The sequence below is a fragment of the Oncorhynchus gorbuscha genome, linkage group LG15, assembly GCF_021184085.1.
Source record: "Oncorhynchus gorbuscha isolate QuinsamMale2020 ecotype Even-year linkage group LG15, OgorEven_v1.0, whole genome shotgun sequence".
NCBI classification, from domain to species: domain Eukaryota; kingdom Metazoa; phylum Chordata; class Actinopteri; order Salmoniformes; family Salmonidae; genus Oncorhynchus; species Oncorhynchus gorbuscha.
The window spans coordinates 42584063-42690146 of NC_060187.1; the positions used below are offsets into that span (position 1 = coordinate 42584063).

Below are 106084 nucleotides of genomic sequence, written 5' to 3' on the forward strand. Positions count from 1 at the left end.
TAATTACTTTTTCATTGGCAACATAAACAAACTTAGGGATGACATGCCAGCCACAAACACTGTCACTACACATCCAAGTATATCTGACCAAATTATGAAAGACAAGAATTGTGCTTTTGAATTACGTAAAGTCAAATGTGGAAGAAGGGTCTGACAATCTGGATGGAAAATTACTGAGGATAATAGCGGACGATATTGCCACTCCTATTTGCTACATCTTCAATTTAAGCCAACTAGAAAGTGTGTGCCCTCAGGCCTGTAGGGAAGCTAAAGTCATTCCACCACCCAAGAATAGTAAAGCCCCTCCTTACTGGCTCAAATAGCCTGACCAATCAGCCTGTTACCAACCCTTACTAAACTTCTAGAAAAAAATTGTGTTTGACCAGATTACAGTCCTATTTCACAGTAAACAAATCGACAGACTTTCAGCACGCATATAGGGAAGGACACTCAACAAGCCCGGTACTTACAGAAATGACTAATGATTGGCTGAGAGGAACTGATGATAAAATTATTGTGGGGGCTGTCTTGTTAGACTTCAGTGCAGCTTTTGACATTATCGATCATAGTCTGCTGCTGGAAAAATGTATGTGTTGTGGCTTTACACCCCCTGCTATAATGTGGATAAAGAGTTACTTGTCTAACAGAACACAGAGGGTGTTCTTTAATGGAAGCCTCTCAAACATCATCCAGGTAGAAGCAGGAATTCCCAAGGGTAGTTGTTTAGGCCCCTTGCTTTTTTCAATCTTTACTTAACAACATGCTACTGGCTTTGAGTAAGGCCAGGGTGTGTATGTATGTATGCAGATGACTCAACACTATTACACGTCAGTTACTACAGCGACTGAAATGACTGCAACACTTAACAAAGAGCTGCAGTTAGTTTCAGAATGGGTAGCAAGGAATAAGTTAGTCTTTAATATTTCCAAAACTAAAAGCATTGTATTTGAGACAAATCATCTACTAAACCCTAAACCTCAACAACATCTCATAATGAATCATGTGGAAATTGAGCAAGTTGAGGTGACTAAACTGCTTGGAGTAACCTTGGAATGTAAACTGTCATGGTCAAAACATATTGACACAACAGTAGCTATGATGGGGAGAAGTCTGTCCATAATAAAGCACTGCTCTACCTTCTTAACAGTACTATCAACAAGGCAGGTCCTACAGGCCCTGGTTGTCGCACATAGACTACTGTTCAGTCGTGTGGTCAGGTGCCACAAAGAGGGACTTGGGAAAATTGCAGTTGGCTCAGAACAGGGCAGCACGGCTAGCCCTTAAAAGTAATCAGAGAGCTAACATTAATGACATGCATGTACATCTCTCATGGGTCAAAGTGGAAGAGAGATTGACTTCCTCATTACATGTTTTTGTAAGAGGAGTTGACAAGCGGAAGGTACCAAGCTGACTGTTAACTAGCACACAGCTCAGACACCCATGCATACCCCACAAGACATGCCACCAGAGGTCTCTTCACAGTCCCCAAGTCCAGAACAGACTATGGAAGGCACACAGTACTACATAGAGCCATGACTACATGGAACTCTATTCCACACCGGGTAACTGATGCAAGCAGTAGAATCAGATTTAAAAAGCAGGTAGAAATACACCTTATGGAACAACGGGGACTGTGAAGTGACAAACATAGGCACAGACACATGCATACACACATGATAACATACGCACTATACACACACGTACACATGGATTTTGCGTTGTAGATATGTGGCAATGGAGTATGGGCCTGCTGCCAAGGCAGCAGCTAATGGGGATCCATAATAAATACAAATACTAAAATGTATACCTGGTGCTAACATGCATCCTTTGTCCTGATCTTGTCCATGTTCTGACTGTGCCCAAATTTTGGGACAAGTGTAGATGATTAAAATAGTATTGGGATCTGATCTTCCCGACCCAGGGGCGGACTGCCCTGGCATTTCTAACACAACGGATCATTTTTTTCCTGGAAGCTCCCACACCAGCCCAAAAGTGCGTGTGGTCATGGAAAATCAGCTAATTGTATCACAAGTAGCGTTGAAAAATTGCTTCAACTATGATTTGAATACCGGTTTCTAATGTTAATTTCTATATGTCCCTAATCCATTAAAATAAACCAATTAGAAAATGAAAAAAGGCTAAATATTAAAGTTAGATACATGTTCAGTTGTAACTCACTGGCATTGAATAGTTATCGTCCTTTCAAAACAGAATCAATGATGAGATGGAATGATTGTGCTACTATGCCTTCCTTCTTTTAATCACTGATCTGATTCTGACATGGTCAGATTGCGATAGTAATGAAGTGGAAACCTGGAACCTCCCCCCAAAATCCCCTTTATAATAAAGCATTGCATGCATCTATTATATGCGGTTCTGGGAAAGAATAGACCTTTATATAAAATTATTCCATGCAATTGTACATAGTTTTACATGACTGGAGACATTAGACAAATATTTTGTAATACCACACAAATGACCGAAATGACAATTAAAAGTGTGTGTTTGTGTGTGTGATTAAAGACTAAATCACACACGCAATTTGCAACAACACTGTGTGAGAGTTCAGCAACCAGCCAGATGAAGACTAAATGACAGCACCCTCCTCAGGGGACAGGTACTCAGTGTAAAGCCAATTAGTACACAGCTGGGCTCACTAATTGCTTTGTGTCTTCCTCCTATAGCGGTGTGCCAGGAGAGGAGCTGGGGGAGGATTGAGAGTAGAGACGTGGACCTGTGAGGGCGTCGGTTTTTCCTACCTCAGAGAAAGCATATGTGACTGGGCACCTTGTCTCTCTGTTAACCTAGACAGGTTTTAGATAGAGAGAAGCGTTCCTCCTGTAACTGTCACGTATAGACGATAGTCTAAGACAGGAGTAGCTGTTTATGGTTTTGCTTTCCCTTTTTGGCCACAGCCTTTAGGTCAACAGCTTAGTTCATGTTTTGTTACGCTGGTGTTTCAGCGTTGGATGTCCCCTGTACTGGAGTTATTTTGTCGGGCGAAAGAAGACCCGTTTAGTAAATGATACAAAAGAGAAGGAACCCACATCCACTGCTTCTGGTCTGTTCATTTTATGTCTCCAACCTGTGTTAGGGTGCGACGGACAAACGGATCTGTTCACAATTGTTATACAAATGCATAGAAAAGTATATTCTATAAACATGCAGTCAGCATTAGATTCACAGAAAGACACACAGGTGTTCATCCTCTGATTATGAATTTAAAAAGAGAACATTTTCAAGAAAACATTTACAAAGAACAAACAGAATGCCTAAAGACAAAGAATGCCCCGTCTAACAGTTATTGTGCAGTGAACCACAACAGTTTCCTTTCTGAGCTGAGCGGGTGTTGGGGTGTTCCTGAGGCACAGTGGTTTACACTAGAGTGTTCAGATAAAAAGGTCAAACACAGCAGACAGGCCGCGTAAAGAAAGAGAGAATCAACGGCTAAACAAAATGGACATTCATTTCCCCTTTTAAAGTATAATAAATATAAGTGATGCATAGTGGCAGGTATACACGTCTATTCATTTTTTTGGGGGGGGAATTATAAATCAATGTGTTAATCATTTACATGAATAACAGTGCCAGCTGTCAAATTTCACAGTACCCTGCCATATGCCAATAGATCCGGCATTGTTCAAACATCTGCAGTAATAACACCTGCTTTGAGAGAGCACACCTCAGTAATTGCTTGGCAAAAAAAGATTGGAAAAAGAAACCTGAGCAGGCGACTGATTTCAAGGTTTAAAGTGAACCTTGCAAATTCCCACATTTCAAGTTAGGTTCATGTATTCCATGCCACATGATATATATCTGATGGGGTAGAAATCTGTGTACTAGAATTATTTCCCTGTAATAACAAGGGTCGTAAGCGTCCACTTTTTGGGAGGGGACTTGCAGTCCAGCAGTCTTGACACCAAAATGGGACTCTGGACTAAGACCAGCCTTTTCCAGACACATTCCCATGTAGACGTCGTCAATTGGCAAAATGAGAATGGTATGGGACATTTTGTAAATGACCATAGCTGTGTATCCAGAGAGCAGGAAGCCCCCTCCACCACAATAAGGGGGATACGAGTCTGACTCTTGAACCTGGACTGGGACATAGTATTTGCTCCCTGACTCTCTAATGGGTCCGACATAGCGGATTAGATAGCCCGCAAAAAGGTGCTTGTCACCATCTTTGTTTTTCTGGCTCTGAAGGAAGTCCACCATGTTATCTGTGTTGGCGAAGATATCATCGTCACCGTTGAAGAGAAATCTGGCCTGGCGGCAGTTCTTGTCCATCCACTCTAGGAACACGATTTGCTTCAGGGTGAGGTTGAAGAAGGAGTCGTTGAAGTCCCACTGCAAGATATCATTATGCTCACGATTCTCCAGTCGTAAAAGCTTGTTTAGCGTGCGCTTCTCAAAGCCTGTGCCTGTGGTTCCAGAGAGAAAAATCCTGCGGATCCACACCTCGTTTTGCAGTCGCTCCTTGGCCCAGGTTTTCCGTAGTACCTCACGGCGGTCGTAATTCACAGGTGAGCTTTTTATGACCAGCAGAAGGAAGACGTCAGCAGACTTGTGAGGGCCTCCACATTTATCAGGTACGTCCAGCAGCATTGGGAAGTGGCGGCAATGACGATAGAAGAGGAAGTTTTGGATGTGACCAGGCAGAGTGGAAAATCCTGACACATTGGCGGCAGACTCATTCCGTTGACAATGGCCCCAGGTGAAAACACCTGCGCTCTCACTGGTTGGTTTCAGAGGTCTGTTTTTGTAGGTTAATTCCATTCTGTTTATCTGGACATGGTTAGGGGGTTCATCAGGGGGAATGTCCTCTTTAAAAAAAATGATGACCAGGCACAGAATGCCTATTACAAGTAAAGCTGTCACCTCAAGCAAACGAGAAGACCTTCTCATCCTTGTTGCTCTGTAATGAGAAAAAACAAGACTTGCTTTTAAAATGGGCCACAAATACATCTGTGTTTCTTGTCCCTGTACAAAGAACAACTATTTTAGATGACACAGTCTTAAGCTCTGATTGGTTGACATACTATAAATTGAGAAATTTGGTGACTGAATTTAACAAAAATAAGAAATTATATTATGAAACCAAGTTAAATGACATTGGGAAAATGCTTTGAAGTACCACAAACGATATCATGGGCAGAAAACCCAATTTATCTCCATCGTTCATTGACGTTTAATAATTTCAATTACTATTTCACTAGTAAAGTGAAAAAACATTGTTGCAGTTCTATGCCCAAAATATGTCTGCAGAATATTTTTAAACAACATGCTTCCTACAGTATGACAAACATAAGACGACTGAGACAGTCATTACTGAGGAAAATAGTATTCAATTTGAAATAAAGAAATTGTCACACGAATGCATAAAAAATGATATTCTATAAACATGCAGTCAGCATTAGATTCACAGAAAGACACAGGTGTTCATCCTCTGATTATGAATTTAAAAAGAGAACATTTTCAAGAATAATATATAATAATAATAATAATAATAATAATAATAATATATTATATTATTATTATTATATTATTAGGTGTTCATCCTCTGATTATGAATTTAAAAAGAGAACATTTTCAAGAAAACATTTACAAAGAACAAACAGAGAATTCCTAAAGACAAAGAATGCCCCGTCTAACAGTTATTGTGCAGTGAACCACAACAGTTTCCTTTCTGAGCTGAGCGGGTGGTGGGGTGTTCCTGAGGCACAGTGGTTTACACTAGAGTGTTCAGATAAAAAGGTCAAACACAGCAGACAGGCCGTGTAAAGAAAGAGAGAATCAACAGCTAAACAAAATGGACATTCATTTCTCCTTTTAAAGTATAATAAATAAAAGTGACGCATAGTGACAGGTATACATGTCTAATCATTTTTTTTTTGGGGGGGGATTATAAATCAATAATCAACTATGTATTTCTATGATGTAGAAGAGTACTATTCATTCAAGTCCTTTCAACCTTTGGACAATGACGTCCTTCAGGGGTTAGGTAGGGGTGTGACAATAATGAAATATCAACTCAAATGAGATCAAGTGTAAAATCAGTATTAGGTAGTTCTTGGCATATGCATTCAATTTTCTCAATTACATCATAGGACTGCAGTAATGGAAATGCAAGGCAATAGGGTGGCAACTGATCCAATGTTGTCATGTCTGGTGAAAATAAGTGGAACAAGCCGACAGTTCTGGACGTTTATCAAGACATGTTTTGCAAAGTGGATGAGCAATTTCTCAAACAACTGGGGGGAAAAAAACAGCAAGAAAAATAGATAGCATTGTTAAGTAAAGGTTAATGCCATACAACAATTTCAGAAATTTGCTTATAGTTGAGTGTTTACTGGCGTATCAAGGCTTTCTTCCCATTTGAGGCTAGAAAGCAGCTTTTTCAAGACACTTTTCTTTCTGTAATTGATTGTGGCGACTTATTGAATCTGCATGCAGCCTCTTCTGTGTTAAAGAGACTGTTTATTATGCATCTCTGCGTTTTTTAAATCAATTCTCACCCAACTTTGCGCCTTGTATCAAATGGTGGTTCATCCAATATAGATCAATAGAGGACTCATCTTTATGTCTGTGCTATTATAGTGTCTGTTACAGCATGGGTAGTGCCATTGAGGCTACAACCTATAAGAATCCCCAGCCAGTTGACTAAATTGACTACTTTAAAATGGCGGAAGCATGGTTTGAAGCCCTCAATGGCGCTGCTCATGCTAAAATGGCCTTTTTGCCATTAGAGGCCCCTTTCATTCTCTATGGTTCATCTACAAAGCCCTTCTGGGTAACCTAAACTCCCCCTCTACCTTGGTAGCCTGCTCTCCTTCACCACTAGCAGTTACTAGATGCGGTCTACTAGGTGGTTGCTACATAAAGTCCCCAGTGCCGTTACCAAGTGAGGAAAGATTGACTTTTCCTATTGTTAACCGGCAATAGCCGACACTCGCACAGCTGATGTTTTGGTGGTGTCGGAGGTGTGTGTGTAACCTAACTGCATTGGAGCTGTCAAATCGATGAGCAGCTGCTCTTTATCATGGCCACAAAAAGCCACACCCATACCACTCACGTTAAAAGTTTAGAAAGAGACAGTGGAGGCTATAAATAATGACGGTCAAATTGAACATTCAACTAAAGCATTTGGATTTCTATCAGCCTAATCAAGGTGTAGATTATATTATATCTCACATTCAAGTGTTCAAACTTGTAAACAAGGTTGAATGGGATTTCTCTTCATTTGGCAGCATGCAGCCAATGGCAATGTCCGCTTTAGGTATAGACCTAATGCCAGGAGCCGCTTGTGAATTTGACAGCTCTAATGCAGTTCAACCTTAGGCACTATCAAAACAACCGAGATTCCCTAAAAACATGCCACTTCAATACAGCTACGACTTTTCTCTGGTTAATAATGGGGGTCTCAATGAAAGATATGGGCCGGTGTGTTAGAAATGCCAGAGCTGATTTCTGGTCCCAGTCCACCCCTGTTGACAGCCCCATGCCCAGACACACACTGTTCAAGTGCTTGTATAATTAAAATTAGAAATACATATTAAGCTACTAACCAATGTGATTGTGACAGTGTTGTAGTGTAGGTGAATTTCTTTAATTCATTGACAATAAGAGGAAAGTGGTGTCCCCCAGTCAATCGCAGTCTGAAACAGTCTGCCCGTTTTAAAACGTTGTTTTAATCCAACTGTGAATTTATAGGCTAACAATTTCTTATAATAACCACATGTGCCTCTGTCACAGTAATTAAGAAAATATCCTCTATACTAGTAGGTATTTCACTGTAAGGCTTAGCCTACAATTGATAGTGGCTCATGCCTATAGTTCCTAAATTTCTCTCTGGGTAGCTTAGCCTACGGATCTGCACGACTTTATTCTAATTGTATTGGAACGTCCAAACGCAATTTATTTGTTTGTTCGTATCAATAAAATTGATCTGTCATTACTTTTTAGTGATTATATTCGTATAAACTATGCCAACAAACAAACCAATATAGTAGCCTATATGTATTTGTAGTATGGTGAACTTATACAACTAATTCATTGCCATAGAAAAGCATATCTGCATATTTACAATGCACTTATTTCTTACCTTTTCCCCCCTCCGACAGAACGTCTGGTGTTGACTTGGCTCACTCTGAAAATTATAAATACACTTACCTCTTAGCGCTGGGCGTTATTCACCAGGGGCACCGTTCAGTACGAACACATTCTAGAACGTTGCAGATAGAAATACCACAAACAGAGCCGATGTGATTACTTATTCTGCATGTCAGTGATGCATGCTTGTTTTATATAGCGTTCCAAAACGTTGTACCCTTCTGAACACATACCTATTACATTTAATGTTCCTGAATATGCGCCTTGCGTCACCTCAACCCTTACACGAATCACAGGCTAAGATAAATGTAATGTATTCATTAAAGGGGCAATATGCATTGGTACATCTTTTTATTTTTTTAACTTTTAAATTAATTATACTGTATCACAAGAGGTTGGTGGCACCTTAATTGGGGAGGTTGGGCTCGTGGTAATGGCTGGAATGGAATAGTGGAATGGTAGCAAATACATCAAACAAACACATGGTTTCCAAGTGTTTGATGCCATTCCATTTCGCTCTGTTCCACCCATTATTAAGAGCCGTCTTCCACTCGTCAGCCGCCACTGTACTGTATAGACTCATTGATTGGTTGCAACCTGGTCTCAGAGCATTTAGTATTATTATTTTCGGAAATCCGAGACACACCATTTAGTATGATATGTCACGTTATGTTAGGCTACAGTACATTAGGCTTCCAATTTAATAGTGGTCGTACAATATAGTACGAATTGTGGGACATGTAGCATCCTACGTCTTGATTGCACATTTGCACCAGTATGCTTTGACCTGTTCGGCATGATAAATTACCTTACCTTAGGTTACATTACATAGGCTACCAATGGAATAGCGGTCCTAAACTCAGCAAAAAAAGAAACATCGCTTTTTCAGGACCCTGTCTTTCAAAGATAATATGTAAAAATACAAATAACTGTAATAATCCAATAACACAGATCTTCACTGTAAAGGGTTTAAACACTGTTTATGGTTCATTGAACAAGCATGGGAAACAATGTGGAACGGTCGTTAAGACACTAACAGCTTACAGGCGGTAGGCAATTAAGGTCCCAGTTATAGAAACTTAGGACACTAAAAAGGCCTTTCTACTGACTCTGAAAAACACCAAAAGAAAGATGCCCAGGGTTCCTGCTCATCTGTGTGAATGTGCCTTAGGAATGCTGCAAGGAGGCAGGAGAACTGCAGATGTGGCCAGGGCAATAAATTGCAATGTCCGTACTGTGAGAAGCCTAAGACCGCGCTACAGGGAGACAGGACGGGCAGCTGATCGTCCTCGCAGTGGCAGACCACGTGTAACAACACCTGCACAGGATCTGTACATCCGATCCTCACATCTGCGGGACAGGTACAGGATGGCAACAACAACTTCCCGAGTTACACCAGGAATGCACAATCCCTCCATCAGTGCTCAGACTGTCCGCAATAGGCTGAAAGAGGCTGGACTGAGGCCTTGTAGGCCTGTTGTAATGCAGCTTGTTGTCTTTGCAGGCAATCTCAACGCTATGCGTTACAGGAAAGACATCCTCCTCCCTCATGTGGTACCCTTCCTGCAGGCTCATCTTGACATGACCCTCCAGCATGACAATGCCACCAGACATACTGCTTGTTCTGTACATGATATACTGCAGGACAGGAATGTCAGTGTTCTGCCATGGTCAGCGAAGAGCCCGGATCTCAATCCCATTGAGCACATCTGCGACCTGTTGGATCGGAGGGTGAGGGCTAGGGACATTCCCCCCAGAAATGTCCGGGGACTTGCAGGTGCCTTAGTGGAAGAGTGGGGTAACATCTCACAGCAGGAACTGGCAAATCTGGTGCAGTCCATGAGGAGGAGATGCACTGCAGTACTTAATGCAGCTGGTGGCCACACCAGATACTGACTGTTACTTTTGATTTTGACCCCCACTTTGTTCAGCGACACATTATTCAATTTTTGTTAGTCACATGTCTGTGGAACTTGTTCAGTTTATGTCTCAGTTGTTGAATCTTGTTATGTTCATACAAATATTTACACATGTTAAGTTTACTGAAAATAAACACAGATGACAGTGAGAGGACGTTTCTTGTTTTGCTGAGTTTACATATACAGTATCAGTCAAAAGTTTGGACACACCTACTACTTCAACGGTTTTTCTTTATTTTTACTATTTTCTACATTGTAGAATAATAGTGAAGACATCAAAACTATGAAATAACATAAATGTAGTAGTAACCAAAAAAGTGTTAAACAAATCCAAATATATTTTAGATGTGAGATTCTTCAAAGTAGCCACCCTTTGCCTTGATGACATCTTTGCACACTCTTGGCATTCTCTCAACCAGTTTCACCTGGAATGCTTTTCCAACAGTCTTGAAGGAGTTCCAACATATGCTGAGCACTTGTTGGCTGCTTTTCCTTCACTCTGCGGTCAAACTCATCCCAAACCATCTCAATTGGGTTGAGGTCGAGTGATTGTGGAGGCCAGGTCATCTGATGCAGCACTCTCCTTTGTCAAATATCCCTACACAGCTTGGAGGTGTGTTTTGGGTCATTGTCCTGTTGAAAAACAAATGATAGTCCCACTAAGTGCAAACCAGATAGAATCACTGCAGAATGCTGTGGTAGCCATGCTGGTTATGCGTGCCTTGAATTCTAACTAAATCACAGACAGTGTCATCATCAAAGCACCTCCAAAACTCCTCCATGCTTCACGGTGGGAACCACATATGTGAAGATCATCCGTTCCACTACTCTGCATCTCACAAAGACACAGCGATTGGAACCAAAAATCGCAAATTTGGACTCATCAGACCAAAGGACAGATTTACACCGATCTATTGTCCATTGCTCATGTTTCTTGGCGCAAGCAAGTCTCTTCTTATTATTGGTGTCCTTTAGTAGTGGTTTCTTTGCATCAATTTGACCACAGATGCCTGATTCATGCAGTCTCCTCTGAACAGTTGATGTTGAGATGTGTCTGTTACCTGAACTCTGTAAAGCATTTATTTTGGCTTCCATCTAAGGCTGGTAACTCTAATGAACTTATCCTCTGTAGCAGAGGTAATTCTGGGTCTTCCTTTCCTGTGGCGGTCCTCATGAGAGCTAATTTCATCATAGCACTTGATGGTTTTTGCGACTGCACTTGAAGAAACTTTAAAAGTTCTTAAAATTGTATGCATTAACTGGCCTTCATGTCTTAAAGTAATGATGGACTCTTTTCTCTTTGCATATTTGAGATGTTCTTGCCATAATATGGACTTGGTCTTTTACCAAATAGGGCTATATTCTGAATACCATCCCTACCTTGTCACAACACAACTGATTGGCTCAAATGCATTAAGAAGGAACAAATTCCACAAATGAACTTTTAACAAGGCACACCTGTTAATTTAAATGCATTCCAGGTGACGACCTCATGAAGCTGGTTGAGAGAATGCCAAGAGTGTGCAAAGCTGTCATCAAGGCAAAGGGATGCTAATTTGAAGAATCAAAAATTATTGAAAACAAAAATGTGCTTTTTGGTCTTAATTTAAGATCAATAGGCAGTGCGGTTAAGTTCAGGGTTAATGTTTAAAATCAGATTTTGAGAAGAGAAATTGAATAAATGGCCAGGGTTTAGTCATGATTACATTTCCCACTGTAATTCTGGGTCAATATGTAAAATATGTCATTTTTTATTCTGTTTTATTTGCATGTAACATTTTAATTGATTAATAAATACTACACCTTCTCTGAAATATCCTGTTGTTGAAGCATTAGTCTATTTTTTAATCTAAGTTATTTTCCTAATTCTATGTTAATAACAATTGCATTTCAACAACACAAATGACAACAACAACAGTGACAACAACAACAATGCAATGACAGAAATAAACATCATAATGTTAGGTGGACAGCTTATAAAAGTGTCTTAAAAATGTTGTGCCTAATTATTGATATAGACTGCAAGTTATAAATTGCTACAGTAGACAACATTACTTGTCCATAAATTAACTGTGTTTTTCATTGTTTCTTTGCAGACTACTGTATCTGTGGATTGCTACCTTCTTTCATTCTTCATTTACTCATTCACTTTCCTTGTTCTCTACAATCAAAACAAAAAAAGGCTCTTTTAAGAACTATTCCTTCTTTCTCTCGCTCTCTCTCCTCTTACTCACACTCTCTCTCTCTCGCTTCTCTTACTCTCTCTCTCTAGCTTCTCTTACTCTCTCTCTCTCGCTTCTCTTACTCTCTCTCTCTCTAGCTTCTCTTACTCTCTCTCTCTAGCTTCTCTTACTCTCTCTCTCTTACCCACTCTCCCTCTCTCTCCTCTTACCCACGCTCTCTCTCTCTCCTCTTACCCACGCTCTCTCTCTCTCTCTCTCTCTCTCTCTCTCTCTCTCTCTCTCTCTCTCTCCTCTTACCCACTCTCTATCTTCTCTTACTCTCTCTCCGTATCTCACTGGTTTTCTACACCCAACTCAAAAGCTCTTTTACAAGATGTTCTCTCTCTCTGTCTCTCTCCGTCTGTCTGCCTGCCTACCTGTCTTTGTATGTACCTGTCTGTCTGCCTTAGTTGCAAGTTTGTGTGCCTGCCTGTTTTGTCTGTGTTTGCCATACTTATCTGTCAATATGTCTGTCTACTTGCCTGTCTACCTCTATCACAACAGCCACATAGTATGGCTTCATCTTTAGAGGAAGACTACGAGGATCAACTGGAAGAGCTTCTGAGACAAGGGCAAGCCCAGAACCGGTAATGTGATTGAAAGAAAAAATGCAGTTTGATGTGTAGACTTTGTCCCCTTTTGAGAAACCTTTATTTTCCTTTATTGTGAAATACTTTAATTAATCAGTTAACAAAAAAAGTATGTAAGGGCCCTTTTTTGTGTGTCACCCTTTGAAGAGTAGCTGCCGCATAAGCAACAGCAAATGATAATCCAAATGAATGAATGAAACTTTTTTTAGGCCAAGAAACAGAAAACAAAAAAAGCAACTGTTTCCAGGGTCCCTTGGAGAGAGATGGACAGCAGAGGCACAGTAGTCACACAAACGTTCCATGCATCATCTTCTACCGGTAAGAGATTAATAGGTGTAATGTTGGCAATAGATTTTTCAAGAATGACATTATTCAATACAAAGGACTGGCCTCAGTGGGCCCCATGTGCCAGATGTGGCCCACAACATGACTTGCTTTCACTTGCTCCCGAATGTATGTATTTGGCCCACCAAGGCCAAAATAATTAACACCCCTGCTCTAGCATGTCATACCTTTAATATCTCCGTGTAGTGTTTTCTCAGCTCCAACAGCCAGCTTAGCAAGGGATAAAACACTGATGGCTTATAACAGTGTTGAAGACATGGATCATGCAGAGTAATGTCTAGGGGTGTGTGTGTGTGTGTGTGTGTGTGTGTGTGTGTGTGTGTGTGTGTGTGTGTGTGTGTGTGTGTGTGTGTGTGTGTGTGTGTGTGTGTGTGTGTGTGTGTGTGTGTGTGTGTGTGTGTGTCCAACGTCCCTGGAAATGGTGTCTGTGGTGTAGCCGAATTTGCGGAAGCAAACGAGGCCTCCAGGTAATCGAGCTCAGAACTTCAAATCAAATCAAATCTTATTTGTCACATACACATGGTTAGCAGATGTTAGTGCGAGTGTAGCGAAATGCTCGTGCTTCTAGTTCCGACAATGCAGTAATAACCAACAAGTAATCTAGCTAACAATTCCAAAACTACTACCTTATAGACACAAGTGTAAGGGCATAAATAATATGTACATAAAGATATATGAATGAGTGATGGTACAGAGCGGCATAGGCAAGATACAGTAGATGGTATTGAGTGCAGTATATGCATATGAGATGAGTATGTAAACAACTTGCGGACTTCTCCCCCAACACGTTCAAGAGGGAAATACATGTGTACATCCTGCAGCTGTAGAGGGAAGTGGGCAACACGGCCACCTTCTTTTACAACAATTTGGTGTGTAACTATATTTACAAAAGGACTGCAGAGCCTGCCGTGAGCTGGAGAACTTGCTAGAGACAAAGCCCTTCCTCTCTGTGGTTCATGCCAAAGCTCGTGGAGTGTGAGGTATTATACAAGTCTTTTCAATCCCACTAGTTAGTAGTGAATTATTGTGTCATAAGTACATTGTAATCAGTGTCATAGGTACATTGTTTTTTCGTAAGAAGATCACGTTCATTCTCACCCAATACATATATCAAATGGGGAGGGGGCATCCAGGACAGTGCAGCCTGTATACTTGGGGAGGAAGTTGAACAGGCAAACGCCCTCATCTTGAAGATATACTGTATTTGGTGCAAATAGCTGTCGCAATACATGGAACTGGTTTGCCTGGGTGTAGCTTTGTGTATGTGGCTGTCAGTGAGGTTAAAGGATACATTTTAAAGTTGGAAAAAACCTGTCCTAGCACTTGTGTCAGCTACGTAGTCTAGATTTCATGACCAATTAATGACTGGTTTGCATTCTGCTTTAAATGAAAACTGCACTCGTCTCTGTAAATGTGACTCCTTCAACAGAGCACTGGACCAGCGCAGTTGGCGTTTCACCCATATGAGTGCTACCCTGAGCAAATGATTCCGTGAGGTAACCTTGAAAGATAGTTTAAGCAAACAGTCGTGAATTTGCATCAAAATGTTTAACCTTTATTTAACCAGGAAAAGCCCATTGAGACCCAGAGTCTCTTTTTCAAGTGAGACCTGGCCAAGAAGGAAACAACAATCAATACATTACAGAATTAAAACATACAACAATACAATACAACATGATCCAGCTTAAAGCCTTAACACTCCCCTGTAACAGATTCTCCCATCAATATTTTAAATTAATTCAGGGGCACTAACATATCTAGATGAAGCATGGATTGTAGACTATTCCATGTCACTGGTGCACAAGACGAGAAGGAAGTCTTGGCTAATACTGTAAATGTCCTGGGGACTACTGCTTTCTAATTAGTGACATTAATGTTTTGCTAGCTTTGCAATGAGTTTAATGGTCATGTTTAAGATACTGTCTGCTAACAAGATGACACATCATGCCACATTTTCTCAGATTCTTTTTCTTAATTTGTTTGTCCTCATAGACCAAGCAAAAACTTCTGAAGGAAAAGGAGAGTGTTGAAGTTCTGAAGAACCTAATGTCTGTGAATGGTGGCCCGGTACAGCAGTGAGTCACTGATGTCCAGGAGTGGGTAAGTAGTTGTGTTTTTTTACAACTCCATACAAATGTTAAATGGTGTTGCTCTCCAGATGTATGGCAATTTACTTTCATCGCTCGGCATTACTGACAGACCTTATATGGGATCAAATGGAACGTGCATAATGATTAAGCCTAGTTCTGTAGAACCTCTGTAGATTTACCAAATGTGAGGACTTCACCTCTATTTCTGTCACGTAATTCTTCGTCCTCCTCAGCTAGGAGTATGAAATGTCAGACCAATGCACAGCGTGGTGTGTGTTCATGATGAATTATTATACTGAACACTGAAAATACAAAATAACAATGTGAAAATAAACGAAAACCGAAACAGTCCTGTAAGGTGTGTGAAACACTAAAACAGAAAATAATCACCCACAAAACGCAGGTGTGAAAAGGCTACCTAAGTATGATTCTACATCAGAGACAACGAACGACACCTGCCTCTGATTGAGAACCATACCAGGCCAAACACATAAACACAACATAGAAAAAAGAACAAATTACCCACCCCAACCCACGCCCTGACCATACTAAAACAAAGACATAACAAAGGAACTAAGGTCAGAACGTGACAAATGCTGTCAATTTGGTCCTTTCCTTATCAGAACCAATGGAAGACAATGAGATAAAATTATTGAAACACCAAATGGAGGAACTGTCTGAGAGCGTAAAACAGTAAACACATCGCCTGTACAGACCAACTGGTATGTTGCATTTAAAAATGATGAAATCAGACCCCGAAAAAAAGAGAAAAAAAACAGAACCATTTCTTTCAACACATCCGCATATATGCGTTTTTCTTCCTGTTCAGGTGTGGTTCAAATGACCTTCCGTGACATCTTGTTAATCATCACATTGTGACCACAGCAGCTGTTTAACTCAAGATCTTCCAATCTTATACAGGGGTATACTTATGCCAGTTTTGCATTGTGCTTCAGTGTAACTGGGCGGTCTTGGAGATTAACCGCCTTCATGGAGATCCATTTGTCACCCCCACAAGCAGGCATACGGTACAACCCACTTACACACTCCTCTGTGCTGCTCAAGACGTTGTGGGCTCTACAGTTACAGTACTGCCAATGGAAAGGGCACTTTTCTCTTCAGCCTACCCCATGTTCAACCTACACCAGACACAGGTTGAGAACGACAGTGGCAACTTTCACTACTTTTTCTTGCTAACAGCCAACATTTGCCAGTATGCTTAGAAGTGTATCTGATTCATCAGAAAGCCCATTGTCTGGTTGTGATATTGTTCCCAGTATCCTTCTGTACTTTTCAGTTGATGGAGGACACGTTTCATTACATCTGTTGCAATGATCACATCGTCAGTTTGTCCTGGCACAACTAAGACTGGCACCAGCTTTCATACAGTTCATTAATTCGATATGGAGCTCATATTCACATTTGAGATCAACCTGTTGTCCTCCACATCCAATGAGGTACCACAGGAGTGGACATTTTCAGTTCAGACGTCTTTGAAGCAAATGTATGATCGGCAGATTCACTTAGCGCACAGGCATTTGAACCACTATCGAGTCCGTTTAGTTCTACTGAGCCCTGCATGGTCACTGGTGCAAACAAACAATCCTTACTAGTCTCTGAGTACGTTGATATATCACATTTGTGTCGCCTTGGAGTTTCTCTTTGTATGAAGACGGTTCTGTTTCAGGACTCCGTTTTTATCTGCACCTTCCCCCTCGAGGTGCAGAACTATTCGTTTAAAGCTGGACCTTGATTTTGTGGCCGCTGATCGGCTGGCGCCTCTCTTCAAACTTCCTGCTTTTGTGGGCAGTCCACAGTTTGACGGCCAAGAATGTGACATTTGAAGTACAGGCGGTCATTAATACAGTGGAGTGAGCCACATCTTTACATATGGCATGTGGGAAGGGAGACAGGAGTGCAGTTCTGCGAGACCCTGTCGTGGCAGGGGGAGCAGAGTTGGGGTTTTTGAGAAACTGTTCTAGCAGTGTTGCGAGTTTTGTCATTGTCACCTGATCATTGCCACTCTGAACTCCTTGAACCACTGAGATAGGAACAGGGCACTGAGCGCTCTTCTGGTTTCCTGTAATGTCAATATGTTTTGTTTCCACCTGCCACTTTGATGGCAGTCTATCAATTCCTGGACTTCATCCACTGTCCATTTCTTCCTAGGCTTGCATCCGAATGCTGTGTACAGTTCATGTTTGGGGCGACCGCAAAACCCACGTCATCCATCTGTCTGCCCTGGCTTTGTAGACATTCATTAGCTAGATCTGCTACTCGGTTAATGCACACCCAGTAGTCTAAGCTACTCGCCCCCCCGACAAGGTTTTGTCTCATAAAAATCTTGAAGAGGCGTAGTGAAGGAGATGGCCTCACCAAAGTGCTGTTTCAAAATAACCTCAGGTTCTCTGCTGATGTTTACAAGGGTTGCTGCGGATTCCTATCTTGACTATGTCCTTGGCCCTCCCCATGAATCTTTCTATGATTTCACTACCTTGCTTTGGCATTTTGAAACCTTTCTTTACCAAGTAAGTCTTCATAATTTCCTGTCACTCCTACACAGTACATGTATCTGTGCTATCACGTCTGAAAGTGGGAGGCATGCACACTGGGACAGTGTTGGCGGCTACCTTGGATGGACTAACATTTGCTGATAGACTTGAAACAATACCGTCTCCAGTCTTTTGACACGTCTGTTTGACTAAATCAAGCATGACGCTCGGCTGAGTGTGGTATTCATCATCATTGGAGTGATTATCATCTCCATCACTCTGACCTGTTGTTTTGATCAACAGCATTCTCTTGCTCCTTTACTGCCGTTACTACAGCAGTCCTGATCAAGCTCTGCTCCACCATTCTAATTATCTGAGCAGCTCTCTGAATGTCTCTCTCGGACTGAAGAGCAGGCAGACCAACTTTCCAAATAGGGGAAGCGCACACGATACACACTAGTTGTTATTTCAAGGAAAATAATACAAAAAAGGTAAGTCTGAAGGCATGTTGGAAAACAAATTGAATTGAGAGAGGAACTGTTGACATTCACAATGGATGTACTGCCACACCTTTTAGAATGGCAGTAAATACTTGTATGAATTCGACAACACATAATGAAAGGAAGCCTTATTAATCATTACACAGAAAGTCAGCAGTCTGTTTTTTACATCCATTGTGAATGCCAACAGTTCCTCTCTCAATTCACATTTTTTTCCAACACTCCCCCTCGATAACCACCAAGCCTCGATGTGAAATAGATCCCGGACTCTGATCCCATATCTCCACATAGTTTTGTCAGATAACACTTAAACTAATAATTATTTTTTAATTTGACCTTTATTTAACCAAGTAGGCCAGTTGAGAACAAGTTCTCATTTACAACTGCAACCTGGCCAAGATAAAGCAAAGCAGTGCAACAACAAAACAACAATACAGAGTTACACATAGGATACTCAAAAGTACAGTCAATAATGCAATAGAAAAATCTATATACAGCGTGTGCAAATGGAGTAAGGAGGTAAAGCAATAAATAGGCCAATAGTAGCAAAGTAATTACAATTTAGCAAATTAACACTGAAGTGATAGATGTGCAAGTAGAAATGCTGGTGTACAAAAGAGCAAAAAAGTCAATAAAAACAATATGGGGATGAGGTAGGTAGTTGGATGGGCTATTTACAGATGGGCTATGTACAGCTGCAGCGATCGGTAAGCTGCTCAGATAGCTGATGCTTAAGGTTAGTCTCCAACTTGAGCAATTTTTGCAATTCATTCCAGTCATTGGCAGCAGAGAACTGGAAGGAAAGGTGGCCAAAGAAAGTGTTGGCTTTGGGGATGACCAGTGAAATACACCTGTTGGAGCGCGTGCTACGGGTGGGTGTTGTTATGGTGACCAGTAAGCTGAGATAAGGCAGAGTTTTACCTAGCAAAGACTTATAGATGACCTGGAGCCAGTGGGTCTGGTGATGAATATGTAGAGGCCAAGCCGACGAGAGCATACTGGTCGCGGTGGGTGGTATATGGGTGTCACGGTCGTTGTAACAAGGAGACCAAGGCGCAGCGTGAGATGAATACATTCTTCTTTCATTAAAACGAAGAACACTTAAACAAACTAACAAAATAACAAAACGAACGTGAAGCTATAAACACGAATGCTGACATGCAACTACACATAGACAATAACCCACGAAATAGCCAAGGAATATGGCTACCTAAATATGGTCCCCAATCAGAGACAATGATGAACAGCTGCCTCTGATTGAGAACCAATCTAGGCAAACATAGACATAAAAACACCTAGACTAGACAACCACCATAAACACACAAAAACCCTAGACAGGACAAAAACACATATATCACCCTCGTCACACCCTGACCTAACCAAAATAATAAAGAAAACAAAGAATACTAAACATATATGGGAGGGTCTGGGTGGGCATCTAACCTTGCTGGCGGCTTAGGTTCTGGACGCCGCCCCCCTACTTTACATTGAGGGCTGGGGACCCTCGATGGGGACCCCGGGCTGGTGGAGACCTTCGCTGGAGACCCCGGGCTGGGGACCGTCGCTGGAGACCCCAGACTGTGGCCCGTCGTGGGAGGTTCCGGACTGTGGCCCGTCGTGGGAGGTTCCAGACTGTGGCCCGTCGTGGGAGGTTCCGGACTGTGGCCCGTCGTGGGAGGTTCCGGACTGTGGCTTGTCGTTGGAGGTTCCGGTCTGTGAACTGTCGCCGGGCGCTCCGGTCTGTGAACTGACGCCGGACGCTCCGGTCTGTGAAGTGTCGCCGGACGCTCCCGTCTGTGAACTGTCGCCGGACGCTCCGGTGTGTGAACTGATGCCGGATGCTCTGGACTGGGTACTGTTGCCGGACGCTCCGGTCTGTGAACTGTCGCCGGACGCTCCGGTCTGTGAACTGTCGCCGGACGCTCTGGTCTGTGAACTGACGCCGGACGCTCTGGATTGGGTACTTTTTCCAGACACTCTGGACAAGGTACTGTCGCCGGACGCTCTGGAGGCGCACAGGAGGCCTGGTGCGTGGTCCCGGAACTGTTGGTACCGGGCTGGGGACACGCACCTCAGGGCGAGTGTGGGGAAGAGGAACAGGGTGTACTGGACTCTGGAGGCGCACGGGAAGCCTGGTGAATGGTGTTGGCACTGGTGGTACTGGGCTGGAATATGGCTACCTAAATATGGTCCCCAATCAGAGACAACGATAAACAGCTGCCTCTGATTGAGAACCAATCTAGGCAACCATAGACATAAAAACACCTAGACAAGCAACAACCCCATGAACACACAAAAACCATAGACACGACAAAACACATACACTGGGGAGAACAAGTATTTGATACACTGCCGATTTTGCAGGTTTTCCTACTTACAAAGCATGTAGAGGTCTGTAATTTTTATCATAGGTACACTTCAACTGTGAAAGACTGAATCTAAAACAAAAATCCAGAAAATCACATTGTATGATTTTTAAGTAATTAATTTGCATTTTATTGCATGACATAAGTATTTGATACATCAGAAAAGCAGAACTTAATATTTGGAACAGGAACCTTTGTTTGCAATTACAGAGATCAAACGTTTGCTGTAGATGTTGAACAGGTTTGCACACACTGCAGCAGGGATTTTGGCCCACTCCTCCATACAGACCTTCTCCAGATCCTTCAGGTTTCGGGGCTGTCACTGGGCAATACGGACTTTCAGCTCCTTCCAAAGATTTTCTATTGGGTTCAGGGAGAGGAGAGTGTCAACGTTCTCGTCTCCTGCCTTTCAGCAAAGCCCTGGAGTGGGCAAACGCGGTCTGGGAGGGTCCAGATTCAGTGAGGGCAGTTTCATCTAAGGCAGGAGATGAGGAGCGCACAGGACTTCGCGCTGGAGTTCTGGACCCTGGCCGCCGGCAAGGAGTGGAATGACAGGGCCCTGATGGACCACTATAGGTGTAGCCTGCGAGAGGACTTCCGCAGGGAGCTAGCTTGTCGAGACACCACCCTCACTCTGGACCAACTGATCGACATGTCCATCAGGCTGGACAACTTGCTGGCTGCTCACGGTCGTCCAGATATGGTTCTGTTCGTTCCACCTCCCAGCCCCCCCCCGTTCCGACACCCATGGAGTTAGGGGGGGATGCAGCAAGGGCGACCGGAGGAGGAGCCTCCTCCTGCACCAGTTGTGGTCGGAGACCACACTTCTGACCGGTGCTGGGCGAGCTCGTCTGGGAGTCGAGAGGGCAGTCAGAGCACTGCACGGACACCTCAGGTGAGTCAGCACCAGGCTCACCCAGAGCTCCCTGTTGGTCATATGTTTGTGTCGATTCCTTTCCTGAGTTTTCTCCTCATTCCCAGCATAAGGTGCTAGTAGATACAGGGGCAGCTGGGAGTTTTATGGACCGTGGGTTTGTGCTTAAGTTAGGGATTCCCTTGGTTCAGAAGGACCAACCCTTCCCCGTGCACGCCCTGGATAGTCGACCGTTAGGGTCAGGGCTGGTCAGGGAGGCCACGGTTCCACTGGACATGGTGACGCAGGGGGGTCATGAGGAGCGGATTAGTCTCTTCCTCATTGATTCTCCTGCGTTTCCAGTGGTGCTGGGGATTCCCTGGTTGGATTATCACAATCCCCAAATTTTGAGGAAACAGGGGGCTCTTAAGTGGTGGTCAGAGGAGTGCTCAGGTAGGTGTGTGGGAGTTTCCATCGGTGCTACGATGGTGGAGAATCCAGGCCAAGTCTCCACTGTGCGCATTCCCCCCGAATATGGCGATTTGGCTGTCACTTTCTGTAAAAAGAGGGCGAACCAATGACCACCTCATCGATGAGGGAATTGTGCAATAAACCTCCAGGTGAACACCGCACTTCCCAGGAGTCACGTGTATCCCCTGTCGCAGGAGGAGACGGTGGCTATGGAGACATATGTCACCGAATCTCTGGGACAGGGGTACATTCGGCCCTCCACGTCACCCGCCTACCTCTCATCGCCACGGCGGTGGAGTCATTTCACGGAGCACGCTTCTTCACAAAACTGGATCTCAGGAGCGCGTATAACTTGGTGCGAATCCAGGAGGGAGATGAGTGGAAGACTGCGCTTAGTACCACATCTGGCTATTATGAGTACCTCGTAATTCTCCGGGACCCGCACGGACAGGGTGCGGTGGCTCCAAATTCACTCCGCCACTCCCCCACGGACCTGTCGACGTTTCAGTGCATGTTGGGCTATCAGCCGGTCCTGGTACCGTGGCATCAGAGCCAGACCGAGGCTCCTGCGGTGGAGGAATGGGTGCAGCGCTCAAGAGACCTGGAGAGCCGTCCAGGAATCCCTGAAACGGGCCGGTGGGAGGCAGAAGGAGAGCGCTGACTGCCACCGCAATGAGGCCCCCGCGTTCGCACCGGCGGACCAGGTCTGGCTCTCGACCCGAAACCTGCACCTCCGCCTGCCCTGCCGGAAGCTGGGTTCATTTAACGTCCTGAGGAGAATAAACGGGGTGTGTTGTAGGTTACAGCTCCCCCCTTATTATCTTATTAACCTATCGTTTCATGTGTCTCTCCTCAGGCCGGTGGTAGCTGGTCCACTGCAGGGCGTTGAGGTGCGGGAGGTCCCTCCGCACATATGTTCCATCCTGGACTCTAGGCGTCGGGTGAGCGGCCTGCAGTACCTCGTGGATTGGGAGGGATACGGTCCGGAGGAGAGGTGCTGGGAGCCGGTGGGGGACATCTTGGACCCATCTCTGCTGAGTGAGTTCCACCGCCTCCATCCAGATCGCCATGTGCCTCGCCCTCCGGGTCGTCCTCGAAGCCGGCGTCGGCGCACTGCGGGAGCCGCGCGACAAGGGGTGGCTCCTCTCCCTGTTCAATAATAATAATAATAATATAATAATATATGCCATTTAGCAGACGCTTTTATCCAAAGTGACTTACAGTCATGTGTGCATACATTCTACGTATGGGTGGTCCCGGGGATCGAACCCACTACCCTGGCGTTACAAGCGCCATGCTCTACCAACTGAGCTACACAGGACCTGTTCACTCGGTGCTCTACTAGCTGCCACCGATCCCTTTTCTTTTTTGTTTGGTTTAGTCTGTCTTGTTGTTCACCTGTGTATAGTTTAGGTTATTAGTGGGGTATTTTATCTCGCCCTACCCTCTTGGTTTTGTGCGGGATTGTTTGTGTAGCTGTCATTTGTTTGGGTTGTGTTTTGGTTTGTTCTGTTAAACAGGTGTTTTATCGGGACTACGTTCCTGTTGTTTTGTGGCTACTGTTGTGGTCCTATTCCTGTTCTTTGGACTTGTAAATAAAACGCCCTTTCTTGCAATTCGCTCACTCCTGCACCTGACTCCACACCCACCTCTCCTAGGGAGAGCGTGACAAGAGGCCAAATCCAAAGTGGATGTGTTCTCATTTAAAAAGTGTTACATTTTTGTAATAAACATTTTTATTTGATACCGGTACGTGTGTTACTTTCAACATTTCAAAAAATGTAATCGCACATCTGAGCTATCTTGTAGCATGGTAACAACATAAGTTGAAAGAAAAAATAAACCTCCACACTGCTCTTCGTAGTATAACTTTTTTATGGAGGTTTTGGCCTACGTGTCGGCCTCTGTCAGAACTTTTTGCTCTACTGATCTAAATTAAGGATAGGGTTAGGGTTCAAACAAGCAATAAATCATAGCTATAGTTGGCTAGGTCAACCAATAGAGGCCAAGTCTGAGGGCATTCATCCTCCAAAGATAGAGAGGGACAGTTCATGGCTTGATCAGAGGAAGGTGGCCAGGGACATGGTTGATGAAGATGGAGTCTGGTGATGATCTTGTAGAGAGCTACTCTGGGAACCAGCCTGAGTTGTGGAGCCATGGCTTGGGCTTCTCCTTCACAATGTATGGCACCCACTTGGGTGATTCCTCAGCAACATCACTACACACATTTGAGTAGTAACCAGTCGTCCTCATTACGAGCGGTCTGCCTCAGCACTGCATTCCTGTACTGCATCTCCCATTCCACTCCAGCTTCAGGTGACTCTTCAATTGATACACGCGTAGGCCTAAAGGTACACTTAAGCTTAATCCAAATATGTTATTCCAAATGCTAGCTACTTTGCTAGCATTAGCCAAAACAACAACATGAAAAGTCACTGGGTGGGGCTACAGAGGATCCTTATCGGTTCATATGAAACCGTAACTGGTGGTGCATTCAAAACAGGGAACTCTGGGGGGACTTACTCCAACTGAGAAAAATCGGTTTGGTCATCCAACTCGGAATTACAAGTCAGAAACTTTGGCAGTTGTCAATGCACCAAAAGTAGTACGTATCGGGCCTTGGCATACTGCATACGTTTTACTAAACAGTTAAGTGCTAAATAGTACATAGTACAATTAGTACACAGTATGCCATTGAAGTAAGTAGTAAGCAAGCCAGGTTTTGGACACGGCCAGTGCCTAGTATAGGGACAAGAGTTTGTGTCTGAACAGGGCCACAGTCAGATTCCAGTGCCTTGTGTAGGCGCTAGGAGTTGTGTCTGAGCAGGGCCACAGTCAGATCCCATATCTCTCACTCACTGCATTGTTGTCTCATCTCGTGACAATTTTCCACATCCTGAACCAGTTAACTTTCATCTTCCTCAGTCAATGGCAGAGATTTTTTTATTCAGACTTGAATTATGGAAATGGTACAGTCATATAATAAACCTCTTCAAATTCAATTTTAACTGGGAACACTGTAGTTGAGTTTCAGTTTGTGGCAAGTGAGGGGCAGAATGCAGCCATAGACAGTTAAGAGTCATTGGTGCCACTGACAATCATTCAGTAACCGAATCATTCAGTAATCCCTACCACCTTAAACCACTCTACTGGACCTGATTTTGCGTTATCAGCAACCTACTTAATGGGTAGGTAACAAACGTTACCACATGAAACATATGGATTCGCATTAGTATCGGTGAACACATCAAAAGTCCTGATACAAAGTTACCTCACTTTTATTACATTCCTTATTTATTAAAACCAAGGGTTACAACCCAAAATATTTTCCAACCGTTTTGTTAAGAACAGAGCCACTATTTTCGTTTGAGTCGTTCCACTGTTACGATCAGAAAAATAAAGTTTGAACCCCAAAAAACGACGGGTTAATATCATTCCTTTCTGTTCCCTTTTTAACCTGTGAAATCAAACTTGTTTTACATTTAGCCCATTAAATTACTTCACCAATCAGTGAGGATAGAGCAGGCATGCTAGTAGTTTACATGCGTGTTGGACAGACAGGTGCAGCCTATGGCGCAAGATGTGACTGCACTTTTACGGCTGGGGAGAGAGCTAGAGAGGTTTGAGGAGGAGACTTTGTGCCCTGGGCATCTTATGACAGACATCTTCTAAATAATGCTTGCCCTAGACACGTACAAGCAAATATTTTAAGCTTGCAGTCAGACTGGAATATGTTTCTGAGTGACAGAGTGAGGGCTTTGTATAGGCACTTTGTTACATTTTGTTGTGGGACTAGAAACAATGCCTGGAACGTAAAATAACATTATTAACCGGTTTTCTTCCAGGTTCCATTTATGTTCCTTGAAAAATGTCAAAAGTCATGCCTGGAAAAACATTTTTCTTTGCAGGGTTTGACATCATATGGAGCACCTGGCAAGCCAGCATATTCCCTATCATGTAAACGCCAACAGAAATCCCTTTAAATGTATATCTTCAAATGAAACCAAATCGTTTGCACTCTTAACTACTGGTTTCAATTACATTTTCTGTCAATTTACAAGCAAATACTTTAAGAATGTATTATTACACATCAGCATGCAAGGTTTCTAGACAACTAGCCCGCTTATATTAGCCCTACTAAACTGCTAAGATTAGCCCTACCAACAGATGCATATCTATATTTGCAATTGGCTCATTCATCCCCCTCCTCTCCCCTGTAACTATTCCACAGGTCGTTGCTGTAAATGAGAACGTGTTCTCAGTCAACTTACCTGGTAAAATAATGGATACATTTAAAATACAAAAATATACCCAGTCATGTGAAATCCATAGATTAGGGCCTAACGAATTTCTTTCAATTGACTGATTTCCTTATATGAACTGTAACTCAGTAAAATCCTCTAAAATGTTGCATGTTGCGTTTATATTTTTCATTGATCTACAAGTCATTTTGAATGCTGAACAACCCTAGGGAATATCAGTAGTTTGATGGACATTTTCTTGTCGGTTGACTGCACAAATTTGGCAGTACGCCCAGAACATTGCTCTGGGAACTAGGAGTGATACAATATCTCAGTTAAGGTAATAAGCCTTGTGTGGTATAAATCAGTCACATACAGGGAACCAACCATGTTTCTATGACTTGTTTGTGTAGCAGTATAAAAGGACTGAAAGGGAACCTCCCTTTTTGAGTATCATCAGGCTTGTATTGAGTTTGAACCTCTACGCGCGTTAATAAAAATTGCTTCATTTACTTTAACTCGGAGTCGTCCACGACAGTAGCAGCCCTAGGGAATATCAATATCACTAGTCAAACTGCACACTGTGCCCAGCTTCGTAGGCGGTTTGTTCCAGATCTTGCACATCTGTGTGGCACCTTAAGCATAAGACACATTGACATTGTAATGTATTGTGTTCAGTTCATTTATAAGGATTTACCACAATAAAGTGCAATTATCTCCAATAAGCAGTGAAATAAGATATACTTGCAATCATGTAGTTAGCATTTATTGAGAACATTCTTCCTTCAAATAGTATCAAGTGATGCATAATGCTTCAACTGTTTTTACTAACAGCACAGATAACATTGTGACAACTTGCCCCATATTGTGTGACAACATACCGTGCTACTGGGCCAGCTGTCATAACTGCCCAGTGTATTCTATCAGTAATAAATTAATTTAGCAAAAAGGAAAAGTGTATTTTTTTAATCTATTAATTGAATCTATTCATCAATATTTAAAATAGGTCTTAATAGAAATATTAATGCTGAAAAAATCTACATGTAAGTGAAAGTGTGACATAAGGGAAGTTCAGAATAGGGGGGAACAAAGAATGTGGCAACGAGTTTATCCATGGTGCTTTATTTACTCCTTTTTCTCCCCAATTGGTAGTTACAGTCTTGTCCCATCGCTGCAACTCCAGTACGGACTTCGGAGAGGCGAAGGTCGAGAGCCATGCGTCCTCCGAAGCACGACCCCACCAAGCCGGAACTGCATCTTGATACACTGCCTACTTCACCCGGAAGCCAGCCGCACCAATGTCCTCCGTTCAGCGTGTATGCGCCCGGCCTGGGATCGAACCCGGGTCTGTAGTGACGCCCCACTCAGGAAGCCATGGTGCTTTATTAAGAGTAGCAACGATCCTTCTAACGACTATAGGCTAGTAGCCTACTTGAGCGCCCAATGAAACAAATTATCTTGGGATCCTGGAGACCGGGGACTATGCGTGTGTACAGTATGTGTCCCATGTCCAGCTGCTCTCCAAATTCGCTGCAACACTGATATTTTGAAGGCCATTATAAACCTATAGCGGACCACTAGATAGAGTACCCTAACCTGTAGGCTAATAGTACATTACAGTGGGCAAGTGAAAGTATAGGCCTATCCAACAACGGCTGCGGGCGGAATGAAACCGCTATTTTATGCAAACGTGTCTATGTTAGGAGAGGCAAAGCAAGGACCTCTCCTGCATGTGCAAAGCAGCTCGTCTTAAAAAGCACTGTGTGAATATATTCATGGATGGATTCTCCCTTTTTTTGGTAAAATAATAATCGATCTAAATATAGGTCTATAAGATCAATTATCATAGGAAATAATAAAGAAATAACCATTGATCTGACATGGTTGGTAGCGTAGCGTAAAATCTCATTTCACTATCGGTCATGTCTTCAAGGATGGGAGGAATGAAGGAAGCATAAATTATCCCAAAACTATTTTAACCAACTACAACGCTAATTTAAGCTACCACTTGCTCACCTTAGAGGCTACTAGTAGTGGCTGGAGCTGATAAATCATAATAATGGACCGTAGAATTGCTGTATCAGATGGGGCTTAAACCAACCCACCCACTATAGCCATTAGAATGGTATTGCTTTGAGGATACCGTGTGTGTGCGCGCGAGCGAGCGTGTGCAGCTTTATCGAAATATTGCCACTTTATTCACGAAATGTAATTTAGTCTTTATTCTCAGCAATCCATTCAGACTTTACTCTCGAAGTGTTTCAAGAGAAGGTACTATGCGTACATTAAAACAATTCTAATTACCACCATCACCGTTTTATTATTTTTTTCTCTTCACTTGGACCTAATACTCTTCCGTAGTTTTAAGGTTCCACGGATTTAAAACTATATTTATAGAATTTAAAATCAGCAAAATAGATTTCAGACATACTGTGCTTTTTATTGTGGCAATGACATGTTTTGCCTGACACCTCAAATAACAAAAAGCCTAATAATAAACTATTTAAAAGGACAGCAAATAATTTACATTAATCAAACAAAAAGGCATAACATTGTCAAGGAAGACATAGCAACTGATCTAAACCAGGCAGATCAGTGTGAATGACTCGATTACAGCATTGACTGAGTGCTGTACTTCAACGTCAGAGCCACCGTAGACCCTTAGGCCACGTTACAGTAAAACACATCTCAACTACAGTTGATTCCAGAACACCAGATAAGAGGAGAGTGCATGTAACTTGGAGCAGAACGTAAAACCCATGTCTCTTGAAATATACTGATATTATGTGATGAATCAATGACAAGACATTCTACACTCCGCAAACTGTTAGCCTGGTTCATAGTTTTGCATAATACTGTAACAAATGGAGAGTGATTAATCGTGTGTGTGAATCAATGTACAGTGCATTCAGAAAGTATTCAGACCCCTTGACTTTTCCCACATTTTGTTAAGTTACAGCCTTATTCTAAAATTCATTAAAGAAAGAAAACATCCACAATCTACACACAATACCCCAGGTTTAAAAAAGTTTTTGCAAATGGATTACTAAATAAAAAAACTGAAGTACCTTATTTACACAAGTATTCAGACCCTTTGCTATGAGACTCGAGCTCAAGTGCATCCTGTTTCCATTGAATATCCTTGAGATATTACTGAGTAAACAGTCTGAATACTTATATAATTGTGATATTTCAGATTTTTTATATATACATTTGCAAAAATATCTAAAAACCTGTTTTTGCTTTGTCATTATGTGGTATTGTGTGTAGATTGATGTAAAAAAAATATATAATAATCAATTTTAGAATAAGGCTGTAACGTAACAAAATGTGGAGAAAGTCAAGGGGTCTGAATACTTCCTGAATGCACTGCATATAAACATATACACTGAGTGTGCAAAACATTGGGAGCACCTGCTCTTTCCATGCCATAGACTGATCCCTTATTGATGTCACTTGTTAAATCTACTTCAATCCGTGAAGATGAATGAGGAGACAGGTTAAAGAATCATTTTCAAGTCTTGAGACATGGATTGTGTATGTGTGCCATTCAGAGGATGAAAGGGAAAGACAAAATACTTAGGTCCCTTTGAACGGAGTATGGTAGTAGGTGCAAGGCGCGCCGATTTGAGTGTCAAGAACTGCAACGCTGCTGGGTTTTTCACACAACAGTTTCCAGTGTGTATCAAGAATTGTCCATCACCCAAATGATATCCAGCCAACTTGCAACAACTGTGGGAAGCATTGGTGTCAACATGGGCCAGCATCACTGTGAAATGCTTTTGACACCTTGTAGAGTCCATGCCCTGACGAAGTATGGGGATTAGTTTGAACGTATAGACTAGCCAACCGATTGCAAAAAAACATTCAGATCTTGTCACAATTCAAGTGTATGCATGAGAGGTACAGTATCTCATAGGCTGGACATCTGTAGCTAATCACTGATATGCTCCAGGACCCCCAAGGCTGGGGTCAATTCCAAATAAACTCCAGTCAAGTTAGAAAACGCAAATCCTCACAGAAAATCTTGTACAAGTTGCTCAAGTAATTTTCAAGTCAATTGTTTAAGTACATTTTTAGCCTTCACTGAAACCGAGGTGGACTTGATCCAGGCTTTAAATGAGCCACAACTCAAATGAAATCAACATTGAGGTTGAATGAGGCCCTGGGAGGACCACTGGTCATCAAGGGGAAGTGCTGTAAGACGCCTCCTCTCTTCTTCTCACTCCCTTTGGCCAGATAACCTGATGAGACTCCAGGGACTGCTGGCACTGGGAGGGGTGGGAGCACAGCTGGACACCGGTGACTCTTACACGTGACTTAAGACACTCAGTAATGGTCCAAGTCCAGCTTAAGCAAAGTGTCCTGAGGAGAAGACGGCAGTTTAATAAGCATAGCGATCACATTCACCAAATCAAAGTTTATTTGTCACGTGCGCCGAATACAACCTTACAGTGAAATTTGTGCCACTTAAGCATTTTGACAGAGGGCAGTCGGTCAGGTGAGGCACGGTATAAGACACCAGGGTCCTTGGAGTCAATTATTGTGAATAGTCCGATTCATATAATAGTTTGATTTAAACGTTTACATGCTTTGCAAGAAGAATGATTTCCCTCACAATCCTGTTTACATGGACAAGTCTGAAATCAGGCTACCTGATGGGACTTTGATAAATGCAGAAAATGGCCAATCAAAATAAACGTTCCACCACACAGACCATGTTATTTTTGTGAGGCATATTTGATTCTTAGTTTGGACATATAACGTTTGTATGTGAAAACTCTAAGATGCATACTTTCAGTTTTTCTGAACTCACTCGCGCAAAAGGAGGAAACTCACGCTGCTCGTGCTTGCACATGTGCAGATCAAATACACCGCTGTAACTCTGATTAAGGCTTTTACATGTCCTAATAATTAGAAAGATTGCTCAGAAAACCAGGTGTTTTAATCGCTGTATGCTTACACCGATTCCCATGAAAGTGTTTACATGACTAATGCCATAACCGGCATAATCAATTAATATCAAATTATTTGTTTCCATGTAAACACACTCAATTACATTAAAGGAATTCATCCTTTACTTATTAAAAGGAAATCCAACTTTATAAAGGAATTAATTTATCTTTCATTCTTATTGAGATCTATTATCTGTTTTACCTAGGAATCCCACAGACTCGTCTTGTTCATTGGCGGGGCTTACCTTGACAGGACAAACCTCCATGCCTCTGGCTGGTGCCTGGATGAGGGGGTCCTGGGACTCCTTCAGGGAGAAGTCTTGGAGGTCGAGTGTCCTGGAGGGCCTGCACTCCTCCCTCCACCACCACAACACCACCCCCGCCAATAGCACACTCAGGACAACTGGGTAGAAAATATAGACTGGTTAGCTTTGCATTTTATTTTAAAAGGTACACATACTTTACAGTTTCTAAGCATGTGTAAGGTAATAAGTCATATCTATGTCTTATTAGCCATATATTAGGCATAATTAAGTGTATTCTTATTCAAAGTCATGTTAAAAGGCCAATCCTTAATAACCCAATTGTTAGTCATAATAAAAGACACAGAATTTAAAGGCCCAGTGCAGTCAAAAACATGATTTTCCTGTGTTTTACATACATCTCCACATGGAGTTTGGAATAATACTGTCAAATTGTGAATTTATGATAATGCCCGTTTAGTGTAAGAGCTGTTTGAAAAGATGGCCTGAAATTTTTGCCTGTTTTGGTGGGATGGTCCAGTTGTGAGCATCCTCGTGGGTCTCTCGGTCGCGGTCGGCTGCGATCGAACCCAGGTCTGTAGTGATGCCTCAAGCACTGCCATGCTTTAGACCACTGCGCCCCTCAGGAGGCCCCTTTTTGACCATTTTAACTTAAATCAATCACAGTAAGGTACTTCATTGTACCCAGAAATAATTTGATATTGAGATAAAAATGGCTGCGCTGGACCTTTAAGAGCAAGTTAAACAAAAAACAGACTCTTAGTATGCTGTCTCAATGTGTAACTAACTAAGGCATAGTGCTTTAAGATGTGTTCCCTATACTAAAATGTTGCCTTAATCTTACTTGCAGAAATATTGTCCAGAAAGGACCACATTGGACAGAAAGGGGCACACCTTATAGGACTAAAGAGACATAATAAAGGCCTTAATGGCTACTTGTATAAACTACAAATTAGTGGTTATTATGTGTACCTTAAAATAAAGTGTTACCGTTTTTTTTTTTTGCATATAAACCCTAAGCTGCTATTTCTATAAACCATAAGTACTGACACTTGTATCCATATTTACATAAAATGTTAATCATTTGAATCTTTCTTTACATCTGAGCAATATCATCTCTCCAGTACAGTTCCATAGATGGCATGATATAAACAGACTGTAAGGGATCTAAATGTAATGGATTCATTGCTAAATATACTACAAGACCTACCTATGAGCGAAAGGATTCCGGCAGAGGTTGTATCAGACAGCGCTGGGCCTGGAAGAGTGTGAGAAACGACTGTATCTAAAAAAGGAAAATAACAATTCCGCAATCAAGTAATCACAAAGAATAACAAATGGAAAATGTTTCACCAACTGCAATTTTCAAAAGGTTATGAGACATCAGTTTTCAAGGATGAGAATAGCTTTTGTATTGTTAATGTTTTTGCTATTGTTGCTAACCTTGCGTACGAGAGCCAATCGTAATACAGGAAGTTGTACATGCAACAACTGGCCGCACCAGTTGTGCTAAAAAGCTACTTTGCATTTCCCCCCCCCTTATTTTCTACTCTTTCGGACAGCTTAGTCTCCCATTCAGAGGACCCACACGTTTGTTAGTGTCTTATTGGTCAAGGTTACACCAAATACTTACCACCACATCTCATTCAGCCTATCAGTGGCCTTGATTCCCGGGACGTTAGTTGCAGTTATTCTATGACCCCAGCATGCTGTGTGGTCAAAAACGTGCTTTCCCCATCCTGATGAGCACTTCCACAGTTTTCCCTCCTGCTGAACTTTTTCTACTGTGGACTGAATCCCTGTATGTCTGATGTTTAATTTTGCGTGCGACCACATAGTTAATGTCAGTTATCTGAACCATCAGTGGTCAGATGTGGGTGTGTGGGATGTGTGCATCTTCTTCCATTAAACTTCCCTTAACCTGGACATGCGCCTCCTCCTTGTTCTGACCGGACATTCTGTAGTGGTTGCTACCGGCCTTAAGCCAGCACCTAAGGATTCTTATTATATTCACGGTCCTTTGATTCTCTACAACCCTACCCCTATTTATGCTACTAAACAAAGTCAAGTTCCCATTAGAAAACGTCACTTTCATGGCGTATAACTGGCATTGTTGACTATCTTTTAACCTCGTCCCCTGGCTATTGCACACAGTGCATGCATACGCCTGGGATATCAAAAACTCAGTTGGCCTTAGTTGGTCTGACCATAGAATTCTATGGGAGTGACCAACTGAGTAAAGTATTTGTCATCATTACATTTTTGTGAATCACAAGACTGTGAGTCTCTGTGCTTGAGGTGTTCGAGCGCAAGGGTTCTCAAACTTTTTGGAGCCGAGGACCCTTTTTGTGATAGCAAATTCATCAGGGGATAACAACAAAAAAATAGCATATAAAGGAGTTTTACTATGACTTCGGCAGTGCATGGCCGGACAAATCAAGTCATGGGCCCTGGGAAATAAAATTTTAAAGGCCCATATATTGCCATCAAAGAAAAGACTGCAGTATGCAAGCTAATTTCCTGCAATTAATTTCGTCATGGGACAGAGAAATGTTTTTGTTGCTGCAGCTTTAAAGCCAATATCCAGCAATTATACACATTTTGCCATGAGGCAGAGAGAAATCTTTGCACTATTAAAGCTTAAATTACAGTGCATTTGGAAAGTATTCAGACCCCTTGATTTTTTCCATTTTGTTACGTTACAGCCTTATTCTAAAACGGATTGAATAAAACATTTCTCAATCTAGACACAATACCCCACAATGACAAAGCGAAAACAGGTTTTTAGGAAAACAGATACCTTATTTACATAAGTATTCAAACCATTTGCTATGAGACACGAAATTGAGTTCAGGTGCATCCTGTTTCAATTGATATTCCTTGAGATGTTTCTACAACTTGATTGGAGTCCACCTGTGGTAAATTCAATAGATTGGACATTATTTAGAAAAGGCACACACGCCTGTCTATAGAAGGTCCCAGAGTTGAGAAAAAAAAAAAAAACATGAGGTCGAAGGAATTTTCCCTAGAGCTCTGACACAGGATTGTGTTGAGGCACAGATCTGGGGAAGGATACCAAAACATTTCTGCAGCAAGAACATTCCCCAAGAACAAAGTGGCCTCCATCATTCTTAAATGGAAGAAGTTTGGAACCACCAAGATTCTTCCTAGAGCTGGCCGCCCGACAAAACTGAGCAATCAAGGGAGAAGATGAACCTTCCAGAAGGACAACCATCTCAGCAGCACTCCACCAATCAGGCCTTTATGGTAGAGTGGCCAGATGGGAGCCCTGCTTTGAGTTTGCCAAAAGGCACCTAAAGACTCTCAAGACCATGAGAAACAAGATTCTCTGGTCTGATGAAACCAAGATTGTCACGTCTGGAGGAAACCTGGCACCATCCCTATGGTGAAGCATGGTGGTGGCAGCATCATGCTGTGAGGATGTTTTTCACTGGGAGATTAGTCAGGACCGAAGGAAAAGCTGACAGAGCAAAGTGCAGAGAGATCCTTGATGAAAACCAGCTCCAGAGCACTCAAGAACTCAAGACTGGGGTGAAGGCTCACCTTCCAACAGGACAACAACCCTAAGCACACAGCCAAGAGAAGGCAGGCGTGGCTTCGGGACAAGTCTTTAAATGTCTGAGTACCCAGCTAGAGTCCGGATTTGAACCCGATCAAACATCTCTGGAGAGACCTGAAAATAGCTGAGCAGCGACGCTCCGCTCCCCATCCAACCTGACAGAGCTTGAGAGGATCTGCAGAGAAGAATGGGAGAAACTCCCAAAATACAGGTGTGCAAAGCTTGTAGCGTCGTACCCAAGAAGAATCGAGGATGTAATCGCTGCCAAGGGTGCTTCAACAAAGTACTGAGTAAAGGGTCTGAATACTTATGTAAATGCAATATTATGTTTAGAATTTTCTATACATTTGCAAACATTTTTTATACATTTGGAAACATTTCTAAAAACCTGTTTTTGCTTTGTCATTATGGGTTATTGTGTGTGTTGAGGGGGAAAAAACATTTAATCCATTTTAGAATAAGGCTGTAACGTAACAAAATGTGGAAACATTCAAGGGGTCTGAATACCTTCCGAATGCACAGTACATATCAGTGGAGTCTGCTGAGGGGAAGACGGCTCATAATAATGGCTGGAACGGAGAAAATTGAATGGTGTTTGATACCATTCCGCTCCAGCCATTACCACGAAGTGCTTCCAACCTCCTGTGATATATATATTTTTGAGGAATAAAATAAGTATTGGAGTCAAAAAATGTATAATTAGTGAAGTACTGTGGATACCAATATCCCTGTGAGCCTCTCAGGCCCATTTTTCCCAGGGTTAACAACATACATTGTAGATGGATAATATGACATTGTGTTTAAAGTTATTCCACAGATCCCTTGGCCAAAATGTTTGACTCACAGGGAATTGATCAACAACAGCACTATCCATGGTGCTGAATCTCATGGTGCTATAGCCCATATTTGCTTATCGGTTTGTTTAGCGCAGCATTGGATACAGTGTGTACCCTCTGGCAAAATCGCCACAATAACTGGGTTATCATATGGTAAAAATCAGCCACAACCTTCCCAAATTCAACTGATAGCCAGGTGCAATGGAAGAGCAAAGGGCCCTCTCGCTGGCTGACAGTCAATAGTAGGCTAAATACAAGTTCATTTCCAGGCTGTAATTCAACTGATAATATTTTCCGAACAAATTCTTATTTACAATGACGGCCTACACCGGCCAAACCCAGACGACGCTGGGCCAATTGTGCGCCGCTCTGTGGGACTCCCAATCACGGCCGGTTGTGATACAGCCTGGAATCAAACCAGGGTGTCTGTAGTGATGCCTCAACCACTAAGATGCAGTGCCTTAGACCGCTGCGCCACTCAGGAGCCCTTAAAACTAGGCTACATCAATGAAATAGCGTGGTGACTTTGCAACAAAAAAACACTTAGATTCCTGTGTATATTCTCAACTTACAGTGGTATAATTATGTCAGATTTTTTTTACTGGTATTATATGCTTTTAAATAGCATTTCCAGTTTGAAAGGGAATCTCGGGATGCCTGGGAAGGGCTTGCCATTTTCCCGGGAAGAAATATTTTGAGATTTTAGAGAAAATATGAATCCCTACTGTGTAATAACCACAATTCATTCCACTTTCACATACTCACCATCATCATCGTCATCATCACCGCTACTCCCTTTTGGAGGAATGCAGGTGAAGCTGGGAGAGGAGCTTGTTCCAGAGAAAAGGTCTGGCACACACTCATATAGACAAACTCCGCTGTTATTTCCACACACAGCAGGGCCTGGGAACATCAGTAAGATAACATTAGACTAATTGACACAAACTAAGGTTGAATCCAAACCTTTGTCTCTTGAGCATAGTTATCAACCTTTACTCGATGGGCTGACAGATGCATACCTTTTGGTTGAAGAACCGGGTGAATGAGAACCAAGCCGCCAGGGGAAGCGATATTGGGCAGGATGACTCTAAAGAGGCTGCCATTGTGCTTGTCAGCACTACATATGGAGTGGGTGTCCTGTTCACTCCAGTATACATGTCCCTGAGAGACGTGAGAGAGTAGTGAACATATGGCGACATTCAGAATACCACACTTTAGAGTGTATGAAACAATGGAATAATTAATGAGGGCTGGAATCCAAACCAGAAACCGTCTGCCCTGGATGCCATTTCATAATAATGGCGAGTATGTAAGGTGTACCATTTCCCCCCACTTCAGTCTTCTGTGAAGACTTGGTGAACTTGTTCCAGAGAATAGAATCAACAATGCAATATTAGTTCAATGACACAAACTAGGATTTGAATACCAAATATTGTATATTTAAAAAATGTGTTTTTGCATTGCGTCCAAACTCGGACAACGCTGGGCCAATTGTGCGGCGCCCTATGGGACTCTCAATCATGGTCAGATGTGATACAGCCTGGATTTGAACCAGGGAATGTAGTGATGCCTCTAACACTGGGGCGGCAGGGTAGCCTAGTGGTTAGAGCGTTGGAAGTAACCGGAAGGTTGCAAGTTCAAACCCCCGAGCTAACCCTAACCCTAAACCCCCGAGCTGACATGGTACAAATCTGTCGTTCTGCCCCTGAACAGGCAGTTAACCCACTGTTCCTAGGCCATCATTGTAAATAAGAATTTGTTCTTAACTGACATGCCTAGTTAAATAAAGGTTAAAAAATATATTTAAAAATGCAGCACCCTATACCACTGTGCCACCTGGGAGCATATACTGGGTGAAGCTTAGTGAACCTGTTCCAAACAATAGGTCTGGCACACACTCAACAATGCAATCAGTCACAATGATTAAATTACACTAGGATTTGCATCCCAAACATTGTACTTTGGGCACCGAGCCGATATTGGGCAGAATGACTAAAGAGGCTGCCACTGTGCTTCTCAGCAATATACACGTGTCCTGTTAGCTGTAGTAAACATATAGAGAGAAGAGAGAAGTGAGGGAACAGGGCGCAGCAGAGTGTATGCTTCTATCAAACCTTTGTGTTTCTAACTTTACAGGGCTGGATTCTAAACCAGAAACATGCTCTATTGTAGTATGCCCTTGTGGTGTAAGCCACATTTGTACTATTTCCCCCCACTTCAGTCTTTCCAGATCTGTGATCATGAGTTTTCAAAGACTAAAGGAAAGGAAACAGGGGAAGGTCTCCAGAATAAGACCTTAGTGTCATTTGGATGTCCATACCTCAAACACTGCCAATCCGAAGGGCCTGTCCAGGTATCCATTGGACTCCACCACGGTCTTGCGGTGCTGCCCGTCGAACCCGACCCTCGAGATGGTGCGCATCCCTGAGTCAACCCAGTACAGGAGCCGTCGAGGCATGTCTGTAGGAAAAACACACGCTATTCAACTCTGACCTTTTAGTGGTACTATCTATCTTATCAATTACATCGGTGTTTTGTAAATCAAAAACAGTTCAATTACTTTCTTTCAATGACTTGTTTCGATATCTCACAGCGGGATTCACCAAAATCTCTATGAGCTCAAAGAACCAATCAGACGTCTCTCGGAAGACAGAAAGGTCGAGCCTCTAGCCTCATTTTAAGGACACAAGGTCTCCACAGCAAGACGTGATTCCTGTTTCCTGCTTAAGGGTTCACAGGTTTGCCACTTAGGTTACGCAGCCGAGAGCAGGATTTAGAGCTCTCCTTCTCTGATCCAAATCAGTCAGGTTTCAAGACTAGTCATTCAACTGAGACTGCTCTCCTCTGTATCACGGAGGCGCTCCGCACTGCTAAAGCTAACTCTCTCTCCTCTGCTCTCATCCTTCTAGATCTATCGGCTGCCTTCGATACTGTGAACCATCAGATCCTCCTCTCCACCCTCTCCGAGTTGGGCATCTCCGGCGCGGCCCACGCTTGGATTGCGTCCTACCTGACAGGTCGCTCCTACCAGGTGGCGTGGCGAGAATCTGTCTCCTCACCACGCGCTCTCACCACTGGTGTCCCCCAGGGCTCTGTTCTAGGCCCTCTCCTATTCTCGCTATACACCAAGTCACTTGGCTCTGTCATAACCTCACATGGTCTCTCCTATCATTGCTATGCAGACGACACACAATTAATCTTCTCCTTTCCCCCTTCTGATGACCAGGTGGCGAATCGCATCTCTGCATGTCTGGCAGACATATCAGTGTGGATGACGGATCACCACCTCAAGCTGAACCTCGGCAAGACGGAGCTGCTCTTCCTCCCGGGGAAGGACTGCCCGTTCCATGATCTCGCCATCACGGTTGACAACTCCATTGTGTCCTCCTCCCAGAGCGCTAAGAACCTTGGCGTGATCCTGGACAACACCCTGTCGTTCTCAACCAACATCAAGGCGGTGGCCCGTTCCTGTAGGTTCATGCTCTACAACATCCGCAGAGTACGACCCTGCCTCACACAGGAAGCGGCGCAGGTCCTAATCCAGGCACTTGTCATCTCCCGTCTGGATTACTGCAACTCGCTGTTGGCTGGGCTCCCTGCCTGTGCCATTAAACCCCTTCAACTCATCCAGAACGCCGCAGCCCGTCTGGTGTTCAACATTCCCAAGTTCTCTCACGTCACCCCGCTCCTCCGTTCTCTCCACTGGCTTCCAGTTGAAGCTCGCATCCGCTACAAGACCATGGTGCTTGCCTACGGAGCTGTGAGGGGAACGGCACCTCAGTACCTCCAGGCTCTGATCAGGCCCTACACCCAAACAAGGGCACTGCGTTCATCCACCTCTGGCCTGCTCGCCTCCCTACCACTGAGGAAGTACAGCTCCCGCTCAGCCCAGTCAAAACTGTTCGCTGCTCTGGCCCCCCAATGGTGGAACAAACTCCCTCACGACTCCAGGACAGCGGAGTCAATCACCACCTTCCGGAGACACCTGAAACCCCACCTCTTTAAGGAATACCTAGGATAAGTAATCCCTCTCACTCCCCCCCTCCCCTTTAAGATTTAGATGCACTATTGTAAAGTGACTGTTCCACTGGATGTCATAAGGTGAATGCACCAATTTGTAAGTTGCTCTGGATAAGAGCGTCTGCTAAATGACTTAAATGTAATGTAAATGTAAATATTTCGGGTAATATACTGAAAGGAAAGTTTTTCACACTTTTTCTACCCTTTGTCTTCTGTTATGGCTAGTGTCACACGGCTAGCTACTGAGACTTGGCTAGCTTCCACTGGCTAGCATTGTGCTACCTAGCTAAGCTCCTAGCCCAAGAGCAATGCTCCCTCAAAAACAATTCAGGACTGAGAACATTTCTGGTCTTCAGAGTGCAAACTTGAATGCTGTGAAAATTCTGTGCAAAACTGAGGCTGTACCCGCTTTGAGTAACAGTTTTAAACTTTCGCTACTGTGGCTATTTGATCCTAATCTAGACCTACCAGAGTGGCTTACCATCAAAAACAATGGAGAAAATGCATTCCATAACATTTTAACATGGACATAGCTGTTCTATCATTCAGTCTAGAGTAGCAGCCAGTGTGTGGTGTTAAATGTAGGCCTACATTCCATGAGACTTTTGAAAAGAAAACATGCGGGGCTTGACATTGAAAATGTTGTTGTGTTGTTTGATGCAAGAAACCACTACCCTCTGCTTATTGGCTACTTAACTTATTCAAGCCGGTCTCTGAGTGCTGGGTTCAGTAGTATCCCTTAATCTACTGAGAATGAGTGACCTCCAACATTGGGTGTCTGCCCAAAGACTTTGTATACGACCTCACCTCAATCGAAAGATAAGGGTGACCTCAACATGTCTCTCGGCTCTGCGTCACTGGAAGAACCCCTTGATCTTCGTTGATAGCACTCCCCTAAGGGTGGTGTGAACGAGGAAGGTGGTGACTGACCCTCCTGAATTGCCCAGACGACTGTGATAGCATACATCAAGCCCAAGGGTGGCCCTTGCTCTCTACACTTACACAGCGTTATTCTGTGAAGAACACACCTACTCTCACTACACACGGCTCATCCCTACATCTTGGTAGCCCCTCGATGACCATGGAAGCCCTGGTTTGCGGAGATCACACCCCTGCTTTACGGCGAGCTTTGGCAATTGCTGTTACGCAGAGATCTTCTGACCCAAACGAACCAAGAGATTTTCCACCCTCACCCTGACACCAGGGCCCAGCTCGTGAGAGGTTAAATCTGGATCCAACAGGCCTGCCTCTCAGAGTCAGAGACTATCCAGAGTGCCAGGGCCCCTTCTACATGCTCACTGTATGGAAACAAGTGGTGTGACAAAAAACAAGGTTTTATGGTTTTTGCTTGACCTTTTTGGACAGAGGAAAGGATTTCTCCACTGTTAAGGTCTATCTAGCTCCGTCATATAGGCTTCGACAATAACACAGTGGGGAAAAAGTCCTTGTGTCGTTTCATGAAGGGAGCGTGTCGCTTACGTCAAGTTTCCAAGCCTTTAGCTCCGTCTTGGGATCTGTCTATTGTGCTTGAGGCTATTTCACAGCAGCATTTCAAGCCGCTGGAAAGCATGGAGATGAAGGATCTCTCCTTAAAGAAGCTTTACTGGTCGCCTGAGCTCCACACACTGTCAATTCACCATTCGAGCCTACAGTTTGCCCCAGGTTTTTCCAAGGTTTCCTTGGTCCCTCCACCTTCATGCCTAAGGTCAGCGACAATTACAATTGTCTCGTCTTGATGCTTGTGGCTTTCCACCCAGCGTCCTTCACGTCTACGGAGGAAGAGCATATCCACCGTCTATGTCCAGGACACGCGTTACACATCTACTTGAATAGAACGAGAGCTTTGTGCAAGTGCGACCAACTCTGTGTCATTGGCACCTCCCTACAAGGGGAGGTGTTGAAGAATTTGTATCAATAATGACTAAATAATGCATACATTTGGCATAGAATTATTACTAACAGAAGTTATATGCTGTCTGATAAAGAATGGTTCTACATAGGCAAAGAGGAAGTGTTAATAGCTTATTTTCCATCTTCGTTTTAAATAGGGAGCCAATTTCTTTTCAGCACTTACTTCCATGTCTGATCAAACTCGTTTTCTCATGGCTCTCTTGTCCCTCTGTAGCAGACATATAGTGAGAAATATGTTTGGACAATGGAATCGCAATAAAATAACAGTATAGAATCGCAATCCATATAGAATTGTGAGAATCGCAATACACATCATATCGGCACTTAAGTATCATAATAATATCGTATCGTGAGGTCCCTGGAAATTCACAGCCCTAGTGAAAAGGGGACTAAATTGAGCTTAACGAAGCTACTGATATGTAGACTCTCACCGAGTCACCTAACGCGTAACTAAGTACCTATGGAGCAGTCTTAAATTAACATGGACTGTCAATGGCAACGTTCAACTTTTCGACATACGTGTAAATGCGGGAATAAATAACAACATATTTCTGCCCCTGCCTTGTGTTTTTCACGTCCCAGTTATCAGGGGTTGATCATAGACAAATTAAAATCAAATCAAATGAAAGTTTTTTAGTCACGTACACATATTTGCAGATATTATCACAGGTGAAGTAAAATGCTGGTGTTTCTAGCTCCAACAGTGCAGTAATAATACCTAGCAATACGCACATAATCCAGAAATTTTTAAGAAATTAAGAAAATTTGGATGTCCAGATCAGAATACGGAATATATACCCTACCAGTCAAAGGTTTAGACACATCTACTCATTCAATGGTTTTTATTTATTTGTACTATTTTGGAATCATGTAGTAACCAAAAAAGTGTTAAACAAATCAAAACATATTTTAGATTCTTCAAAGTTGCCACCCTTTGCCTTGATGACAGCTTTGCACACTCTTGGCATATTCTCTCAACCAGCTTCATGAGGAATGAGGAAATCAAGCTTTGATTATTTGAATCAGCTGTGTAGTGCTAGTGCAGCAACCAAACGGTGCACCCCTTGAGGTCCCCAGGACTGAGTTTGGAAAACCCTGGGCTAGATGATCATGCATTGTTAGATAGGCCTATAGTGGATTGATGCATGTGGCATATAATAACTATTGGAGTGCATAATTGCCATGGTGTTTACATCAAACGCAACAGCGCCAAAAAAAATAAACAATGTGGAATATAGGCAGTGTTCGACTTGGACTGGAAATAGGTGGCGGTACTGTTTATATTTAGGTGCAGGAGCTCCAAAAAAACATTTCAGCTAATATTCTATAAGAGGTGCAGGAACTCAAGCAGCATAACATTTAAGGTGTCGTACTCAGCTCTGGTAAGCTCCTGCCCAAGTCAAGCACTGAATATAGGCTACAGTTGACCACATGTCAGTCAGACACCTGCGGTGTGTGTGTGTATGTATATCTGGGTGGGTGTGTGCGTGAGTGCATGTGTGTTCAGGTGTGGTGAATCAGAGCAGGTGGTCAGTCCAGTTCAAGTGTTCAACAGTCTGATGGATTTTAGATAGAAACTGTCTCTGAGCCTGTTGGTATCAGACCTCATGCTCCGATACGTCTAACCGACCGTAAGGGAGAGAACAACTCGTGGCTGGGGTGTGTGGGGCCCTTGAAGATGCTGCGGTCTTCCTCAGGCACCGCTTCGGGTAATGTCCTGGTGATATGCAAATATAATGCTGGATTTGCATTTGTAGTCTGTGATAGTTTATAGTCCTTTGCAACCTGCGTCGCGAGTCAGCTGTCGAACATCAATTCAATTTTGAGTCTGTATGGTCTTTTTCCATCCCTAATGGATTGACGGAGCTTATACTTTCGTAACCCAGGTTCTCTGATATTATGAGTGAGATATCCCCTGTTTGCAAGGGAGCAAGGAATAAGAGGCATGCTCGAGAATGACCAGAGGGCAGGGGAGTGGCTCCTTATGAGGGGAGGAGCTCACCTCATTCGCCACTGGACTTGTTTGTCTCCGACAGATGTGTGTTTGGTTCTTCAAATTTTGATAGATTCTTATGAATCCCACTGTGAGATATCTCACTCATAATTACAGATAACCTGGGTTATGAAAATAACCTAGAGTCGTTGTAAATCCAAAAATAAAACTACATTTGGCCAACTAGTAAGCCAAAGATGGCGTAGCAGTGAAAACGTGTTTTTTCCTCTCGTGTACTTTTGTATTTTTCGTATTTTTTGTAATATATATTTCAATTTTATTTTCAAATCTCTTTTCGATTTTTAATTCGATTATACCTTCCGGTAACCTGCCTCACCCAATGTGATGCGGAATCGCTATTATTTTTCATTTTAGAACACATTCAAGAACCTCCAGAAGCTAACCAGCTAATTAGCTGCAAGCTATTTAGTCATTGTTAGCCACTGCTAGCGGCTTTTACCTTCTGCACAGATACCAGCCCTGTTTTTAGCCTGGATAATACTCGCTAGTCTACCAGTATTGGACTGTCTCTACACAACAACGCCGGATTCCTGCCGTAATACCCTGGACCACTACTTCTGATCTTCACAGCTAGCTAGGTAGCTTGCAGTTAGCTCACAGCTAGCTCACAACTGCATGTCCCCAGGCACCCTCATTTGTTGACTTCTGTGATCGAAAAAGCCTTGGTTTCATACATGTCAACATCAGAAGCCTCCTCCCTAAGTTTGTTTTACTCACTGCTTTAGCACACTCTGCCAACCCTGATGTCCTTGCTGTGTCTGAATCCTGGCTTAGGAAAGCCAACCAAAAATTCTGAGATTTCCATACCCAACTATAATATTTTCCGTCACGATAGAACTGCCAAAGAGGGAGGAGTTGCAGTCTACTGCAGAGATAGCCTGTAAAGTAATGTCATACTTTCCATACCCAAACAGTTCGAACTTCTAATTTTAAAAATGAATCTTTCCAGAAATAAGTCTCTCACTGTTGCCGCCTGCCACCGACCCCCCTCAGCTCCCAGCTGTGCCCTGGACACCATCTGTGAATTGATCGCCCCCCATCTAGCTTCAGAGTTTGTTCTGTTAGGTGACCTAAACTGGGATATGCTTAACACCCCGGTAGTCCTACAATCTAAGCTAGATGCCCTCAATCTCACCCAAATCATTAAGGAACCCACCAGGTACAACCCTAAATCTGTAAACATGGGCACCATCATAGACGTTATCCTGACCAACTGGCTCTCCAAATACACTTCTGCTGTCTTCAATCAGGATCTCAGCGATCACTACCTCATTGCCTGTATCAGCTACGGGTCCGCGGTCAAACGACCACCCCTCATAACAGTCAAAAGCTCCCTAAAACACTTCTGCGAGCAGGCCTTTCTAATCGACCTGGCCCGGGTATCCTGGAAGGATATTGACATTATCCCGTCAGTTGAGGATGCCTGGTCATTCTTTAAAAGTAACTTCCTCACCATCTTAGATAAGCATGGTCCTTCAAAAAATGCAGAACTAAGAACAGATATAGCCCTTGGTTCACTCCAGACCTGACTGCCCTCGACCAGCACAAAAACATCCTGTGGTGGACTGCAATAGCATCGAATAGTCCCCGCGATATGAAACTGTTCAGGGAAGTCAGGAACCAATACACGCAGTCAGTCAGGAAAGCAAAGGCCAGCTTTTTCAAGCAGAAATTTGCATCCTGTAGCTCTAACTCCAAAAAGTTCTGGGACACTGTAAAGTCCATGGAGAACAAGAGCACCTCCTCCTAGCTGCTCACTGTACTGAGGCTAGGTAACAGTCACCACCGATAAATCCATAAATCCAAATCAAACTGTTACAGATCTATATCCATCCTGCCCTGCCTATCTAAGGTCTTCGAAAGCCAAGTCAACAAACAGATCACTGACCATCTCGAATCCCACTGTACCTTCTCCTCTGTGCAATCTGGTTTCTGAGCTGGTCACGGGTGCACCTCAGCCACGCTCAAGGTACTAAACGATATCATAACCGCCATCGATAAAAGACAGTACTGTGCAGCCGTCTTCATCGACGTGGCCAAGGCTTTCGACTGTCAATCACCATATTCTTATCGGCAGACTCAGTAGCCTCGGTTTTTCTAATGACTGCCTTGCCTGGTTCACCAACTATTTTGCAGACAGAGTTCAGTGTGTCAAATCGGAGGGCATGTTGTCCGGTCCTCTGGCAGTCTCTATGGGGGTGCCACAGGGTTCAATTCTCGGGACGACTCTTTTCTCTATTATTATTATTATTATTATTATATCAATGATGTTGCTCTTGCTGCGGGCGATTCCCTGATCCACTTCTACGCAGACAACACCATTCTGTATACTTCTGGCCCTTCCTTGGACACTGTGCTATCTAACCTCCAAACGAGCTTCAATGCCATACAACACTCCTTCCGTGGCCTCCAACTGCTCTTAAACGCTAGTAAAACCAAATGCATGCTTTTCAACCATTCGCTGCCTGCACCCGCATGCCCGACTAGCATCACCACCCTGGATGGTTCCGACCTAGAATATGTGGACATCTATAAGTACCTAGGTGTCTGGCTAGACTGTAAACTCTCCTTCCAGACTCATATCAAACATCTCCAATCTAAAATCAAATCTCGAGTCGGCTTTCTATTTCGCAACAAAGCCTCCTTCACTCACGTCGCCAAACTTACCCTAGTAAAACTGACTATCCTACCGATCCTCGACTTCGGCGATGTCATCTACAAAATAGCTTCCAATACTCTACTCAGCAAACTGGATGCAGTTTATCACAGTGCCATCCGTTGTGTTACTAAAACACCTTATACCACCCACCACTGCGACCTGTATGCTCTAGTCGGCTGGCCCTCGCAACATATTTGGTGCCAGAGCCACTGGCTCCAGGTCATCTACAAGTCCATGCTAGGTAAAGCTCCGCCTTATCTCAGTTCACAGGTCACGATGGCAACACCCACCCGTAGCACGCGCTCCAGCAGGTGTATCTCACTGATCATCCCTAAAGCAAACACCTTATTTGGCAGCCTTTCCTTCCAGTTCTCTGCTGCCTGTGACTGGAACGAATTGCAAAAATCACTGAAGTTGGAGACTTCTATTTCCCTCACTTACTTTAAACATCTGCTATCTGAGCAGCTAACTGATCGCTGCAGCTGTACATAGTCCATCGGTAAATAACCCACCCAATTTACCTACCTCATCCACATACTGTTTTTATTTATTTACTTTTATGCTCTTTTGCACACCAGTATCTCTACCTGCACATGACCATCTGATCATTTATCCCTCCAGTGTTAATCTGCTAAATTGTAATTATTCGCCTACCTCATGCCTTTTGCACACAATGTATATAGACTCTTTTTCCCCCTTTTTTCTACTGTGTTATTGACTTGTTTATTGTTTACTCCATGTGTAACTCTGTGTTGTTGTCTGTTCACACTGCTATGCTTTATCTTGGCCAGGTCACAGTTGTAAATGAGAACCTGTTCTCAACTAGCCTACCTGGTTAAATAAAGGTGAAATAAAAAAATTAAAAAACACTTACACTCCAAGAAATATAAAACCAGTTTGGTGTAATACACATGTATAGAAGAACAGCCAAACATACCCAGAGAAATGGCGACTGGGTTCCATATGGCTGAGGTGATTAGTGGCAGCCTGCCTTCTCCATCCAGGCCAGCACGCTCGATCCTGGGGGAGCTGCCACCTTCTGCCCAGAACAAGAACCTGGGGAAACAGGAGCTCTCCATGACTACATTGGATCCGGCTTTGACATCCACATCTCTACTGGGGGCATTCAAGACAGACTTTGAACCATCTAAATTAGTGTTGATCTAAACCCTATGAAACTCTGTGCAAGCTGGAGACTGAGTGCAAATTACAAAGGCCTACTCATTTACATTTTGGGTACAGTGAACTGATAAGATTTCATTTTTTATTATAATTTTTTAAATAGGAGGCCATGTTTGAGATTGAAAACCCTTATTGAAATTTAGAACACATCTTAAAAAAACATATATTTCTTCATAGTAAAAACAAATATATATATCTAATATTTAGAATTTGATTATGTAGTTTTAATTTTCATTTTTTTATTTTACCTTTATTTAACCAGGCAAGTCAGTTAAGAACACATTCTTATTTTCAATGACGGCCTGGGAACAGTGGGTTAACTGCCTGTTCAGGGGCAGAACAACAGATATGTACCTTGTCAGCTCGGGGGTTTGAACTCGCAACCTTCCGGTTACTAGTCCAACGCTCACATTGAGTTTTTAAAATATTTTTAATTAAAGCACAATGGCCTCGGTGCATACAATAGGTCTCCACGACTAATATTGAGAACTTCCAATCCAGCCTACCCCAACAAGGGTTCCACAGCCACTCCAGTGGGCATGGCCAACCCTCCTATCAGGAGCCGTTGTGCAGAGATGTCCAGACGGGCCACATCGATGGAGTGAGTATCAGCGTTGGTCCAGTAGAGAAGCTCATGGATCCAGTCCACAGCCAGACCCAGGACAGCACCATGGCCTTTCAACAGCAGGACAGGCTCCAGGGGCTTCCCATCCATGGAGATCCTAAAGGGCACGCAGTACAAATCAAATGTATGCGAACTAACATCTAGTACCATGTCACAGTGCAAAAGAACTGTGGTCAACATTCATATTGATATTAACAAGGGCCAGATTCAGAAAGTGTTTAACTCTCTGAGATGTGTACCTGTAGATGGAGCCTTGTCCTGGCCTTGCCCAGTAGACAGTGCGGTTTGCAGTCAGGGCAGCAATTGGCCCTGGTCCCAGTAAGTGAGCAGCCATCTCCCTGTACTCCATACCGGCAGTGTTGACCTGGCGCACCCCCTCAGAACTGCTCAACACCAGCTGAGCCACGTCTCCTGCGAGTACACTCAAATCAGTCCCAGACACTCAGGACTAACAAAAATACATCAACAAGCACAATGACGGAAAGGGCAATAGTGATGAAAGTAAACAGATATGCACATCAAACGAAAAAATGTATCCTGCCCTTTCCAATATCACTTTTGTTTATTAGCTTAATCAATTTGAATTTCCAATGTCACACATTCAGTAATGCAGGGCCTAAGGTTAGGATACTCTACATGCAACAGACTGAAGACTGAACGCACACTGGCATCATTAGCAAAGAGAAAGAGGGGTGTAATCATTAGCCCAAACCGAATGTTTTGCAACAATATTTATATTGGACAAATTCAGATAGGTCCCTCCCTGTTTCGTTGGCTTCTGTTTAAAAAGGTACCGAACAGTGACCCAAGTATGAAAAATGACTGTAGCTGGTACATTGACAAAGTTGATCATAAAGTCAAATGTTTGGATTCAGGAGGCAGGCATTATTTCTAGCTTTATGCAACGTCAGGTAAAACTGGAAATGTTATACACCAATCGTAGCATCATAGAATCTTAACTAATTTAAATGAGTAACGCCTTAAAACAGTCATCACGTGCGCATCATATGGCTTTGTTTACAAACCGAAGAAAGGCGCAACTGCAGCCCGCAATTTGTGGTGTTCCTGCATGTGGGCATTCTGGCATCTGCAGGAACCCCCTTTTATACTTCTGTTGGTACATTTTAAAGCTATGACTCCAGTCCTTAGGCAAGAGGCAGGGGTGCTCCAATACAGTATATGGCAGTAATGTACCGTAATGTTTTTAGTCCCAAGTGGTACCAAGAGCGAGGTAAGAACTTAGTTTAGGAGACCAAACTGAACTATAATTTATAGCCAATGCTGTCTGGCTGTGTGTGTCTTTGCTATAAAGGATCTCAGTTGCCAATATGTAAGCACTCTCAGAGAATTCATTTATAGACACTGAATTGATCTGAGAGTCACAGGGTTGTGATGGAGCTCATATAATTAAAGATGGACTTTATGATAACTCTGACTTATGTGTGGTTTGCTCTCTCAATATTTGCAATATTTGGTAATACAGAAAATTTCAACGACGGGGGGGGTACAACTCAATATTAGGAAGGTCTACCTAATGTTTGATATTTTCAGTGTACAGTTCTAACGTTTATGATCACTGTTTGATGTAGTTACAAGACGATATGGCATCATAGCCTGGGCTGTTCTGAACAGACTTGCATGGTCTGGTGTTGGAAAACAACATTGGTTTTTAATACTGGCTGATGTAATTAACCACCAGGGGTATGAACAATGCCACCGGGGGTATGCCATATAAAAATGTGATTACATTTTTTTTATAGAAAACATTTTTAAACATTTTTTCCCCCTTCACATTTTCAAACAGGCCATTTATATTTTCCAACGAGGCCTCATTTCCCTGCCAAAAAATAAAATCATCTAGTGTTCAGCGAAATAACAACAAAATGTCAAATACAGGTAGCCTAGTCAAATAATTAACATCCAATCACATTAACCGTTACTCTCACGTGGGAAGATGGTGCCGAAGAACATGTCTGACGTTTTACATTATCACAACCAGTTGTGTTATTTTGTTATTTTTCTTGCATTTTAAGTAACTTATTTTTTTATTTATTGCGTACATAATGTTGCCGCTACCATCTCTTATGACCGAAAATAATTTCTGGACATCAGAAAAGCGATTACTCACCACGGACTGGAAGAACATTTTTCCTTTAACGAGTCCGACGAGAAGGAAAGATCCACGCTTTTTGCGTGAAAAAGAAACGCCGGAAAAGAGGCCTCAGATCAGGCATCCTTCTGAGAATCCGGAGGCGAGAGAGTAAACTCCCACTGCCTTCCATCTTCTTGCTAACGTGCCTCTACAAGGCCATATGCAAAGAAGAAAATGCTCACCAAGAAGCGGCGCTCCTAGTGGCCAGGGACATTAATGCAGGCAAACTTAAATCATTTTTACAAAATGTTTACCAGCATGTCACATGTGCAACCAGGGTTAAAAAACAATCCTAGACCACCTTTACACCACACACAGAGATGCATACAAAGCTCTCCCCACCCTCCATTTGGCAAATTTGAACATAATTCTATCCTCCTGATTCTTGCTTACAAGCAAAAACCAAAGCAGGAAGTACCAGTGACTCGCCCAATACGGAAGTGATCAGATAACGCGGATGCTACACTACAGGGCTGTTTTGATAGCACAGACTGGAATATGTTCCCGGGATTCATTCAACGGCATCGAGAAATACACCACCTTAGTCATCGGCTTCATCAATAAGTGCATCGATGACGTCGTCCCCAGTGACTGTACGTACATATCCCAACCAGAAGCAATGGATAACAGGCAACATCCGCATCGAGCTAAAGGCTTGAGCTACCGCTTTCAAGGAGTGAGAGACTAATCCGGACGCTTATAAGAAATCCTTCTATCCCGCAATGCCCGAAACATCAAACAAGCAAAGTGTCAATACAGGATTAAGATTGAATCCTACTACACCGGCTCTGACGCTCAACGGATGTGGCAGGATTTGAAAACTAGCGAGCTGCCCAGTGATGCGAGCTTACCAGACGAGCTAAATGCCTTTTATGCTTGCTTCGAGGCAAGCAACACTGAAACATGCACGAGAGCAACAGCTCTTCTGGATGACTGTCTGATAACGCTCTCGGTAGCCAATGTGAACAAAACCTTTAAACAGGCCAACATTCACAAAACCACTGGGCCAGACGGATTACCAGGACGTGTACTCAAAGCATGTACGGACCAACTGTCAAGTGTCTTCACTGACATTTTCAACCTCTCCCTGACCGAGGCTGTAATACCTACATGTTTCAAGCAGACCACCATAGTCCCTGTGCCCAGGGAAGTAAAGGTAACCTGCCGAAGTTATTACCGCCCCGTGGCACTCACATTGGTAGGCAAGAAGTGCTTTGAAAGGCTGATCATGGCTCACATCAACAGCATCCTCCAGGACACCCTAGACCCACTCCAATTCGCAAACGCCCCAACAGATCCAATCTCAATTCGCACTCCATACTGCCCTTTCCCAGCTGGACAAAAGGAACACCTATGTGAGAATGCTGTTCATTGACTACAGCTCAGCATTCAACACATAGTGCCCACAAAGCTCATCACTAAGCTAAGGACTCTGGGACTAAACACTTCCCTCTGCAACAGGATTCTGGACTTCTTGACGGGCTGCTCCCAGGTGGTAAGAGTAGGCAACATGTCTGCCACGCTGATCCTTAACACTGGAACCCCTCAGGGGTGTGTACTTAGTCCCCTCCTGTATTCCCTTTTCACCCACGACTGCGTGGCCAAACACCATCATTAAGTTTGCTGACAACACAACAGTGGTAGGCCGACAACGATGAAACAGCCCATAGGGAGGAGGTCAGAGAACTGGCAGTGTGGTGTCAGGACAATAACCTCTCCCACAATGTGTGCAAGACAAAGGAGCCGATCGTGAACGACGGGAAAAGGCAGGCCGAACAAGCCCCCATTAACATCGACTGGGCTGTAGTGGAGCAAGTCGAGAGTTTCAAGTTCCTTGGTGTCCACATCACCAACGAACTATCATGGTACAAATATACCAAGACAGTCGTGAAGAGGGCATGACAAAACCTTTTCCCCCTCAGGAGACTGAAAAGATTTGGAATGGGTCCCCAGATCCTCAAAAGGTTCTACAGCTGCACAATCGAAAGCATCCTGACCGGTTGCATCACCACCTGGTATGCAACCGGACATTACAAACAGTGTAGCTATTCCCTCCGCAAGGCAATCAAACAAGCTAAGCATCAGTATAGAGACAAAGTAGAATTGCAATTCAACGGCTCAGACACAAGAGGTATGTGGCAGGGTCTACAGTCAATCACGGATTACAAAAAGAAAACCAGCCCAGTCACGGACCAGGATGCCTTGCTCCCAGGCAGACTAAATAACTTTTTTTGCCCGCTTTGAGGACAATACAGTGCCACTGACACAGCCAGCAACCAAAACATGCGGACTCTCCTTCACTGCAGCCGAGGTGAGTAAAACATTTAAACGTGTTAACCCTCGCAAGGCTGCAGGCCCAGACGGCATCCCCAGCCGCGCCCTCAGAGCATGCGCAGACCAGCTGGCTGGTGTGTTTACGGACATATTCAATCAATCCCTATACCAGTCTGCTGTTCCCACATGCTTCAAGAAGGCCACCATTGTTCCTGTTCGCAAGAAAGCTAAAATAACTGAGCTAAGCGACTACCTTCTGTCATCATGAAGTGCTTTGAGAGACTAGTCAAGAACCATATCACCTCCACCCTACCTGACACCCTAGACCCACTCCAATTTGCTTACCGCCCAAATAGGTCCACAGACGATGCAATCTCAACCACAGCCCCCAGGTGGTGAGGGTAGGTAACAACATCTCCACCCCGCTGATCCTCAACACTGGGGCCCCACAAGGGTGCGTTCTGAGCCCTCTCCTGTACTCCCTGTTCACCCACGACTGCGTGGCCACGCACGCCTCCAACTCAATCATCAAGTTTGCAGACGACACAACAGTGGTAGGCTTGATTACCAACAACGACGAGACGGCCTACAGGGAGGAGGTGAGGGCCCTCGGAGTGTGGTGTCAGGAAAATAACCTCACACTCAACAGTGTGCAGAGGGAACACCCCCCTATCAACATCGATGGAACAGTAGTGGAGAGGGTAGTAAGTTTTAAGTTCCTCGGTGTACACATCACAGACAAACTGAATTGGTCCACCCACACAGACAGCATCGTGAAGAAGGCGCAGCAGCGCCTCTTCAACCTCAGGAGGCTGAAGAAATTCGGCTTGTCACCAAAAGCACTCACAAACTTCTACAGATGCACAATCGACAGCATCCTGGCGGGCTGTATCACCGCCTGGTACGGCAACTGCTCCGCCCATAACCGTAAGGCTCTCCAGAGGGTAGAAGTCTGCACAACGCATCACCGGGGGCAAACTACCTGCCCTCCAGGACACCTACACCACCTGATGTCACAGGAAGGCCATAAAGATCATCAAGGACAACAACCACCCGAGCCACTGCCTGTTCACCCCGCTATCGTCCAGAAGGCAGTACAGGTGCATCAAATCTGGGACCGAGAGCCTGAAAAACAGCTTCTATCTCAAGGCCATCAGACTGTTAAACATTGAGTGGCTGCTGCCAACACACTGACTGTCACGAATCCCGTTTCCTGAGTCTGTTTTTTTGCCTGTGTTCTGTCCTGGAGTGTTTTTTCCAGCGTCCTGGAACGCACCCTGTCTGGTTGCTGGGCAATGTAGCCAGTTGGGAGTTCTGATTACCCGCACCTGTATCCCATCAGCTATCTGCACACCTGGTCCTGATCATCATCTCTCCTCTTCATAAGCCCGGACCTGACATCCATTCCCTGCCGGATCGTTAGCCATGAACAGTATGTTGTGCCATAGTATCAGCCTCAAGTTGGATAGAATTTGTTTTGTTGTTTTTTACGTATTTCTTGCCTTAAACTTCCCTCCGTTTGTTCTGTCTTCAGTTACTCACCCGGATCATTTACCCCATTCCCGCCTGGTCGTCGGAGGATTCCGCTACCCCATTGGATTCCGCTACCCCACTGCCCGCTACGCCACCTGGATATATCTACCCATTCACATTCACTTGTAAATAAATACTCAACTTCTTCCTACTCTCCTTGTCCTGGTCTGCTTCTGGTTTCGATTTTGAAAGAACGTGACACTGACTCATCTCCAGCCACTTTAATAATGGGAATTGATGTAAAATATATCACTAGCCACCTTAAACAATGCTACTTAATATGTCTACATACCCTACATTATTTATCTCATATGTATACGTATATACTGTACTCTATATCATCTACTGCATCTTTATGTAATACATGTATCACTAGCCACTTTAAACTATGCCACTTTGTTTACATACTCATCTCATATGTATATACTGTTCTCGATACCAACTACTGCATCTTGCCTATGCCGCTCTGTACCATCACTCATTCATGTATCTTTATGTACATGTTCTTTATCCCTTTACACTTATGTGTATGAGGTAGTTTTGGAATTGTTAGCTAGATTACTCGTTGGTTATTACTGCATTGTCGGAACTAGAAGCACAAGCATTTCGCTACACTCGCATTAACATCTGCTAACCATGTGTATGTGACAAATACAATTTGATTTGATTTAAGGCAACTGCTCGGCATCTGACCGTAATGTGCTAACAGAGGGTAGTGAGAACGACCCAGTACATCACTGGGGCCAAGCTTCCTGCCATCCAGGACCTATATAATAGGCAGTGTCTGAGGAAAGCACCATAACATTTTCAGAGACTCCAGTCACCCAGGTTATAGACCGTTTACTCTGCTACCGCACGGCAAGTGGTGCCGGAGCGCCAAGTCTAGGACAAAAAGGCTTCTCGACAGCTTCTACCCCCAAGCTATAAGACTGCTAAACAATTCATAAAATCGCCACCGGATCATTTACATTCACCACCCCTCCCTTTTGTACACTGCTGCTACTCTCTGTTTGTTTGTTACCTATGGATAGTCACGTCACCCCCACCTACATGTACAGATTACCTCAACTAGCCTATACCCCCGCACACTGACTCAGTACCGGTGACCCCTGTATATAGCCTCGTTATTGTTATTGTGTTACTTTTTATTACTACTTTTTATTTTAGTCTATTTGGTAAATATTTTCTTATTATTGAACTGCACTGTTGGTTAAGGGCTTGTATGTAAGCATTTCAAGGTAAAGTCTACACTTCTTGTATTCGGCGCATGTGACGAATAAAGTTTGATTTGAATTCCACTAACGGTCCGTATGTGGCCAAACGTAGCTGCTGCTCATGTTGGTATCTGTACTGATGGTGCAAAAGCCATGACAGGGAGAGAGTGGAGTAGTAACGCACGTGCAAGCAGCTCTTGCTGCCAAGGGAATGCCTGACAGCTTGAAAGACGTTTTGGACACTAGTGAACATTTTTAACTTTGTTAAAGCAAGGTCCCTGAACTCATGTGTTTCTGCACTCTAATGATATGGGCAGCGACCATGTAACGCTTTTAAAACATACAGAAGTGTGCTGGTTATCAAGGGGCAAAGTATTGAGACTTTTTAAATTGAGAGATGAGCTTAAAGTTATTTAATGACCATCATTTTCACTTGTCTGACCACTTGCATGATGACGAGTTTCTCACACGACTGGCCTATCTGGGTGATGTTTTCCTCATCTGAATGATCTGAATCTAGGATTACAGGGACTCTGCAACTATATTCAATTTACAGTACAAAATTTAGGCTAGGATTAAGAAGTTGGAGCTCTTCTCTGTCTGCATTAACAAGGACAACACACAGGTTTTTCCATCATTGTATGATTTTTTTGTGTGCAAATGAACTTGTGATATAGTGAAGCACCTGAGTGAGTTGGGTGCGCAATTTCACAGGTACTTTCCCGAAACAAATGACACAAACAACTGGATTCATTATCCCTTTCTTGCCCTGCCTCCAGTCCACTTACCGATATTTGAACAAGAGAGCCTCATTGGAATTGCAACAAGAGGTTCAGTGAAAATTTTATTTAATCAGAAGCCACTGACAAATTTTGGATTGGGCTGCGCTCAGAGTATCCTGCCTTGGCAAACCGTGCTGTTAAGACACTATTGCCCTTTGGATTCTCTGCCCTCACTAGCATGAAAACTAAATACAGGCACAGACTGTGTGTGGAAAATTATTTAAGACTGACTCTCTCCAATAGAACCTAACATTCCAGAGTTATGTGCATCCTTTCAGGCACACCCTTCTCATTAACCTCTGGTGAGTTATTCACAATTTTCGATGACCAAATAATGTTTTATATGTAAAATAACTAAATAAAGAGGACAATTATAGATTATTATTATTTGTGCCCTGGTCCTATAAGAGCTCTTTTGTTACTTTCCACGAGCCGGGTTGTGACAAAAACTCACACTCATTCTTATGTTTAATACATGTAGCGTATAGTGCGTGTGGCCGGCTTACAATGATGGCAAAAAACAACATTTGAGAGTGTGCTGACCCTGGTGCTAGAGGGGGTATGCAGCTGGAGGTTGAATGTTTGAAGGGGTACGGGACTATAAAAGTTTGGGAACCACTGCACTAGAGCAATGAAAAGCTCCATCATTAATTACTCTGATGATCACAACAACAAAAAAGCTGTTTGCTCAAGCCCTCTGTCCCGAACACATTCAGCAGGTCAGGTATGTGTTGAGATACTTGTAAGTCATTGACATTCATATAAAATCCTGTATAGAAATTGTCAAGTGGTGCAAATTCCACACATCGGGCAGTAGGGATGGCGACATTGTTATCTGTCTAAAGTAAATTTGACAACATCATAATGATGATGATGACAAAGTTTCTTCCTACAAATGATCTGCCTACTTTAGCAACATCATCAGAATACCAAGACAATATAGTGTAATTTACACAAAGCAATCAGCAGCCCCCGTTATGACTGGGCACGACCTTCGGGAGTCACTGGCTGAGATGTCTTTAGAACGTTCATAACAATGGCGTGATGCGGCCGAGTGACGGAGGTGCAACCTTCCCATGAATACATTTGGATTCGAATACTGGCTGTAAATATGTAATTATTCTTCCCATTCACTAGATTAGAGCTACAGAAAGCTCTATCATTAATTAATTACTCTGATGATCACAAAAATAAAATGCTGTTCGCTCAACAAAAAAAAACTTGTTCAAGCCTCTATCCCGCACACATTTAGAAGGTCAGGTTTGTGTTGAGATACTTGTAGTAAATCATTGACATTCATAGAAAATCCTGTCAGGTAAAGCCAGCTGTCAAGTGGTGTAAATTCCCCCACCTTGGGCGGGTGGGTTGATAAAGAATTGCGCTGGCTTACATTGTGACAGGAAAATATTTGAACATTTAATGTACCTAAATCCTGGTGGGAAAAAAGCATACCATTGTGTGTGTGGGTGTACTCTGTTATTCATATTCTTACAATACATTTTCCAACAAAAACAGTAACATTGTCAAAAAATGTTATCTGCCCTACCCATTTGATGTTTCAACTATCTCAGAACTTAAAGTAGCCACGTCAATCATATCAGTGTGAACAAAAATCCAAACGTTGTGAGCAAACATATGCTAATAGGTACTTGCTGTATTTTGCCCTCACCTTTAGCCTTACACTCCCCTGTCCTTGGGCTCATCAGGTAGCCCTCATGGCAGTCGCAGGAGAAAGTCCCGTTGACATGTACACATAGCTGATTGCAGACGTCAGAGTCGAGACACATGTCGATTTCTGAGAAAAAAAAGGGGGTATTTCTTTATTATTTCAAGAGGATATTTCTGACTGGAAAACATTCACTTTTCACTCTCATTGCGTTGCATTGGTGTTCTGTCACATACTCTGAATTGGAATCTACCATAAATGTAATTTGAGTCATCAAATCAACCAATTATCACAGATTCATTGTAGTGTGCTGGTGTGACCAAAGACTTGGGCTATTCGTTTTCCTGACCACATGACCTGGGACCGCCTGTTGGTCTCGCATGACACAGTCCATAAACATCTTGGCCCTATCAATGTCTCTCAAAAGAGGCCACTCACCCTCACACTGGGAGTCATGCACCAGCCTCATACCAGCAGGGCAGTCACAGAGGAAGCCCATCGGCTGGTCCACACACAGGTGAGAACAGCCACCATTGTTCACCAGACACTCATCCTGATCTACACAGAGAAAGAGATACAGGGTCAGTGACAGGGAAGAGTGAATACAGGACCAAGACAGTTCAATGGAACATTGCATAATCATTCTGTAGCATAGTCGGAAACAAGTTGGAGAACATTTGCCCATTGTCATTTCTTACGTAATGTGCCTGCATCATTGAAATAAGTCAACCAATACTGTGTGCCTTTAAAATGTCAATATTTTAGCCAAACATGGTGTACCATGCCAAACAAAACAGAAGGCATAGACACAAAGATATTATTGTGATAAGGGACATTACCTATCCAAACAATGTGACACTATATAGGCTATCAGGGAATCAATTACAGGATACGAAACAAAGCTAGTTTTAGTGCAGAGATCCAAAATATATTATATAAAATTCCAGAATGTTTTGCCAGTTTCTTGGAGCAACATTAAGCCTACTCCTGGACTAAAAAGCATGTTCAGTAGAAAATTGAAAGTGCTTTTCAGTCGAGTGCTAGACTTAGTCAGTGTCCGGAACATAGGCCCTTAGTTATAGAATATCAATAGCATTACATTCTTAGGGCCAATATATTTTTCAATATAGTTTAATTCTGTTTGGATTCCGTGATTCTGTCCGCATCACAGAGTTTATAGGGCCCTAAAGTAGGCTACAACTTGAGAGGTTAAGCTATTTTGCCCTCTGCTCGTCTATAAAGATGAGAACAGCCGTGCATGGTTGTGTTCAAATTAGACAAGTCCAAGTGGTCCGCGTTTCAGTCCATACTCTTCCATTTTCTGCCTAAAGATCGAGATGTAATGTGAAAAAGTGACAAACGTTCTCTCTCACCACAGTCATCCTCATCCCTCGCGTCAGCACAGTCAGGCGAGTGGTCACATCTCCAGGAGTGAGGCATACACTGGCCGTCCCCACAACTGAACTCAGCGATTGAGCAGGTGTGAGGGGCAGGGCGCTGGCCGGAGGGACAAGCGCCAGCGCCCTCGTCCTGCCCGTCTGGGCAATCGGGCCGACCGTCGCACAGCTTGGCCCTGGCAACGCAGCTCCCTGTCCTCTCACAGAGGAAGAAGTCGGCTGTACAGTTCTGACAGGAGGCCTCGTCACTGCCGTCGCCACAGTCGTCGGTGCCATCACAACGGAAGCGGAGGGATACACATCGGCTACTGCTGCAGGCAAACTCATCCTTCTTACAGTGGCGCAAACCTGGGAAAGGTGAGAGCCCATAGAGAGGAATTAGTAGTCATGTACTTTCAATAAAGGGGTATAATTCCTAAGCTTTCAAATGCAAAGTTTGCACCTATTATTATTATTATTATTATCGTAAACTAGGATAGAATGAACCTTAAAAATGTCCTAAAGGGGGAAATTGTCTAAGAAATAGAAAGACTGTACATTACACACTCAATAACATGATGCATACATTGTACGTTACCTGAGTCATACATATTCTACACGTCTCGTACGACCACATACATATTGCACACTGCCCTTACACATTCGGTCATTGGTGTACTAACACAGCTCAGCTTTACTTATTGCTGTTTAGGTCTTTTTATTCTGTAAACCTGGATTTGCTGGTTACTGTTATGCTTTAATCCCTCTGGAATTTAAAGGGGCAATCTGCAGTTGCTTCATCCATTGTTGGACTAGTGAATTAAAGAAATGTACCCATTGGTTATTGAAGAATATAACTTAAATGCCTCCTGACCTTTGTTCAACTGTCATACCCCAAAATATAAGCTAGATTCACTCCAATGTTTGTAAACAAAATAGATGTAAACAAACCCTATATAGCCTCAAAACATGGCTAAAATGATATATTTTAAATCCTGGATGGTCAGTCCTTGCATCCATAGAATTTGAAAGTGGTTACATTTCTCCAGCCCTATCCCTCAACTTTTTACAGAAACGGGTGGGGAGTTAAATTTGTTATTGCTTCAACTGCTGATTGCCGCTTTAAGCAAAGTTAGCATTTGTGCAAAGGCTTAGTGAATGTGGCCCATTGTGTTTAGGATTATGAAAGAGCCTGTGAGGAAATCGGATGGATAAAGAAATGTGCACTTCACACACTGATGTTCAGAGCAATTTGTTCCATGTGTTACTTGAGCCCAACCCACATGGCAGGTATCATCTTTCCCATAGCTCTTACCACAGGTGTCTTCTAACTCGTCAGAGCCGTCACGGCAGTCCGGAGTGTTGTCACAGAGAACACTCTGGGCAACGCAGCCTCCATCTTTACACAGAAACCCTGGGCAGGTCTGCTCCCCTGAAACACAGCCAAAATGAAATTCTCTTTTCACAAATGACAAAATTGTTATATGCAATTAATCCCTTATATCAATACATTTTACGTACATGTGATCTGGATCATATTCATAGTGCACTGTAGCAAAAACAGCATTTCTTATAGGACATGTTCAAGCAGTCGCTCCCCGTTTGATAATTTTCTTATATTTGGTGTCTAGTGAACACAACCCAGAGTACACAATGATAACACAGATGTACATACTACAGTATGGTCAAACAGATCCAATTTCACAACTGATATGGCCAAGTATGAAAATCAGCAAAATCAAAGACTTTAGACTCTGACATCCCTGCTACTGGAACCTCTCAAGTTAGTACAGGTACATCCCTCTGTACTGGGGAATTCAGCCTCTCTATGATCCACTGGACTTTGACCAGGGAAAACCCCTCCACTGTCACTCACTGCAGCAGAGTTCATCACTGCCATCCTCACAGTCTCTGTCTCTGTCACACACCCAGAGGCCGGGAATGCACTTCCCGTTTCTGCACTTGAACTGGGACTGTTCACAGGTCGGCAGGGTGTTCCCTATAATGCCTACAAATGGAGAGATGAATTTGGAATTTTCTTATAAACTACCCAAGCCCATTCATAGACGATAACTACCTTTAGCGATTATTGATTAGGGTATCTTCTTTCTGGAGACTTTGGTTAAGAGTCCCAACGCTTGCTCTAAATGTTAACATGCATCGCTTGCGATACGGTTTTGGAAACATAAGGGACGGATCTTTGATATCAGCAATAAATCATTTTCAAAAAACAAAAATGTTAAACTACTACACACCTTTATAGGGTTAGGATTAGTGTTCTCACACGGCCATTTTACAGTGCTCGTTTACGGAAAACAGAAGCGACCACCTGTGCTAATTAGCATGCTCCAAACCCCTGTATTTAAGCGTAGCTGGAGAGGATGTGTAGTTTGCAGACTGGATGCACACACTGCATAATGGATCTGTGCAAATCTGCTACATTAAGTATAGATTTTTTATTTTAAATATTATTCCTCGCTGACATGAAAGATATTGGCTATGTTTTGAAAACATTTTTGCATGTGATGATTGTTGACGTTTCTAAATGTTAAAACACTCTTAAACTTCTTCAGGATTGGTGGGTCCACTGCGGGACGGTTGAGCTAACGTAGGCTAATGTGATTAGCATGAGGTTGTAAGTAACAAGAACATTTCCTAGGACATATGATATTGGCAGAAAGCTTAAATTCTTGTTAATCTAACCGCACTGTCCAATTTACAGTAGCTATTACAGTGAAAGAACACCATGCTTTTGTATGAGGAGAGTGCACAGTTTTGAACATGAAAAGTTATTATTAATAAACAAATTAGGCACATTTGGGCAGTCTTGATACAACATTTTGAACAGAAATACAATGGTTCATTGGATCAGACTAAAACATTGCACATACACTGCTGTCATCTAGTGGCCAATATCTAAATTGCATGTTGGCTGGAATAATGCATTATGGACTTTCTCTTGCATTTCAAAGATGGTACAAAAAAAGTGGTTGGTTTTGTCTTTATTATCTTTTACCAGATCTAATGTGTTATATTATCCTATATTGCTTGCACATTTCCACAAACGTCAGTGTTTCCTTTCAAATGGTACAAATAAAATGCATATCCTTGCTTCAGGGCCTGAGCTACAGGCAGTTAGATTTGGGTGTGTCATTTTAGACGAAAATGTACATTTAAAAAGGGGCCGATCCTTAAGAGTTTCTTAATAATTAATTGTAGTTCACACGGAGCCAGCCTTGGGAGAAGCTAACTGCTGAAAACCCTGCATAGAGAAGGTTTTTCGAGAGCTTTGGCTATACCCACTCTTACAGCAAGAGAGATGTGAAAAGTTTGAATTAATTACTTCGATTTGGGGTAGTCCCAAAGGTGCAGTAGCAACTCAAACATTTTAAAGCAAGTATTTTCATAACATGCACTATCAAGTGCAGATATGTAAGAAATGTGGGCTACACGTCATAAAACAGCTGCGAATCAGGCGATGGAAATATTGTGCATCTCTTTACACAAGCCGAGGAAACGTTACACGAGCCCCCAACGCAAAATGACAAATACCAATAAAACACGTGCAAATATGTAACTGGCAAGTTTATCTTACCCCAAATATGATGTAAGGTTAGCAACTGAGTAAGAAGAAGTATTCTACTAGGATATCCCATGCTCTGTCCTTCGTTGTCTGCAGGCAGAGGCGCATGCGAATGACGTAATGTTGCGGGAGATAATAAGACGTGCAGCGTTAAAAACGGTTGTGTTGCGATGTGTTCGAAATCTGAACTGAACACGTCTGTGAAGCTGAAACCCTTTCTTGGTGTTGAGTCGCATGCAGTAACGTAAATAGCTTGCCACTGCCATGCATTGCCGAACGTAGCCAGCCAAGATATAATGGTCAGTGAAGGAGCAAGGACCTGCTTCAGGGAGAATAACGCAGTTTATGAAACTGTCCTTGACATAAATCTGTGAATTTTCTCCCCAAATTATTTTTTATGTTTTCCCACGTTATGTTCTCAGTTTCATTTTCCCTGGTTATAAAATAGTTGTTAATAGAGAAACAACTCAATTTGAGGTTCTGAGTCCATGCTTAAATCATATCAGAGGAAAAACATGTTTAGGTCTGGAAGAAAACAAACACATTTTGACTTGAGTGTTATTCCCCTTTAATTGCGCATTTGCCACTTTAAATGCGGATCTAGTGAGTCGGGACAGTGCAGGTTATGTGCAGATCACTCAATCTGTTGGAATACGGCGTTACGAGCGTTTATTTCAGAGAGCGCTCCGTAAACCACGCCCCAGTGAGCAGAGGTGGGCATGTTGCACTGGGTGGGACACGTTTTATTATGAAGAAAAAGCCTCTTAATTTACCTTGGGTCCTCCGTGGTTCTTTGTAGGCTAATTATGCTAATATATTTCAGGCTTTGTATTGCAATTAATTTCGTCTTTGACCTAATGAGTAAAAAAAAAAAAAAATTGTCAGTAGGTTAACAACGAGTCCCATGTAGTTCGCAATAGAACATACCAGAAGGGTGAATAATTTACTAGCCTACCTAAATTATTGGGATCATGGTTGCAACCCGTGTTTGGAATACATTGAGTTCGTTGACAAAACAGACCTGTCGTTCCTGTTTTGAGCCCCACCTGTTAAGCAACAACACAAATATATGTATATACAGTACCAGTCAAAAGTTTGGACACACCTACTCATTCAAGGGTTTTTCTTTATTTTTACCATTTTCTACATTGTATAATAATAGTGAAGACATCAAAACTATGAAATAACACTTGGAATCATGTCGTAACCAAAAAAAGCGTTAAACAAATCAAAATATATTTTATATTCTTCAAAGTAGCCACCCTTTGCTTTGATGACAGCTTTGCACACTCTTGGCATTCTCTCAACCAGCTTCACCTGGAATGCTTTTCCAACACTCTTGAAGGAGTTCTCACATATGTTTCTGCATCACATGGTGCTCTTTACCTGATTTGTTAGGATTTTCGGCAACATTTCATTTAAAGGGGTCCTTATTACAGTGTAATTAACTAACAAGTAGTTAGATGTAATAACTCAGTTACAGTGTAATAACATGTAACTGGTGGTAATTGCAGTCTTATTAGAGGTGTAACAAATGGGCAAGTTTCCACTAAATTGACCTCCCTGACTGGGGTTTACCATATGGGTGTCATCCGAGAGAGTAGCAGCAGCGTAAACAGAGAGTAGCAGCAGCGTAAAATAGGGGTCTGGGTAGCCCTTTGATGAGCTGTTCAGGAGTCTTATGGCTTGGGGGTAGAAGCTGTTAAGAAGCCTTTTGGGGTTCGACTTAGCGCTGCGGTACCACTTGCCGTGCGGTAGCAGAGAGAACAGTCTATGACTAGGGTGGCTGTGACAGTTATTAGGGTCTTCCTCTGACACCGCCTGGTAAAGAGCTCCTGGATGGCAGGAAGCTTGGCCCCAGTGATGTACTGGGCCATACACACTACCCTCTGTAGTGCCTTGCGGTCGGAGGCCGAGCAGTTGCCATACCAGGCAGTGATGTAACCAGTCATGATGCTCTCGATGGGGCAGCTGTAGAACCTTTTGAGGATCTGAGAACCCATGGCAAATCTTTTCAGTCTCCTGAGGGGGAATATGTTTTGTCGTGCCCTCTTCACGACTGTCTTAGTGTGTTTGGACCAATCCAAAATTAAATGTAGAAGGCTTCCTATTTCACAACAAAGCATCCTTCACTCACGCTGCCAAACATACCCTCCTAAAACTGACTATCCTACCAATCCTTGACTTCGGCGATGTCATTTACAAAATAGCCTCCAACACTCTACTAAAAAAATTGGATGCAGTCTATCACAGTGCCATCCGTTTTGTCACCAAAACCCCATATACTACCCACCACTGCGATCTGTATGCTCCCGTTGACTGGCCCTCGCTTCATATTCGTCGCCAAACCCACTGGCTCCAGGTCATCTATAAGTCTTTGCTAGGTAAAGCCCCACCTTATCTCAGCTCACTGGTCACCATAGCAGCACCCACCCGTAGCACGATGAGAATGGAGGCATGCTCGGTCCTCCTTTCCCTGTAGCCCACAATCATCTATTTTGTCTTGATCACGTTGAGCGAGAGGTTGCTGTCCTGGCACCACACGACCAGGTCTCTGACCTCCTCCCTATAGGCTAGCTCATCATTTGCCAGCTTTAGGTAGCTAGCTAGCTAGCTAGGTACGGTTAGACAAATAGCTAGCTAGCGTGCTAACTATTCCCCAAAAACTCATATTGCATGGAAAGCCTATTATGTAGATGTTCACTAGCTAGTTAGCTAGCCTAGTTGGTAGACCCAACAAAAACACCAGCTAACGTTTGCTAGCTAGCTACAGTTAGCTAGCTAACCAACACTAGGCTGGCTAGCTAGCTAGCTAACCAACACTAGGCTAGTTAACTACCTATGGTAAATCGTCCAGCAGAATTCATGATTCCAAAAAAGAAAAACAATTGTATGTAAATCGTACTTTCTCTATCCTATGCTGACATCTTTGACCTACAACACTTTGTTTCTTTCAAGGTAATATTTTATGGATTTTGCACATCATCGTTATTTCGAGCGTATTGTGTAGATGGGGAGATCTTGACATGATGCCTTAATTCCTTGGATAAATAAATAATTGCACCAAAGCATCCCATCCAAAAGTGAGAATCTTCCTCAACAGTGAAACCCTTACATGATGGAAGAGTTTGTTTTATGACCATTTTAAGTGCATTTATCAACCATTATTCAATCAAGCTTAATAGGCTTACAATTTCACAAGCACGAATGACTCTCACAATTTTGACTATAACTGCTTATTAATGTGAATAAACATGTTTCATTGATGGTTAAAGTAATTGACCCATTGTCAAATGCATTGTTAAATGATTGAACAATTTAAAGTATTTTTTTTAATGTGAACTGTTTGTGCCATTGGGCCTGGGCAACAGACTCCAGATATTTATTACAGATGTGTCAATGAGGTGGTCGGTTTTCAATTGGCTAACACCTATTACGTGGTTTGTGCAGGATGAAATATCATGTGTTGCGATGCTGACACTAACTTGTGGGTTGGGTTAATTGCGGAAGACACATTTCAGTTGAATATGTTCAGTTGGACAACTGACATTTAAATAAATGGTGTTTCTTTGAAAAGTTGGGCATGGCTGACATTAAAAATGCATTTAAGGGGAAAGGATCCACAGACACTGATCTACAATGCTGGCTGCCATGGTTAACACAAACACAGGACATTGGATGCTACCTGAATTGACTCAGAAAGTAACAAATAGGCCTACAGTATCACAGCAAGGTCAAACAGGTGTGTGTGTGTGTGTGTTAGATTATCCAGTGTCCACAGCAACACTGTTGATTATTCTCTACCCCAGTGCATGTGGTGTTCTATTGTTATTGTAATCCATTTGGAATATCCGATGACGGTTGTTGACGTCAACAGCTGTATTCAATGGAAAGAGATGCTATGCTACTAGCCTAATGGCGTGAATATGCAGACATTTCGGGACAACTCCGATACAAAAACTGTTTTCTCAAAGTTGCCGGAATGTCATGTGTCCTAATTATATCAGTACACTCGTAACAACTTAAGCATTACGAAACTTCTATTGAATCAAATAAACCTCAAATGGTAAATTAGTAATTTATTATTTTGTTGACCAAATTCGACACTCTCATTGACCTCCATACAAAAACGCCATGCTTGGTGCGCAAAATAACAACAAAAAACGTCACCTCTGGGGGGAGACAGATATTCCCGCCGGGTTGGGCATATTTTCTGTCTAAAGGGTCCTCATACTTCCCAGCCTAAACAGTTTGACAGAGTTTGTGCATACATTGTATATTACGACATATTTTTTTCCGTTTAAGACTTCGGTGAGGGGTTTTCCGGCTGGTCGGGCACACATGTTTTTGTGAGGCAAGCCGAATTTCGGAACAGAAGTCTTATGCCCCTTCGTTGGTGATTGGTCAGTCAACAGTAGGGATTCTTCAATAAAGTATTAGAACGTAATATTTAGTATGGGGTTTTTCTGCCGCCCTTCAATGGAACACTAGAAGCATAATAGCTATCAGGCAGGAATTTAAGAAGTTTGTATGTATGTAGTGCCAGATGTAGTGTTTGTCTAAGAGTCATGGCTCAAACCTCAACTGGAGCTGATTCCAGGTTTCAGTTCGGTACGGTGTGATAGAATGGAGGGTTCGGGGTGGGTATTGTGCTATGTTCGTTAAAGATGGAATGGGGTACAGAGTATTGGAGATACAGGAATTGGAATGTGTGGGAATAGAAATATGTAGGAACAGGGGTAACATTGTTTTAGTTCATTTCTATAACCCCTGCAAATCTTGATAGAACGTGTAGGGGTAAGAAGTAAATATTGAGTGGTGGTTTTAATTCCCATAATGAAATCTGGGGAGGTTCTGGGCCCTGACAATCAAATATGTGATGAGTGTTGTGTATTTTGACATTGAGAAAGCTTACTATACCACATGGAGGGAAGGTTTGTTGATCAAGTTGAGTGCATTGCGGGATGTCTGTATATCTGGATCATGTACTTCTTGTTAGATCAGAATTATCAAAGCAGTTTGAAGTGGACAATGCTACTCCTCAGGGAAGTGTGGTTAGTCCGTATTGTTCACCCTGATTATATACAGTATTTAAGGAGGTGGGACAGGGAGTGGGTGTGGCCTTGTATGACGATGATGAGGCTGTATGGAAGAGAGGTGGGAATGTGAAATATGCGATGAGGAAGATTCAAGAAGCTGTGGAAGATTGGTCTCTAACATGGGGGTTTAGGATGTCCGGGGCCAAGTCCTGCTTCATGGTGTTTTCTAGGAGGAAGGTTAAAGAGGTTAGGCTTACAATACTGCCAGGATATAGGTAGAGTTTAAATATTTAGTGAGTTCATGACTTTAAATATTATTTTTATTTATTTAAGTCATTCAAGAACAAAAAAAGGTATGTGGTTTGATGAGAGGCTTATGTGGAAGAGACATGTTGAGTATATTGAAATTAAGTGTAGGGAGGTGCTGACCCTCATTAGGGCAGTGGCAGGATATGATTGGGGGTCAGACACAGCATACAATGTTTGTCTATGTACCAGGCATTGATCAGGTCATTTTTGGATTATGGGTGCTTTATAAATGGATCGGCAGCCAAAACTGCACTACAGTGCCTGAGGTGGATACAGTCAAGGGCCCTGAGATTGTGTGTGGGTGCCTTCAAGATGACACCTGTTGAGGCATTGCAGGTGGATAGTGTGGAACTGCCACTGAGGACAAGGCGGGACAAACTTGCATTAGCGCACTGAGCAAGGATAAAAGGGAGTTCAGAAGGACCTCCTGTGGTCACGGCAACTGGGGGAGGCTGGGAGCGAGGAGGGGGTAAGCAGAAGGCGTACTGGTGGACAATCAAGCAGAAGGTGGTTGGATGCCACATTGTGGATGACAGGGAGACATGAAACAGGTCTGTGTTCATATCAGGTGAACCATTTAGAAATTACAGCACTTTGTACAAAAAAGGGGGGGACACTATGTACATGTCATTTTATTGTAAATAAGAATATAATGTTTTCTAAACACTTTTACATTAATGTGGATGCAATGAACAGTACCGGTATTTCTGTCTGAGCGTAGCTAGCAAGATCAGGCAACCTCTTCTGCCTCACGTTATCAAAACCCCGCCCACCGTGTTTGACATCGAAAACACGAGGAGCAATGAGGAAACGAAATATGAAAATTAAGCATTGCATTCTACATCTGCATTGCTTGCTTGCTTTTTGGGGTTTTGGGCTGGGTTTCTATAGAAGCACTTTGTGATGGGCCTCCAAGTGGTGCAGTGGTCTAAGGCACTGCATCGCAGTGCTAGCTGTGCGACTAGAGATTCTGGGTTTGAGTCCAGGCTTTGTCACAGCTGGCCGCGACCAGGAGGCCCATGGGGCGGCGCACAATTGGCCCAGCGTTATCTGGGTTAGGGGAGGGTTTGGCCGGCAGGTATGTCCTCGTCTCATCGCGCGCTAGCGACTCTTGTGGCGGGCCGTCACAGTGACACGGTCGCCAGGTGCACATTGTTTCCTCCAACACATTGGTGCGGCTGGTTTCCAGGTTAAGTGGCCATTGTGTCAAGAAGCAGTGGGGCTTGGTTGATGAACTACTTTGGGGATATTAATCAGGTACCCACAACTATGATTGACTGGCAAACAAAATATGCTAATTCTATGAATAATTGGTAATAAAACATTTCTTCAAACATTACATTATTTATTTATTAACACCGACACACTATTTTACAGGTTTTGAACAATAGGGAGAGCAACATTGTGCTCTAATGTCAGGCCTAAAGTAAGTCAGGAGAAAAATCATTTGTTGATGTTGTTCAGAGGTATGGCTGGTCTGTAGACAGTGTGAGCTCCCTGGGAACATTACCAGGTGTGACAGGACGCTTTGCTGGCACCTCTAGAGCTTGGCTGTAAGAAAATGAAAGCATAAGTTAATCACTATGTTGGTACATTATTTAGAGGATGGTAAAATAAATATAATGCAGCCCTCACAAAACAAATACACGCCAAACAAGTTTAAAACATTTTAAAGCGCTGAGCTATGAGAATTATATGTTGTGTTTGTGTGCATTTCGTTATAATATTGTAATATAATATTGTTGTGTTTGTGTGCATTTCGTTATAATAATAATAATAATAATGTAGGAAGCAACATGTGAAAATTATGGAAATATTTGAGCTCAAGTCGACGACAAAACCCACAATGCAAAGCTCTCTCTACAGACAGACAAGCTGGTTAGCAAGGTAGCTATCTAGAACACCTGGCTGCCTGCAGACACTTGGAGCTTCAACCTTGCAAAATATATTTCACGGACAATAATAATGTTCCTTGAGTTACGAAAAGTAACTGCTTTCTCATATGTCTTCATTGAGCAGAGCAACCCAAGCAGAGCCGGTGCTATGGCTACGCAGAGCACGCGACAGACAGGAGTAGCTAATGGATATACTAAATGTTATTTCTCATTTCGGGTTTCTGGTAGGACCAGGCCTTAAATTTGGCAGAAGCAATCAGCATGGGTAGGGCTTGGGCAAAAAAAAAAAATCATGCCTGTGCAGGGCTCTACAAAAACTAAAACCAAAGTCAATATCAGCATGTGAAGTAGGTAGCCATGTGTAAAATAACTCCAAACAAACTGCACTATCAATTTAGGATTCACACCAAGTTGAAGTTGGCAGAGATCGCATTTCTAGCTCAATAGTTTGAGTCAGTGTGGTTGCTATGGCAATTGGCCTGCGAGTCTGCTAGCAAGGAGACGAGAGGCGTTTAAAGGATCTGACTACTTTTACAACATTTGGACAAAAATATTTACTTTGTCACGAAAATATAGACGGATGTATGCCCATACCATCTATTGGCTGATTTGATGATTTGGAGTGCAAGTCATTGGTTTAAAAGCGTTATGAAATGTGATGGGGTATAACACACTATAGCTATGATGCCTTCCTTACACGATTACCTGATTTCAGACGGACCACTTAAAAAAAGGTCACCATGACTTAACTTCTATTTTACCCACAGATGGAACATAGGCTTTCACCAACTTGATGATTTCTATTCCTGGGGGTGGATTATGCCTTTAACAACTTGGACTAGCTCACATTTCCAGATTTCCTTGTCCCAAATCCTTCATTCCGTCCATCCTCAACCCCAGGTTGATGATTCCCTAGTTTATCCTGCCCTGCGTTTCTCTTGTTGTCGTAGGAAAAAAATGCTGACAATCAAACAGCGAGCTGCTTAATTAGTGTGTACATTCTTTACGTGCAAAAACATCAAAAAAGAGACAGAGGGGCAGAATATGGACCCGCAAATGGTTGGGCAGATGTGGACAATATGAACTTTCTATTCGACAAAGGGAATTGGAGGCAATATAAAACTTTTAATATTGAAAAGGCAACTGCGTTCTCTCCACCAATGTGTCTACCATCACCTCGGTCCACATGGTGCTTGTTGTTGTTGCTGCTTTCCTCTTCGCCCATATTGTTTTGGTCTCACATGCTGAGTGCTCAATGACTATTGGCAGTAGTCCTTGCCCAAACGTGTCTTAGCACTGGTCATACTACAAGATGCACAACCAAAATTTCACAAAATTATCAAGACATGCAACTGGGGGTCTGGAGAACAGAACAGCCACCAGTGCGTCCTTCACCCGCTCAAACTACATGAGTCCTGATGTACTGATCCTGGCCCAAGTTCATAGGATTTCACCCCAAAAATGTGTCTGTGACAGCAAAAACATGGCAAATTCGTGGCAAAAATCGTATTGTGTATGCCCGGCATTACGAATAATTTTAGCATTAAAAAATGAAGTTTAAAAAAAAAAAATTGTTGACACAACTAGAATGTCCAACTCTTGAAGTTTCAAGGAGTTGGTCTGATGGGTTTACTCTCATCTGCCTCCCCACTTGCTTGTGGGAACAATAGAGGAAAGGCCCCTTGTCATACCTGGACCACCTATTGAGATGTGCCTTTTGTTAAGTAAATCAAATGAAAAGGAGACTGGAAGTGTGTCTTAGAACATGAACTGGCAGAGGTTTCAAAGTATTGTGCCATTGTTTTCAGGAAGGTGTACCTATGGCAATAGGAGGGACATGAGGCAGACTAAGGGCAAGGGCAGTCACCTAAGGACAAACAGTAAAGCAGTCATATACACTCTCAACCTCCACCTGACTAGCCAGAGGAGGATGGAATCCCAAAATGTAATGTACTGCCATAGCCTTTGTCCCACTCAGCCTTTAAGCCATAGACTCTGTCAGACTTTATGTCCCACTCACCCAGCAGCGAGGGCCTTTTGACTGGACATCACGACGGTTGCTGGTGCAGACTCTCTACGCCCATCTCTGCCATTATAGTAATTGAAGGCAAACTTGTGACTGGGACCAACTGGAAGTTTGGGGGGTGGTTGGGTCCTGCACAAAAGATTGAAACTAAGATTGTGTGGCATTTACAAAGTGTAGGCCTATTCCATATATATATATATATATATATATGAGTACAAACACTACAGTGCAAACACCATCCGTACTTGTCATGCAAAACCTGCAGAAAACTTCCTGCCTAAATGGATTCTTAGTTAGCAAACATTCAAGACATGCATGACTTGCCACTTACCTCTTCGCAATCTCACCATAGCGCAACTGGAGCTTTGCTTGCAGATCATGCTGTGTACATTTGATCAGGTAAATTAAAAGTAACAACTTGCTTTTCAAAGAGTCTTATATTGCCAACATGCAATGTTCGTAAGCCAACTAAAGTAGCTAACAAGCTAGATAACGTCCTTAGCAAGTTGTACAGGCTTTAATAAACTCTTCAAACGTGTAACGTTGGGGACCTAGAAATAAGTTAGCGAACGTTAAATTAATAACAACTTGCACCAAATACACACTATGAAGAGATATATGGCTTACCCCGGATAAAATATTTCTGAGCCTTTGGATAATTCTTGTAGCAGTCGCCATTGTTGTTGTCAAGGGCAAAATACTTCTTATTTTCCTTTTCACGACAGGCAGTCCATGTTGTTAGATTACTGACACCTACCGTTCTGGAGTGATACTACATCAAGTACCGGTTTGTGAAATCGGGACACTCTTTTCATACCACTTAGATACAGATATTACCGGAAGTTAATTTCGTAGCAGGCTAGGGGAGCATTTCCGCTAACAATAAGCCTTTTCTTAACCTTAACCTCAGTCTCCTAACCTGCTAAGAAAAAGTAACTTCCGGTCGTAGCTGTGTGGTATGAAAAGTGTGTTTCTCATGTGAAATCAGAATGTGCTACCATAGAGCTGTACTGTTAACAAGTTACATACATATTGTATTTATCTCTGTGTGCTACCTGTTACCTATTACACAATGTCATCTTATTACATGCATTTGCATTAAACGATTTAAGTCATCTGGACCTCTGCTGCTATATCTGCTTAGTGCAGTGTCACACGTTATGTAAATATATGTTTATTTTTTACATGAAAATCAATACATGAATATACAAGTCATAGACAGTTAGTGCAGACTTGAATGACATTGGCATGAAGATTGAGAAGGTAGTTAAAGAGGGAGGGGAACTAAAACTCAACACAGTAAATGAGTGCAAATAAATGTGAGGTCTGCTTTACTTTATCATAGAAAACTAAATGCTGCAGACCTTGAATTAGAAATGTTGCAAATGCAGATTAGTATCGTATATAATAATGACATTTATGGAAAAATAACAATCTTATATTAACAATACAAATGAATAACGTATGCCATGATATAAATACATATATTTATGTAGACAGCTGCAATATTCCAGTGGAGCTTTTTCAACGCTTATGTCCAGTAATGTTTGTTTTTCTATCTTGGTGGTAAATCACTCCGCAGCAGGCCATGTCTTTTGAGGACTAGTGGGGCTTCGAGACTTGTTTGTCCCCTGAAAGAAATATACCAATGTTTTCAGAGTGATAGTAGTAAAACAGGGCAAAAACTACAATATACAGTAAAAATACATAGCTGTAAAGAATATGCTCTAGGGGTCACTACTGCTACACATGCCAAGACAAGATCTTTCAACTAGGCCAACATACCACACCCCAACATTGGAGTGTAGCCGAGGCGCTAATATTACACACTTGAAATTGCGCATGATACGGATATGTTGTGAATGTGACCTATACTGGATTCAAGGCCAAACTGGCTGTTTGTCATATAAAAACAAGGCAGGTCTCTCGGCCTCAAGACCAGCGTCTGGGGAACTTACAGCTGCCTGGGCTTTGGTGTAGTTCATGTGGGCGTAGAGTAGCACAGCTGTGTCATTGTGAGAGGCCTCCAGGGCGATGGAAAGCGCATTACTGCCGTCCTAGAGAGGTAGGAAGACAAAAGGGACAGCAGGCTTTGCGATAAACCCTTTGAGGTGGGACACCGATAAGATTCCTGCCCATTCACAGCCTCATCACACAGTTTAGAAAGAATAAGAAGCTATATGCCATTCATGCAATATAGAACTGTGTCTTTACTGTATACAGTCAAGGTGAGGCGTGGGCTATCTTACACTGCAAGGGCCAGTGTGGGTACAGGCTTTTCTTCCAGGCAGCCAAGCAACACACCAACTAATCGTAGTTTATCAAAATTGTGATTGGATTAAATTGGGTAGATTAATCAGTTGTGTTCCGGGTTGGCTAAAATAAAACCCTGCACCCACAGTGTCCCTTAAGGTTGCCCAACCCTGGTCTAGGTCTTCAAACCAGCAAAGGGTTAACCCACATCTCTGTCTGCCTCACAATCCTGAAGAATTAGCTGTATCCAATTGTCACAAGGTTGAAAAAAACATGTTCCTAAATACTTTCCCAGCCCCTCTCAGTCTAGCTGTATCGTACTGAAACTCAATCCATGTGCTGCATGCCTAACTCATTTTGCCCCAGATGTGCTCTCTTAGATATATCAGTCTGGACTGGAGGTTCAAACTAGTCTGAGAAAAATCCACTGTAAAGCCATACTGTAGAAAAACACTGGTGTACAGATTATAAAAATATTCTGTCTTATTGCGAATTTAAAAATGAGCATCAACTTAAAAAAGAAACAAACAAGGATTTATAAAATAAATGTAATATGTTTTTGTATTCACTTCTTGGCTGCGTCGCAATAATCTAGTGGCTTCCTCCCCTGCTCTCCTCTCCATCTGCAGCACTGATGTTAAGACAGGACATATAAAACAATATGGCAAAAGCCTATCTGAGTACTTGCTTTGAATTCAGCGTGAAATGGAAAAGAGGTAGAAGATTAAGAAAGTGGACAGAAAGAGGAAGCCAGGTAAGCGTGTAAAGACAGAGTGTACAGGGTAAACAGACAGCCAAGGAACTCACATTGTCCACGATGGAGATGTCACAGCCCGGCTGATCCAGGAGCAGCGAGACAATCTCGGCTCGGCCGTGCTCGCTGGCGCACATGAGTGCCGTGGAGCCCTCGTCATCCTTCACGTTCACTTCAGCCCCGCAGTCCAGTAGCGCCCGCACCATCTCCTGCCGTCCATGGCTAACGGCTAACATCAGCGCTGTCTGGCCAGCCTAAACACAATATAGCACAGTTAACATGGTGTTAGCAAGCACACACAAGCAACACTGACTGAGGGGGATAGACTGGATTTTAAGTGATTTGAGAAGGACTTGCCTGGCTGGCCTTGGCATTGACGTTGCCCTGACTGAAGAGCTTCCTGACCACCACCATGTCATCCTCCTCTTTAACAGATGAGAGGGCCGCCAGCATGATAGCAGTGTAGCCTGCCTTGTTCTGCTTATCCACACAACACATGCCTGCACAGAGCACACCCACCCCATGGTGAAACCCCGGGGCATGGAAACTTCCTGACGATAAATACATGGCATAACTAATGTGATTTTATGCCTGTAGTTAAACCATGAATACCAAACTTCTGATGATTCATTATGATCATCAGGATCTCTTCACTAAGGTCATAAGCCCCGACCCTAACAGAACTTCCCAGAGATAAGTGAACACTCCTCACTCCAACTAACCTGTGTCCAGTAGTAGCCCCACCACTGTGAAATTGGAGTGGGAGACGCTGTAGTGCAAGGCCGTGTTACCATTGCCATCGGTCATGTTGATGACGTGGGCCAGCAGGGCAGAGGAGACCTCAGTGAAGGCCATCAGGTAGTCTGAGACACGGGGCGGCTGGGCCATCTTTGCACTAGAGATGCGGAACCATTCCAGCTGCACAGTATGAATGCTGGAGAGCTACATGGAGGGAGGATGTGGGATAGGATCACTGATGGAAGATAGCTACATAAAAGGTTATCATACTAATATGATTCTAAACACTTGGAACAGAAGTCTTGGTGATGTATTAAATGTTTATAATCGTATTTAGTGTGGCATGAATTGGACTAAGTCCGTGCAACAACTTCTTCAAGTCATGGAACTTCAAAATACACTTGAGAGATTATGTGTGGATTGGGGAAAAAACTAACAGGGTATTTGTTTACAAAAATCAGGTATGAGCTCATTTTGAAAATGAAATTCAAGATTTCCAGGATATAATAAAACAGAGGAATTAAAGAGGCATGCTGAAACATACCACTTCTTTACTCTTCAGTGTTTTGACATCATCATTCAGGTGGTTCTTCAGAATGAGAGAAGCCTCATGCATTTTTGCACTCAGCTCAAATCTAGGACAAGGGATTACTGCAATTAGACATGGACGTTATCTATGATAGTGACCGACTGGGATCTAACACTTGTGCAACGTAAGATGAGACTCCTATATAACGTATTCAACAATTATTTTGTGCAAACATCCTGGCTATAATTCCATGTCAATAATATACACATTCATAGCTTCACAGATGATAATGTTGCGAAATAACTTTGGCTGCGGTAATTGAATTCAGGGCACCTAAAGGCTATAAACCAAAATAGAAGATTCAAATTTTACTACCAACAGACTTCTTTCAAGGGAAGCAAACTTTCAACAAATTCTGAAAATTCTGTTGACTATCCCTTTAAAATTGTAATCTGCCAACAATGACAGGTCTATGAGCTGTAATCAAGCATACTTCTCTTTCACTGCATCTGGACTGTCCTCAGTGGCTCCAGTCCCTGCTTCTAAGGCCATATCATCACTATCGGTGTCATCCATATTAATGTTCCTCTCTTCATCGGAGGTCTCCTCCAGAGCTGCCTCTCCATCTTCGCCATCACTACTGTCCGAGCAATCATCCACTTCACTGCCACCCGAGGAACTCCCCTCTTCCTCCTCCTCACTAGATGTCGACTCATACCTGAACAGAAGTACATGTCTAGTTAGTTACCTTTAACATTGGTCATCCTTCTCTTCTAATATGCCCTGTCAGTGTTTTAATTTTTTAATTTTTTTATAAATTTTACCTTTATTTAACCAGGCAAGTCAGTTAAGAACATATTCTTATTTTCAATGATGGCCTGGGAACAGTGGGTTAACTGCCTGTTCAGGGGCAGAACGACAGATTTGTACCTTGTCATCTCGGGGGTTTGAACTCGCAACCTTCCGGTTACTAGTCCAACGCTCTAACCACTAGGCTACGCTGCCGATGGTAATATGTGCAGATTCTTGCTCATTCATTGATGACAAAGCACCACTTACCCCCCATTGAGAATGCCAACAAACTGCAAGCTCTTCTTGCCGCTGCTACGTGCTTCACCGGAACTACTCCCATCCTTCTTCTTCATGATGGACTTCAGCATACCTGTGGCCACAATACTCGGTGAGTGACCCAACTAATCTACTACTTCATTTAATTCTACAGTGCCTTTGGAAAGTATTCAGGGCCCTTGACTTTATCCACATTTTGTTAGGTTACAGCCTTATTCTAAAATAAAATCTATGAAATTATCATTTTCCCTCATCAATCTACACGTAATACCCCATAATGACAAAGCAAAAACAGTTTTTTTGCTCATTTATTACAAATTTAAAACAGAAATTACACATTTACATAAGTATTCAGACCCTTTAGTCAGTACCCTTGGCAGCATTTATAGCCTCAAGTCTTCTTGGGTATAACGCTACAAGCTTGGCACATCTATTTGGGGAGTTTCTCCCATTCTTCTCTGCAGATCCTCTCAAGCTCTGTCAGGTTGGATGGGGAGCTTTGCTGCACAGCTATTTTCAGGTCTCTCCAGAAATGTTAGATCGGGTTCAAGTCCGGGCTCTGGCTGGGCCACTCAAGGATATTCAGAGACTTGTCCCGAAGTCACTGCTGCATCGTCTTCGCTGTGTGCTCAGGATTGTTGTCCTGTTGGAAGGTGAACCGTCACCCCAGTCTGAGGTCCTGAGCGCTCTGGAGCAAGTTTTCATCAAGGATCTCTCTGTACTTCTGTTCATCTTTCCCTCGATCCTGACTAGTCTCCCAGTCCCTGCCGCAGAAAAACATCCCCACAGCATGATGCTGCCACCACCACCATGCTTCACCGTAGGGATGGTGCCAGGTTTCCTCCAGACAAGACACTTGGCCAGAGTTCAATCTTGGTTTCATCAGACCAGAGAATCTGCTTTCTCATGGTCTGAGAGTCTTTAGGTGCCTTTTGGCAAACTCAGTCTTGCCACTCTACCATAAAGGCCTGATTGGAGGAGTGCTGCAGAGATGGTTGCCCTTCTGGAAGGTTCTCCCATCTCCACAGAAGAACTCTAGAGCTCTGTCAGAGTGACCATCTGGTTCTTGATCACCTCACTGACCAAGGCCCTTCTCCCCCAATTGATCACTTTGGCCAGGTGAACAGCTCTAGGAAGAGTCTTGGTGGTTCCAAACTTCTTCCATTTAAGAATGATGGAGGCCACTGTGTTCTTGGGGACCTTCAATGCTGCAGAACTGTGTTGGTCCCCTTCCCCAGATCTCTGCCTCGACACAACCTTGTCTCGGAGCTCTACGGAAAATTCCTTCGACCTCATGGCTTGGTTTTTGCTCTGACATGCACTGTCAACTGTGAGACCTTATATAGACAGGTGTGTGCCTTTCCAAATCATGTCCAATCAAATTGCATTTGCCATAGGTGGACTACAGTCAAGTTGTAGAAACATATCAAGGATGATCAATGGAAAAGGATGCACCGGAGCTCAATTTCGTGTCTTATAGAAAAGGGTCTTAACACTTATGTAACATTTCAAAAAACCTTTTTTTCACCTTGTTATTATGGGGTATTGTATGTAGCTTGCTGAGGATTTTTATTAATTTAATACATTTTAAAATAAGGCTGTAACGTAACAAAATGTGGAAAAAGGACTCTAAAAACTTTCCAAGGGCCCTGTATATTACGTTTACACCTGCTTTATTAGTGTAGAGGAATCATTTATCTTCTATATGAACTATTATATAAGAATAAATACACTTGGCACTCACTTTCCACCACTGTTGGAGTTGTGTGTGTCCTGGGCGCCGTTTCCTCCTCTTTCCCTCCCTTCCCTTCATCTAAACTGACCGTCTCCTCAGGGGTGACCTTGTACTCTGCAATGGTCATCTGTCTCTTCTTCAGCGCAGTGACTGGAGCTTTCTGCTCTATAGTCTCATCCTCGTACAGATTCTCCCATTGACTCCCAGTGGTGACCAGTGCTACTGGGTTTGGTTCTTCTTCTGCAGGGCTCTCCACAGAGTCAGTCTGAGTGCTCTGGTCGTAATGTACGGCTCTCAAATCCTCACCTACACAAGCGTCAACCACCTCAGGACAACAGGAGACTGCGACATGCTGTGAAGCTGGCGTGGATGTTGTAGAGGCTTCGGTCCCCACTTGGGCATGGGCTGAGTCTGGTTTGGCAAGGACCGCCTTCTCGGACGTTGCTTTGGATTTCCTCTCATCCTCCTGGGCTTTGAGCACCGCCAGGTCCTCGTCAGCCTGGCCGACTCGCCCCTCCAGAGCCAAGATGGACTCCTGCTGGAACTTGATGGTGTCCTGTAGGGTGTCAATCTCCCTCTGGACCTCACTGCTCAGCCCCAGCTGGGATTCCATCACCCAAACCGAGGCCTCTTCTGTCTCCACTCCAGCCTGCACCCACTCCTCACGGAAGGCCGGTGCCTCCGTGGCCACGCCTTTCTCGCAGACGTCCACCTGAGGCGTGCCCTCTGAGGCATCCTTGGCACCTTGGCTGTAGTAGAAGAACCCGGCGTCCAGCAACATGTCGTCCCCGACGGCCACAGACCTCTTCTCCACAACCTTCTCAGAACGTGCTCCATCTTTCACAGTCTTGCCTTCAAACTTCTCAGTCAGCTTTCTGAGGTCCCCTATTTTGCTTGGACTCTTGGGACTTCTAGGACTCTTGGGGGAAAAAGGAGGACATTCCTGACTCTGTGTGCCTGTGTCCACCATTGTGGTGGTAGTACTGCTCACTACTGTTGCAGCCTGTTGTTGGGCCGCCAAGGTTTTCTTCTCCTGCAGTGCCAGTAGGAGCATGTCTTTCTCAGCCCGTAGCTTGGCCACCTCTCTCTCCAGCACTGGGACGCCCTTCACTCTCTCCTCCATCTCCTTCAGTTGCCTCAGGGCAGTGGCCATCTGCTCTCTCACAGTCTGCAACTGGCTGGGAGGCAGAGTAGCCATTCCAGTGCTAGAGGCCGGGGTGCTCCTACCGGAGGAGTGGGGACTGGGTCTGTTCAGACTATTCTGAGATGGGCTGGGGGCGGCAGAGAAGAGGTGCAAGAGCTGGTTATCTACTGTGGCTGCTGCACTAGCTGGGGTAACATGAGTAGTCACAGCCCTGGGGCTTTGCTTTGGTGGGTCAGAGAGCTGGAAACAGGTGCCATTTTGGTGCTGGTGGCTCTGCTCCTGCTGCAGTCGCAGGCTGGTCTCCAGGAGGGTCCTCTCTACCCTGGGGTTACGTAGCGGAGGTGGTGGTGGCACTTTGGCGCTAGCAGAGAGGGGGAGGCTAAGGACAGATAGCGGGGACAGGGGTTGCCCCTCACTGGGAGAAGAGCCGATGCGATTCCGTGGGGGTGGAGGAGGGGGCGCACGACCATCTTCGCTGGCGGGTGAGGAGAGGGACTCTGATGAGGTCCAGCCGCTGGCTCTTCCCCCCACATTCGGGCTCCGCTGGGAGACTTTGACCCCATGGGATGACCTGCGAGAGTTGACGGGTGCCCGGCGGACGTGGTGGCCGCTTTCTATCTCCTCCACATACTTGAGGAAGTCCAGGTCCAGCTGGAAGCCATACGGAGTTTGGACCGAATAAGAGCCCTGTTGATCCGCCTCTTCCTGACTGGAGAATAGAAACGGTGCACCCAGATCTGCAGTCCACAGGAAAACAATACAACAACAGTTATCAAATCTGGTTAAGTTTTTCAAGTCCCAGACATTATCCATTGTTACCACATATTGACTTGATAAATACCAGCTGGAACTGAAATGCTTACCAGGCAACTTGGGGTTGACCTGCACAGACTGAGTCATGGTTGTGGACAGACCTTTCAGCAGAAGCCCCCAGAGAGTCTACGCACAACCTGATAAGAGAAGGGAAACACTGACTCAGATACCTGTGCACTGTATGTGTTTTACTGAGGCTAGTGTATGCATGTATGAATTGTTCATGTGTTACCCAGAGGTGAAGAGAGCATGACATTTGGTAAAGTAAGGAGGCTTGTAGCCTAAAATTACATTATTCAGGACATCGTAGCTTGACACTCTTCGCTTGATGGCGAAATTAGCTGTAGCAAATCTTTCTCATTCAAGACAAAACCTTCTTATAAACTACCCATAAAGCGTTTACTGTAAGGACACCTGAAGACCTTATACGAGAGACTCTATTTAGCAATGTTTTTGAATACACATTGGTCTGGGGTGGGTTTTTCAAAGCCTTCACGCTAAAAGTAGTATGTTAATTCTCACACCAGCCCAGAATCACACCTCTAGTAGAAGAGCAAAGTGGTTCATTTTTACGAATGATGCTAATTCACACATACAAGACAAACAAACATCGATGTTATAATTGGTACTCTCTCGTGGCTGTGCAGCTGGGTTGTGGAGCGAAATAACATTGCGCTTTAGCTACGAACTCTCTGGGAAACCCACTCCCCAATGTTCCATTAGAAAGAAAGAGGCACTGAAGGTAACAAGGGGTTAATCCTATGGTTAGTTTTTTTCTTGGTCGGAGGTGTTGAAGTCAAGAAGGGGATTAACCATGACATCACCTATACCTCCAAGCATTATGTCTGAAAGCCCAGATCAAAGCGAAGTTAAGTGGCCCAAGAACAAAAGCAACAACAACGATGAACAGAAGCCAATACAGACAAGCCAGATATTACATTAGGATCGGAAACCCAAACTATTGCTCTCAATCACAGAATTTGCCAACGGTTAAATTAACACGTTGTTCAAACAGGTTTACTTAGTAATAAACTTCCATTATGTCAGCTGTCATCATGTTTCAAAACTGTTGGCGTGTTACTAGTGTAGTATTTCTGATCGACAAATGAGTTGTATTGAAGTTACCTCAGTCATACAGTCTGTGGAACAATCATAAAGGTGTCTTGACACTGGGCCAGGGGGTTCACTTTGGTTTGGTCTTCCTGGCTGTCAATCCAGTTCTGGGTCACTGCTCCTTAGCTCCACTGACAGGGAGAGTGATGGATAGACATCAGGGTCAGAGCAGAAACACACATGCATGCAGAGGCACACACACACACACACACACACACACACACACACAGAGTTCACAGTTGTTCGACACATTTTCATACACGGCTCGACTAAGAAAGAGAGAGATCGACAAAGGGTCAGAGCACCCCACACACACACACATCTGTTTCCATATAGCCTTAAGCACATTCCACCACACAATTCCCTCTCACATCCTGCTAGCATGGACCAGGCTGGGACATGTTCAGATACTCGAGGAGGGCTACAAGGTAGTTGTAATTACATAGGATAAATAAAAAAACATCTCCAAAAACAAGGATTTTCTGACATCTCTCATTGCCATTCAAAGAGAAGCCGTTGATACTGTTGATACTGTGACAGCAAAGCTCAGCGTAGCCTACGTTATAATATTCCACAAAGCAAAGCGTCAAATTAAAATTATTGAGAGTCCCTCCAGCCCTCCGCCTCACTAAAGCAAGCTTATCACAAGAGAATGGCATGCACAGACACTGGTCATTAGCGTGAGACATCAAGTGGACTCTGGTTAGCTTCAGCCAGCCGGACATGCCTGCTGTCACTGCTTCGTTCCCCCAACCAGAGGAAAGACCCTGTCCCTCCTACACAGGGTTCTAGGGCCATAGAGCAGAGATTTTCCTGACTAGGTACAACTCTGGGCTCTAGTTATAGCCTATAACTTGACTAGGGACAGGATTTCAAGTACTGGTATGGAAATACTCCTAGGCCTTGCCATAGCTGGGCGCTATGGCCCCCAAAAAAATCTAATCACGGTATTTTTAAAATTTATGACAGTATTTTATGTTTTTTAATAATAAAAGTTCTACATTAGCTTTATGAGTAGTGCGTGACCCTAGGGTGGCATCACATACATCCTAAGTGATTTCATGAGTCTCTCTCCATTCTGATTTTTTTTAATACTGTTCAATTAAACTTCAAACAAAAATAATTTTCTACATTTTCATAAATTCCTAATTCTACAGTTATAAGATAGTAGTGGGCACTTTGAATGCAGTGTTTTTTGACAGGACAACAAATGAAAATGCCAGGGAGAAGTTATTGTGATAGGGTTGGAACCAAAGTGTTGGTCCGTGTTTCCTTGGGGACCCTATAAATCATTGGCTACATTAAATGTTCTTTCTTAGCTACTTCATGTAGCTAACATATTCAAGCTTCACCTATTCCTCTTTGATTTAGAGGATACTGTTGCACAAACAACATGCTCATTTAGGCCTACACCATCAATGGTATTAGGCTGTATAGCTAGCTACGTTTGCGCTGACTATGTACATTTATTAGCCAGATAACTAGCGATTAGCGGCTAATACGACTTCGCCACAACTTGCTAAGAAAATACAAACCAGCTGTTTGCAGAACGCTTGCCCTAGCACAATGGAGTGAACACAACATTCAGTCTAATTAGTCAAGGTGCTGCGCAGGTTAGCTGAAAACATACGGAATCTACGGCTGCACAGCCACCAGTTAAGAACAATAAAATAATGAACAAGTGGTTATCTAGAGTCCATTAGTTATACTGAGTAAACTGGAAAACATTGATTTGTTTTGGAATATTTACTCAAAATAGCTGTTGTAGAACTTCTTGTGGACAATGTTTCCGTTCTAGGTTGCAGAAAGAAGCTGTCTGTGTTTGGACTTCTTGAAATATAGTATCCCACTGGACGTGCCAAATTCCAAGTGCCTCAGATTTGCTCCAGATGCCAGCTCCTCAGATCAGAGGAGTGTAACATAAACACGTAGTCCCATCCCACCCTCACTACTCCTCACTTAGTGCCTCCAGCTCCCACTCAGCATAAATAGGCCAGTTCAATATGTTTTTTCCAGGTCCTGATGACAGGCAACAAATTACAGGGCAACCCACACACTCAGGGGGAGAAACCACATTCTGCTGCGCCCCTCATCCTCACCAGTAGTGAGCCACAGCCATGTCACACACACACACCAGCAGGAGTGAGAGCACACACACACACACACACACACACACACACACAAATTGCCTGTTACATACACACCGTTCTGTTGTGGTAGCGATCTTGTAGACTATGATCCCATAAATGACCTTAACTAATGCCTATGTCTGTAAGTCAAAACAAGGCAACAGTAAACATGTCGTCGTCGCCCCCCCCCCCGGGACAAATGAGATATTGCGTGTGACTAACACATTTCCGTTAATTACTATAGCTCCCGCATTCGGCCCATCAGTGTCATTTTGTAAATGCCGGATCTCTCTGGTAAGACACATCATCTACCCAAGTTTAATCAAAATCGTGCCAGTGCTGTCTGAGATATCACGTGTGATGAACGTACAGAGGGCGACACATCCACAGTCCCCTCCCCAATTTCATTGTGAGGAACAACTAATAGCAGGCCTAGGTCTTCAGATTGTAAACCTGTCCCACTGTTAACAGACACACTGGATTACTCTACAAATTGAGGCCAAGTTACTTTAAGCTAAGCAATGCAATTAACTGCACATATTTCAAATATATATATATATATATTTTTTTTTTATATATATTTAAAATATATATTTTTTAAATAATGATTCTCTACTATTACCGTCATCAATGAGGCAGCCGTTTCCCCAGCATTCACCATAAATCTAACACTGAAGTCGACTTTTTCAGCACTGCTTTTCAACAGGAAATGTTCTGGTCGAGGGCTGCTGGCTACATCGCATGAGCCATGATTTGGAAAAGTAACCTCATCCCTGCCACCACCTCCCTTTTCCCCTCAAAAGGAAGGGGAGGGTCTACAACAAGTCCAGCTGACAATAGAAAAAGCAAGGCATCGAACTCAACAGATACATGAGTCACTCCAGTTCAGCCCACACATACTAACCCAGATTGGGACTTCTTGGGCAAGGCCAAGACTATTCTTTCATCCTTCCAGCCCGCCCCACCACAACCACAGGCTCATCTTGATCATCACACTACTTAACATAAGAAAAGTCCCATTCAGAAAAGAGACACTCATAGGGTAGGGCCACACTCCCCCACTCCCTGTATGGCTCAGTTCAGCTGCTGGGATAAATCTGCTGTTTCCTGAAGAGAATCAGGTCTGAGAACAGCCCCCGGCCCCAGGGAGACCTATTGTCTCGCAGCAGGAACTCAGGGCCGCTCTGCTCCTGCCAGGAAGCCCATCGCTAAGGCCAAAAAGCTGCTTCCTGTGAGGCCAGAGGAAAAAGCCAGGTAAAAAAACAAGTAAAAAGAGGATCTGAACAAACACACAACGTCATCTACCTCGTTGCGACACAATAACAAAAGACCAACACACAGAAACGCAAAACACACATCCACTACAGGTCCTGTCCTTTTCCTGGAGTACAAGCATCCTGACACCTCATGCAAAACTTGGACAACATGCAATTAGAGCCAGGGATATATAACATGTGTAAACAGCATGAAGGCAAGAGCATGGGAAGTTTAAGGAAATAACCCCCAAATACCTGGAAATATACAGATGTTTCCCTAGGCACTTTGGGCTGCACGCTTACCCATAACTCTGTCTCGTAAGTCATGCATTGATGTCAATGAGGGGGTTTCGAGATGCACATACACACAATGCAATCCCAAGTTATGCTTCAGCTCTAACATTAGATATTAATCTATCAATCTTGAATATGCATCTAGACTAGAACCCTATCTTTTAACTATCAACTTTGGTCTCAAACATCACATGCATCCCATAACACCCCTTGATTCTCATCCAAACAGTCACATTCAAGCCCCACAATGAGGCATTATGCCATGTCAGTGGTGATGCTGTTTTCTGAGGTCTCCTTGTTCAACATCCCAGTCCCCTTCCCCCTCACTCCCTACTGGGTTCAAAATGTCACAAAGTGAATTCAATCAGGCATTGGGGAAGTCTGTGGCTTTGGTTGGTGTTTGAGAGGCCAAATACAAAACCCAGTCTGACATGAACTATTTTACTTTTTCAAACTGTATATTTTCAAACTGTTATATTGTCAACAAGACTTGGAATGGACTTGGAATGGTCCAATAAATGAAGCAACTGTCTCACACAGAAACAGTTCTTATGAATCTAACTTTTCCATTGGTCACTATAGCAGTATGTTTCAGGTCTGATGCCTACAGCAGTCAGTCACGTTGAATACAAGTAAATGACTTTAGTGAGAACAGTATTTCTCCTTGTTTTTTTCCTTAGGTGGAGTGCAAAGGCCCCGGAAGCCTTTCACTGTGATAAACGTAAATGAATGAAGCTAAGGACTTCAGCGACAACAGCATAATGACATGCATTAAGTGTCTCCAAAAGTGGCCTTGGCTAAATTGTGTCTTCCTGTGAGAAGCAGCTGATTATACTTTGAGGGGGAATAAACACCATCTCAAGGCACTGGATTCAATTAGTAAATAGCCTCTCTCCCTCAGACCTTGTTAGAGAATTGGGTATTTTTAGGACATTTTTCATTCAGCATTTCTCTGTAGAAAGTGTAGTAGGAACTCAATCTTATATCCGAGATGGATTCAATTGAATAGAGTTCCTGTGTAACGAAAGCCCATTAAGCATTATGTTCCTACTTGTATCAATCAAATCTTCTCTCCAGGACAAGTCCTTTTTGAGATGCTGTGTCAATCTCAAAGTTGGCCAAATGCAACTGAAGAAAGTGTACAAATGTTAGCCTGCATGTTTCTTCAAACTTTAAATTTAACTTACAATCAAATTCTTTCTGTAGAGGTGCAAATTAAAAACCCCACTCCAATCAGAAAGAATGGCTGGATATTGAAAGTGGCAATTTCCATTTTCTAAGTAGGGGTGCATGCTACTTATGGTTGAAGGCCTCTACTGTTAGGTTACACACTTAACGCTAATTGCTGACTTGAGAAATGCTAGAACTTTTTAAGAGAAATTAACCATTTACAGTTGAAGTCGGAAGTTTACATACACTTAGGTTGGAGCCATTAAAACTCGTTTTTCAACCACTCCACAATTTCTTGTTAAAAAAATATATAGTTTTGGCAAATAAGTTAGGACATCTACTTTGTGCATGACAAGTAATTTTTCCAACAATTGTTTAGACAGATTATTTCACTGTATCACAATTCCAGTGGGTCAGAAGTTTACATACACTAAGTTGACTGTGCCTTTAAACAGCTTGGAAAATTCCAGAAAATGATGCCATGGCTTTAGAAGCTTCTGATAGGACATTTCTCAATTAGCCTCTGGTCTGATGAAACAAAAATAGAACTGTTTGGCCATAATGACCATCATTATATTTGGAGGAAGAAGGGGAGGCTTGCAAGCTGAAGAATACCATCCCAACCGTGAAGCATGGGGGTGGCAGCATCATGTTGTGGGGGTGCTTTGCTGCAGGAGGGACTGGTGCCCTTCACAAAATAGATGGCATCATGAAGAAGGACAATTATGTGGATATATTGAAGCAACATCTCAAGACATCAGTCAGGAAGTTAAAGCTTGGTCTCAAATGGGTATTCCAAATGGACAATGACCCCAAGCATACTTCCAAAGTTGTGGCAAATGGCTTAAGGACAACAAAGTCAAGGTATTGGAGTGGCCATCACAAAGCCCTGACCTCACTCCCATTGAGAATGTGTGGGCATAACTGAAAAAGCATGTGCGAGCAAGGAGGCCTACAAACTTGACTCAGTTACACCAGCTCTGTAAGGAGGAATGGGCCAAACTTCTAACTTATTGTGGGAAGCTTGTGGAAGGCTACCCGAAACATTTGACACAAGTTAAACAATTTAAAGGCAATGCTACCAAATACACTCAATTAGTATGTAAACTTCTGACCCACTGGGAATACGATGAAAGAAATAAAAGCGGAAATAAATCACTTATGCTGACATTTCACATTCTTAAAATAAAAAGTGGTGGTCCTAACTGACCTAAGACAGAATTTTTACTAAGATTAAATGTCAGGAATAGTGAAAAACTGAGTTTAAATGTATTTGGCTAAGGTGTATGTAAACTTCCGACTTCAACTGTAGATCACCAGGCTTTAGAGCCACGGTTGGTGACAGTAGTTACAACCAAGAACTGTGTTAAGATACTTTGGCTGTGAACTAGACTGTTTTCTGACAGGGGAGAGCATGGGGCAGAAAGTACTTGCCAAGGTCAACCAGGAAGTGACATTTCTAGATAAAGGGACCTTGAAAACACTTGCAGCAGCGTTAGTGCAGACTCACTGACCATGCATGCACTACCTCGTACAGTAGCTCCCCTAACTTCATCAAGAACAAGCTACAGACAGCTCAGAATAAAATGTCAAGGGTCATTCTGAATCTTAGCCCTGTTGGCCTTTCAACTCTGTGAAATACAGTGGCTATCAGTTGATAAAAAGATTCATTCAGCTGAAGCTGGGATTGAGCCAGAAAGACATGTATGGTACAGTCCCCTCAGTATCTAAAGAGCTCTCTCATTCCTACACCACAAGATTTTGTGCTATGTCGGTACTGGCCAGAACACATTTTCAGATATGGCAGTGGTAGAGTAGAGCAAACTCCCAGCTGAGATAAAAACGATTTCTGCCAGTCTTAAGTTCAAACACTTCTGCAAGGCTTGGTTAATGTTGAGATAGCCTCCTGGCCAAGTGTAAAGCTACTCTGCGCTTAGTGGAGTAATTGGTTAGATATGTATATTTAGCTTTTTGTTTGTATACATCTAAATATGTGGACATTGTATGTATGACACTTGTTTTGCACTGCAGCCACTTGCCTACCAATAGAGGACATTAATGGCCTTTGACTTTTTGTCTATATAATCTTGTGCAATTTTGAAACACATATTGGTTGCCTGGTTGTGGTTTCTTTATGCATCTTAAAATTGTCAATTCAAATCAAGGGATTTGGGGAAAACCTTTCCATCTATCAGCAGACAGTTATCATTAGCATTATCGTTAATGGCTACACAACGTGTAGACGAGACATACACCCCTGCACATTGACTCGGTACTGGTACCCCCTGTATATAGCCTTATTGCTGTTATTTTAATGTTGCTCTTTAATTATTATAATATTTTTTTCTTCAGTTTATTTAGTAAATACTTTCTTAACACCCATCTTAAAACTGCATTGTTGTTTAAGGGCTTGTAAGTAATCTTTTCACTATAAGGTCTACACCGTCAGCGCATGTGACAAATAACATTTGATTTGAGGCATTCCTGTGCCGTTTTAGAAAGTTGCAGGAAAATATGAATCACTGATGTATTTTGTTCATGATTAGTGGGCAAATGTAATTCATTTTCTAATAAGTTCAATACATTTTTTAATAATGTCAGAGAGAAATTTACATGGTTATCAAAACGTCACGCCAGGGTAAGCCTACACGAAACACAGACCTTATTTTAAGTGTTTCTAAAATCCCCTATGGGAAGAATGTATGGTAAAAAAAGACTGGAACCATTTCCCTGTTTGACCACTAGGTTTTATGGGGTATTATGACACGTCCACTGAGGGGTTCTATATCAAACTCCACTCTATGCGGCACATGATCTGCAGGTTGAACATGGTGAGATTGTCGACTCATAAATTGATTTAGGCAATTTTACAGCAAACTAGCTACTTCATATCCTGATATTGACTTTGGTATTATTGTGTGTAGCTATGTTTGCTAGCTTGCCAGCCAACCCATAGAGAAAGCATTGCATTGTGGGTTTTGTAGCAGACTTGAGCTGAAACAGATTTCCAACATGATTTTTCACATGGTAGTTACCAACCTTTTTATAATGACAAAATTCAACATTTGTTCACAAAAAAATATTGTTCCCACATATTCATGTTATTTAACACTGTAAATTATAAGAATTAGTGGTTTGGGGGGGGGGGGGGGGTTGTTTTAAGGTTGGTGAAAAAGTGTCTATGATTTTGTGTGCTGTACTTAGTCAATTGAAAATGTGCTTATAGTTTTGACTTTTTGATGATCTGTTTTGATTTTTGTAATAGGGGGGTTGTGAAAATGTACCACATACACACATGTGAAAATTCCACCAAAGCATTTTATTTTTAAAGAAAGCCTGATAGGTCTACCAACGACTGCAGGTTGCCCTAACAGAGTAAATCCAAATCTGGGAGACTCAAATTAGTATGATAGGTAACGTTTGGTATTTTTACTTTTTACCTTTATTTAACCAGGTAGGCCAGTTGAGAACAAATTCTCATTTACAACTGCGACCTGGCCAAGATAAAGCAAAGCAGTGCAACACATACAACAGAGTTATACATAGGTTAAACAAAAGTAGTCAACACAATAGGAACATCTGTATACAGTGTGTGCAAATGAAGTAAGGAGGTAAGGAAATAAATAGGCCAATAGTGGCAAAGTAATTACAATTTAGCAATTTACACTGGAGTGATATGTGCAGAAGAGGATGTGCAAGTAGAAATACTGGTGTGCAAATGAGCAGAAAAACAAAAACATATGGGGATGAGGTAGGTAGTTGGATGGGCTAATTACAGATGGGCTGGGTACAGCGAACGGTAAGCTGCTGACAGTTGACGCTTAAAGTTAGTGAGGGAGATATAGGTCTCCAACTTCAGTGATTTTTGCAATTCGTTCCAGTCATTGGCAGAAGAGAACTAGAAGGGAAGGCGGCCAAAGCAGGTGTTGGCTTTGGGGATGACCAGTGAAATATACCTTCTGGAAAGTGTGCCCCGGGTGAGTGTTGCTATGGTGACTAGTGAGCTGAGATAAGGCAGAGCTATAACTTCAAAGAAGTATAGATGACCTGGAGCCAGTGGGTTTGGCGACGAATATGTAGCGAGGACCAGCCAACGAGAGCATACAGGTTGCAGTGGTGGGTAGCATATGGGGTTTTGGTAACAAAAACAGATGGCACTGTGACAGCAAACTGGATGCAGTCTGAGTAGAGGGTTGGAGGCTAATTTGTAAATGACATTGCCGAAGTCAAGGATCGGTAGGATAGTCAGTTTTACAAGGGTAATTTTGGCAGCATGAGTGAAGGAGGCTTTGTTGTGAAATAGGAAGCCGATTCTAGATTTCATTTTGGATTGGAGATGCTTAATGTGAGCCTGGAAGGAGAGTTTAGTCTAACCAGACACCTAGGTATTTATAGTTGTCCACATAATCTAAGTCAGAACCGTCCAGAGTAGGGATGCTAGTCGGGCGTGCGGGTGCGGGCAGCGATCGGTTGAAGAGCATGCATTTAGTTTTACTAGCATTTAAGAGCCGTTAGAGGCCACGGAAGGAGTGTTGTATGGCGTTGAAGCTTGTTTGAAGATTTGTTAACACAATGTCCAAAGAGGGGCCAGATATATACAGAATGGTGTCGTCTGCGTAGAGGTGGATCAAAGAGTCACCCGCAGCAAGAGCAACATCATTAAGATATACAGAGAAAAGAGTCAGCCCGAGAATTGAACCCTGTGGCACCCCCATAGAGACTGCCAGAGGTCCGGACAACAGGCCCTCCGATTGGTATGTATTAATGTGTGGACGTCCATCATCCATGTCGTATGATATTTTACCAATTCCCATTTGTATGCTACGAATTGCAATTCGTACAATATATATGTACTATATATATATATATATATATGATACAGATTCTAATTTGTTATTGCTAAACTTAGCTACATGGCTATTGCTAACGTTAGCTAGGTGGCTAACTTTAGATAGGTTAAAGGGTTAAAGCAACTGTTAGCTAACATACTAAGTAGTTGAAAAGTTGCTAATTAACTAAAATGCTGAAGTTTTTCATGAGATTTGAAAACACAAGCTTTGGGTTGCTAGACATTGTCTTATGTAACCATACCAAAAGTGTAACATATCATAATAATTTGAGTTAGTATGATATTAGTTAGTATAATTTACTATGTTGAGTCTAGTCTATGAGACCAGCCTGCATAGTGATAGTTCTCAACATGAACTCAAGATGAACTCATATGGACGTTGCAAAACAATGATTCCGTGGCTGTCAAGTGAGATAGAATGGACTGGGGAATCCGACTGGCAATAAGCCAGCTTAAAGCATAGAATCACATGACAGACAACTTGGGGATGGTTAGCAATCAAGTGGATGAATTACAGTCTGGATCTGCCATGTCTAGAGCACAACTCAATCCACCATATGAGAATCAATTGTTATCACAACAAGCCAATTCCACAAAGCTGTAGTCATATAAACCCTGTTAATCCCTGGTGCTAACATACGTATATGTTGTCCCTATCCCGATTGTGCCCACTTTAGGGGGTGTAGATGATGTGTAGATGATCAAAAGACATCATTTTCTGATTGTGAGCAGATCTTCCTGACCGCCTACGGAGGTTGTCAGGCACGTATTATGTCTGGATCAGCGGAGTTTCATCCTCAGAGGACCATCCTCCTCAGTGAATTTCATTTTTTTAAATGGTAAAACATTTTAAAAGTGATCATTTTTAGATAAAACTGTACTAAATATAATCACGTCGCCAAATAATTGATTAAACAGACTACTTTGCAAAGCAGGTCGACAGTAGCCTCAACAGCACTCTGTAGGGTAGCACCATGGTGTAGCCGGAGGAGAGCTAGCGTCCGTCCTCCTCTGGGGACATTGACTTCAATACAAAACCTAGGAGGCTCATGGTTCTCTCAATCTTCCATAGACTTACACAGCAATTATGACAACTTCCGGGGGACTTCCTCCAACCTATCAAAGCTTGCAGCATGAACTGACATGTTGTCCACCCAATCAAAGGATCAGAGAATTAAACTAGTACTGAAAGCATAAACTACAGCTAGCTAGCAATGCAGTGCATAATATGTAGTGAGTAGTTGACTCAAAGAGAGAGAAAGACAATAGTTGAACAGTTTTGAACAAATTAATCTCTTCCAAAATGAAGGAGAAGAAAGATTGTCATTTTCTTTTCAGTTTCACTTACTTAGCAAAATGCAGCTAGCTAGTTTAGCCTACTTAAACACCCTGCTCAAACAGTGGGATGCTATGTTAGCTAGCTGGCTATGACAATCCAACACAACACTGGAACTCTTCCAAGTCAAGGTAAACTTTTGGTTTCACAAATGTATTGCCACCGGGCGCGCCAGTGTAACTGCTTACTTACTGTACACTGTAACATTACTGTACGATTGTAGTGGGCTCACTAACGTGCTAGTTCTGTTAGCTATGCTGACTATGACGTTGTCAGCATATTATCTAAAGTAACGATGTAGGTTGTGTGTAGTTTTTTTTTTTTAACTGGTCACATACAGCTGATGTGTTGTGCATTGAAGTCCACAAGCGAAGGGATGAGGTGAGAGGAGGAGAGTGCACAAAAGGAATACAACATGGCTGTGTATTTACGCCTAATGGGGGGAGGAGGGGGGGGTTAATTACGCCCGGTTCTGTTAAAAAAACATTAAAATGTAAGCAAACAGAACAAAACAGGGATAAACATACTTGAATTTGTCCAATAGAAACTCTCTTTACAACTGTTGGACTAATGATTACATACTAATCAGCTAGATGCAGGCAAGAGTGTGCAAGGAGGTATTGAATGTCACGGTCTGTCCATGTGTCACCTCAAATGTGTCTCTCGACCTGCACCTACATTGTAAACTTTCATTCATAGGCTAGGTTGTAGCAACCTCATGATGGGTATAGGGAAAATTGAGTATCATGTAGTAGCTTAAACCTATCGCTGTTACATTGAACTGGGTGAATGGAATATGAATGACAGTCATCCAATAAGCTATAATAGAAATAAGGCCACGCTCATGAAAAAAAAAATAGTTAGTGCCACCGCCACTGGTCTGGATATCTCACAAGTGTAGACGGAGTTGGGCGGTCAAACCATTTAAATCATCAGTATCCTGCCCTCTAAAGTCATTGACAGGTGGCACCATTGACCATAATAGTCTTCAAATAAATCAATTCAATTCATATATTATTTTGAAACAAAATCTGTCAAATAGTTTGCATACAGAGGGACCGGACCACAACATCTGGTCACAATGCCAACACAGTTAAAGACACATTTTAATGCCAAGTTTAGTCATGAAACTCTTGATCCGATTGGATCATCTTAATCGGATGGTGGCAACCACATGTTAGCACCAAGTATAAATAGGGCTTTAGTCATCCCCATACCATAATATGATTATGTGTGTTATTGAGGCAGAACACTACTCCCTTGTCCTCCATAGAGTGAAGAAAAGCTGCTGACAGTACCACAGACTTCTTAATGGGGTGATATGAACAGGGTAAAGGAGTATTCCACTGACAATGGGGTATTTTCATACGATGTCATGTCCTATTGTTTGATGATGACTATGTTTCGCTAACACTCCAAATATTTTTTTTCTTGGGAAAAATAAGGATTTTGTTATCCTGAGTGGATTAGAATCTCAAGTGTTCTTCTTGTCTAAATCCAATGTCACTAATCAACAGATATCCACATAGCACCTTCATAAATCCATGCTATGCATTCAGTAGCCTATAAATCTCAAAGGAATATCTAATTGAACAGTTATCTTGCATGGGGTGTGTCAATTCTTCTCATCTAAGGACTAAACTAACTCTGAAAACGATGTATAATTCATTTTAGTTCAATTCAAAACAGCTGTTGTTGGACTAGCCCAGTTTTGTTCAAATGGGGCTATTGGCAGACATTATGAAAGGCTACAGTCTTTAAATATTATATAAATGATGTCTGTCCATGTGCGGTCTCTGAACAGTGAGCAAAATAAATGCACAACGTTATGACGTACACAAATACAACACTATGTAGTTGATGTTTTAACTCTGACAGATATGAAACGCCGTTTGGGTCTTTGCGTGTCATATGGTTCGGCTACAGCTTTTTCAGAATACAGTTGGTTACAGAAACACTTGTCGCAGGGATATGATGAGTTCGTATGGGTTGGGAACACCAAAAAGTATATTTTCTGAGGAATAGTTTCAAAACACTAAATCAAAGTTGTACACAATATGTTACTATGTAATAGACGAGATCGAAATCAATCAAGGCATGGTTCAATACGGTTGATACAGCGGCAACTTTACCTGTAGGCTACCATTTGCTTTACGCAAATGTTGATCCCCTTGATAGACTATTATTCGAGTAATAAGTCGTGCATGTAAGTAATATGTATCAAGGAAATTAGTTTATCTTACCTTTCAGACGTTCTATGGCTTTCTTTCAACGTTCAATCTAACTTCTGATGACATTCCCGGGATAAGTTAATAAACTTAGGAAGACAGGAAAACATGCCACCCTTACGTTTTCTCACTCTTCAAAAGGGCTGAATCAATGATAGACAGGGGAATCATCCAATCGGTGCTAGGGGATGTGTGACCAATGTGTGACCAATAAAAGTATTAGGAGACAGAACGGGTTGGAAGTGACTTGTGGCAGACTTCCTACTTATACCGTCTCATGTCCATAGTCATAATATAAAGCCCTTTTGATTATGTTTCTTAACACAAAATAGAAATACACTTGCATATCTGCATATATTATAAACACATCTAAAAATACTTATTTAGAGTCAGAATTGAGAAGATTTTTTTTTCTCACGTTGTTGGCCTAGTCTATTGTCAGATGTAAATGTAGAAACATATGTTATTATTGAGAAAAATAAGAACATAAACTATTATTGTTTTGACAACAGATCTTCTTTATACATTTTTCATAAACATTTTTGAAAGTTTCACTACCACTTGAATTAATAAATGTAACGTTAGTCTATGAAGTGTAAAATGTACTTTATTTATTTGAAAAAAAGAGGTGTTCATCATTTCCCTTCAAGCTATTTGATGCATAGTGGAATGTTTAGGTATTAAGTTAGCTTGTGATAACAGTATGTAAAAAAGTATGAATAATATACACTTATCTGGTCAAATACCAATTTAGTGTATATCAGAACAAATTGGACAGCCTGTATAGGAAAGGATATTGCCTTGATTTTCCATGAAAAGGATGTCCTGATGTCTTATATGTTCTGTTCAATAGCTATATGGTATTTAGAACAATCATGCCTCCATAATAAAGAATAAATCACTGAACAGTAAGGTTTTGTTGCTATGAATGACTTTTGCATGATGTTTTTATTCCATGTGATTCAATAGCGTTAACCTCAAAGCGTTCAAAGGATATCTGATCTATTACAAGTCATTTCATGGTGACTGAAATAGGACATTGAATTTACTATAAATGTATCTTGGTGTGTAAGCACAGAACAAAAACGTCAATACAGACCGACATTAACATCAGTACAGAAATACAAAATAACACTGTAGAAACCACCATTCACACAATACATTCATACTAAACTGTTTTCCAAGTTTGGACAGCACAGCACAGTGCAGCACAGTACACTACAGTAGAGCACAGAGTACAGTACATTACAGTACAGTAAATACAAGTAGAGTATAGTACAGTGCAGTACAATACCGTAGAGAACAGAGTACAGTAAAGAAAAGTAAAGTATAGTGTACTGTATTGTACCCTACTTTACTCTAATGTACTCTACTCTACTGAATTAATCTCTGCTGTACTATACCTTACTGTACTGTGATGTACTCTACTGAATAAAACTACTATATCCAACCATATGTGCTGTATTTTACTGTATTGTACTGTACTGAACTCTTCTGTGTCCTACTGTGTTGTACTGTTCTAAACTGTGCTATACTGTACTGTGATATTCAAACTTGTGAAACATAGCCTAGAGATATATGATTTGTACAAATTTGGATCTGGTCTGCACCTACCAAATGTGTACTTGTTTAGGGGTGGAGTTCATCAGAATAATATCATGCTTTGCAATTGTTTATTTTTACATTTCAATTTTGGTCATTCAGCAGACACTCGTATCCAGAGTGACATACAGTCAGTGCATTCAACTAAGGTAGATAAACAACTAAATGCAGTCTTCAGAAAATATTCACATCCATATTTACATATTTTGCTGTGTTTACAGCCGGAATTTAAAATTGATTACATCATATTTTTGGGGGGACACAGGCCTACAATACCTTATAAAGTCAAAGTGGAAAATGTTTAAGTGTTTACAAATGATTGAAAATGAAAAACGGTATCTATTGGTAGATGGGGAAACATTTTAAAATTAGACATTGAATATCCCTTTGAACATGTTGAAGTTATTAATTACACTTTGGTGTATCAATATACCCAGTCACTACAAAGATACGTGTCCTTCATAACTCAGTTGCCGGAGAGGAAGGAAACCTAATTGACAGAGTGAAAAGAATGAAGCCTGTACATAATAAAAATATTCCAAAACATGCATCTTGTTGGCAACATGGCACTAAAGTAATACTGCAAAAAAAAAAGTTATGTTTGGGGCAAATCCAATACAACACATTACTGAGTACCACTCCACATACTTTTAAGCATAGTGGTGGCTGCATTACGTTATGAGTATGCTTGTAATAATTAAGGACTGGCTAGTTTTTCAGGATAAAAACATTAATGGAATAGAGCTAAGCACATGCAGAATCCTAGAGGAAAATCTGGTTCAGTCTGCATTCCACCAGACACTGGGAGATGAAATCACCTTTCAGCAGGACAATAACCTAAAACACAAGGCCAGATCTACACAGGAGTTGCTTATCAAGAAGACAGTAAATGCACCTAAGTGGCTGACTTAAATCTGCTTGAAAATCTATGGCAAGACCTGAAAATGGTTGTCTAGCAATGATCAACAACCAATTTGACAGAGCTTGAAGAATGTTGAAAATAATAATGTTGGAAAATCTGCATTTGGAAAGCTCTTAGAGACTTCCCCAGAAAGACTGACAGCTGTAATCACTGCCAAATATGATTCTAACATGTATTGACTCAGGGTGTTGAATACTTATCTTCTCAAGATATATTTGTGTTTATTTAAAAAAAATACAATTCTTCCACTTTCACATTACAGAGTACTGTGTGTAGATCATTGACACAAAATGACAATTAAATCCATGTAATCCCGCTTTGTAACACAACAAAATGTGGAAGAAGTCAAGGGATGTAAACACTTTCTGAAGGAACTGTCTGAATTACAGTCATAGCAAGAAAATAACAATTCTTACTTTCTTAACTAACATTTTAGTGGAGTTGAAGTGGTCTGTTGGTTTATACTGTATGTTGGACGACTTTAAACATCATCGCTGCCAGTTTTAAAGCTTTTGAAAAAGCTAACATAAGTGCATGTAACAAATGGGAGCAATAATACATAGTCTGCTGCAATCTTCAGCCGGCTCTTCTTTCCTATTAAGAGGCATGAGACGGCATTATTTTAATATGATGCTAACTTAATTGAGAGTGTACAGTGCATTCGAAAAGTTCAGACCCCTTGACTTTTCGTTTTCTTTGTTACGTTACAGCTTCATTCTAAAATTTATAAAATTGTTTTTTTCCCTCATCAATCTACACACAATATCCCATACTGACAAAGCAAATAAGTTCTTTAGAAATGTTTGCAAATGTATTACATATAAAAAATGAAAATATCTCGTTTACATAAGTATTCAGACCCTTTACTCAGTATTTTGTTGAAACACCTTTGGCAGTGATTACAGCCTCAAGTCTTCTTGGGTATGATGCTACAAGTTTGGCTCACCTATATTTGGGGAGTTTCTCCCAATCTTCTCTGCAGATCCTCTCAAGCTCTGTCAAGTTGGATGGAGAGCGTATCTGCACAGATATTTTCAGGTCTCTCCAGAGATTTTTGATCGAGTTCAAGTCCCGGCTCTAGCTGGGCCACTCAAGGACATTCAGAAACTTATCCTGAAGCCACTCCTGTGTTGTCTTGACTGTGTGCTTAGGGTCGTTGACCTGTTGGAAGGTGAACCGTCTGGCCACTCTACCATGAAGGCCTGATTGGTGGAGTGCTGCAGAGAAGGTTGTCCTTCTGGAAGGTTTTCCCATCTCCATAGAAGAACTCTAGAGCTCTGTCAGAATGACCATCAGGTTCTTGGTCACCTCCCTGACGAAGGCCAAGTCTCCCCAGAGACTTGTTCCAAAGCCACTCCTGCGTTGTCTTGGCTGTGTGCTTAGAGTCATTGTCCTGTTGGAAGGTGAACCTTCGCCCCAGTCTGAGGTCCTGAGCGCTCTGGAGCAAGTTTTCATTAAGGATTTCTCTGTACTTTGCTCTGCTCATCTTCCCTCAATCCTGACCCAGTCTCCCAGTCCCTGCCGCTGAAAAACATCCCCACAGCATGATGCTGCCACCATCATGCTTCACCGAAGGGATGATGCCAGGTTTTCTCCAGATGTGACGCTTGGCTTTCAGGCCCTTCTCCCCCAATTGATCACTTTGGCCAGGTGCCCAGCTCCAGGAAGAGTCTTGGTGGTTCCAAACTTCTTCATTTAAGAATGATGGAGGTCACTGTGTTCTTGAGAACCTTCTATGCTGCAGAAATGTTTTGGTACCCTTCCCCAGATCTGTGCCTCGACACAATCCTTTCTGGGAGCTCTACGGACAAATTATTCGACCGCATGGCTTGGTTTTTGCTCTGACATGCACTGTCAACTGTGAGACCTTATATAGACAGGTGTGTGCCTTTCCAAATCATGTCCAATGAATTGAATTTACCGCAGGTGGACTCCAATCAAGTTGTAGAAACATCTCAAGGATGATCAATGGAAACAGGATGCACCTGAGCACAATTTCAAGTCTCATAGCAAAGGGTCTGAATACTTTTGTTTTTTTTATATACATTTGCTAACATTTCTAAGAACCTGCTTTCACTTTGTCATTATGGGGTATTGTGTGTAGATTGATGAGGAAAAGGTTTTATTTAATCCATTTTAGAATAATGCTGTATCATATTTTCAACATCCGTAAAATATGTATTTTTTGACATCCGTATAACACGTCTTTTCAACGTTCAAAAAATCTATCTTCTAACCTTTCATTCAGCACCTGAATGCACGTGATGTCAACGTCTGGAAAATACATCTAAAAGACGTTTCTTCAACATCATTTTGCTTACTGTGGTGTGTGTGTGTGAGTGTTTTATTTTTGTTTACAGCAGCAGCCAGCGGGACATGGGAAACAACAGCTTTTTTATGAGCATCCTTCTTGAGCTTGTAGCTGTTCCATTCTGCTGAATAGCAGTTTCACAAACAAAAACGACAGATGTTATGTTTTCCAGACAGCTGTTAGTCTTTTAAAAACTAATTGAGAACAAGGGAATTTTCGGATAAAATTGCAGTCTGCCAGTATTTGTTCAAAGAAATGTACGCTAAACTATAATCTATAAAGAATTAACAAAGTCTAAGTTTTGCACAGTGGGAGGAGGGAAAACTTCAATTCCTTCACTCATCATGTCAACACAATATCCCTTGTTGACCTAGCTGCAACCATATTGCCAAACAGTGGAGGGCCCTATTTCATTACAGTTGCTGCATTTCTCAGAGTTAGATTTGACAACGGCACTACTGACTGACCAGTAAAACCTCTTACAAGGGTAGAGTTAAGATAAATCTGGTCTCTGAAGAAAATGTTAAATTTTACAAGCACATGAAGGAGGGAACTCTCTTTGTCGAACCACACATACAGCTGACCATAACTGTCACACATAGCTGAGCAATGTTTTGTAATGGCTTCCGTGGTCTGTCATGCACATTGATTGAAACCAGCTTTGCTTTGATGAATCAGCATAATGTGTCTTTTAAGTAAGAGAGACATTCACTGATCGACAAATAATAGTTATTTTAGGATGCAAAGTGATTTGTCGATCTTAAACATGACCGCTATTATCTATTAGGGTTTGTACAGCGGAAATAATCTGAAGGGGCCAAAATATGCTTGCCCGCTCGGAGTTTGCCAAAAGGCACGCAAGGCCGAGGCCAGGGCTAAAAGTGGGAGAAAGGGGATACTAGGGTGAGCACACAGAACTCTTTCTCTGTGATTTATTGGGGATAAATAGAGCGAGTGACACTTAAGGGAGATAGGTTAAATGCCCATCCTCACTGTTGCTATTAAGTATGTTGAACATTATTGTTGAGTCATTATGTTGAGCCATATAGATTTTCCTCTAGCTGTCTATGCTGACCAGTGCACTGAATCTTTCAAAGTGTCCTAATAGTTTTTTTTCCAGTGAAAGACAGCATTGTTTTCTGCAAGTGACCTGTAAAGTTAATCAGCGATGGTTCATTAGCCGTACTAAAAAGGACAGGAAGTGGGGCTGGGTCAAACACATTTTGATTCATATTGATATAACAAATTAAGCTGATCAAAATCCCCCGGGGATGTCCTGTTGTGTCAACATCCTGAGGAGGAAGAGGAGGGAGAGATGTTTTTATTGTTCCAATTCTAGGTTAGTGTGCCCCTTCCTTGTTATGGGTCCAGTGGGTAACTGTTACCCATTGGACTGTTACCACACTTCCTTGGCCCAACACCGACAGTCTATACACCCAGTACCATCAAAAATAAAGTGGCAACATGACATTGACACAATGTAACATCAACAACCACTGGCAGAGCATGAGGAGCTGTCAGAGAATTTCTACTACACCATCTACAGTTTCCCTCATCTCATTTTAAAATGTCCCTTCCATGTTTATTCACAGTTGGTTACTGTATGTCTGTCAGTTGAGTAATCAAATTCATGAAGGTTAGGTGTCAAAGGCCACTCTGACTAGTGTCCCAAGGTTTTTTATTTCCAGGGTTCCTTCTGTCAAGCAATTTCATTTAGTTGCGCTTGAAAGTTACATTATGAGCGATAAATATTAGAAGTCCTTAACTGTATATTCTTACATATGCACAGTATATTTATGTTCTGAGTGAAATACAAAATGTTTCCAGTGCAAAAATACTTACACAATACTTATCTGCCAGATCTTAGTCCCATCAACCTCTGTGATGGAGTGGAGGATGCCAGAAAACGAGGCCAGTATGAGTGTTTTGGCTTTTTCTCCAGGTCAGAGGGTGACCCCCGGGTTGAAATGACCATGAGGGTGATTCCTCAACGAAACTAGAACAAAAAAGGACTGTCATTTTTTGGATTGTCACAAAATATTATCCATAGAATGTTCCTTTGGAGGAAGGATTGTTGATACAAATGTCAACAATATACTCTGTATCTAAAAGCATATTTGAGAAATAATTCATCAAAGTTGGCACATGAATTACATGTTGGCCCTCAGGAGCATTGCACAACATCATAACTCTTGATCTATATGTGGCAAGAACTTAATCTTGATGACATTTGAAACCTCATCATGTGCTCTAAAATGCATTTCATTGTGCTAGATGTCAATGTAAATGTATTATTTGATATTGAAAAGTAGAAAAATAAATATCACAAATAGACCCCTTACATTTTTACAAATCGTTTTTCATTTCGGCTCAGTGAAATGACATTGCAACGAGCAGCAGATATTGAGATGAGCGAGATGCAAGACTTCGCTCTCACACCGTCACACACAGTATCTGTGCCTGTGTTTGGCAGGTAGCCTAGCAGTTAAGAGCGTTGGGCCAGTAACTGAAACGTCGCTGGTTTGAATCACTGAGCCGACTAAGTGAAAAATCTGTTGATGTGCCCTTGAGCAAGGTACTTAACCCTAATTGCTCTGGATAAGAGCATGTAATGTGCACGGGTTTGCTGCAAGCGATTCACAGTGTGGTAGCCAGGGCACCAAAACAGTTTTTGACAGTTTGTGCAGAGATTCTTCGATTGTGCAAACCCACAGTTTCATCAGCTGTCCAGGTGGCTCGTCTCAGACGATCCCGCAGGTGAAGAAGACGGATGTGGAGGTCCTGGGCTGGCATGGTTACATGTAGTCTGAGGTTGTGAGGCTGGTGGGACCTATTGCCAAATTCTCTCAAATGACATTGGAGGTGACTTATGGTAGAGAAATGAGCAAGTGGATGGATTTTCTTGGCAAAGGAGAAATGCTCACTGACAGGGATGTGAACAAATTTGTTCACAACATTTTTGAGAAATAAGCTTTGGAACATTTCTGGGATCTTTTATTTCATCCCACGAAACATGCAACCAACACTTTACATGTTGGTTTATGGTTATTATAATTGGGGAAAAGATTAATGAAAAGTAAAATGACAGTTGCATGCACATCGCTTGGCCAACCAGACAATGAGTAGTGGGGAAGGACCATAAATCAATGAACTTTACCTAGAAAATAGATGTCTGGACTGTGCTGCTGTGAACTAAAGTTGAATGCACTGGAGGTAATTGGTGAATGGGTTAAAGTGACTGAAATAGAGCAGAAACTAGGAAAGTATTTGCATGTCATCCCACAGAAATCCGACAGTTTCAACATCATGGGAAAATGATCTATTTGATTAACTGAGCAAGACTTGAAAACATGTGTATAGCCAAGATGATTACAATGTTTGTTCCAGCAGACATTACTCTCATAATGCGTATCTTTTAGAAGTATGACAATTCCAGTTGAATCCATTATTGAGGTATGCGGCATTCCCTATCACATCTACATTTTATTTGGGGTGTTCATTGACTTGTGGAAGTCCATGTATCTCATGGCTCATGACATTTTTGTGACATTTGGTCAGGTCACAAAATGGATTCTACATTGAAAAGACTAGAGTAGATCATCCACGATACAGTTGATATAAGGCCTATGGAAAGCAAAGAAAAAACATGCAGAATACAGATTCTATACATTTGGAATCTGGGTAAAGGGTCGATATGATGGAGGCGAATAGACTTTTAGCCCCTGCATTGAAAATAACAGCTGTATGGTTCTAGCAGAAATCCCAATTCTCCCACAACACTCCGTGAAGTAATTAAGTGTAAACATATGCTTCATGGAATGGTGTGTATATAGTAATGGTATATCTACAGTATTCTATTCTTCAGCTGCATAACAACTTGTGCAACTTTTTGTTTTTAAGATGGTTAAGGGATAATTCACTAAAACAAACAATGTTAATGTACACTACCGTTCAAAAGTTCGGGGTCACTTAGAAATGTCTTTGTTTAAAAAAATAAAATAAAAATTTGTCCATTAAAATAACATAAAATTGAACAAAAATACAGTGTAGACCTAGGATAGGATAAGTAATCCCTCTCACCCCCCCCCCCTTTAAGATTTAGATGCACTATTGTAAAGTGACTGTTCCACTGGATGTCATAAGGTGAATGCACCAATTTGTAAGTCGCTCTGGATAAGAGCGTCTGCTAAATGACTTAAATGTAAATGTAAACATTGTTAATGTTGCAAATGACTATTGTAGCTGGAAACAGCTGACCTTTAATGGAATATCTACATACTATAGGCGTACAGATGCCCATTATCAGTAACCATCACTCCTGTGTTCCAATGGCACGTGCTGTTGGCCAATCCAAGTTGATCATTTTAAAAGGATAATTGATCATTAGCAAACCCTTTTGCAATTATGTTAGCACAGCTGGAAACTGGTGGTACAAGCAGTGGCAGTGCGAGAAGTAGGGTAAAGTTCAAGCTCAGGCAATGGTGGTATTTTGAGGAAGATGCATTTTTCAAAACAAGTGGTGACAGCTTTTGACACGCATTAGACACTTATGGGTTTGTTTTGATGAGCCTAGTATGTAAAAAAGAGGATGTTTATTTGTTCCAATCTATAGTTTTATGCTGTTCTGTTCCATCAATGGCACTTTTGACTAAACATTTTACTTGAAATACTGTAATAACAAGGTTTTAAACATATTGAAATATAGATTTATGTATTTACTCATGGCAATGGCCTATTATGCTTAAAAATCCAATATGTCAGTGAATGGCAGCAGGCAATTTGACAGCATCTTCGGTTGTACGATCTTAATTTGATCACCCTGTTTTGTACATTAATCAAAAATCCTAATCTACTCCATCCTATGGCCATTATGGCCAAGGGTAAATGCGAATACACATCAAAACCTGTTATTGTGGGTTTAGCCATCGGACCTAACTAGTTGTACAGCACTCCAGCTGTGCATGATGAAAGACTTGATATCATCTTTACCTTTCACACACTGACCTGCAATTGAAAAACAGTAACAATAGTTGTTATTACTCTGATAGAAATGTTGTAACTACCTTATACATCTAGTTTGGATTATTTGTCTTTGAAACAAACTATTTTGCAAAAAACAAAGTGATCAAATTAAGATCATACAACTGTACAACCAAAGATGCTGTCAAATTGACTGGTGGTCAAGTCATAGGTGGATCAAGGTTCATTAGACCTTCAGTATAAGAATATTCAACTTTTTTTTTTACAATATTGCACAAACAATATTGAGGTTGTGAGGTCAAATTCAGAACTTCATTTGCCAATTTGTTAGCAGAATTATCATACATCTTATTATTCATAATAACATTTGGCTTTTGTGTAGCGATCCTGCAGGAACATTCCTTTCACTAAGGATCAATGTCATATTTCACTGTTTTAGTGATACTCTTTCAGTCAAACTGACTGATGTGTTATACCACTTACACCCTTTGAAAGGGTCCAACTGTTGTGCAATTTTTTATATTTAGTCTGTGGTAAAAATGTGAGTTACTGAATGTCATATCGTCATCTATACCTTCAATAGTAATATATGCTTTGAATGTATAACGCAAACTAAATATCTTAAATAAAATATCAGTGTGAGTTGTATTTGAAATGGTTGATTGTTTGGGTGAAATTGGGCCTTAGAAAGTCCTTAGAAAATCGATTGTGACTTATTTTGTCTGGATGCTGCAGGTTCATATAGTTGTACTCTGTGGTTGCACT

At 42.4% G+C, this 106084-nt stretch overlaps 4 protein-coding genes and 1 long non-coding RNA gene across 8 annotated transcripts; 1 reads left to right on the forward strand and 4 right to left on the reverse strand.

The window, feature by feature from the left end:
- Window positions 1–3056: 3056 nt before the first annotated feature.
- LOC123996683 (N-acetyllactosaminide beta-1,3-N-acetylglucosaminyltransferase 3-like) lies at window positions 3057–8144 on the reverse strand. Its single transcript, XM_046300284.1, has 2 exons — window positions 8105–8144; window positions 3057–4918 (listed from the first exon to the last, which is right to left on the reverse strand). Exon 2 carries the CDS (start codon window positions 4906–4908, stop codon window positions 3748–3750), a length of 1161 nt encoding a protein of 386 aa, XP_046156240.1. The 5' UTR covers window positions 4909–4918; window positions 8105–8144; the 3' UTR covers window positions 3057–3747.
- A 4366-nt stretch (window positions 8145–12510) lies between these two features.
- Window positions 12511–23631, forward strand: LOC123997690. Its single transcript, XR_006832161.1, has 6 exons — window positions 12511–12840; window positions 13053–13161; window positions 14081–14168; window positions 14618–14684; window positions 15181–15288; window positions 22817–23631. It is a non-coding gene; the product is annotated as an uncharacterized LOC123997690 (long non-coding RNA).
- Window positions 23632–29642: 6011 nt separating this feature from the next.
- Window positions 29643–68698, reverse strand: LOC123997252 (low-density lipoprotein receptor-related protein 8-like). The gene is made up of 15 exons (XM_046301416.1): window positions 68554–68698; window positions 61120–61251; window positions 60559–60675; window positions 59241–59612; window positions 58306–58425; window positions 57871–57996; window positions 48486–48657; window positions 48128–48343; window positions 47377–47495; window positions 38156–38295; window positions 36855–36996; window positions 36601–36738; window positions 32630–32704; window positions 31402–31559; window positions 29643–30566 (listed from the first exon to the last, which is right to left on the reverse strand). Exons 1-15 carry the CDS (start codon window positions 68696–68698, stop codon window positions 30531–30533), a joined length of 2208 nt encoding a protein of 735 aa, XP_046157372.1. The 3' UTR covers window positions 29643–30530.
- Window positions 68699–69502: 804 nt separating this feature from the next.
- ndufa7 (NADH:ubiquinone oxidoreductase subunit A7) lies at window positions 69503–72834 on the reverse strand. The gene is made up of 4 exons (XM_046301305.1): window positions 72723–72834; window positions 72427–72476; window positions 72090–72224; window positions 69503–69725 (listed from the first exon to the last, which is right to left on the reverse strand). The coding sequence occupies exons 1-4, from the start codon at window positions 72771–72773 to the stop codon at window positions 69635–69637; spliced, it is 327 nt and encodes a 108-aa protein (XP_046157261.1). The 5' UTR covers window positions 72774–72834; the 3' UTR covers window positions 69503–69634.
- Window positions 72835–73256: 422 nt separating this feature from the next.
- LOC123997175 (KN motif and ankyrin repeat domain-containing protein 3-like) lies at window positions 73257–95702 on the reverse strand. 4 transcript variants are annotated; one of them, XM_046301301.1, is made up of 12 exons: window positions 95520–95698; window positions 82255–82373; window positions 81180–81266; window positions 79182–81053; window positions 77429–77531; window positions 76863–77087; window positions 76385–76475; window positions 75825–76044; window positions 75460–75602; window positions 75156–75356; window positions 74054–74152; window positions 73257–73726 (listed from the first exon to the last, which is right to left on the reverse strand). In XM_046301301.1, the coding sequence occupies exons 3-12, from the start codon at window positions 81214–81216 to the stop codon at window positions 73667–73669; spliced, it is 3051 nt and encodes a 1016-aa protein (XP_046157257.1). In that variant the 5' UTR covers window positions 81217–81266; window positions 82255–82373; window positions 95520–95698; the 3' UTR covers window positions 73257–73666. The 4 variants fall into 4 exon arrangements, with proteins under 4 accessions (XP_046157257.1, XP_046157258.1, XP_046157259.1 ...); XM_046301302.1 differs by lacking the exon at window positions 95520–95698 and adding an exon at window positions 84994–85149; XM_046301303.1 differs by lacking the exon at window positions 82255–82373 and having other exon boundaries at window positions 95520–95699.
- Window positions 95703–106084: the final 10382 nt, after the last annotated feature.

Coding starts and splice junctions, on each gene's coding strand:
- LOC123996683 (XM_046300284.1), bottom strand. CDS start 4,908: ATGAGAAGGTCTTCTCGTTTGCTTGAGGTGACAGCTTTACTTGTAATA.
- ndufa7 (XM_046301305.1), bottom strand. CDS start 72,773: ATGGCGACTGCTACAAGAATTATCCAAAGGCTCAGAAATATTTTATCC. Junction 72,477..72,722: donor TCAGAAATATTTTATCCGGG/GTAAGCCATATA, acceptor AAATGTACACAG/CATGATCTGCAAGCAAAGCT. Junction 72,225..72,426: donor TATGGTGAGATTGCGAAGAG/GTAAGTGGCAAG, acceptor TCTTTTGTGCAG/GACCCAACCACCCCCCAAAC.
- LOC123997175 (XM_046301303.1), bottom strand. CDS start 81,216: ATGACTCAGTCTGTGCAGGTCAACCCCAAGTTGCCTG. Junction 77,532..79,181: donor AACTCCAACAGTGGTGGAAA/GTGAGTGCCAAG, acceptor TTGTGGCCACAG/GTATGCTGAAGTCCATCATG. Junction 75,357..75,459: donor TCAATGCCAAGGCCAGCCAG/GCAAGTCCTTCT, acceptor TATTGTGTTTAG/GCTGGCCAGACAGCGCTGAT.
- LOC123997252 (XM_046301416.1), bottom strand. CDS start 68,698: ATGTGGCATCCAACCACCTTCTGCTTGATTGTCCACCAGTACGCCTTC. Junction 47,496..48,127: donor GCTGTGGAACCCTTGTTGGG/GTAGGCTGGATT, acceptor CTGTTTCCCCAG/GTTCTTGTTCTGGGCAGAAG. Junction 36,739..36,854: donor CCCGGTTCTTCAACCAAAAG/GTATGCATCTGT, acceptor TGATGTTCCCAG/GCCCTGCTGTGTGTGGAAAT.